Source organism: Dryobates pubescens, chromosome 20 (genome assembly GCF_014839835.1).
Source record: "Dryobates pubescens isolate bDryPub1 chromosome 20, bDryPub1.pri, whole genome shotgun sequence".
Lineage (NCBI taxonomy): Eukaryota > Metazoa > Chordata > Aves > Piciformes > Picidae > Dryobates > Dryobates pubescens.
Window position 1 is genome coordinate 21724147 of NC_071631.1, and position 136708 is coordinate 21860854.

General features: G+C 58.8%; 2 protein-coding genes across 3 annotated transcripts in view; one reads left to right on the forward strand and one right to left on the reverse strand.

Moving 5' to 3' along the window:
* The first annotated feature begins 30719 nt into the window (after window positions 1–30719).
* MAP2K4 (mitogen-activated protein kinase kinase 4) lies at window positions 30720–120549 on the forward strand. Of its 2 annotated transcripts, XM_054170360.1 has the most exons (11): window positions 30721–31112; window positions 65017–65119; window positions 84619–84793; window positions 96475–96594; window positions 102871–102990; window positions 106773–106824; window positions 107761–107888; window positions 114876–114953; window positions 116120–116268; window positions 117714–117759; window positions 120125–120549. In XM_054170360.1, the coding sequence occupies exons 1-11, from the start codon at window positions 31019–31021 to the stop codon at window positions 120236–120238; spliced, it is 1179 nt and encodes a 392-aa protein (XP_054026335.1). In that variant the 5' UTR covers window positions 30721–31018; the 3' UTR covers window positions 120239–120549. The 2 variants fall into 2 exon arrangements, with proteins under 2 accessions (XP_054026336.1, XP_054026335.1); XM_054170361.1 differs by lacking the exon at window positions 102871–102990 and having other exon boundaries at window positions 30720–31112.
* Window positions 120550–126863: 6314 nt separating this feature from the next.
* Window positions 126864–136708, reverse strand: part of MYOCD (myocardin) — a 17705-nt gene continuing 7860 nt past the window's right edge. The window contains exons 4-9 of the mRNA XM_054170683.1: window positions 135693–135818; window positions 134933–135195; window positions 134448–134601; window positions 131943–132887; window positions 128089–128146; window positions 126864–127432 (exon numbers count right to left, since the gene is read on the reverse strand). Coding sequence (XP_054026658.1) covers window positions 126864–127432; window positions 128089–128146; window positions 131943–132887; window positions 134448–134601; window positions 134933–135195; window positions 135693–135818 — 2115 coding nt within the window. The remainder of the gene's footprint in view (window positions 127433–128088; window positions 128147–131942; window positions 132888–134447; window positions 134602–134932; window positions 135196–135692; window positions 135819–136708) is intronic.

A 136708-nucleotide genomic window follows, 5' to 3' on the forward strand; every position in this document is an offset into this window, starting at 1 on the left:
CTGGTACTGGCTGCCTGGGAGAAGAGACCAACATCCGTCTGTCTACAACCTCCCTTCAGGTAGTTGTAGAGAGTAATAAGGTCACCCCTGAGTCTCCTCTTCTCCAGGCTAAGCAACCCCAGCTCCCTCAGCCTCTCCTCGTAGGGCTTATGTTCCAAGCCCCTCACCAACTTTGCTGCTCTTCTCTGGACTCGTTCCAGCAAGTCAACCTCCTTCCTAAACTGAGGGGCCCAGAACTGGACTTCTGGGTTAATCTCTGCCTCATCCTTAATGTTTGACTGTAATATTCTGACCGTCATCTGCCTCTCTTCCAGAACTACCCTTATGGCCAATTGACCTATCTCTCCCTCGTAAATTACGTCTTGCACTTGGTACTACTAAGATATAGCCTAGCCCAATTCTAGCTTCAGTCTCCAAACTAACATCCTTAGCTACCGGGACTTTAAACCTTCCCCCCTTTGCCCCTAAAAGTCGCTCTCCACACCCTCTCTAGGAACCTTGGTAACACGAGTAACCCTCCTTCTCCGACCTGAGCCTGGCCACCTCCTGGGCCTGATCCTTCAGCAGTCCCTGGATAGGCCGCTGCAGCTCCTCCCCGCAGCAGCTCCTGCTCTGCCGGCGTCTGTGCCAGCGCCTCGCCCGCCGCACCCTGATCCTGCACCGCCTCCCGCAGGTGCGGGTGCAAACACTGGCACTGGCCTTGCAGCTCCGGCTGCTCTGCGCGCAGCCCCTGCCTGCCCTCCGCAGCCTCGCAGCCGCGGCGCCGCTCCAGGCCCGTCCAACTCCTGTAGCAACTGCCGGGAGTTGCTGCGGCCGCACTCCCGTTCCTCCTCCAGCCGTGCCAGGCTGTGGCTCAGCCCTGCCTTGTCCCGGGCCAGCCCTGCTGCCAGCTGGTGGCCAGCGCGTCCCGCAGCTGACCCTACGTTCAGCTCCTGGATCTACTGAACATTTTAACATTTCTTCTTGAGGTCCCACTTTTATAAAGTGGTTTCACTCTCTTTCCTTCCTTGTATAAGCTTAATATTATATCCTCAAAAACCTTAAGATCTCTCTTCTCCTTGGGCAATCTCGTTTCAAATGCCCCACCTCCCCACAATCTACTTTTCTCTCTTGGCCCTTTCTCCATTATCCTTTTTGCCTTATCCTGCGTATTGTGCCTCCAATACGCTACCCCAGAGGACTGGCCGGGGGTATATCCCTGGGTACCCTGGTTGCTCCCATGTTTCCCTGGACTGCTCTACACCTGACCCTTGCCCCATTTCCCGAGGTCCACGCTTTCCCTCACCAACCGCTTCGTCCCTTCGCTGGCCAAGTCCCTCGCGGGAGACTGGAAACGCAGTTCGAAGGACTCCGCACTGGCTTCGTGGATCCGGACTGTCCAGCCCACGTCTCACGCACACGCTCTCACTCAGCTCAATAGCCGCCCAACCGGACAATACTTACAGCCCTTTTCTTGCCCGGGACGTTGTGCACAAGAATTACAGGCAGCCGCGGCAGCCGGGAGCTCCTTCCCTTGCCTTTATCTTATAGTGTTGGCTGGATCGTCTACCCGTGCTCCGAGAGGCTTCCAGGCTCCTCCTTCCGGGCCGCAGAAATCGGCAGGGTCCCGAAAGCCGTTGCAGACAGGGGAATCACGTACGGGTCCCCACATTGTGAGGAACGAGCTCACTGCTAAATTTTAAATGCACCAGTTTAGCATCAAATAAAGGCAACACAGCGCTGGGCGCAGAGCGAATTGAAGGCATGAAATGCCTGTGCCTCTTCGGGGGCCTCGCTCCGAGCTCTCTGCCCCACGATCAAAGTTTCTGCCCGAGAATTCTCGCTTCCGCGGCTGCCGGAGTTCCTTCCATCCCACGGAGACGTCGAGGTTCCGAAGCAGAGTCGCAGGCCATCTCCCGGCTCCTCACCAGCTGTGCTTGCCGCGGGTCACCAACCTTCCATCAGCTCGGCCGGGCCGCCGCAGTTCCGAGACGAATCCTCCTCCTCAGTCGCTGCCGCATCCTCTGTCGGTGCCTCGGGCCACGTGCTGAGAAGCAGGAGGCGATGCCTGTGTGCTGGGAGCTGCTTCGTGGGCAGAGGCCGCGCCGCCGAGTTCCCTGTGCAAGGGGACGGCCCTGGGCTGCGGCTGGCTCTGCTGCCAGGGGAGATGCCCAGTGCGGGCGGAGGGGCGGGGGGCCCGCGGTGGGCAGTGATTGTCCCGGTACCCTGCGTAGCACTCCGGGCGGCTGCTATCGAGCGTGCAACCAAAGCTCTCCAGTAGGACGTTCCCCACAGCCCCTTCTGTCCCACTCCATGCGCAGCTTTCGTCCTCGACTTGCTGAGCAGACTTGCCCGGCCCCCGGCTGCCCTGAGACGCCCCGAGCCCAGCTCTATAGGCTTTCGTGTGATTTACGCGCAGGGTATTGCTTTAAGGAAAGATGCCTTTACGTCTCCGGGGGTCTTGCTCCCAGCTCTCTGCTCCGCGGATCAAAATCCCCCCCCGAGAATTCTCTGTGCCACGGCTGCTGGAGGTCTTTCAGTCCCGCGGAGCCGTCGAGGTTCAGAAGCAGGGTCCCAGGAGGGTCAGGCACTCCGAGTGGCATCTCAGCAGAGCGGAGCGCAGGGCAGCATCCCCGGGACAGGCGGCAGAAGTAGCTAAAGAACGGGTGGCGATGGGTGGCTCACGCTGCCCGCCCCGCCTGCAGCAGGCCCCGAGCCCGGCCCCGTCCCGCCCCCGTGGCCGCGCTCCGGCTGTGGCGGCGCGGCCATGTCGGGCGGGCGGACGTCGGTCTGGCTGTGGCGGCTCTGCAACCTCCTCATGGCTGCGTTCTTCGGGCTGGCGGCCGCCGTGCTGGTGAGGACGGGGCCGTCCAATGGCTAATAACTGTCTCTGGGAAGAACTTTCTCCTCACGTTGAGCCTAAACTTCCCCTGGCACAGCTTGACACTGTGTCCTCTTGTTCTGGTGCTGGTTGCGTGGGAGAAGACACCAACCCCCTCCTGGCTACCCTTCAGGTAGTAGTGTAAGTACATGTTAGATTTTATATATACTATAATTAACCACACAGCCGTATGAGCTGCACCAGATTATATGGTTATATGGTCCTGCTCTGGCAGCGGGTGGTTGGACTCGGTTATCTGCCCAGGTCCCTTCCAACCCCTAACTTCCTGTGATCCTGTAGCCTATTCTTTGGTGGCACAGAGAACAGGAAGAAGCTTTATGGGAGCAGCTTTCCTGCGTATGCTTCAAATAAAACAGGCTTCTCTAAAGAAGTGCTGTGACCAGGGCAGATCTGTTTTCCTTTTGGTAAGGCTAATTATCTCATTTTGTGAAAATGAGAGCATAACAGAACTGATTTCCCCCCCACACACACATACTTTGAAAACCTTTGCTGTGCTTGTTCTTTCCAAGGGTCAAAGCTCCGGAAGCAAATGAGTGATCTTGGCAGGATGAACTTGTAAGGGCAGGCTTTACAGTGCTGATAAGGTGCCCTCCTGTATTTCTTCTGGTCCTCCTTGTGATGGTTTCCAGAATGTTTTGGATAGGTAGAAGGGAGGAAACTGTTTATTTTTGTTTTCAGTTGAAATTATTAAGCAGGCTCTTTTATCTTAGCATAGAACGTTGTCCTTTCAAAGAGTATTCAAAGATAGGAGTGCTTCATTTATAGCTGGGATACAATTTAGGGACAAAGGGGACCATTATGATCATCTTATCTAACCTCAGTAATAATTATGTGCTCTTGTGGAAAGAAAAGGAAAAAAAGGGGGGAGGGAGAAATGTAAGCTGTAGTTTTTCTCAGAAGGAAGAATATAATCAAAACACATTCTTTAGGGATAGGATAGCATAGAATAGAATGAAACAGGTTGGAAGAGACCTTCAAGATCATCGAGTCCAACCTATCATCCAGCACCAGCTGGGAGCTGGGATTGTTTAGACTGGAGAGGAGGAGGCTCAGGGGAGACCTTTTTCCTGTCTACGACTGCCTGAAGGGAGATTGTAGCCAGGTGGGGGTTGGTCTCTTCTCCCAGGCAACCAGTACCAGAACAAGAGGACACAGTCTCAAGCTGTGCCAGGGGAAGTTTAGGCTTGAGGTGAGGAGAAAGTTCTTGACAGAGAGAGTTGTTAGCCATTGGAATGTGCTGCCCAGGGAGGTGGTGGAGTCACCATTCCTGGAGGTGTTCAAGAGGGGATTGGACGTGGCACTTGGTCCATGGTTTAGTCATGAGGTCTGTGGTGACAGGTTGCACTTGATGATCTCTAAGGTCTTTTTCAACCTTATTGATTCTGAGATTCTGTGATTCTGTCTGAGCTGGGAGCCGCGGCGGCGGCCCCGCTGCGCTCCCGTCCGGTGCCCTCCCGCAGGGAGTGGCCCCGGGCCAGGCGACCGCTGCGGGGTCTCAGTGCGCATCTGTCGGCCACAGGTGAATGACCCCGACGCCGGGCTCTGGACGGTGAGTACGGGAAGCACCGAGCAGCTGCAGCGAGGCAGATGCCAGGTTCGGGGCTGGCCCTGCCCCGCGGCCCCGGCCGCCCTCCGCCCGTCGCCGGGGGTTGTCGACGGCCCCAGCTCCGCTGTGCTGCGGGACCGCCGGAGGACGCCGCCGGCTGCCGTTAGCTGGAGAGCAAGAAGGCGGCGGGAGAGCGATCGCTGTCCTGCAGCGGCGGCTGAAACCGCCCCGTGTCTCATTGCGGCTCAGTTTCGCTCTTGCCCCCGGCTCAGCGTTGCTTCCCCGGGCAGAACTCACCGAGCTCCTGCCGTCCCCCGGGACTCTGTGCCGGGGCCATCTCCCGGCTCCTCGCCAGCTCTGCTTGCCGCGGGTCACCGCCCTCCCGCCAGCTCGGCGGGGCCGCCGCAGTCCCGATTGGAGCTCTCCTCCCTGTCTGCTGCCGCAGCCTCTCTCAGTGGCCTGGACCCGCTGCTGAGGGGCAGGGTGCCCTGCTGTGTATGCCAGCCTTGGGCTGTGGCAGCAATAGGCGCTCTGCTGCCAGGGTAGATGCCCAGTGTGGGCGGAGGGGCTGGCTGCCCGCGATGGGTGGCGAGTGTCCCGCAGGGCCTTTCCCTGGGGTTCAGAGTGCAGGGCGAGGGCTGTCTGGGCAGCGAGGGGTCGGTAACCCAGCAGCTGAGCAGCAAGGACTGGCACTAGCTGATGCTGCAGGATTTTGGGGGCTGGTGCTGAAGATGAGCAGTGCCAGTGGGAGGGGGGCTGGCAGCTGCTCTCCCCACCTGGCAGTCTGTGGTAAAGGGGAGCAGCAACCATGTCGAGGGGGCTGCTGCTTCTCCTGAGAAGCTTTGCTGCACTCATTCCTGTTTCATCAACAGGTTGTCTACTTAGTGCCTGCTGCTCTGACACTGCTTGTCAGCATGAAGCCCTCAATAACAGGTATGGTCCTGCTGTGTAGAAGAGAGTCTCTGCTCCCATCTGCCCTCAGAATGTTTGGGAGTTTGTGTTTTGGGGTTGTTTGTTTGTTTAATTGAGTCACAGATTAAGAGCAGGCCACCTGGAAATGTCCCTCTACGTTATGAGGACTAAATGGTGTGAGGCCTGCTTCTGAAGCTAGTCAGTGGTTGAGTGCTGGTGGCTGGTTGTGCAGCAGGTGAAGGGAGGAGCCCTGCTGCTGGCATGGCCTCACCTTTGCACCCCGACTCTGAGCACTCAGCTCCGGAGTGGAGCTCAAGGCTGCGAGTGTGCTCTGGGGCTGGCACCTTGGTTCTCTTCACTTCTAAGAGGCTGCTGAGATACTGGAATGGGCAGCCCATGGAAGCTTTTGATGCCTCCTCCCTGCAGGTGTTTAAAGCCAGGCTGGATGAGGCTTTGAGCAACATGGGCTAGGGTGAGGTGTCCCTGCCAATGGCAGAGGAGTTGGTAATAGATGATCTTCAAGGTTCCTTCCAACCCAATCCATTCTAGGAGGCATCTAGATGATGGAGAGCGGCTTGGCAAGGTCCTGTGCCAGCTCCCTCAGCACTCTCAGGTGGATCCCTCTTAGCACAGTGGCCAGGTGCAGTTCTAGCAGGACTTTTGCCTCTCTCTTGTCCTCTCTGCATGACCTAACAAGATCCCTGAGGAGGCAGAACCAGAACGTTGGCATGGCTTCGTGCCCCACCTCGGCACTCAGGCTGCATCCCTTCAGGGCCTATGGGTTTGTGAGTGCTCAGTTCCCAGGTGCTCTCTGGCCCTCACCGACCAAGGGAGAGTCTTCCATTCTCCAGACCGTTTCTCTCCCTCCCAGGCTCTGGGATTCCTGAGGCCCAGCCTGGGCAGCAAAGGCTGAAGCCAGGAAGCCCTTCAGTAACTCTGGCTTCTCTGCATCCTGTGTCCCCAGGGCTCCCTCCTCATTCAGCTGCAGGCCCACATTCTGCCTGCTCTTCTTTCACCACAGAGGGATTTGAAGAAGGCCTTCTTGTTCTCTTTTACTTCCTTTGCCAGATTTAATGGCCAGAGGGCCTTGGCTTCCTCGCTGCATCCCTCCCTTGGCTGGCAGTGTTCCTATCAGCCTCCCAAGTGACCTGTGCCTTGTCCCACACACTGTGAACTTCTTTCTCCCATGCGAGTTTTTGCAGCAGCTCCTTGCTCATCTGTGCAGGTCTCCTGCCTCCTCAGCCTGATTGTGGACTTGGAGGAATGCATTGCCCTTGAGCTTGGAGGAAGTGGTGTTTGAACATCACCCAGCTCTCCTGGGCTGCCCTACCGGCTAGACCCTGGCCCATGGCCTTCCTCCCAGCAGCTCTTTGTCGAGGTCAGAGTTAGGCCCTGCCAAAGACCAGTGCTGAAGTCCTACTTCTTGCCCTGCTTGCTCCTTCTGGGGTCCTCATCTCCAGCATCTGCTGGTCACTGCAGCCAAGGCTGTCCCCAGGCTTTCCCTCCCAAACCCAGACCCTCTTTGTTCTAAGTTGAAGCAAGGCCCAGCAGCACAGCTCTCCTGGTTGCTTCCTTAAGGCCCTGCCTCAGAAAGTTGTCATCAGTGCAGGGCAGGAACCTTGTGGGCTGTGTGTGCCTGGCTGTGTGGCCTTCCTGGCAAGGATCAGGGTGGCTGCTGTCACCCCTGAGCCCCAGGGCATGGGGAGGTGGGAAAGGAAGTGGGGGGGCTGGAGGGGTTGAAGGCAATGAGGGGAGAAGGGGTGGCTGTGGCTGTTAGTTTGGGGGAAGTGGGGGGGGTGGAGGGGGTGTGGGCAGTGAGGAGATTCGGGGGGGTGGAGGGGGTGGGGACTTTGAGGGGAGTGGGGGGGCTGGAGGGGGTGGAGGCAGTGAGGAGATTCGGGTGGGTGGAGGGGGTGGGGGCTGTGGGGAGGGAGTGAGGGATGAGAGGGACCTGTGATGGGGGAAGGGTGGTGGAGGTGGAGGTCGTTTGGGTTTTAGAGTTGATGGTTCAGTAGCACTGGGAGAGGGAATCTGGAGACGTCCTGGAGGTGGTGTGGTTGGTGGGGCCGAAGGGCTCTGGGGACGTCCAGGAGGTGGTGTGGTTGGTGGGGCCGAGGGGCTCTGGGGACGTCCTGGAGGTGGTGTGGTTGGTGGGGCCGAGGGGCTCTGGGGACGTCCTGGAGGTGGTGTGGTTGGTGGGGCCGAGGGGCTCTGGGGACGTCCTGGAGGTGGTGTGGTTGGTAGGGCCGAGGGGCTCTGGGGACATCCTGGAGGTGGTGTGGTTGGTGGGGCCGAGGGGCTCTGGGGACGTCCTGGAGGTGGTGTGGTTGGTAGGGCCGAGGGGCTCTGGGGACATCCTGGAGGTGGTGTGGTTGGTGGGGCCGAGGGGCTCTGGGGACGTCCTGGAGGTGGTGTGGCTCGAGGGGCAAAGGGGCCTGGTGGGCGAGGAGGTTGCCCTGGGCTGGGGGGGCTGCGAGGCTGCTCCTGGGGCTGCAGGGCTGCAGGGCTGCGGGAGGGCGAAGGCTCTGTTCTGCCAGCCTGGGGTTGGGGCCAGCTGTCCATCTGTGTGCGCCTGTTCAGCCACTCTCGTGCTTCTGCCCTGGCTTTGCTTTCCCTGTGGAGACAGGAGAGCCTTTGAGTCCTCCCAGCAGCCAGCGCAGGCAGCAGGCAGGGGCAGAAGTCCCAACTCACTTTTGCCTCTTCTTGTGACACAGCATTGCCAGGTAGCACAGCAGAATGGTCACTGGCACAGTAACCACAATGGCAGCTGTGGCCACCAGACAGCTCTCCAGCACCCTCTGGGGACACTGAGGGCTCTGGGTGTCCTGGGCAGCATCCCCAGTTGTGCTTCTCTCCTGGGCCATACCTGGAGGAGCAAAGGCAGCGTTAGCTCTGCAGCAGGGAGAGCCTCCCCTCCCTCCCCTCCCTCTCCCTGGGCCAGTTCCCAAATGCTGAGGGGGAAGCTGCCCCTTCTCAAAAGGCACTTGAGCCTTGCTCTCCCTTTCTGCCCTTTCTCCAGCCTGGGCATTGCTTTCCAGCTCAGCTCATGCAGCTTGGAGCTAGGATCGACTCCTGGACCCCTTCCCTTCTTCCCCCTGTGCAGGCCACAGCATGGCCAGCCCTGTGTCTGCAGCCTCCTGCTGCCGAGGCTCAGGGCTAAGGCAGAGGGAAGGATACCAACCCTGTTCTCTCTCCAGCTCATCCAGCGCTCTCCTGAGGGCTTCAAAAGCCCTGTGGGAAATCTTTCCCTCCTCAGCTACATCCTTTGCCCTTGGAGGACCTAAACAGAAGGGGTTTAGCTGAGTTTCAGACGACTGCAGTGGGGAAGCCCAGGGCCAGGCTGTGAGGCCGGCAGAGACTCACCCTTGCGGCGCCTGCCAGGCTGCAGTGCACGCCGCGGGGGAGGAGCTGCCTGAGTCCTCCTTTCGGGCCGAAACTCCGGGGGCTCCAAGAGGATCCGGAGGTCCGGGTGTTTAGCTGGGGAGCCGAGGCCTCCTCCAGCCTCCTCTAGGAACAAGCAGAGATGGGAAACCTTTCATTGCCTGTGGGGATCCACCTCTGCCTCAGGGACCTGTGGGCGCTGGAAGGGGCTCAGGGAACACGGAGGGAGGGAACCACAGGAACCCAGGGCTCAGAGCTCCTGACCTCCTCACTGGGGCTGTTCCCAACAGCTCAGGAGCCTCCCCAGGGAGGGATTGCAGCCTGCACACAAGCACTGGCTGCTCTCCTGTAGTAGGCAGCTGCCGGGCTGGAGCCCGGGTTGCCAGCTTAGGGCAGCCCAGGGCTCACAAGTCCCTTTCATTCCCCATCCTGCTGGATGCTGCCAGCTGAGCAGGGCACAGCAATTACCTGAGGAGCTGCTGGCTGGAGGCACCTTGGTTGCTTCGGCAGAGGCTGGAGGTGAAGCAGTGCTGCCTTCCAAAGCTGCCTGCTGCTCAGCCTCTTGCTCCCTCTCTGAAGAAAGCAAGCAGGAGAGCTGGGTGAGATGGAAGCCTTCCCCATCTGGGAGATGGCATCTCCAGGAGGCAATCCAGCTCAGAGAGATGGAGCAGGCTGACAAGAAGAGCAGAGGGAAGGCTACCCACCTTGCTGTCCTCTCTCCATTTGCTCCAGCAGTTTCCTGACAGCTTCAAAAGCCTTTCTGGAAATCTCTGCCTGGACAGATGGGTAAAGGGCTCTTGGAGGACCTAAGCAGAAGAGGTTTAGCTGAGTTTCTCAGGAGTGGAATAGAGAACAGCAGTGCTTGGGCTGTGAGGTCAGCAGAGCCTCACCGCTGCGACGCCAGCCGGGCTGCAGTGGACGATTCCAGCCGTGCTGCAGGGCTCGTTGCCAGGGGGGCATTGAGCCAGTCCTCGCTGCAGGCACATCTGTACCTAAAGAGCCAGAGAAGGTCCTGTCAGCTCTTGGCACCTGCCTGGGCAGAACTGAGTCACAGAAGCCTTGAGGGGCTGATGGCAAGGGAGGCCACCCCGGGCAGGTCTGTGTCCTCATGCCCGCTGAGGCAGCCAGCTAGGTGAGCCTTGGGCTTGGAGCTGGCAGCTCTCAAAGGGAGGGAAGAGCCAGGCCCTACCTGTGCCATGTGCCAGAGCCTTAGTCTTGGAGCCCGGGCGGGAAGCTGGAGGGCCTTGGCCTCCAGGCAGCTCTGCAAAGAAGCCCAGCAGGGAAGAGCCTCTGAGACACAGCTGCAGACAGCTCTGCAGGAGGCAGCGGCAGCGAGTGCCGCTCAGAGCCGGGCAGCCCACGGCACTCAGCTCTGCCCTCCCCTCAGGAGCAGGCTGCAAAGAGTTGCAGCCTGCCTGCAGTGGCAGCGTGCTGGGAGCACACGGAGCTCTGAGCTCAAGGCCAAGCAGCCCCCTGGCTTGGCAGCAGCTCCTGCTCCAAGGGGCCAGAGAGAGCTTCTGAAGGCAAAGGGCCCTGGGGCACATGGCTGAGCCCTCCTCACTCCCCATCTGGCCCTGTTCTTGGCTGCAGGTCAAGAATGGGCCAGGAGATGGAGGAGTGAGCACGAGAGGATCTGGAGGCAAAGGGCACAAGGAGCTGCTCTTGGCACACTGTCAGTGTTTGTCCTTTCAGGGAAAGGGAGAGTGGGAAGGTACCTGCGCGGTGCTCCGAGGGCTTGAGAGCAAGCTGCAGGTGTGGAGCTGGATAACCAGGGGCTCCTCCATCCTCATCTAGAAGCAAGCAGAGATGGGGAATGGTTCATTGCAGGGCGGCATCCCCCTGGGCCTCGGTGGCCTGTGGGCACTGGAAGGGGCTGAGGTGCCGAGGTGGAGCAGGGAAGGTGGAGATTGCTGAAGCTGCAGAGGGGCCTGGGGCCCTCAGGCACCCAGAGCAAGGCCTTGCTGAAGCGCCGGAGGGAAAACCTTCAGCCCCAAGCTTCTCGGGGGGAAGAGCCTCTGGCCAGGCAAGGCTGCACCAGCCCTGCTGCTTACCTGCTCCTCGGGCTCGCAGTGGAGCTCCACCCACAGCCCTGACTTGCAGGGCCATGAAGAGGAGGAGGAAGAGGAAGAGGCGATGAGTGAGGGCCATGGCTCTCTGCTCTCCGACCGACTCTGCTGCGGCTGCCGCTGCAACTTCCACGCTGTGGCTGCTGCTGCTGCTGCTGCTGCAGTGGAGCCCAAGGGCTGAGGGGCTGTGTTTGTAGGGAGCAAAGCTTTGTGACAACAGAGGGCACCTTGTGACCTCACAGCCAGGCCCAGGCCCCTGACAGCCATGTGGTGACCTCACAGCCAGGCCCAGGCCCCTGACAGCCATGTGGTGACCTCACAGCCAGGCCCAGGCCCCTGACAGCCATGTGGTGACCTCACAGCCAGGCCCAGGCCCCTAATGGCCATGTGGTGACCTCACAGCCAGGCCCAGGCCCCTCATAGCCATAGCCCAGGGTAACTGCTCTTGGAGAGCTGCTGCAGCACAACCAGCAAAGCTTCCCTCCTGGGGAGGGGATCACATCTTGCTGGGCAGCTGTGCCCAAGGACTGGATGCAGGATGCTCTGCAGTGGGCAGCTGCCAGCCTGGAGCCCAGCTGGACACCTTCAGGGGGCTCAGGGCTCACAAGTCCCTTTCACTCTCTCCTGGCAGTGCCATTCAGCTGAAGCTACACCTGGGGCACAAACCTTGTCAGGACACTCTGCAAGTGACACCTGCCCCTGGGCTTCTGCTGCTTGTGCCAAGCTCTGTGGAAAGGGAGGACTGAAGCAGCACAAGTGTTGTATCTCTGCACTGTCCTTTCCATTCCCCAAGGGGCATTTGCCATTTGAGTCCGTGGGAGACCCAGATTCTGTGCTCCTGCCTCTGCTGAGCTGCAGAAGCTCTGCCAAAGGGGAAATGGATCACAGCATTGGGTTATGCTGAGCTCTTGAGTCTTGGCAGCTTCAGTGGCTGCCTGGGGGGCTCAGAGCCCTGTGAAGACTGCTTTGAACTTCATATGTGCTGGTGTTGGCATTGCTGAGCTGAGCGAGAGCCACCCATGTGTGCTCACCTCTGCCCCAGGAGCCCTGGCAATGGACATGGAAAGCCACCAGAATCTGAGGCTGCACTCATCCATCTTTTGTATTTCTCTGTCAAAAGCCACCAGACCCCAGGCAGAGCTGTGGTCCTTGCTGCTCATCTTGGGAAACCTCAGGCAGAGGCTTATCAAGGAGGGAGAGGGAAGATGTTCCCCAGAGTATGCTGTGGTTGCTCTAGCCCCAGTGGCTGGGGCTGGCTCCCCTGCACCCCAGTGGTGCTCTGGGGTCATGCTCAGCATCTGGTTGTGGCTGTGAGCTCCAGAAGGCCATTCCTTCTGCCCAGAACTTGCATTTGTAACCTGCTGTGTGGTTGGCTTCCATGCATGTGGAGTGCTGGAGCTACTGCAGTGAGTGCTGCTGGCCCAGGGCAATCACAGAGGAGGAACCACAGCACAGAGTGGTTGGACAATAGAAGTGAGGGGTCTGGGGCTGTTCCTTTAGAGAGCCACGAAGTCTAATTAACTATTAATGAGCTGCGAATGAAGCCAGTGGTGCCGCTGCTCCCAAGTGACAACAACCCAAACCTCATTTCATAAGGTGATACACCAACGTCAGATCTCGGCTGTGTCCTGATCCGGAGCAGGGCCAAGGGCAGGCACTTAACCCATGTCATTTGGGTCTCAATCATTAATTTAGTAAGGGTTTGTTTCAGTGTTTGGTTCATTCTTTCTACTCTCCCTGAGCTCTGTGGGTGCCAGGGGGTATGAAGTTCCCAATGTATGCCCAAACTGTCCATTAATTGTTGGACCACCTTTGATGTAAAATGAGTGCCTCGATCAGAATCTATCCGGTGTACCAACCCATACCTGGGAATTATGTCTTCCAATATCACTTTAGTTACTACATTGGCGGTTGCTCTGGAGACCGGCACAGCTTCTACCCAATGTGTCAAATGATCCACTAGAACTAGGAGGTATTTCCAGCTATTAATCTGAGGTAGTTCAGTAAAATCTACTTGAATAGCTTGGAAGGGGCGTAAGGATATGGTACGTCCCCCAGATGGAAGCTGTCTCATGACTTTCTTGTTTACTTTTTGACATACTAGGCATTTGCTGGTTACCTGCCTTGCTATCTCATAAACTCCAATACAGCCATACTCCCGGAGGAAATGATCACACAGAGCTCTCGTTCCCCAATGGGTGTTAAGGTGCAATCGCTCAAGGATTTTTCGGGCTAAAGCTTTTGAAATCAGTTGTCTCCCATCCTCCAATTTCCAGATGCCTTTTTCATCTTTCCTTCCCCCTATCTTTTCAAGTGCCTGTTCCTCTGTAGGAGTGAATACTGGTGATTCCTCCTGTTCATCTGATGCTGTTACCTGTACATGGAGGACCCTCTCCTCCCCTTCTTCTGCTACTTGCTTAGCTTCACTGTCAGCTAAGTTGTTCCCTCTTATGATTAATGAAGTTCCCTTCTGATGTCCTTTTACATGAACCACCGCTATTTCTTCTGGTAGTTTCAATGCCTCTAAGACTTCCCTAATTAGGGCTTCATGAATTAAATTTTTCCCTTTTGAATTTAACATCCCTCTTTCTTCCCAAGTTTTTCCAAAGGCATGAACTATTCCAAAAGCATCCTTAGAGTCTGTATAAATGGTTCCCACTTTATTCATTAAAAGATGCAAAGCCCGATTCAGTGCATATAATTCACAGGTTTGAGCTGACCAGTGAGAGGGCAATTTTCCTTTGCCAATCGTTTCCAATCTTAGCCCATCAACCACTGCATATCCTGACAAGCGTTTCCCATTTACGCACCGCGAGGACCCATCCACAAACTATTTCTCCCCTTCTGGTAATTCCTGTTCAAATAAATCTTCCCTTACTTTAGTCTGGTATTGAATAACCTCCAGACAGTCGTGTACTAAAGCTTCAGTAGGCTCCCCATACAAAAATTGAGCTGGATTTAGGCTTTGGCTAGTGGAGATTGTTAGATCTGGACCATCAATCACGATTGCTTCATATTTTAAAATCCTAGACTCAGTTAGCCATTTTTCTGCTTTTTGGTTCAGTATATTTCTCACTGAATGGGGAGTATAGACTTCCAATTCTCCTCCTAGTGTTAATTTTCTACTTTCTTCCACCATGAGTGCTGTGGCTGCCACTGCTTGAATGCATGCCGGCCAACCTCGGCTTACAGGATCTGTATGCTACTGGTTTACGTGACCCTCCCCATTCTTGAGTCAGAACTCCATAAGCCACCCCTCCCTCCACATTAACAAAGAGTTGGAATGGCATATCCAGGGAAGGGAGGCTCAAAACTGGAGCAGTAGTCAAAGCCTTTTTAATTGTTTCAAATTTCTCCTCATCTTCCCCTGTCCAAACGAAGTTATCATCCCCTATCATCCTCTGAAGTAAAAAGGATTCCCAAAATGCATTGCATTTCTTCCCACGTGTAAATATTTGGCCCCAAGAATTGATCAAATTGTTCTGCTACTGCAATAGGATCTTCCAGGAGACCTTTTAATTCCTTCTTAAAGGCTCTCACCTCAGTAGAAGTGAGAGGGACATTTACATATTCAATTCACCCATGCGCTCCCCCCAGGGGCACCTCTCTCAAAGGATATAATGGCACTCCTTTATGTGGATTGTCTGAGTCAGTAGACTCTTCCTCTAAAACCGAGTTTGCTAGAGGCGCACCTTAACAACATGAATTGAAATGATATAGACGGCAAACATACATATTAATATAGTAAAACATACATATTCATATATTCCCCAACACGCTCCCACCCCTCTCCAGCAGGACTGAGACAAAACTTGCACTCTTGACCCGGCCAGTCTTCAGACCTGTTGGCGCCCCACCCCTCTCTCCCAATGCCCCACAGAATACAAACCAATCAGCCCAATGACCGAACCCCACGGTCCCTGCGAAAGCCAATACTATAAGATAAAGGCAAGGGAAGGAGCTCCCGGCTGCCGCGGCTGCCTGTAATTCTTGTGCACAACGTCCCGGGCAAGAAAAGGGCTGTAAGTATTGTCCGGTTGGGCGGCTATTGAGCTGAGTGAGAGCGTGTGCGTGAGACGTGGGCTGGACAGTCCGGATCCACGAAGCCAGTGCGGAGTCCTTCGAACTGCGTTTCCAGTCTCCCGCGAGGGACTTGGCCAGCGAAGGGACGAAGCGGTTGGTGAGGGAAAGCGTGGACCTCGGGAAATGGGGCAAGGGTCAGGTGTAGAGCAGTCCAGGGAAACATGGGAGCAACCAGGGTACCCAGGGATATACCCCCGGCCAGTCCTCTGGGGTAGCGTATTGGAGGCACAATACGCAGGATAAGGCAAAAAGGATAATGGAGAAAGGGCCAAGAGAGAAAAGTAGATTGTGGGGAGGTGGGGCATTTGAAACGAGATTGCCCAAGGAGAAGAGAGATCTTAAGGTTTTTGAGGATATAATATTAAGCTTATACAAGGAAGGAAAGAGAGTGAAACCACTTTATAAAAGTGGGACCTCAAGAAGAAATGTTAAAATGTTCAGTAGATCCAGGAGCTGAACGTAGGGTCAGCTGCGGGACGCGCTGGCCACCAGCTGGCAGCAGGGCTGGCCCGGGACAAGGCAGGGCTGAGCCACAGCCTGGCACGGCTGGAGGAGGAACGGGAGTGCGGCCGCAGCAACTCCCGGCAGTTGCTACAGGAGTTGGACGGGCCTGGAGCGGCGCCGCGGCTGCGAGGCTGCGGAGGGCAGGCAGGGGCTGCGCGCAGAGCAGCCGGAGCTGCAAGGCCAGTGCCAGTGTTTGCACCCGCACCTGCGGGCGGCGGTGCAGGATCAGGGTGCGGCGGGCGAGGCGCTGGCACAGACGCCGGCAGAGCAGGCGCTGCTGCGGGGAGGAGCTGCAGCGGCCTATCCAGGGACTGCTGAAGGATCAGGCCCAGGAGGTGGCCAGGCTCTGGTCGGAGAAGGAGGGTTACTCGTGTTACCAAGGTTCCTAGAGAGGGTGTGGAGAGCGACTTTTAGGGGCAAAGGGGGGAAGGTTTAAAGTCCCGGTAGCTAAGGATGTTAGTTTGGAGACTGAAGCTAGAATTGGGCTAGGCTATATCTTAGTAGTACCAAGTGCAAGACGTAATTTACGAGGGAGAGATAGGTCAATTGGCCATAAGGGTAGTTCTGGAAGAGAGGCAGATGACGGTCAGAATATTACAGTTAAACATTAAGGATGGGGCAGAGATTAACCCAGAAGTCTGGGCCAGTGACAAAAATAGAGGGAGTTTAGGTGTAGATAACCTCTTGATCTCGGGAGAAGGGACAATTGGGGTTGGAAGGAGGGGGGATTGTGTCTCTTCAAGCCCCAAGGCAAGGATTGTTGGGATATTGTGGATTGTGGATGGAGGGATAGAGTCAGTTGGGGTTTGATCTGAAGAATTGGTGGGTGTGATGTATGGAGTAACAATTTGTGTCAAGCAGGTGATTGGTATGAGCTCTGAGATGGGGAGGAACCAAAGGAAAAACAAGAAGAGAAAGGAGCTGGAAGCAGGGAGTTGCAGCCTATGTGTACAGAGTTGGTGGTTGAGCTTAAGCTGTTGTATTGTGAAAGGTTTAAACAATTGCTGTATGTGGAAGAATAGTTATTCATAACAGTGGGGGATGGTGACTTCATTTGGACAGGGGAAGACAAGGGATTACTGTTCCGGTTTTGAGCCTCTCTTCCCTGAGTATACGGAGGGAGGATGGAGTGCTGACTCAGGAATGGAGAGGGTCATGTAAGCCTGTAGTGTAATAAATTGATGACAAAATTACGGCCAATCAAACTTTTATCGAGGGTAAAAGAGCACAAGCAGCGCTGGGCGGCCGGGGACTCTCCTGCTCTACCAACGGCTCACAACTCTACTGACTTGGTCTTGTCCTCATATAGTCTTTGGGTCACGTAACGTCATGCTCCGAGCTGTTTCCAGGTCCACCTCCTTCTCGGGTCCTTCCACTAGCGCACAGGCCTGTAGGTTAGGGCAGGGGTCGTCATTTGAGTCGGAGGTCCCTCCGATGAGGGTTCCTAAGTCTTCCTCATTTGTCCTTTTCTTGACCTTTAGTTGTGCACATGCGCAAATTCTCCCCTGCCCCCCCGACCAGTTCTTGTTGCTGTGCCATTTACCCACAATACCTTGCAAAACAGAACACTGTGGTCTTCAACATTGTTCCATTATATATTCACCTGTCAACTGACAACTTTTAACCTTCTTATTCTTCCATGTAATCTAACAAATAAAGGATTCTTTTGTCCCAACTATTACAACTGACTACTACAGTAGCATCCGAGGCTGGCCGGAGCGTATTCAAGCAGTGGCAGCCACAGCACTAACGGTGGATGTCTTCATATTAAATTCTGGTTTGCAAAGAGCTCCTGCTGTGCTGGCTCCAGATGACGCTGCATGTGTCCACTCAGGAGTGGGGACTTGCTCCCGAGGCTGTGGCTCTGGGCTTCTGTTAAGAGCCAGCAGCTCAGTGAGCAGGTTAACGCAGGGGCCCGAGAAGCTGATCAGCAGAGCACTCTGCTGCAGGCCATGCTGTGCTGTCTTGGAGCGGCAGAGCAAGGTGCAATGAGATGTGGAATTTATTTCTTTCAGGCTGGATGGGCTGTTTGGTGTGCCGGGTGTGTGTGCGGATGCCGCGCTGCCGCTTGCGGAGCTGCGAGTGCCTGCCCAGGACTTCAGTGAGGTTAAGGCAGAGTGTCCTCTCCACACGTGCAGAGCAGGCTTTGGGAGGGCGAGGTGTGCCACGCCGGGCCCCCTGCCCGTGCAGGGGCTGCTGCTGCTGGGGGCCCTGCTGGGGCTCTGGACGCTGCTGCTGCAGTGGGAAATGGCAGTGCTGCTGGAGCAGCTGTGCCTGCCAGGGGCTCGGGGTGGGTCTGGAGCTGCTCCCCGGAGGAATGGGATGAGCCCGGCGGCGGGTGGAGAGCTTTCCTGCTGCTGCTGGCAGTGGCGGTGGCGGGCTGGGAGGAACGGGGCAGCCCGGAGCAGGTCGGTGCATTTGGGTCTCGGCTGCCGGCTTCTCTCCAGTGGAGCGGGGCATCTTCTGGTGACCTGGAGGCACAGGTGTCACCAGGCTTCAAGGTGGAGGAGGCGGCTGCCTGGCTGTCGGCCACCCATGCTGCCCGTGTGGCCGTGCAGGAGTGAGACAGCTCCGGGCCGGACGGGAGCTGGGCCTGGGTGTTCTACGGCATCGGCCCGGAGCAGATCCAGGCGACCACCTGGCAGGGGGCTGGGCAAGCAGGAGGGGCTGCGGCCCTTGGTGATGGTGCTGGTGGAGGCCCGCAGTGGCAGCAGCGGGAGCCGGTGCAGGAGGAGTTGCACAGTTCACTCTGGGCTGAGAGCAGACTTGCTGGTCAGCCGGACTTGCTTGGCTGGATGCAGCTGGTGCAGCAGAGTGAACACCATGAAAGGCTTGCAGTATTAATCTCTTCAGATTTCCAGTTGCACAACCAAAGGTCAATGGAGCTTGTGTTTAACTGCCTTTTGTAGTCTTCTTTCCAGGTTGGTTTTTTATTCATCTATGTTCTTCGTGTTAAAGCACCAGAAACTGCGTTCAGCTAGTGGGAACACAGAGACTGCGATACAGACGGCTGAGAGAGGATGGACACACGCAGCCAGAGTGAAAGGACCTGTGGATCCACCCACTGAATGGACTGTGGTACCCCAAATGGAGGACGTAAAGATGGTCATGAGATGAGCCCCAGTATCGGGAGTGGTAATGGTCCTTGCCTGAAAACATCACAAACTAGAAACAGGTCGGGGTTCGAAATTGGTACAACCTCCCTGAACAAGGGAAGGGGACATGGTCCAAGCAGAGCATTGGTGGGGATTGAAGGAAGCAAGGCCTCTGTAATGCCACGAAGAAGATCTAGAGCCATGGCTGTGGGCAGCAGCCCCATCGGCCATGTGAGTGGAGCTGCAAGTGAAACCGGACTCCTAATTCCCAGGGTTAGCCACTCGGAGGGAGAAAGTTGTCACCCAGACATTGGTATGTATAGCAGAGCCACTCCCTGTGTGTGGTACCTACTAAAGTAAAAGAGGAAATGTTTTCAGGCAAGGAACATCAGTTGTTATCCCATTCCTTTTACCAGGAAGTTGAAACTAGAATCCTTTTGGTTGTTACAGAGTTGTTGCCAGGTTATGTAACTGTTCCGGCCCCACATTTGGAACAGGTGGAAAAAATGGATTCTCTTGGGAGGATTTCTTAGGTTATTATGGCTCAAGCCAAATGTAGTAGAAAGAAGGGGAGGGATTGCGAGAAACTGCTTTTACTATTTGGCTCTGGCCAGGGGAATTGCTGGGGACTGAGGTTCAGTCTTTGGGCAGGTTGGTTGGTCGTGGTCTCTGTTGTGAGGGGTTTGGGAGAGAAAGGTGAGGCGCCGACATGTCTGAAGACTGGCCAGGTCAAAAGTGCAGGTTTTGTCCCAGCCCTGATGGAGAGGGGTGGGAACGTCCTGGGGAATAGTATGAATGTGTATGAATATGTATGTTTGACGTCTGTACAAGTGTTGTTACTGAGCGCCGCTAGCAAAGCTGCTGTATGCCCAGCGCTGTTTTGCCTTTCTTTGATGATAAACTGGTTGTGTTTAAAATTTAGCAGTGAGCTGGTTTCTCACACGCTAGAAGGCTGCCGCCCGGAATGCTGCCCAAGGTCTGGGGAAAAGGCTGGATGGCATATGAGCGCCAGCCGGGGGGGGCGGCAGAGCCTAAAGGGTTAAAATAGGCCTAAAGGTTGTGTATTGGAGAGCTCCTGGGCAGCGTCGAGCACTCGGGCGGGCGGCAGCTGCTTGCTCCGCTGAGGGAGGCTGCGGTGGGGGGGAACACTTACGGGAACGGTACGCACCAATTTCCCCTTGGCAGAGCCGTGGTGGGAGCCAAATAACCCAGAGGAGAGGGCAGCTTTCGGAAGCTCTCAGGCCTGGGTTACACACAAGGTCAAACCTGCTGTGCCCGAGGCAGTTCATTATGCTCAAATCTGTGACCGTCACCAAGAGCCCGAAGAGTCCCCCTCAGCCCTGATGTGGCAGGACCTAAGCTCAAGGTGCTGTGTGCTCTGTCTCGCACCCAGCCTGTGTGTCTCGCCCAGCGTCCTCCTCCAGCACTGGTGACACTGAAACACACAGGCAGGGGCTGGGCACAGAAGTGGTGCGATGGCAGAGTTGTGCTGGTAGCCTCACGTCTACTGCTGGCACTCTTGCGGCAGAAAACCAAGGGGCCAAGCTCGGCTGTGTGGAAAGTTGTGTCACTTGGGAGCAGCGGCACCACTGGCTTCATTCACAGCTCATTAACAGTTAATTAGACTTCGTGGCTCCCTAAAGGAACAGCCCCAGACCCCTCACCTCTATTGTCCAACCACTCTGTGCTGTGGTTCCTCCTCTGTGATTGCCCTGGGCCAGCAGCACTCACTGCAGTAGCTCCAGCACTCCACATGCATGGAAGCCAACCACACAGCAGGTTACAAATGCAAGTTCTGGGCAGAAGGAATGGCCTTCTGGAGCTCACAGCCACAACCAGATACTAAGCATGACCCCAGAGCACCACTGGGGTGCAGGGGAGCCAGCCCCAGCCACTGGGGCTAGAGCAACCACAGCACACTCTGGGGAACATCTTCCCTCTCCCTCCTTGAGAAGCCTCTGCCTGAGGTTTCCCAAGATGAGCAGCAAGGACCACAGCTCTGCCTGGGGTCTGGTGGCTTTTGACAGAGAAATACAAAAGATGGATGAGTGCAGCCTCAGATTCTGGTGGCTTTCCATGTCCATTGCCAGGGCTCCTGGGGCAGAGGTGAGCACACATGGGTGGCTCTCGCTCAGCTCAGCAATGCCAACACCAGCACACATGAAGTTCAAAGCAGTCTTCACAGGGCTCTGAGCCCCCCAGGCAGCCACTGAAGCTGCCAAGACTCAAGAGCTCAGCATAACCCAATGCTGTGATCAATTTCCCCTTTGGCAGAGCTTCTGCAGCTCAGCAGAGGCAGGAGCACAGAATCTGGGTCTCCCACGGACTCAAATGGCAAATGCCCCTTGGGGAATGGAAAGGACAGTGCAGAGATACAACACTTGTGCTGCTTCCGTCCTCCCTTTCCACAGAGCTTGGCACAAGCAGCAGAAGCCCAGGGGCAGGTGTCACTTGCAGAGTGTCCTGACAAGGTTTGTGCCCCAGGTGTAGCTTCAGCTGAATGGCACTGCCAGGAGAGAGTGAAAGGGACTTGTGAGCCCTGAGCCCCCTGAAGGTGTCCAGCTGGGCTCCAGGCTGGCAGCTGCCCACTGCAGAGCATCCTGCATCCAGTCCTTGGGCACAGCTGCCCAGCAAGATGTGATCTCCTCCCCAGGAGGGAAGCTTTGCTGGTTGTGCTGCAGCAGCTCTCCAAGAGCAGTTACCCTGGGCTATGGCTATGAGGGGCCTGGGCCTGGCTGTGAGGTCACCACATGGCTGTCAGGGGCCTGGGCCTGGCTGTGAGGTCACCACCTGGCTGTGAGGGGCCTGGGCCTGGCTGTGAGGTCACCACATGGCCGTGAGGGGCCTGGGCCTGGCTGTGAGGTCACCACATGGCTGTCAGGGGCCTGGGCCTGGCTGTGAGGTCACCACATGGCTGTCAGGGGCCTGGGCCTGGCTGTGAGGTCACAAGGTGCCCTCTGTTGTCACAAAGCTTTGCTCCCTACAAACACAGCCCCTCAGCCCTTGGGCTCCACTGCAGCAGCAGCAGCAGCCACAGCGTGGAAGTTGCAGCGGCAGCCGCAGCAGAGTCGGTCGGAGAGCAGAGAGCCATGGCCCTCACTCATCGCCTCTTCCTCTTCCTCCTCCTCTTCATGGCCCTGCAAGTCAGGGCTGTGGGTGGAGCTCCACTGCGAGCCCGAGGAGCAGGTAAGCAGCAGGGCTGGTGCAGCCTTGCCTGGCCAGAGGCTCTTCCCCCCGAGAAGCTTGGGGCTGAAGGTTTTCCCTCCGGCGCTTCAGCAAGGCCTTGCTCTGGGTGCCTGAGGGCCCCAGGCCCCTCTGCAGCTTCAGCAATCTCCACCTTCCCTGCTCCACCTCGGCACCTCAGCCCCTTCCAGTGCCCACAGGCCACCGAGGCCCAGGGGGATGCCACCCTGCAATGAACCATTCCCCATCTCTGCTTGCTTCTAGATGAGGATGGAGGAGCCCCTGGTTATGCAGCTCCACACCTGCAGCTTGCTCTCAAGCCCTCGGAGCACCGCGCAGGTACCTTCCCACTCTCCCTTTCCCTGAAAGGACAAACACTGACAGTGTGCCAAGAGCAGCTCCTTGTACCCTTTGCCTCCAGATCCTCTCGTGCTCACTCCTCCATCTCTTGGCCCATTCTTGACCTGCAGCCAAGAACGGGGCCAGATGGGGAGTGAGGAGGGCTCAGCCATGTGCCCCAGGGCCCTTTGCCTTCAGAAGCTCTCTCTGGCCCCTTGGAGCAGGAGCTGCTGCCAAGCCAGGGGGCTGCTTGGCCTTGAGCTCAGAGCTCTGTGTGCTCCCAGCACGCTGCCACTGCAGGCAGGCTGCAACTCTTTGCAGCCTGCTCCTGAGGGGAGGGCAGAGCTGAGTGCCGTGGGCTGCCCGGCTCTGAGCGGCACTCCCTGCCGCTGCCTCCTGCAGAGCTGTCTGCAGCTGTGTCTCAGAGGCTCTTCCCTGCTGTGCTTCTTTGCAGAGCTGCCTGGAGGCCAAGGCCCTCCAGCTTCCCGCCCGGGCTCCAAGACTAAGGCTCTGGCACATGGCACAGGTAGGGCCTGGCTCTTCCCTCCCTTTGAGAGCTGCCAGCTCCAAGCCCAAGGCTCACCTAGCTGGCTGCCTCAGCAGGCATGAGGACACAGACCTGCCCGGGGTGGCCTCCCTTGCCATCAGCCCCTCAAGGCTTCTGTGACTCAGTTCTGCCCAGGCAGGTGCCAAGAGCTGACAGGACCTTCTCTGGCTCTTTAGGTACAGATGTGCCTGCAGCGAGGACTGGCTCAATGCCCCCCTGGCAACGAGCCCTGCAGCACGGCTGGAATCGTCCACTGCAGCCCGGCTGGCGTCGCAGCGGTGAGGCTCTGCTGACCTCACAGCCCAAGCACTGCTGTTCTCTATTCCACTCCTGAGAAACTCAGCTAAACCTCTTCTGCTTAGGTCCTCCAAGAGCTCTTTACCCATCTGTCCAGGCAGAGATTTCCAGAAAGGCTTTTGAAGCTGTCAGGAAACTGCTGGAGCAAATGGAGAGAGGACAGCAAGGTGGGTACCCTTCCCTCTGCTCTTCTTGTCAGCCTGCTCCATCTCTCTGAGCTGGATTGCCTCCTGGAGATGCCATCTCCCAGATGGGGAAGGCTTCCATCTCACCCAGCTCTCCTGCTTGCTTTCTTCAGAGAGGGAGCGAGAGGCTGAGCAGCAGGCAGCTTTGGAAGGCAGCACTGCTTCACCGCCAGCCTCTGCCGAAGCAACCAAGGTGCCTCCAGCCAGCAGCTCCTCAGGTAATTGCTGTGCCCTGCTCAGCTGGCAGCATCCAGCAGGATGGGAAATGAAAGGGACTTGTGAGCCCTGGGCTGCCCTAAGCTGGCAACCCTGGCTCCAGCCCGGCAGCTGCCTACTACAGGAGAGCAGCCAGTGCTTGTGTGCAGGCTGCAATCCCTCCCTGGGGAGGCTCCTGAGCTGTTGGGAACAGCCCCAGTGAGGAGGTCAGGAGCTCTGAGCCCTGGGTTCCTGTGGTTCCCTCCCTCCGTGTTCCCTGAGCCCCTTCCAGCGCCCGCAGGTCCCTGAGGCAGAGGTGGATCCCCACAGGCAATGAAAGGTTTCCCATCTCTGCTTGTTCCTAGAGGAGGACGGAGGAGGCCTCGGCTCCCCAGCTAAACACCCGGACCTCCGGATCCTCTTGGAGCCCCCGGAGTTTCGGCCCGAAGGGAGGACTCAGGCAGCTCCTCCCCCGCGGCGTGCACTGCAGCCTGGCAGGCGCCGCAAGGGTGAGTCTCTGCCGGCCTCACAGCCTGGCCCTGGGCTTCCCCACTGCAGTCGTCTGAAACTCAGCTAAACCCCTTCTGTTTAGGTCCTCCAAGGGCAAAGGATGTAGCTGAGGAAGGAAAGATTTCCCACAGGGCTTTTGAAGCCCTCAGGAGAGCGCTGGATGAGCTGGAGAGAGAACAGGGTTGGTATCCTTCCCTCTGCCTTAGCCCTGAGCCTCGGCAGCAGGAGGCTGCAGACACAGGGCTGGCCATGCTGTGGCCTGCACAGGGGGAAGAAGGGAAGGGGTCCAGGAGTCGATCCCAGCTCCAAGCTGCATGAGCTGAGCTGGAAAGCAATGCCCAGGCTGGAGAAAGGGCAGAAAGGGAGAGCAAGGCTCAAGTGCCTTTTGAGAAGGGGCAGCTTCCCCCTGAGCATTTGGGAGCTGGCCCAGGGAGAGGGAGGGGAGGGAGGGGAGGCTCTCCCTGCTGCAGAGCTAACGCTGCCTTTGCTCCTCCAGGTATGGCCGAGGAGAGAAGCACAACTGGGGATGCTGCCCAGGACACCCAGAGCCCTCAGTGTCCCCAGAGGGTGCTGGAGAGCTGTATGGTGGCCACAGTTGCCATTGTGGCTACTGTGCCAGTGACCATTCTGCTGTGCTACCTGGCAATGCTGTGTCACAAGAAGAGACAAAAGTGAGTTGGGACTTCTGCCCCTGCCTGCTGCCTGCGCTGGCTGCTGGGAGCCAGCCAGCACCTCTGGTCCAGCTGCTGTGGAGCAGGGACTGAGTTCTTGGGCAAAGAGCTCCACCATCAGCTGAGCACTCAAAGGCTCTCCTCTCTCCACAGGAAAAGCAAAGCCAGGGCAGACGCACGAGAGTGGTACCACAGCCGCAACCATCCCGGCCGTCGGGGCCGGTACTAGGGCTCCTCACAGCCCCTGTACCCTCCACCAGCCTCCCAAAGCCTGTGCTCTGCATCCACAGCGTCACAGGTGTAACATGCCACCCCACATTCCAAGCCAGAATGATTCATACCCACCTCATTGCCCATCAGTTGCCACCACCATCTCGAAAATCAGCAGAGCCTCCACCACCACCACACCTCCTTTGTTTGCCCTCTTCCTTATCCCTTGTGTCCTCCTCACTGCCCCCATCCCCCCACCCCCTTTATTCCCCCCACACTAGCAGCACCACTCCCCTCCTCCTTTCTCAGCCTCCCCTTTTCCCATTATCAATAATGATGTTCCCTGTGATAAGCTCTGGTGGGGTTTCTGGCAGTGTTTGCTCAACAGTTGCACTCCATGATGAGATGAGGTCCCTGGAAGCATCTCTGGGAAGAAACAGGAAGAACCAGAGACCTTGGGTTAGGTCATGCAGAGAGAATAAGAGAAAGGCAAAAGTCAATCTGGCCACTGTCCTAAGAGGGATCCACCTGAGAGTGCTGAGGGAGCTGAGGACATTGCCAAGCCATTCTCAATCATCTAAATACATCCTAGAATGGGTTGGGTTGGAAGGAACCTTGAAGATCATCTATTACCCACTCCCCTGCCGTTGGCAGGGACACATCCCCCTGGTCCAAGTTGCTCAAAGCCTCACCCAGCTTGGCATTAAACTCCCTTCAGCACCGGGCCCGGGGCATCGAAAGAGGCTGCGGCAGCAGACAGGGAGGAGAGTTCACCCCGCGGCAAGCAGAGCTGGTGCGAAGCCGGAAGATGGCCCCGGCAGGGAGTCCCGGGGGAGGGCAGGAGCAGGAGGAGCAGCTCGGTGCGTTCTGCCCAGGGAACCAACGCTGAGCCCGGGGCAAGGGCGAAACTGGGCCGGAATGAGACGGACCCCGAACGCGCGGTGCGGTTCCAGCCGCCGCCGCCGCAGGGCAGCGATCGCTCTCCCTCCTTGCGCTCCAGCTAACGGCAGCCGGTGGCTTCCTCGGGCGGGCCCGGCCCAGGCGCAGCACGGTGGGGCTGGGAGATACTGGTGGAGGCCGGGAGAGAAGCAGAGAAACAGCCAGGCAGGAATAGCCGGGACCCTATGCAGGGTGGGACTGAACTGCTGAGGAGAAGGGGCAGGGAGCAACTTCTCCTGGGCAGTTGGGAGGGGCAGCGTCAATAGCTTGGCAACCCTGTAGGCAAGCAAAGTTCAGTGAGAGGGCAGAAGGTCTGTCCCTTGTGGGGATAAGCTGGGAAGGGAGGGTTGGTTTCCTGACTGAATCTAAACCTGCCTCTTCCTTTGCTGCCTGAATCCTAAAGCAGTGGGTAGAACATAAATGATTGTGAGGGGTGTTGTGCTACTGCAAGGAACAGGCCGGGGCTGTTCCCTTTAAAGCTTCACCAGCTCTGAGGAGCATATAACCACTCTCTCAGTGGACACAGGAGATGGTCTGAGTCTCCAGCAATACTGCTTTCTCCCATAAGAGGGAGGCCAAGAACGATTAGTTCACTTGAGTATCATTTGAGTACCTTGAAAATTAGTTCCTCGAAAATTAGTTCCTCAGAACGAGGTGAAACACTCCCTCAGTGTGCATCTCTGGAGTCTGGGACAGCCCCCAGGAGCCCAGGTTCATCTTCAGTTCAGCAGCTCCACCTGTGAAGGGCAGGGAGTGTCAAATGAGAGTGCTGTGAGGATGGACCTAGCAGCCAAGTTGGGAGAGGAGGTGAGCCAGGCTGTTGCCCAAGAGCCTGTGCCAGAGGTGCTACTGAAACGTTGCTGTAGTGACCCACCCCTAACCCACCTGTAGGCACTGATGGCGCTGCTACAAGTGGCCACGGATTGGTTTTGATCAGACTAAAACTGGTTAAGAGGCTCTGAGAGGACAGGTGAAGGGCTCAGGGGCTGTGGTGTGCTCCTGGCCCCAGGAGAGGCAGGGACATCTGGAGGTAAATGCATCATTATGTGGTTGGTACTGCCAAAAGCCCTTTGGGTTTAGCTGCCTTAACCTCTGGGTCAGGCGACAAGAGCAGGGAAGGATGGAGCCCACCTTTCTGAGAAGGGTTCACTGATGTGCTGACTTCAGGGGACACATCTAAAGTGTCCAATAGACTGACCTGCTTCTTGTCCTTATAACCCTACAATAACAACATTCTTCCTACCTCATTTGTTTTATAGAGCTCACCCAAACTGGTACTGTTCATGCTTTGTCAGCTCTTTACTCCTAATTTAAAGTCCTTCTCAATTCCCAGAAAAGTTCTGCAACAACTCATCTAAGGAACCTGGACAAGCTGGAGAGGTGGTGCCCAAGTGAACTTCCTGAGGTTCAACAAGGGCAAGCTCAGGGCTCTGCACCTGGCCCAGAACAATCCTCACTGTCAGTACAGGCTGGGGGAGGAGGAGATAGAAAGCAGCCCTAAGGGAAAGGACTTGGGGTGCTGATGGATGAGAAGCTGGACAGGAGCAGGCAGGGTGAGCTTGCAGCACAGAAGGCAAATCACAGCCTGGGCTGCATCCAGTGCAGCATTGCCAGCAGAGCCAGAGAGGAGATTCTGCTCTGCTCTGGGGAGACCACACCTGCAGTGCTGTGTGCAGGGCTGGAGCCCTCAGCACAGGAAGGACCTGGACTTGATGGAGAGGGTCCAGAGGAGGGACATGAAAATGATCAGGGGGTTGGAGCAGCTCTGCTGTGAGGACAGGCTGAGGGAGCTGGGGGTGTTCAGCCTGGAGAAGAGGAGGCTCTCAGGAGACCTAATAGCAGCCTGCCAGTACCTGAAGGGGGTTACAAGAAGAGAGAGACTGCTTGCAAAGGCCTGCAGGGACAGGACCAGGGGCAATGACTTCAAACTAGAGCAGAGCAGATTTAGATTGGATGTTAGGAACAAGTTCTGCACCATGAGGTTGATGGAACACTGGAGCAGGTTGCCCAGGGAGATGGTTGAGGCCCCATCCCTGGAGATACCCAAGGTGAGGCTGGACAGGGCCCTGGGCAGCCTGATCTAGTTGGGGATGTCCCTGCTGAGGGCAGAGGGGGTTGAGCTGGATGAGCTTTGGTCTCTTCTGACACAGACTATTCTATGATTCTATGATTCTGTGATTAAATAAGGCACTTGCATGCACCTGGAGAACAGCAAGGGATGGACAACAGCCACCATGAATGCATCAGGAGCAAATGCTGACAAACCAGTCTGACATCCTGGTGTGGCACCCTGTTTTAGGCATAAAGTAGCAGATATTGCATATGCTGACTTCAGGAAGGTTTTGAGCACTGGCTGTCCTGACCCTCTCTCTGGAAAAGATGTGACCACAGGGTGAGTGCAAAACCCCTGAGACAATTGTGTGTCGAGTGCTAATTATCAGTGGTTGTCAAAGTGGCAGGAGGCATGGGAGGGATTTTTGCAGGGGTCCATTCTGACTCCAGATCTTTTTAATTACTTCAGTTAACAGCCTGGATGATTAACACCTCATTAAACCTGCAAATTACTGCAGGCTGCAAAGGACAGCAGAACTCGGCACTGTGCTGACAAGTGGGAGAGATGAGCTGGAGCCTCTAGGGCAAAGACTCTAGGAGTGTTACCTGTGGTAACAGTGAAGGTGACAAGTAGGGAAACTGGGTGGATAGAGTCCTTCAAAAAAGAGCCCAAAGTATAATGGAGAGCAAACTGAACAGCAGCAGCAGACGAGGCAAGAACTGCTCCAGAGCCCATCCAGACAAGCACTGTGCCTACCTGTGGACAACGTACTCCAAAACAACGCAGATAGCAGAAAACGAGTCAAAGGAGGTCAGTGAAGAAGATGGGAGGCAGAGAGAAGGTGAAGGAAAGCTGAAAGAATCATGCTGATGTAGTCTGTAGAGCAGAAAGCCAGAGCAAGAAAGGGGAAGGGAAACATTACAGTCATCAAGCGCCTAAGAGGTCACTCCAAAGGCTGCCGTGGCCACAGCAAACAGGACAGAATCTGAAGGATTTCAGCTCAGACAAAAAGGCTTAAGTGAGGCTTTCAGATATGTCAGGACAGAAGTGTGCCAGAGCAGACTGGAGGTCTTTAAGCACAGGTTTCACAAACGTCTGTCAGGACAGGCATTGTTGATCCTCCCAGATCTGCAGGCAGGGGGGAAGGAGAAACAGTGTGGCTTTACCTGATGGTAAGCAAAGCACAGGCAGGTGGCACAAGGCAGAGGTACAAACCAGCTGTCAGCTCCTGCCAGTGGACTCTGGGTTTCTGTGTCACGCCCTGCAAGATGCCAGCTTCGTAGTTGCCATCTTGGTTAAGGCAGAAGAGAAGGCTTAGGCAAGAGAGGGAAGAGAAAGGAAAGTTGTAGAACTGGGGGAAGGGAAACGTCTTCTGTGTCAGGACCTGGACTGCAGCCCCCTCCCCAGGAGTTTAACTCTCAGCACCTAAGGTCAGTTTGGTGGTGAGGGCAGGCAGTGTAACAAGCACCAGGTGGCTCTTTGGAAAAAAAGCAGAGAGAAGCCCTGGAAGGGGTGGGTGCAGGAAAAAAAATCCACTCTTCTCCTTGGGAACTGCTTTTAGCCAAAACTTTTGCTTTGGTTCCTACCTGTGTTATGTTGCTGCTGTGCCTAACCATGTCCTGGATTGCATACAGTGTTGAAAGTCACCACCTGAGAGCAGAGGCCTGCGTGGGGCAGGGTAGGGCAGCAACCCAAGAGAAAACCCAGCAAATACAGTACTGGGATCTTGGCCTGAGAGCCTGAGGAGGTGATGGTGTTCCTCACAGCAAAGGAAAGTTACACCCCTGACAGAGAGGAAGATGATTTTGCTGGACTAGCAGGAGTTGGGATAGAGCAGAAAGAGGGAGGTGGCCGGGACCAGCTCTGCTTCTTTCTCCCGCTTCCTGACAGAGGTGAACCCTGCAGAGTGTGAGGTATTCACTGAAGAGCAGGGTTTAGGCAGGTGGCCAGGCTCCTGGAGTCCCAGCCCATCTCTTTGAGCCCACAGCAGGGAAACCAGAAGTCTATAGAATAGAATAGAATAGAATAGAATAGAATTAACCAGGTTGGAAGAGACCTTTGAGATCATCGAGTCCAACCTCTCACCCAGCACCATCTGATCAACTAAACCATGGCACCAAGCACCCTATCCAGTCTCTTCCTAAACACCTCCAGGGATGGCGACTCCACCACCTCCCTGGGCAGCACATTCCAATGGCCAATCTCTCTTTCTATGAAGAACTTCTTCCTAACATCCAGCCTAAACCTCCCCTGGCACAGCTTGAGACTGTGTCCTCTTGTACTACCCAAGCTCAAAGGAAAGAAAAAAATCTTTGCCTTAACAGGAGGCTGAAGCCTTTTGAAAGACAAATAAGTATGAGCTAAGCTGAGGGAGAAAGAAGGAAGAAACAGGCTATAGGGGGAGGCAGCTCCAACCCCTTTGCCCATTGTATTTGCACAATGGGTGATAGTTGGCAGCTTCTGGAGGCACATTCAGTCTATGTGTCTATCACCACCTTCACAAGAAGCATGGAGAAGCCTGAGCAATGCAGGAGCAGGGAAAGGGGCTGCATACTGCTGCCTAGCACCTGGGTGCCCAGCTCTTTGATCAGCAGATTTCAATTCACAAGGAGGTTGGTGTTCTTTCTGTCACACAGGGGAGGAAACCATGAGTCCTGTAGGTGAAGGGACTTGCCCAAGTCATGCATCAGGCTAGAGAAAGCCCAAGCCTCTGGGGTGCCCATGTCCCTGCTCTAATTCCTGGCGTGTGCTGTCCTTAAGACTAAGGCTGCAGCTTTCTGGAGTGGAGAGCAAGGATCTGAAACAGTGTGTTAGAATGAACGGTCAGTGGCTAAGCGAGGAGGCTGATGGTGGCAGAAAGGCAGTGAAGCTCTATGTGTGTCACGGAAAACACAGGAGGAAGCTGTGCCCTGTGGTGGCCAGGGAAGAGGTCTCCGGGCAGCTTGCAAGTAGCTGCCCGTGCGGAAGGGGCACCCCAGAAAACCCGCTCGGGCCAGCTGCCGGCTCTCGAGGGGCCCTGAGCACCCCCAGCGGCGGGGGCTGCCGGGGCAAAGGCTGCGGGACGAACACGGCGGCGGGGGATGCCCCCCCCCGCCAGGAGCGGGGCTGCTGCGGACGGAGGCAGCAGGGACAGGCAGCTCCCAAGGTGCACAGGGGTCCGGCGGCAAGCCCGGCCCCGGCGGCGCTTCCCCCCCCGCCCGCGGGAGCAGCGGCCGCTCCCGCCCCGCCGCAGTGGCTGCCGCAGGGCGCCGGGGCTGCGGGCGCCCCGCCTGGGAGGGGTTAAGCGGCGGCCCCAGCCCGGGGGCGGACGGGGCGGCTGCTGCGGCGGCGGCTGCTATACGGCGGCGGGGCTCTAGGTGTCCTGCCTGGGAGGGTCCCTGCTGCATTGCAGCCGCCGCGCTGCTCCCTCTCCGCGCACACAATGGCGACTCCGAGCCCGAGCAGCGGCTCCGGCGGCGGGAGCGGGCCGGGCCCGGGCGGCCCGCAGGCGCACGCCGCCGCCAGCAGCATGCAGGGTAAGCAGCCCCAGCGGCCCCGCGCTAGGCCGCGGCCCGGCCGCCGCTTCCGGGCCCGGCGGCGCGCCCCGCTCTAGGCCTCGGCGGGCCGGGCAGGGCCCCGGCAGTGCGGTTCCCGCCGCGGGGCTGGCCCTGCCCGGGGTCGGGGCGGCGCCGCCGGGCGGGAGCTGCCGCGGCCGAATGCCCGAGCCGGAGGGTGGCTGCCGGCGCCGGCCGCCCCGTGCCCCCCGTGCCGGGCCCCGGCCCGGGCTGGTCGCGGCTCTGGGGACCTCGCCGGGGCGCGGCCGTGCCCCGCCGTCGGGAGCGGTGCGGCCCCTCGGCGCGGCCCCGGGCCGCTGGGGTCCCGGGAGAGGGGGTGGGCTCAGCCCGGCCCCGGCAGGCCCCGCTCCGGCCTTGCCCCGCCGCTCCCTGCGGCTGCCGCCTCCCGCCGCGCCCCGCTCCGCTCCGCGGCCCGGCCGCGCCCGCAGGCTCCGGGGGAGGAAGGGCGGCCCCGGCCGGCACCGCGGCGCGGCCCCCGGAGCAGCCGAGGGGTGCGGGGCCAGCCCCAGAACCCTGCTCTCTCGGCTGGGGCTGCACAGCCCCGGGGCAAAGGGCGGCTTGGACGCGGCTCCGGCGTCTTGCTGCCGGGAACGGTTTTGCGGCCTCCGGGGCCCCGGCGCAGGCCGCGGGCAGCAGCAGCCGCGGGCGGGTCTGGGGGGGCTAGCCGGGGGCGGGCCGGGGCAGGGGGCAGGGGGCCGCACTGGTGTAACGGCCTGCGGCAGGACGACCCTGCCCTGACCCGGTGCCCCCGGGCTCGGCCCACGGGCAGCTTCCCTGTGCCGTGGTGCTGCGCCTCTGTGCCTTGTAGGCTGCTTTGGAGGCAGATGTTGAAGTGGACACGGTTCCGAGGGGAGTTCTGCTTCAGACTCTGCCGTATTCTGATGGAAATTCACGGTGCTCGGAGCAGGGTCGTGCCGCAGGGTGCCTGCCTGCACTTGTTGATGGTTGAGCAAAACCAGCGGCTGTTGATCTTTCGGCAGAACCACAGCAAACGCTTTTGAGCCTTTCCTTTAGAGTTAGACCACCGAAATCTCTCTTTGCTGGAGCAGTGTTTTAGGATTCATTGGCTGGGGTGCCCCAGGGATGTTTTGGTTTAGGTGATGCAGGCCTGGCGATACTAAGGAAGCTCTTTGTGCTGCTTTGGGACCTGTGGTTATTTTGTTTTTCACCAGAGGAAGGAAAGGTCTCTCGCAGAGGTGCAGGGTGGTTTGCTGTGCGCTGTGTCCTGCTGGGGCACGACTGAGGCTCACAGGACCTGCTTGAACAGAGAGCTGATGACACAAACTGAGGAGTTTGGTAAACTTGGAATAAAAATATGAACTTCTGGTGTTGCAGCTTTCCCTGTGTGCTTGCTGGCTGCAGGGGAGGGTGGGTCCCAGCTGGGCCCAGGGAGGGTGTTTCACCTGTGTTCACAACAATTCAGAAAAAGCAGAATCCCAGACCTTGGAAAATCAACCCCTGGACTGAAGGCTTGAGCACAGCACACCAGAGCTGTTGTGCTGGAAGGAGGAATGGCCTCACTGCAGTGTGGGTACAGCTCGCTGTGTTGCCCTCTTCCCTTCTGCCTGACCGCTGCTCTGTGTCTCTGAATAGCTTTGCACCTTGGCTGCAGAGCTTGTGGTGCCCTTTAAGGCTGTGACCGTGCAGCACCTCCATCCTTTTCCAGGTGGAGGACAGGCACTGGTTCCTGCTGTAGCTGGTTTAAAGAGGCTGCTTGAATGTGAGGCAGGACAAGAGGGCAGGTTTGCTGACCTTGCACAGATGCTTGTGGTGAAAGCTGGGCTTGGGGTGTTCTGTAGGTAACAGATGAGTGTTTAGGTGCCTTGGGAGGAGCTGAGTGTAGGACCCTGGCTGACTCTGGAGAGGAGCAGGTGGCTGTGGCAGTGATGGTGGAAGCAGGTTCCTGGGACCAGCGAGAAGCTCCATCCCAAGAGGACAGCCCTTCACCCTGACTGCTGATGGAAAGCCAAGGGAAGCCTGTGGGTGGGATGCAAAGAGGCTGGTGGTGGCTGGAGGGGCCTGCAGTCTGCTGGGGCAGGTCCTGTTGCCCTCAGAGGTGCACCATGGCCTTGCCTCCGGTATGTGTCTGGCTCCTTGCTGGTGCCCAGGCTGATGCCTAGGCAAGCTGAGCTGTGGCCAAACAAGGCCAGCAAGAAGCAGTGAGCTTTCTGCAGCTGGGGAGCCCAGCCTGGGCTCAGCTGGGGTTGGGCTGGCACTCGGGAGGTGTGGGAATGCCTTGGGGGGTGGGGAGAGAGGCAGGTAGGGCTGTGGCAGTGTTGGTTTAATTGGCCTGGGTGACATGGTGAGGTGGAGCAGGGAGGTCATTCAGCTGGAAACAAGGAATTATAGTGAAAAAAAGAAGTTCTGCTCATTTGATTTTCAGTCAGAAGCGCTCTGGCCTGGCTTGTGCCACTGGAGGGAGGTGGTGGGAGCAGGAGAGGGTAGGACAGCTCCCACGGCTTTGGCTGGTGCCCACCACCAAGAGGCCATGGCAGGGGTCCTGTGGGCAGAGGTTCACTGCTTGTGGAGTCTGTGCCCACAAGGCTTGTGCTCAGGCAGCTGACTGAAGGTGAGAGCCTCTTACAAAGGGTCTCTTCCTCAGTCTCTCTTCTCTGAGGAGACCTAATTGTGGCCTTCCAGTATCTGAAGGGAGCTCCAAGAAAGCTGGGGAGGGACTTCTGGGGGTGTCAGGGAGTGATAGGACTGGGGGGGATGGAGCAGAACTAGAAATGGGGAGATTGAGATTAGCTGTGAGGAAGAAGTTGTTCCCCATGAGGGTGGTGAGAGCCTGGCACAGGTTGCCCAGGGAGGTGGTGGAAGCCTCACCCCTGGAGGCTTTTGCAGCCAGGCTGGAGGTGGCTGTGAGCAACCTGCTGCAGTGTGAGGTGTAACTGGCTGATCCTTGAGGTCCCTTCCAACCCTGACAGTTGTGTGATTCTGTGAGGGCTGGGGGCTTTGTGAGGGGCTGTGCTGGCTGTGACTGGGGTAGAGGGGATTTTCTTCCCAGTAGCTGATACAGGCTGTGCTTTGGATTTGTGCTGTGGACCGTGGGGGTGGTTTAGATGCTCCTGGCCAGTCAGGGCCTTGTCTGCTCCTTAGCACCTCACTAGTTGGCAGGCTTGGGCTGCACAAGAAGTTGGGAGGGGACAGCTGACCACATGGATATCCCAGGCACTCTCAGCAATAAAACCAGGGGAAGAAGGAGGGAGGACACTTGGAGTGATGGCATTTGTCTTCCCAAGTGACTGGTGGAGCTCTGCTCTTCTGGAGATGGCTGAGCACCTGCCTGCCATGGGAAGTGGTGTTTGAATTCCTTGTCTCAGTTTGTGTGCACAGCTTTTGCTGCACCTGTTACACTGCCTGCATCTCAACAGAACAGTTCTCTCACTTCTGTTCTGATTCTTTCCTCCATCCCACCAAGGGGCCTGCACCAGTGGCTGGGAGGGGCTGAGCTGCTGGCTGGGCTTGAACCATGAGGGGCATGTACTGCACAGGACTTCAGCAGGGGCCTGGGGCAGGGAAAAGTCTTCCTGGGAGTTGAGGCTCATCATGTTGATGTCTAGAGCTAGAGCAGCAGATCCAGAAGTCTCTACAGGCCACCCTGGGTTGTTTTGTGTGCTACAACATTTTTGATGTGCTCAGGCCCTCCCAGGTGCCAGTGCTGAGGTGAAGGGGCAGCTGGCTGCCCTCACACTGCCCTTACCCTGCAGCCATGGCCCTCAAGCCTTGTGACCAAGCAAGAGGTTGCTTCAGGTCTTAGTGTCCTGTGTGCTCCAGCTTCATGCTTCTGTTCTTTATCAGCTGCACATCCCCAGGAGTCCCCCTGGCCAGAGCAGGTGATGGTGCCATGGTCAAGGCATGACTGACAGCTTGGAGACAGAACTGGAGTTCTGAGCCTAGAGAATAGATCCTGTTTCAGTCTCTGCAGTGTGTGTTTGTGTGCCCGGCTGTGGGGGACTGCTGGTGTGAAGCACTGTGGGGTGATGTTAACAGTCCAGGGGCAGTGTGCCTTGAGTGTCCTGGAGGGGACAGCAGGGATTCTGTGGGAAGCAGGATATCCATCCCACTGTGACAGTGCCTTAAGGAGGAGCAACACCCAAGCTGCCACTGGGGCAGGTCTGCATTTCTCACGTTGCCAAAATTAGTGATAGGCTCTGCAGGCATTGAGGCATGATGGTGTGAGATCTGGAAATGGTAATTAATTCCAAGGCATGGGGAGAATGCTGATTCTAATTGCAGCTTGTGGGGTCAGTTGTCCTACCTGCAGTGCCAAGCAGGAGCTGGAACTGCCTGTGGCCTTTATGGATTCAGCTTCTGCATTCAGGAGGGCTGGAGGCAGCTGGGGCTTCCCAGGGTGCTTGCCACTTGGTGTGCTCTGGTGGCTCTCAGCAGCAGAGTATCCCTGCTGTGTGTGTCTTTCCAGAGTCTGCATGGTGGCTTAGGTGGGAATTCCCAGCCTGGAATCTGGGATTCTTGGTTCCCTTCACAAGTGTGGTCCAGTTCCCTCCACAGGTATGGTCCTGTCTGCTCCCCAGCTGAGGCCTTTGCCCTCTCTACCCCACTCCAACCTTTCTGGCTTAGCAGAGACCAGAGAAGATCTGTGTCTGGTTAGAGACTCCTCTGTGCAACGAGGCAAGGCACCTGGGCAGGGAGGTTGCCAAGGGGTATGTGAGTGGCTTTGTCAGTCAGTGTGGTCAGGTGCTTTGGGTGTCAGTGTGTAACCTGTGCTGTGTCTGGGGGGCACTGCAGTTTCTTCAGTGCTGACAAAGCAGAGCATTGCTTGAAGCTCTTTGTGCTGATCACTGAGACCCTCTTGGCCCTTGGTACAGGAATTTGGTAAGAGGTGCCAGGGCTGCTGTGTCCTCCTCCTCTTAGTGTGGCTGCCTTGGTGAGTGCTGGGAGTGACCAGATCAGTTCTCAGCACTGCTGAAGGTGCTTCTGGACCCAGGCCCACTAGGAGCAGAAGAATGAGGTGTTGATGCCTTCATGTAGAGGTGTTGGATCTGCTGGGGCACAGTGTGGGCACTGCCAGAAGGCTGGTGGGTGCCTGTAATTTCCTCTCTGAGCAGAGGGGCTTCATGGATGGAGAAAGCAAGAGCAGCCCCAGCAAACCCTTCAGTTTGCTTAGTGACCCTCTGAGAGAGGAATCTGGGGAAGAAGACGACAGTAGGGAGGGAGGTGGAGGCGTTGTGAAGCAAAGGGAGCAGCACAGAAGCAGCAGGTTGGATGTGGCAGAGTGTCTGAATGGCCAGGTGAGATGGGATGCATGGAGAAAACAAGGCAGAAAAGAACAAGACAAGAAGGGAGGGGACTGGAGGGGAGCATTGCTCTTTGACCTCATCAGGTAGCAAACCAAGCATTGCTTGCCCCTGCTCTTGTTCTGCAGGCAAAGGCAACTGGGCCTTCAGCAGGTGGAGGGCACTGCCCCTGCCCTTGCCCACGGTGGAGTTACAAAGCCTTTGTGTTAAAGGTGAGCTGCTGGTGCAAGCTGACCCTGGCAGACTGATCAGGCTGTGGGTCAGTGTCTGCTGGGACACGTTTGCCTCGATGGTTGTGTGGTGAGCAAAGCACTGGAGGTCAGTTCCTGCCCACAGCTTCTCCCTGCAGAGTGCCTGTGCCAGGCTGTGGCTGACCGGCCTGCTCCTGCCAGCGTGGTGCTGGGTGCAGGGCTGTGCTCTTTTGTAAGTAGGTGGCTTTGCTCTTGAGCTTTTCTCTTTTGCTGTGCTTGTCATCAGCTGACATTCTTCATATGTCAGGTTTCCTGGGGCAGCACAAAAGTGCAGCCTGGTCTCCTCAGGCACTGGGAGGCTTGTTCAGTTGCTTTGTGCCGGTCTGCTGGAGCCAGCAGGGTGGGAATCGCTCTGTCACCTGTCAAAACAAGGGCCACACAGTGAGGGAGAGAGGAGTTCTGTGAGGGAGCAGAAGAGAGAAAGCTGCACTACCCAGCCTCGATTCCATTGAGGATTCCCCTGACCTGAGTGTGTGTGCAGTGAGGCATCAGTTACAGGAGCCGTGTGCTGGCAGCTCAAGCTCTGGGTGTATCAAAGGAACATAAGCACCTCGTTAGGAGCTACAGCCCGCATGGCATTGCTGCCTTTGATGTCGGCTCCTGGATTCAGGTTTGATGTCAGCTGAAAGGAGAAATGGAGGAATAGTTGCTGTAGCCTGTGAGGGCTGGAAGAGAAACTGCAGGAGGGGGAGAAGCTGCCCAGGATGTTTGTGTAGTGCTCAGCCCTGCGGGGCAGGAGCCAGCAGCAGCTGTCCAGCCAGGGGCCACCCAAGCCATCTTCCTAAAGAAGGTACCAACATCTCTGAGTGGCTCAGATGCTCCTGGCCTCCCCTCAGAGGCTGGGATGCACTGATCAGGACCCACTCCCAAAGGTCCTGCTTATGTTCCCACATCCCATGGTCCTCATTTAAAATGGACTGTGCTGTGCTCACTGAAGCTCTTGATGCTTCCTTTCCTGGGCCTGGCTTTCCTGGGCCTGTTGTGTGCTGAGCCAGCAGCAGCCAGCTCAGCTGGGCTGCAGTGAGGGAAACCTGCCTGATTCTGGCAGTTGAAGCTTTGCCTTGTGGTGCAGGGGTTGTCTGTCACCTTGGGGATGTTCTGGTCAGGATGGATTGTTGTTGTGGTGCTCATTGGTTATTGTAGAATCTGAGCTCCTGCTTTGGAGCCATGGGCAAATGTTTTAGGGCTTCCTGTGCTGATCCTGGTCACTTGTGGTTGGGCTGTAACATCTCTACAATGAGAAACTCAGCCCCTGGAAAGACACTGGTTTGGGAGAATCTCTCTTGAGTCCTTAGCTTCAGTAGCTATTGCATTTGTAGGCTGTTTATTTGATGTCAGCTTGGTTGGTTGCTGCTGGAGGAGCTCACTTGGCCTGCAGTGCTGTGAGCCCTGCACTCTTGGTCAGGTCTGGGGTTGTCAGTGAGGGACTTTGGTCTTTGGGATCCTTGGGTTGCTCTCTGTGTTGCCAGCTCCTCTGATGGCAGCAGGAAGGTTTGAGCAGTGGGTAGAGCATGGTGCAGTGCCCTCTGAGCACCGAAGAATGCCTTCCCTTGCAGAAGGTCTGTTGCTGTAGCTGCATTAATTAACCTGCAGTAGTTCAGTGGTGGTAAATCCCCCTGAAGAGACACTTCCCCTGCACTCCTTCAGCTCAGCTCCTAGGTAAGTTGAATGCTGTGTCCCTGCTGGGCTTTGGCAGTGGAGCAGCTGATGGGTGTTGGTTAGATCTTGGAGATAGCCATAGTCTCCAAGTACCTGGAGCACTGTGTCCAGTTCTGGAACCCCTATTATTGCAAGAAAGATCTGGAGGTGCTGGAAGGTGTCCAGAGAAGGGCCATGAGGAGGAACAGAGGGCTGGAGCTGCTCTGCTCTGGAGACAGACTGAGAGAGTTGGGGTTGTGCAGGCTGGAGAGGAGAAGGCTCCCAGGAGACCTCATTGTGGCCTTCCAGGATCTGCAGGGGGCTCCAAGAAAGCTGGGGAGGAACTTTTGAGGGTGTCAGGAAGGGATCGGACTGGAGGGGATGGAGCAAAACTAGAAGTGGGGAGATTGAGATTGGCTGTGAGGAAGAAGTTGTTGCCCATGAGGGTGGTGAGAGCCTGGCACAGGTTGCCCAGGGAGGTGGTGGAAGCCTCCTGCCTGGAGGTGTTTGCAGCCAGGCTGGAGGTGGCTGTGAGCAACCTGCTGTGGTGTGAGGTGTCCCTGGCCATGGCAGGGGGTTGGGGCTGGCTGAGCCTTGAGCTCCCTTCCAGCCCTGACAATTCAGTGATTTCTTGGTGCACTGCTGTGGCCTCTGCTTCCTGAGGAGTTTCGCAGTTCCTGCAGCTGCAAGGTGGTTGTGCCTCCCCATGGGAGGTGGACAGATGCAAGCATGACTTCTGTCAGCTGTTGTGGGTTTATTTTGGTTCCTGTACACGGCAGTGTTGTGTTTTCAGGGAGCTGAGGCTGTTGGTGTTGGAGGTCCCGCTGGAGCTCTCTGCTCTGCCTGTTGGGTGCCTGCTCCCGGCCCGCGCAGCCCCGCCGCGGGCTGTGGGGCTGTCCCCGGCCTGGCTCTGCGTCAGGACTGTCATGTGGTGCTGCAGAGCATCTCCCAGGATCTGTGACCTTGACTCCTCAGGCTGTAGCCCTCCGCGGAGGGCTCTCTGCCCTTGCTGCTGGGGGGGAAAGGCAGCGCTGGGGTTGCCCAGCATCCGCTGCCTGCTTCCCGGCCCCCAGAGCAGCTGAAGGTGAGCGCCGAGCAGAGAGCACATTAGCTGTGTACGAGCGCCAGGGGAGCCCGGGATGGATACCGCGCTAATCGTGTATTTATTAGCTGCTAAATTGATTTCCTCTGCTGCAGATCGAAGCCTTTGTGTTTGCCCTTAGCTGGAGGCAGTGTGAGCCCTCCAGGAAGCAGAGGGCTGGGGCTGGTCCTGGAGCGAGCAGAGTCCCAGCGCCAGCAACGAGCCCGGGCTGTGAATCATTGATCTGATCTTCCTGAGGTGTTTCGGGAGATGTCCTGTGGTGTAAGGAGGACAGCTGCTGGGAGCAGATGGAGCTGAGCTGATAGGGAGTTGGTTCTATCTAAGGGGAAAAAAGAGGGTGTATCATCTTTGGAAGAAAGGGGAGGCAACCCATGAAAAGTTTAAGGATGTTGCTAGGTCTTGTAGGAAGAAAATTAGGGAGGCAAAAGCACATTTGGAGCTTAGGCTGGCCTCTGCTGTGAAGGACAACAAAAAGTCCTTCTATAAATACATGAATAGCAAGAGGAAGGGCAAGGACAACCTCCACTCCTTGGTGGACACGGAGGGGAACGTTGTAACAAAGGATGAGGAGCAGGCAGAGGTACTGAACACCTTCTTTGCCTCAATTTTCACTAGCAGGACAGAACATCTTCCAGACAGCTGGGCTGCAGAGCTGGCAGAAGGAGCCAGGGAGCTGCATGGTTTTCCTCTGTTCCAGAATGGGGTAGTTGGTGATCTGCTCAGCCACTTGGATCCCCACAAGTCCATGGGGCCAGATGGGATCCATCCCAGGGTGCTGAGAGAGCTGGCAGATGAGCTGCCAAGCCACTCTTCATCATTCACCACCAGCCCTGGCTCACTGGAGAGGTCCCAGAGGACTGGAAGCTGCCAATGTGGTGCCCATCCACAAGCAGGGCTGGTTGGATGAGCCAGGGAATTCCAGGCCTGGCAGCCTGACCTCAGTGCCAGGCAAGGCCATGGAACAGATCATCCTGAGTGCAGTCACACAGCACTTGGAGGATGGCCAAGGGCTCAGGCCCAGCCAGCAGGGATTTAGGAAGGGCAGGTCCTGCCTGACCAACCTGATCTCCTTCCATGCCCAGGGAACTGCCTGGTGGATGTGGGGAGGCTGTGGATGGAGTCTACCTGGACCTCAGCAAGGCCTTTGACACTGTCCCCCATAGCAAACTCCTGGCCAAGCTATCAGCCCATGGCTTGGATGGGAGCACACTGCATTGGGTTAGGAACTGGCTGGAGGCTGAGCCCAGAGGGTGGTGGTGAATGGTGCCACAGCCAGCTGGCAGCCAGGCACCAGTGGTGTGCCCCAGGGATCAGTGCTGGGCCCCAGCCTGTTCAATATCTTTATTGATGATCTGGAGGAGGGCATTGAGTCCATCAGCAGTAAGTTTGCAGCTGACAGCAAGCTGGGGGCAGGAGTTGAGCTGTTAGAGGGTAGGAGAGCTCTGCAGAGGGACCTTGCCAGGCTGGGCAGATGGGCAGAGGCCAAGGGCAGGAGACTGAACACATCCAAGTGCCAGGGGCTGCACATTGGCCACAGCAACCCCAGGCAGTGCCACAGGCTGGGGTCAGAGTGGCTGAGAGCAGCCAGGCAGAGAGGGACCTGGGGGTGCTGGTTGATGGTAGGCTGAACATGAGCCAGCAGTGTGCCCAGGCAGCCAGGAGGGCCAGTGGCATCCTGGCCTGCATCAGGAACAGTGTGGCCAGCAGGAGCAGGGAGGTCATTGTGCCCCTGTACTCTGCACTGGTTAGGCTGCACTTCGAGTCCTGTGTCCAGTTCTGGGCTCCTCAGTTTAGGAAGGAGGTTGACTTGCTGGAACGTGTCCAGAGAAGGGCAACAAAGCTGGGGAGGGGTTTGGAGCACAGCCCTGTGAGGAGAGGCTGAGGGAGCTGGGGTTGCTTAGCCTGGAGAGGAGGAGGCTCAGGGGTGACCTTATTGCTCTCTACAACTACCTGAAGGGAGGTTGTAGTCAGGCAGGGGTTGGTCTCTTCTCCCAGGCACCCAGCACCAGAACAAGAGGACACAGTCTCAGGCTGAGTCAGGGGAGGTTTAGGCTGGAGGTTAGGAGGAAGTTTTACACAGAGAGAGTGATTGCCCACTGGAATGGGCTGCCCAGGGAGGTGGTGGGGTCGCCGTCGCTGGGGGTGTTCAGAGTGAGGCTTGACAGGGTGCTTGGTTCCATGGTGTAGTTGATTAGGTGGTGTTGGATGATAGGTTGGACACAATGATCTTGAAGGTCTCTTCCAACCTGGTTTATTCTACTGTATTCTTTCCTCCATTTTGGTCTAGGCTTATTGTTTTTAATGTGGACTAGGAAAGGTTTGGTGGTTTGCTTTGGAGCAGGTTCCCTGAATTTGCCATCGCCTCACCCTTGGAGCAGGGAGCAAAGGGTTTGTGCTCTGGAGAGCTTTGTGGACAGAGATGAAACAGTTTCCTTTAAAAACATGAGGCCCTGTTGCTTTGACCTGGGAGGGGTTATGGACCGAGATGAAAGCTTTGCATTTGGAAATGCCTTCTGGGGAGCCCTGGGCCCATGCCTGGCTTGTCCTGTGAAGACCAATTCCCCTCCTGAACAGTGTCAGGTCAGGACCTGGTCTCATGCCAGACACTGCAAACCTCGCCCTACCTTTGATGTCTTCTTTCCTCCTGTCCCACTTGGAAGTGTGGGTGGGCAGAGGGTAGGAAGTCTGAAGATGGTCAGAACTGCTTTGTGTAGTGCTGGCCAGGGCTGATAGCCCAGGGCTGAGGAGAGACAGAGGATTTTTGTCCTTTCTTCAAGGTACTTTTTGCCTTGGGGTAGCAGGAACAGTCTGCACCTGGAACCTGGGGTGCCTGGATGTCAGCTTTCAATGCTGGTTGCTTACTGCTCTGGGGGAAAGCAGAGGTCATCTCTGTCCTTCCTGACCTGCTGTAGCCCAGCTGCTGTCACTAGGAAGCGTGGCTGGGTGGTGTGAGAACGTGTGCAGGTTATGCAAAGGAGTTGTGAATGAGCTCTGTGGTGGAGGAAGGAGGTTTGAATTGGAAGGGTTGGAGACTGCTGCTGTAGGCAGCAGCCTGGCAGCTGAAGCCCTGCTGCACTGGGACACGTGGTTGAATATCTGAAGGAGCTTGCCAGTGCTCTCCTGGAAATGCAGAGTGGAGTTCAAAGTATGTTTCTCATTAATTATTTCTTTCTGAGAAGAGCTGGAGTAACATCCTGGAGCTTATCTGCCCAGCTGGCTGTGCCAGAGTCCTGGCTTCCCTCAAGTGAAGCTTTGCCACTGTGCACCAGCAGCAGGCATCTGTGGAGCTGAGAACAAGACTCTGCTCTCAGGCCTCTTCCTTTGGCTTCATCCCTGCTAAGCTCCCTGAGCAGCACCACAGCTGAGCAAATGGGAGAAGGATCTTCCAGCAGGTGTGGAGGTGGTGAAGGTGAGCCAGGGGTGGGAGCTGGTGTGGGTGGCCCAGGTGTGTCTGTGTGCCCTTGCAGGGGAGGCCTTGGCTGACTTCCCCAGCAGGGATCTCCTGCGCCTTGCAGAGGCAATTCCCAGGCTGTGTCAGCAGTGCTGCCTTGTTCCTGCCTACAGGAATGCACTGCCAGTGAGGCTGTGTGCCTGCAGGGGTCCTGTCAGCAGAGACTGAGATGTTCCTGGGGCTGCTCACTTGCTTTAATATAGACAGGTCTGTCGCCACTGTCCTGGCAGCAGGGAACCTGCTCCATTGCTGAGCTGCCAGAGGGCTGAGCTGCACCCTGCCTGGTGCCAGGGCACTCTGCTGCTTCCACAGCACCTGGGATGCAGTCCAGGAGCTACTTGTCCACAGTGCTCTTTCTATTTAGAAACAGAAGCTTTCTGGGAAGGTGTATGTTGGGTTTCCCTCTCAGATCTCATTAATGCTGTGGCTTTGGCAGCAGAGCTCTGACAGCCCAGCATTCATGTCCTCAGGGATCCTGTGCCGGTGTGTCCTGAGTCTTGAGACCCACACCAAACAGTGACCACTCTGTGGTGTTGTTCAGCTGGTTACTGCCCACACCTAAGTGCAGATGGAATGGTACTAAGGTGAGAGTCTTGCTACCCCCTTGGCCCTCCTGTTCAAAGGATGTGAGTTTCACACCCAGCACTGGCAGCTCAGCAGGTGAAGCAACCATCTTTGGTCAGAGAATCAAGGGACCTGCAAAGGGCATCCAGTCCAACCCCCTCTGCAGTGAGCAGGGGCATCCTCAACTAGATCAGGTTGTGTTTGTCCAAGCTGGCAGGAGGTGCTGCTGCTGCTCTCCTGCCCAGCTGGAGCATTGACCAGGCAGGAGAAGTGACTGCTGGGGCAGTGACAGAGCCAGGGAGGTGCCCAGGCTGCCTGAGCCCAAGTGTCCCTGCTGCCTGTGGGCTCCAGCAGGCCCTGCATTCACAGCAGGCTCAAGGCAATGGCTTCTGCTAAATCTCTATTTCATAGCTGCAGTCCAAAAGCTGCCACTGTATTGTGCTGGAGGAGGAGGTGACTGCTCCAGGGCTTTGAGTGCTGAGCAGTGGTTAATTGTGAGCAGGACTTGCAGGTGGTGCTGTGGGGTGGCTCTGCTCAGTGTTTCAGAGGGTCAGCAGGGTTTGCTGGAGGGAGAGTTTGCTCAGTCCCACGTGTGGCTGGGAGTTCAGTGTGCTCTGGTCCATGTTGGGGCTCAGACCAGGCAAGGACCCCAAACCTCCTGACAGGCTGGGAAGGTGAGGAGGGGATGCTTCCTGCACTCCCCACACGTGCACACTCGCTCTGCCAGGCTCAGCTGGGGCCTGGCTGACAGCCCCAGCCTGGCCCACACCGCTCAGCTGGCTGCCCAGGACTTCCTGCCACAGGTTGCAGGCTTGCTCTCTGCTGCCTCACACCCAGGCATGTCAAGCTCCTTTGTAGAACAGCTTGCACTCTGCTTTCCAGAAGGCAGTTGCACTGTTAGCTGGAGATGTCCTTTCAGTTGCCAGACTGCAGGGGTTTCATGTGGAGGTCGTTGTCACCTCCCAGGTGTGTGTTGCTGCTGCCTCTGTAGTGCCTGGAGGTGTTTGTGGTGGTGGCACTGCTGCCCTGGCCTGCTTTGGGCTGGGTAAGGAGCCAGCCTCTGCCCCCTTGCTCCTGCTGATGGGAAGTTGGTTGTGGTGTCCTTGGAGCTCAGTGTGTCTCGGGCTGGCTGATGGCCTTGCACAGGACAGAGAACATGGGCAGCAGGACCAGGCTGGTGCCCCCAGCACCCCCCTTCCCCAGGGCAGCAGCACCAGAGGCAGACCCATGGGGTGCTGGTGCAGGGTTGGATCAGGCACCAGCAGAGAGAAGCTGATACAAGGGTGGCAGGAGGCAGCTCCCACCTTCTCAGCACAGTGTTGCAAGTCCTGCTGTCGTGCAGAGCTGGTGGCATCTGAAACCAAGGCAGCCCAGGGCAGCCTTCTGCAGGGTGAACCTAAGGCAGGCAGTGAGCGGTGCTGGCTCTGGTCACAGACTGTGCACAGATGGCTGGGAAGGTAGAAGGTGCTGATCTGTGGGGCTCTGACACCTTGCAAAGGCCTTGGGTGGTTCTGTGTGGGACAGCCAGAATTCTGTGTGCAGAACTGGTGCATGAGCTGGGCTTGTTCAGCTTGGAAAACAGAAGGCTCTAGGGAGACCTTCTGGTGGCCTTTCAGGACTTAAAAGGGGGCTCTAAGAAAGCTGAGGACAGACTCTGTCAGGGCTTCAGAGACAAGGGAGGGTGGTCTGAAACGCAAAAGAGGGAGAGGCAGACTGGAGACACTCACAGAATTGTCAGGGCTGGAAGGGATCATCCAGTCCCAACCCCCTGCCATGGGCAGGGACACCTCACACCACAGCAGGTTGCTCACAGCCACCTCCAGCCTGGCTGCAAACACCTCCAGGCAGGAGGCTTCCACCACCTCCCTGGGCAGCCTGTGCCAGGCTCTCACCACCCTCATGGGGAACAACTTCTTCCTCATATCCAATCTGAATCTCCCCATTTCTAGTTCTGCTCTATCCCCCCTAGTCCTATCACTCCCTCACACCCTCAGAAGTCCCTCTCCAGCTTTCTTGGAGCCCCTTTCAGATCCTGGAAGGGAGAAATGTTTGCCTGTGAAGGTGGTGAGAGCCTGGCCCAGGCTGCCCAGAGTGGTGGGAGCTGCCCCATGGCTTGGCACCATTCGGGTCAGGTTTGGGGCTCTAGTTGCAGATGTCCCTGCTGGCTGCAAGGGGTTGGACTGGCTGAGCTTTAAGGATCCCTCCCAATCTGAGGCATTGTAGGGTTGTGTGTTGGGTTCCTTTTTGTGGAGCTCTGAGGGAGAAGGAGTTAATGGGAGGGAGGGCAAGGGCAGGAGGTAGCTGCCTGGGGGGGGGTACAGGCTGCTGTTTTTGCAGCAGTCTTCTTGGAGTGCCAGGACAAGGGACACTGGCTTTGAGCTGGGAGAGGAGAGACTGAGACTGGAGAGGAGGAAGAAATTGTTGGCAGTGAGGGTGGGGAGAGCCTGGCACAGGCTGCCCAGGGAGGCTGTGGCTGTGCCCTGCCTGGAGGTGTTCCAGGCCAGGCTGGATGAGGCCTTGAGCTGGTGGGACATGTCCTTGCCCAGGGCAAGGGGTTGGAACTGGATGATCTTGAAGCTGCAGAGCTGGGCCTGAGGAAGGGGAAGAGAGTTTAGGGCAAGACAATGACCGTGCAAGCTCCTGAAGGAAGCCAAGGTGGTTTTGTAAGAGCAAAAGGAACTTCTCTTGCAGATCCTCTACAGGTTCCTGTTTGCAGCAGTCAGGTGCTTAGCTGATGGGGTTCTTACCCTCATGAATCTGTTCTTCAGAAGGCTTCAGAGCCTTGGGATTGGCTTCTGTGGACAGTTTCAGTTCTTGCTTGGGTTCTTGCTCCATGCATGCACTGCCTGCCTGCTCTGTTGGCCTCTGGGGCATTGCTCAGGTTTTGATGCTGTTGTAGAGAGAAAAACCCTTTAAAAAGCAATGAAGTCATCTTCAGGAGGCTGTGGAAGTTGTAGCTGCTAGTGTGAGGGGACCCCAGGGCTTGTGAACTCATGGTGGAATCCAAAGCTGGCAGGAGGGAAGAGAACTGCAGCCTTGTTCACTCTCTAGAGGCCTTCAAAGCTTTCCTGGCCATATGATAAGGCAAGGAGAATCCTGGGATAGTTTGGGCTGGGAGAGACTTTTAAAGCTCATCTCATCCAACTCCCCTGCAGTCAGCAGGGACATCTGCAGCTAGAGCAGGCTGCTCACACCCCCAGACAATCTGCCCTGCAGTGGTGGCAGGTATGGGGCAGCTCCCACCTCTCTGGGCAGGATGTTGTGTGCTCCAGTACACACTGACCACAGCAACCCCAGGCTGGGAACAGAGTGGCTGAGAGCAGCCAGGCAGAAAGGGACCTGGGGGTAGTGGTTAGTATCTGGCTGAACATGAGCCAGCAGTGTGCCCAGGGGGCCAAGAAGGCCAAGGGCATCCTGACCTGCATCAGGAACAGTGTTCAACACTGGTTAGGCCACACCTTGAGTCCTGTGTCCAGTTCTGGGCTCCTCAGGTTAGGAAAGAGGTTGAGCTGCTGGAAGGTGTCCAGAGAAGGGCAACAAAGCTGGGGAGGGGTCTGGAGCACAGCCCTGGGAGGAGAGGCTGAGGGAGCTGGGGTTGCTTAGCCTGGAGAGGAGGAGGCTCAGGGGAGACCTTCTTGCTCTCTGCAACTCCCTGAAGGGAGGTTGTAGCCAGCTGGGGGTTGGTCTCTTCTCCCAGGCACCCAGCAGCAGAACAAGAGGACACAGTCTCAAGCTGTGCCAGGGGAGGTTTAGGCTGGAGGTGAGGAGAAAGTTCTTCCCAGCAAGAGAGATTGGCCCTGGGGATGTGCTGCCCAGGGAGGTGGTGGAGTCCCCATCCCTGGAGGTGTTTAAGAAGAGCCTGGCTGAGGCCCCTGGTGCCATGGCTGAGTTGATCAGATGGTGCTGGGTGAGAGGTTGGACTGGATGATCTCTGAGGTCTTTTCCAACCTGGTTAATTCTGTATTCTGTAATTCTGTGATGTAAACTGACTTCCTCTCTCTTTTTGAGTCCTTTGCTCCAGCAGATGCCAGCTCTGCCTTGTGCCTTTGCTGACCTTGGCTGCATTGCTTTGTTGTGGTTGAGTACCACCAGCAGCTCTCTGCTCCTCTCTCCCCTTTACCGTCTCTGGGGGGAAGGGAGCAGGGAGGGGGAAGCTCTTAGTACTCCCCTGGCTTTGTCCAGGGGGGTTCCTGTGCTGTTTGTTAGCTGTACACATGTAAATACTGTGTGTTTTGTACATGCTCGTTGCAGTTCATGTTTGGATTGTAGTTTAGCCTGTGGATGCAGCTTCCTTTGCCTCCCAGCTGGGCTGCTCCGGCAGTTCTGTGTTGGGGGCAGTTTCCACCCGGCACACCGCACTGTGGTGGGTGGCTGTGACACCGCTGGTGGTGGGGTGCCAGCCCTGGTTTGGATGTCCGTGCTCTGGGAAAGGCAGAGGCGATGCCCATCTCCATTGCATTGGTCAGCAGTGGGGAGGCTCGGGACTGATCTCGGTTCTGCTGCTGGCTTGGGTGGGCACTGCAGCCTCTGCTCCAGATGCACCCCTGCAGGGAGCCCTGTGCCACCCCTGACTGGCAGGGTGTGAAATGCCTCTTGACCCTGCCCTTCGTCTGTCAGCTCTGCAGGTGGAACGGCCAGAGGCAGCCGGTGGCAGCGTGCTGGCAGTGCGGCGGCAGAGTGCCTGTGCCCGCTGCTGCGCTGCCTGTGCCCGCTGCTGCGCTGCCTGTGCCCGCTGCTGCGCTGCCCCCCGCTGCTGCGCTGCCCCCCGCTGCTGCAGTGCGCTGGGGGCTGGGCTCTGTCCGAGGGGCGGCCGGGGCCCTCACTGCCCCTTCCTTCCATGGCTCTGCGGCCAGGGCTGTGCTGTGGCCGCTCCTGCGGTGACTCTGAGCCGCTGTGGGGGCACAAGGAGTGGCAGATGGCTGAGGGGCTGTGGGCAGCACTGCTGCTCAGGGGCTGTGGGCCCTGCCCTGCCCTTCCCCGCCCCGGGCTGTGGGCCCTGCCCTTCCCCGCCCCGGGCTGTGGGCCCTGCCCTTCCCCGCCCCGGGCTGTGGGCCCCGCCCTGCCCCGCCCCGGGCTGTGGGCCCTGCCCCGCCCTGCCCCGCCCCGGGGCTGTGGGCCCTGCCCCGCCCTGCCCCGCCCCGGGGCTGTGGGCCCTGCCCCGCCCTGCCCCGCCCCGGGGCTGTGGGCCCGGCCCCGCCCTGCCCCGGGGCTGTGGGCCCGGCCCCGCCCCGCCCCGGGGCTGTGGGCCCGGCCCCGCCCCGCCCCGGGCTGTGGGCCCCGCCCCGCCCCGCCCCAGGCTGTGGGCCCTGCCCCGCCCTGCCCCGCCCCGGGCTGTGGGCCCTGCCCCGCCCTGCCCCGCCCCGGGCTGTGGGCCCTGCCCCGCCCTGCCCCGCCCCGGGCTGTGGGCCCTGCCCCGCCCTGCCCCGCCCCGGGCTGTGGGCCCTGCCCTGCCCCGCAGGCTGGCTCTGTGTGGTGCGATACTGTGCCGTGCGGTGCGGTGCGATGCTGCCTGCTTCACCTTTCTGCTCCTTTGCAGTGCTGGAGGGCTGGGCGCTGGGGGGAATTGCCTGGGTGTGTGCAGCTGGGCTGGGTGGTCTAAAGTGGTGCTTGATGGGAGCAGATGTGATGCAAACCTGCAGCTGCCTGGGAACAAACCCAGCCTCTTTGCCTTAAAGAGCATTGCCTGTTCCCACCAAACTCAGAACAGAGCTGTTCTGGTCAGAGCAGTCAGCAGGAAATCCCAGGATGCCCCATGGAGGGGCTGGAAGGGACCTTTGAGCTCACTCAGTCCAAGCCCTGCTCCAGCAGGGCATCCACAGCAGCTTGCCCAGGGGCACAATGCCCAGGGGGGGTTGGAAGCTCTCCACACCAGGAGGCTCCACAACCTCTCTGGGCAGCCTGCTCCAGGCTCCAGCACCCTCACAACAAACAACTTTCTCCTCCTGCTCAGGTGGAGCCTCCCGGGTTGCAGTTGGTGCCCATGTCTCAGTTCCTGTTGTAGCTTTATGAACAGCTGGAGGAGGTTGATGGTGCCTAGGGCAGGTCCCCTGCTGCCCTCTGCCCACCACCTGCCAGTGCTGGTTCCCACACTGCTCTGTGCTGTCTCTCAGAAGTGGTTTGTAAGGTGCTGTGTGCTTGGGGGGCAGGCCTCAAGTTTCCTCTAACCCCAAGCATTTAGTTGTGATTTTAGAGTTCCCACTGGCCCAGGAGGTGTTCTCAGCACTGATGTGCTGCTTTGGCTTACAGCATGGAATCACAGAATGCTCTGGGTTGGAAGGGAGCTCCAAAGCTCACCCAGTCCAACCCCCTGCACTCAGCAGGGACATCCCCAACTAGATCAGGCTGCCCAGGGCCCTGTCCAGCCTCACCTTGAACAGCTCCAGGGATGGAGCCACAACCACCTCCCTGGGCAGCCTGCTGCAGTGCTCCAGCAGCCTCATGGTGCAGAACTTGATCCTGACAGCCAGTCTAAACCTGCTCTGCTCCAGCTTGAAACCATTTCTCTCGTCCTGTTGCTGCAGGCCTTCGTAAGCAGTCTCTCTGCATCCTTCTTGGAGCCCCTTTCAGGTACTGAGATGCAGCTCTAAGGTCTCCCTGGAGCCTTCTCTCCAGGCTGAACACCCCCATCTCCCTCAGCCTGTCCTTGAAGCAGAGCTGCTCCAACCTCCTGATCATCTTTGTGGCTTCCTCTGGACTTGCTCCATCAGGTCCATGTGCTTCCTGTGTTGAGGGCTCCAGCCCTGGATGCTGACTGGTGTGCTGTGGGCTTTCAGACAGCCTGGAGTGCAGAGGCGCCGAGTGTTGGCAGTACTGTCCTGCTCTTTGCATCTCTCTTGGTACCGAGCATCTGATACACAGGCTGTGTGTTTCCTGCTCCTCAAAGAGCTGCCATTTCTCACAGTGCTGCTGAAGGCCTCTGTTGAGACTTGGTCGAGGCGGCCGAGGCGGCCGAGGCGGCCGAGGCGGTCGGCGGTCGAGGCGGTCGGCGGTCGAGGCGGTCGGCGGTCGAGGCGGCCGAGGCGGCCGGCGGTCGAGGCGGTCGAGGCGGCCGGCGGTCGAGGCGGTCGAGGCGGCTTCCTGCCTTCTGCTTCACCCCTGGCAGCGCAGCAGCGCTGCCTGCCTCTGGTGACACCGCTGGAGGGTGTGGGGCACTGAGGGTGTGCTGCCTGCTGAGCTGCCCTGAAGTGCTGCCTGGCTGTGCTTTGCTGGTGTCCCTGCTGCTTGCTAAAGGTTCTGCTGAGCCCAGACCTGACCTCCTGGGTGCCTCTGTGTGGCAGTCAGGGGTGTCTGTCATCAGCTCACAGGGGAGCGCGGAGCCCAGCCCCGGCTGCACGGGCACCCGCTCCTTTGTGGGTCACTTGTGGTGCTGCTGCTCTCTGTGAGGTGAGAGCCAGCAGAGAGCCCCAAGGCATTCTGCAGGCAGTGCTGTGGGTGCCCAGCGCTGCTGGGAGCCCCTGGAGCCTGAGGGGCTCGGCAGGATTTAGCCCTCTGCTTGCTGGGGCTGTGCAGTGCTGCCGTGCCCTCCGTGCTGGCTGCAGGGAGCCGTGCTGGCAGCCAAGGCTCTGCAGGGTTTTACCTTGTGTTAAACCCTGAGCTGTAGCAATCTTGTGCCTGCATCTCTTGCAGTGTGCTCTCAATGCAGTGATCTGTTCCAGCAGCTCTGCCATCTCTGGAGAGAGCTGTGAATGTTTGGTAAACAGTGGGTGCCTCTGGCCTTATCTGGGGGTGCTTTGTGGCTGCTGCTCAGCCACACTGCTCCTCACATGCTGGCCACAGAGAGGCCTTTGTCGGCCCCAGCTGTACCCAGCCTGATGCTGCTCTGCCGTGGAGAGCTGAGCAGGATGTGTGCCCTGGTGCTGCAGCCTGGAGGGAGGCTGCTCCCCCAGGACAGGGCTGCAGAGCACCTATCTGCATGGCATCCCCAAGGGCACATCCTGCCTGGCAAGCCTGCTGCCCTTCTGTGACAAGCTCACAACATCAATAGATGAAGGCTGAGCATCTGACCTCATTGACCTGGAGCTGAGCAAAGCCTTCACCACTGTCCTGCACCACATCCTGGCCTCCAGACTGGTGCAGGATGGGCTCCATGGAAGGACCACTCAGTGGATACAGAACTGGCTTGAGGGCTGCACCCCAAGGGTGGCTGTCAGTGGTCCATGGACAAGTGGAGTCCCTCAGGGATCAGTGCTGGGACCAGGCTTGGCTAACATCTCTGTTGGTGCCATGGGCAGTGGCACTGAGGCTCCCTCAGCACCAAGCTGTGTGGTGCTGCTGACAGCTGGAGGGAAGGATCCATCCAGAGGGACCTGGGCAGGCTGCAGAGCTGGGCCCAGGACAACCTCAGGAGGTTCAGCAAGACCAAGGGCAAGGTCCTGCAGCTGGGGCAGGGCAATCCCAGGCACTGATCCAGGCTGGGCAGGGACTGGCTGCAGAGCAGCCCTGGAGAAAAGGCCTTGGGGGTGCTGGGGGAGGAGAAGCTCAGCAGGAGCCAGCAGGGAGCACTTGCAGCCCAGAGAGCCAAGCAGAGCCTGGGCTGCAGCAAGAGAAGTGTGGCCAGCAGGGCCAGGGAGGGGATTCTGCCCCTCTGCTCCACTCTGCTGAGCCCACAGCTGCAGCTCTGGGGCCAGCTCTGGAGCCTCTGTGCCAGGAAGGGTCTGGAGGTGCTGGAAGGTGTCCAGAGCAGGGCCAGGAGGAGGAGCAGAGGGCTGGAGCTGCTCTGCTGTGAGCACAGCCTGAGAGAGTTGGGGTTGTGCAGGCTGGAGAGGAGAAGGCTCCCAGGAGACCTCATTGTGGCCTTCCAGGGTCTGCAGGGGGCTGCAAGCAAGCTGGGGAGGGACTTTGGAGGGTGTCAGGGAGGGATAGGACTGGGGAGGATGGAGCAGAACTAGAAGTGGGGAGATTGAGATTGGATATGAGGAAGAAGTTATTCCCCATGAGGGTGGTGAGAGCCTGGCACAGGCTGCCCAGGGAGGTGGTGGAAGCCTCCTGCCTGGAGGTGTTTGCAGCCAGGCTGGAGGTGGCTGTGAGCAACCTGATGTGGTGTGAGGTGTCCCTGCCCATGGCAGGGGGTTGGGGCTGGCTGAGCCTTGAGCTCCCTTCCAGCCCTGACAGTTGTGTGATTCTGTGACCTGCTCTGTCTCAGCCTCCTGCCAGCACAGGCTGTGCACACTGAGGTAGCTGTGTCTGAAGCAGGCATTTCAAATCTCCTTTGTTAGCTGGAGCTGGGTGGCAGGGGTGGATTTAGGCTTGCAGACCCTTCTGGTAAATCCCTGAGACCACAGGGACTGGAATATGGAAAGAGGCAGAAAGAAGGCCTGGGCAGAGGGATGCCTGCTGCAGCCTGGCTGCTGGAGCTGGCTTGGGGCTCTGCAGGTGAGGCTGGGCCAGGGCTTGCTACTGGGGACAGCTGGCACCCTGTGTTTAATGCCAGCCTTGGCAGCTTGAGGGGGTTGATAAACTCTCCTGAGGACAGTGGCTTGTCTCTGTGGCAGTGCTTTTCCCAGCTGCCTGCCGTGTTAGTAAGATTTTAAATGCCTCTGCAGAGCTTTAGTTACTATCCCAAGGGGCCAGGCTCTGCTCAGTGGTGTCCTGTGACAGGGCAAGGGGCAATGGACACAAACTGGAACCCAGGAGGCTCCTCCTCAACATGAGGAGAAACTTCTTTGCTGTGAGGGTGCTGGAGCCCTGGAGCAGGCTGCTCAGAGGGGATGTGGAGTCTCCTCCTTTGGAGACTTTCAAGCCCCAGCTGGATGTGTTCTGTGTGCCCTGCTCTGGCAGGGGAGTGTGGACTGGGTGATCTCTGGAGCTCCCTTCCAAGCCCCACTGTTGTGTGGTTCTGTGGCATGTCCCTGTTGCCATCTCCCAGCACATGCTGGTCTCTGCTGTGGATCCCTCTTTTGCCCAGAAGGACCCCAGCCAGCCTGTGCCTGAAGGTGAGGGTTTGTGCTGAGCAGGGGGCAGGCTGTGGCTGTCAGCTGTGCAGGGGGATCAGAGGTGTGCAGGGGCTGGAGATGCTTCACAGATGCTGTGTGTTGTGAGTGGCAGGAATGTGGCACAGGTGTCTGAGCTTCTCCTGGCAGCCAGCAAGAAGTGTCAGGGTTTGATCCCAGCCCTTCCATGGCAGAGCAGCAGCATCTCAGCTGAGGAGGCAGCTTTGCCTCACCCAGCACTTGCAGAGCTGTGCCTTCTGCTGAGCTGTGCTCTCAGACCTGGGCTGTCCGTGAGCTCTGCCAGGAGCAGGGAAGGTCACAGTGCCACTGCCCTGGGGAGGTCAGCTCCTGTGGGCTGGGCTGCAGCCACTGGGGCAGTGGAACACGGGGCTTTATCTCCTGGGGCTCAGGACCCCTTGGCCCCTTCATCCCTTTGCTGCTGCTCACCCAAGTCCCCATCCCTCTCCCCTGGCATTGCTTGCCCAGGCAGCAGCCCAACCAACTCTGTGCTGCTGTGGCCAGGCTCCTGCCTGTGCCCACTGTCTGCCCTCCCCTTGGGGCACAGCATTGCCAGGGGGCTGCTTCCCCAGTTCATTTTCACTGCTGAGTCCATAGAGCAAGAAGAAAGGGTCAGGGCCTGCCTGTTCCTTCCTTTCTTGGAGGTTTGATTATTTAGTCATTTACAGAATGGTTTGGGCAGGAAGAGACCTTCAAGACCATCCAGCTCCAGCCCCCTGCCCTGGGCAGGGACCCCTCCCACCAGCACAGGCTGCTCAGGGCCTCATCCAGCCTGGCCTGGAACACCTCCAGGCAGGGCACAGCCACAGCCTCCCTGGGCAGCCTGTGCCAGGCTCTCCCCACCCTCACTGCCAACAGTTTCTTCCTCCTCTCCACTCTCAGTCTCCCCTCTCCCAGCTCAAAGCCATTGTTCCTCATCCTGGCACTCCCAGCCTTTGTCCAGAGTCCCTCCCCAGCTCTTCTGGAGCCCTTCAGGTCCTGACAGGCTGCTCTGAGGTCTCCCTGGAGCCTTCTCTTCTCCAGGCTGCACAGCTGCCATTGGCCTTATAGGCTGCCAGTGCCCATTGCTGGCTCCTGTGCAGCTTCTCATCCACCAGCACCCCCCAGGGCTGCTTTCTATTCTCTCCTCCCCCAGCCTGGTGTCTCCATCCATAAACCCAGCAGTGCCAGGCTGCCATGGCCCTCAGCACCACATCTGCACAGGCTGGAAACCCCTCGAGGGATGGGGACTCCACCGCTGCCCTGGGCAGCCTGGGCCAGGCCTTAACTGCTCTTAACCACCACACAGTGAAGTTTTTCCTCATGTCCAACCTAAATCTCCCCTTGAGGCTGTTTCTTCTTATCCTATCACTTGTTTCCTGTGAGAAGAGCCCAAGCCCCACCTCAACTGCAGCTTCTTCTCAGGGAGCTGCAGAGAGCAATGAGGTCTCCCTCAGCCTCCTCCAGGCGGAACACCCCCAGCTCCCTCAGCTGCTCCTCCTCACACCTAATCTCCAGACCCTTCCCCAGCTCTGTTGTTCTTCTCTGGGCCTGCTCCAGCTCCTCAGTGTCCTTCTTGCAGTGTGGGACCCAAAACTGAACCCAGCACTCAAGCTGTGGCCTCAGCAGTGTTCAGGCCTGGAGCATAATCCCTGCCCTGCCCCTGCTGCCCACAGCATTGCTGCTCCAGGCCAAGCTGCTGCTGCCCTTCTTGCCCACCTGGGCACTGCTGGCTCATCACCAGCTGCTGGCAACCAGCACCTCCAGGTCCTTTTCCGAGAGGCACTTTCCAGCCCCTCTGCCCCAAGCCTGGAGCCTTCATGGGGTTGTTGAGCCCCATGTGGAGACCCAGCTCTGGGCCTTGGCTTATGGATCCAGCCTGGGCAGCTTTCCCTGTAGAGGCTTTGAACCCTCAAGCAGCTCAACACTTCCAGCCAGCTTGGTTTAGTCTGCAGGCTTGCAGAGCCTGCTTTCTCCTTCCTCCTCCAGACTGCTGCTGAAGACATCTAACAGGACTGGCCCCAATCAGAGCCCAGGATACCTGAGTGTAAACGTGGCAGAGCTCCATGGCTTTGCTCATTGCATCCTCTGATGCAAGATTCGGTGCTCAGCAGGGTAAAGTAAGAAGAAAATAGGTTAATAACTGCCCAAGCCAGAGGGCAGTGTTCTCTCTGCATTGGGTGGTGAAGCTTTGGAAGCTCTGGGACAGGGTGCTGAGTGTGAGAGGGGTGATGAAGAATGGACAAGCTTTTGGAGAGAGTGGTTGCTACAGGGAGAGCCTCTGGTCCAGGAGGCTGGTGGGGGCTCAGCTGGGGGGTGCCAGCTTTGCTCATGTACTGTCACAGAGGAGGCACAGTGGTGAGGGGAGACACTGCCAGCCTCTGGCAAGGGGGGGCTGGTCCTGTGCTGGGTGAAGCAAGCACTCCCCACCCCACATCAGTTCAAGGGGGAAGGGCTGGGGGGTACCTGAAGGGGCTAGAAGGAGGCTGGGGAGAGGCTGATCCAAAGGCCTGCGGTGCCAGGGTGAGGGACAGTGGCTTCAGACTAGAGAAGAGCTAATGGTCTGGTGGAGGATGTCCCTGCTGACTGCAGGGGTTGGGCTGGGGGCCTTCCAACCCACAGCATTCTGTGGGCTAGAATCCTGCTCTTGGGGAGTGTGTGGCTGCCCTGAAGGCTTCTCTGGGCTGCTGCTGGCAGAGGGCTGAGAGTCCTTCAACGATTACTGAGGGGCTTGGGGGCAGTTCTGATGGCTGCAAAAGGATGGCACTGAAAAGCTGGCATGCTGGGTGGCTTTGGGTACTGACCACAACCTCTGGATTCAGGTCTGCATTGGGGTTAATATTTCTGAGCTCCAGAGAAGCTGCTGGGGTTGGTGGTTGTCACTGCCCAGGGAGCTCACCTGCTGTGTCCCTCAGTGAGCTGAGATGTGCTGCTGGCTGCAGCTCAGATGTGTAGCTCTGCTGGGATCTCTCCTTCACTGAAACAGCTTCTCTCAGTTCAGGAGTGTCAGCAGGAGCCAGGGATGTGTTTTGCAGGACAGCAAGGCTCCTGTGTCAGTGTGATGAGCTCTGAAGCTCCCAGTTAGCTGGAGGCAAGCATGACAACGCAGCTGGAGGTCTCATGCTGAGAGAAACGCTTGGCAGAAGCAGCTCATTGTGGAAGTGTCCTGGGGTTTCTCCCGTGGCAGCAGAGTAAAGCTGGTGTGGCTCTTGTCAGCTTTTGTCCAGAAATCAGGAATCTGAATTATTTGGTGTCATTTGTAGCCCTGCTTGCCCAGAGTTTTGTTTCCTTGTCCTTGAGCCTTGGAAGAAGACAGTTTCAGTAGAGAGGGGGATGGCCAGAAGTGGCCATGGCTGGCACAAGTCAATATTGCTCCTCAGAGGCACTGCCTCTCCTGAGGGCATTCAAAAGTCAGCAGTGGCAGTCAGAGTGAATCTGCATCTTCAGCCAGCCCCTGCCCCTCCCAGGATCACAGGGGCAGAGGATGTCAGGCGTTGGAAGGGACCCAAAGAGATCATCCAGTCCAACCCCCTGCCAGAGCACCTCCAGGCTTGGGGACTCCACCACCTCCCTGGGCAGCACATTCCAATCCCTGACCACTCTTGCTGGGAACAAATGTTTCCTACTGTCCAGTCTAAACCTCTCCTGTGGCAGCTTGAGGCCATTGCCTCTTGTTCTGTCACTAATTACCTGTGAGAAGAGACCAGCAGCCCTGCTCTGCCTTGGCTCCAGCCCCTCCACATCTCTCCTGTGTTCAGGTGCCCAAAACTGGACACAACACTCGAGGTGTGGCCTCCCCAGAGAGTCCCAGGGGTCAGTCACCTCTGTACATTATGGCTCAACCCTTCCTCCCGAGTTGCCTCCTGAAAGGGGCAGTGCTTGGCAGTGCTGCAGGGCACAGCCCTCATCTGGGTGTGAATGCTGACCGGGGTGGTACTGAATGGGGCAGTCAGTGCCAGTGACAGACCTGCTGAGCATCCTTCTACCCTTGGCAGAGAGTTTCTGCAGTGGCAGTTCTTAACCCCAGCAGCTCAAACCCCAGGCTTCCTTCATCCAGACTCCCCAGGGCTAACTCTGCTCTGGGCTGGAGTTCTTCATGGTTTCCTCCAAAATGTGAGCAGTTTGCACTGGGAGGATGGTTTGTCTGGAAAGCAAGGCTGGAAAACTTCTTTGCTCCCAAATCAGTTGTGCTGCTGTTGGAGTGCATCCATGGGCAAGGCTGAAAGGAAGGAAATCTCAGGGAGGCTGGAAGGCTCTGTGGGAAGGCAGCGCTGTGCCAGCAGCCATGGAGCCAGCCAGCAGCCAGGCCTGGCTGTGTGCTGCAGGGGCAGATGTTCCCCTGCTCCCCCTGCATCAGAGCCAGGGCTTTGCTAGCACCTGGGACAATCAAAGCTCTTGGAAACACAGAGGGGCAACAGAGTGCTGGGTTTGTTCCTGCTCAGCTGAGAGTTCAGAGGATCAGAGGATGTTAGGTCCAAGCCCCCTGCCAGAGCAGGACCATAGGATCCAGCACAGCTCACACAGAACACATCCAGACAGGGCTGGAAAGGCTCCAGGGAAGGAGACTCCACAACCTCTCTGGGCAGCCTGCTCCAGGGCTCTGGGAGCCTCCCAGTGCAGAAGTTCCTCCTCATGTTGAGGTGGAACCTCCTGTGCTGCAGTTTCCATCCATTGCCCCTTGGCCTATCCCAGGACACCCAGCCCTCAGATATTGATACACATTTATTAGCATCAGCTTTGCTTTGGGATGCCCTGAGGAGATCAGATTGTTTCCTCTTCAGAAGATAACCTGGGAGGCTCTGCTCCTTTTCCAGGTGGAAGCAAATCACCCAACCCAGCAGCCCTCACATCCTCCCCACACCCCATGCTCTCTTTTTGTGGGTGTGTTTTAGTTGTGCAAGGGTAAGGTGGGAAGGTTGCAGGGCTGGGTGCAGACCCTCTGTGGCAGCACACAGCAAGAAGGATGACCAAACTCCTTTCCCTGTGGCTGTTTCTCTTCTTTTCTGCTTTGGAGCAAGGAAGTGGAGCTCAGACAGGGTTGTGATGTGGTGCTGCTGCAGGGACAGCTCCTGCCCAGAATCCCCTTGGCACTGTGACAGAGAGCAGCATACCACAGGGCACAGCCCTGGGGAGATTCCCTCAACACAAGGCAATACTTTCCTTGCCACTGCAGCTCAGCAAAGCCAAGACCATCCCATGCTCAGAACCAGTCTGGACTTAGGTTTGTTGAGCTCTGTGCTGATCTTACACTACCAGTGGGAGCTGGGAAGACCTGAGTCAAGAACCCTTGTAGTTTCAGCATTAACCTAGCATCAAGAAGTAGTAGGAGCAACTGGAGAGAGTCCAGGGCAGGCTGCAAAGCTGCTGAGGGGCCTGGAGCAGCTCTGGGAGCAGCAAAGGCTGAGAGCCCTGGGGCTGAGAGCCTGCAGAAGAGCAGCCCCAGAGGGCAGCTGAGCAATGCTCAGCAAGAGCCAAAGGAGCTGTGGGGGGCAAGAGGCTGGGGCCAGGCTCTGCTGAGTGGTGCCCAGGGCCAGCACAAGGGGCAGTGGGCACAGACTGGCAGCCAGGAGGTTGGATCTGAGCAGGAGGAGGAAGTTGTTTGTTGTGAGGGTGCTGGAGGCCTGGAGCAGGCTGCCCAGAGAGGTTGTGAAGTCTCCTGGTATGGAGAGCTTCCTTGATGGCCTTGAGGACCTTTTGCACCCATAGTGATTCTGTGTGAATTGGTTTCACTCTTGGGCCCCTTCAAAGCCAGAGGCTCTGCCCAGTTGGATGAACTTTGCTGCTAGAAAAAGAAAGTTCCTGACACTGCCTTGCCCTCGAGAGAGGGGAAGTGCTTCAGGTGTGGATAAATCAACATGAGAAGGATGGTGAATGGTGCAGATCCCCTGAGCCAGTCTGAGTGGAGCTGCTGCTGAAACAGGACATGAGTGAGGAGCTGTGTGACCATCACCTGCAGGTAGCTGCCCAGCACCACCCACTCCTGCCCCGAGCTGGGGCAGAGCAGCAGGGGGAGGATTCAGCCCTGGAGTTGTGGCTGGCCAGCGCTGGCATCGCCGGGATCCTCGGCAGCCCTGGGCTCCGTCTGGTGTCGCTCTGTGTAAGGAGGGAGCTGCCAGCAGGGATCATCACAAGTCCCAGAGGTTGGTCAGGCAGTGGTGGTGTTGCAGCCCTGTCCCAGGTTGTGCACTTGCAGCAGGTCCTGCCAGGAAACCTCTGGGTCCTCACTGGTGGCTGACCTGCCTGCAGCCCTCTGCTGTGGAGGAGCCTTGCCGGACTTCCAAAGGCCTTCTCTTGTCTGAGAAGAGGAGGCTCAGGGGAGACCTCATTGCTGTCCACAACTCCCTGAAGGAAGGTTGTAGCCAGGTGGGGCTTGGTCTCTTTTCCCAGGCACCCAGCACCAGAACAAGAGGACACAGACTCAAGCTGTGCCAGGGGAGGTTCAAGCTGGATGTTAGGAAGAAGTTCTTCACAGAGTATTTGGCCACTGGGATGTGCTGCCCAGGGAGGTGGTGGAGTCACCATCCCTGGAGGTGTTCAAGAAGAGCCTGGATGAGGCACTTAGTGCCATGGTCTAGTGGATTGGATAGGGCTGGGTGATAGGTTGGACTGGATGACCTCAGAGGTCTCTTCCAACCTGGCTGATTCTGTGACTCAAAGGCACAGCCAGGAGATGCAGCTGGCTTCGTGTCTCTGCTGGTGTCTGAGCAGACAGTGGGGTGCTGGGGCACTGCCTTCCCAGAGAAGCTGTGGATGCCTCAGCCCTGGCACTTTTCATAGGCAGGTGGCTGAAGGGAGCTTTGAGCAACCTGATCCAGTGAAAGGTGTCCCTGTAGGTGGCAGGTACTGGACTGGGTCATCTTTGAAGGTTCCTTCCAACCCAAACTCTTCTGTCATCCTGTGAATCTTTCTGTTGGTCTGCTCTGTGAGAACACTGTGGGTGGTTGGCATCAGTGCTGCTAAGGTCTGCAGAAAGTGATAGACTCAGTTTGGTTTTGCTGCCTTTTTGGTTTTGTTCATCTCCTGCTTCATTTCTGGGTAGTGTGCAGGGCTGAGATGACCTCTTTGGCTTCTGAGTGATTCTGCTGCAGTTTGTTTGGGCACAGGAGCTCCTAGAGCCTGAGCTTGGGAAGCTTTTGCTCTGTTGCCTTCCCAACAGCCCAGCTCTCCTCTGCAGGGCTTAGGGCATCGGTGCTTGGTCAGCAGCAGGGTGCCATGGGTAAGGGAAGGAGGAATGGACATCAGGATGGGGATGGGCACTGAAATGAGAATGGAATGTCACTGTCACTCCTGGAAAGTCACCCTGTGGCTGTGTGCAGCCCTGAGTGCTGCCATTCCAAGCAGCAACAGTGAAGAGTCTCAATCAGAATCTTCCAAGAGGTTCTACCCCTGCTGAACATCAGGAGGTTCCTCTGCCAAAACATCAGGAGGTTTCATCTCTGCTGAGACACCAATCCCCCCCTCCACACAATCCCTTCATCTTGGTGCTGCTGCCCAGGAGCTGTTGCCAGCTGACAGGCTCAGCACAAGGGACACAGGCACCGAGGGGCAGGAGTAAACTCCTCTCTCCCTGCTGTGCCTCTGCATATCAGTGGCAGAAGCAGCAGAACATTGGTGGTAGAGCAGAGGTGAAATGCATCAAGGCACTGCAGCTGCTCAGTGCTGCATGAGGCCAGGCAGAGTGTTAGGCAAGATCCATAACCAACTGCCCCAGCACTTGAGCATCATCCAGATGCCCAGCTGCTGGGGAGCCCTGGTTACAGCCAGGGTTTGGAGAACCTTTGCTGCCCATTGGGAGGTCCTAGCAGTGCCTCCACTCGTAGGGGAGGCTTCCAGGGAGGCTGTGAGAGGGCCCAGCCTCCATATTGCTGAGTAAACAAGTTCATGTGATTCTAAATGTGGAAACCTATGACTTCATCTTCCCCTTGGATTTTCCCAGGGCCTGGCCAGGGCCCAGAGAGAAACCAAGGGAGCGTTGGAGTGATTTTCTCTCTCTGGCTCTGATCACACCTCCACACAAGGCTGGGCATCTGACTGCATGGCCTTGGTGCTCTGCCTCTAAGCAAGGACAGTTGACTCCATTCTGATGCCATTTCACCCTCACTGATAGTTCTGTTCTGCCTAAGCTCCATCTGTCACTAATAAGCATCCAGACTTTGTTAAGTGATAATAGATGCTAAGGAGCAGACACTGACCTGGGGAGCAGATGCTTGGAATATTCTTTACTATGAGGGTGGTGGAACACTGGAACAGGCTGCCCAGGGAGGTGGTTGAGGCTTCTTCCCTGGAGATATTGAAGGTGAGGCTCAACAAGGCCCTGGGCAACCTGGTCTAGTTGGGGATGTCCCTGCTGACTGCAGGGAGGTTGGACTGGATGAGCTTAGAAGGTCCCTTCTGGCCTGGACTATTGTATGCCTCTTTTGTCCCCCACTGGTGCCTAGGTAAAATGGCTGAGCTGCCTCTCTTGGGCCTGCCCAGGCCTAAGGCTGGGTTGGGCAGGGGGAAGAAAGAGCCCTGGGGGGGGGTGGGTTTGGGTGTCCCCCCAGGTGGTGATGGGACGTTATTGGGTGTGTTCTGGGATGTCTCTCTTGTCACAGTGCCTGTGGTTCTCTGTAAAACTTTCACTGGTGGGTTTTTTGTTTTCCCATTTAAACTTTCCACCATTGCTGCAATCCGTTTGTCTGAGTCGTTATTTCTGCCTGTGGTGGGAGAATTCCATCTCCCAAACCATGACAAATGTGCTGCCCAGGGAGGTGGTGGAGTCACCATGACTGGAGGTATCACAGTCTCACCAAGGTTGGAAGAGACCTCGAGGGTCATCGAGTCCAACCTGTCTGCACAGACCTCATGACTGGACCACGGCACCAAGTGCCACGTCCAATCCCCTCTTGCACACGTTGAACACACTGGATGAGGCACTTGGTGCCATGGGTTAGTTGATTAGATGGTGTTGGTTGAAAGGTTGGACTTGATGATCTCAAAGGTCTTTTCCAACCTGCTTAATTCTATAACACCCAGTGTTCGGTTGGGATGTTCATCCAGAGCTCAGCTCTGGTTTGGGGCCCATGGCTCAGGCCCCAGCACTGCCCTGTGCTGGTGTCTGCCTCTGGCTGTGTGTGCAGGCTTGCCCTGCCCTGCCCCGCCTCTGGCCCTGCCCCGCCTCTGGCCCTGCCCCGCCCCTGGCAGTGCCTGCCCTGCCCCGCCCCTGGCCCTGCCCCGCCCCTGGCCCTGCCCCGCCCCTGGCCCTGCCCATGCCCTCTGGCGGTGCCTGCCCTGCCCATGCCCTCTGGCGGTGCCTGCCCTGCCTGCCTCTGGCGGTGCCCGCCCTGCCCATGCCCTCTGGCGGTGCCCGCCCTGCCCATGCCCTCTGGCGGTGCCTGCCCTGCCCATGCCCTCTGGCGGTGCCTGCCCTGCCCATGCCCTCTGGCGGTGCCCGCCCTGCCCATGCCCTCTGGCGGTGCCCGCCCTGCCCATGCCCTCTGGTGGTGCCCGCCCTGCCCATGCTCTCTGGCGGTGCCTGCCCTGCCCATGCCCTCTGGCGGTGCCTGCCCTGCCCATGCCCTCTGGCGGTGCCTGCCCTGCCCTGCCCATGCCCTCTGGCGGTGCCTGCCCTGCCCATGCCCTCTGGCCGTGTGTGCCCTGCCTGCCTCTGGCAGCTTTTGGACAAGGTCAGGTGTTGAGTGCTACACTTGGGCCACAGCAGCCCCATGAACGCTCCAGGCTTGGGGCAGAGTGGCTGGAGAGCTGCTCAGGGGAGGAGGACCTGGGGGTGTTGACTGATGGCCTGCTGAAGATGAGCCAGCAGTGTGCCCAGGAGGCCAAGAAGGCCACCAGCAGCCTGGCCTGGATGAGGACTGGTGTGGCCAGCAGGTCCAGGGATGTGATTGTCCCCCCTCTATTCGGCATTGGTGAGGCCATGCCTCAAATCCTGGGGTCAGTTTTGGGCTCCTCACTCCAAGAAGGACATTGAGGGACTAGAGCAGGTCCAGAGAAGAGCAACCAAGGTGGTGGAGGGCCTTGAACACAAGTCCTGTGAGGAACAGCTGAGGGTTGCTTAGTCTGGAGCAGAGGAGGCTGAGGGGAGACCTCATTGCTCTCTGCAGCTCCTTGAAAGGGGGCTGGAGCCAGCTGGGGGTTGGGCTCTTCACCCAAGGAACAAGAGCAAACAGCCTCAAGCTGTGCCAGGGGAGGCTCAGGTTGGATGTTAGGAACAATTCCTTCCCAGCCAAGGGTTCTCAGGCACTGTCCCAGGCTGCCCAGGGAGGTGGTGGAGTCCCCAGCCCTGGAGGGGTTTCAGAGCTGTGGGGCTGTGGTGCTGAGGGCTGTGGTGCAGTGGCTGAGCAGCAGGGCTGGCTTGGTGGGCTCTGGGTGGGGGCTGGGCTGGCTGAGCTCAGAGGGCTCTCCCAGCCCCAGCAGCTCTATGGTTCTAAGACCGGCCGAGTCCAAGCGGGACAGGAGGGTCGTGTGTCCTGGTGCTGTCTGCAAGTGCAGTCCTCGGGGCCTTTTTTGCACACCTGTGGTTACCAAGAAGATTATCCTTGTGCTGAGGAGTGCTGGGCAGGCTCAGGGGAGGAGTGGGTCAGGATCTGGGGGTACCAGGCCATTGCCTGGGCTTGGGAAGGACTCTGCAGCTCCAGGTCGATGCTTTTCAGGAGGATAAACGATGTGTGATGAACCTGTGGGAAAAAACTGTCCTGGGGAAAGGATTAACCCCAGCTTTGGGAATGCTGGTGTGTGCAGGGGGAGCCTGGAGCTGGGAGGCCCCTTTGTCAGGCAGGACCATCAGTGGGGCTTTGGAGCCTTCTGCCACTTCCTCTGCAGTTATTTTTCCCCACAAGAGCAGAGAGAATCAGAGGCTGCTGCCAAAGGGAAGGTTCCCCGGGCAGCCCAGCCCTCAGCGCCGTCACATCCTGATGAGCACGGGGAGGGGCAGCCCGGCCATTGCAGTGTGCTCCTCGGGGCTGGGTTTGTGCCTCCTGGTCCTGCAGCCTAGCCCCTGCTGGCACAAGTTCTCTGGGGCAGCACAGCCCAGCCATTGCTTACCTCCTTGCAGTGTGCTCCTTGGGGTTGGGTTTGTGCCTCCTGGTCCTGCAGCCTAGCCCCTGCTGGCACAAGTTCTCTAGGGTAGCACAGCCCAGCCATTGCTTACCTCCTTGCAGTGTGCTCCTCGGGGTTGGGTTTGTGCCTCCTGGTCCTGCAGCCTAGCCCCTGCTGGCACAAGTTCTCTGGGGCAGCCCCCCAGGGCGCTGCACTTCAGTTGTTCCCTGGCAGCCAGGGGCTGGTGAGAGGAGCGCCGCTGTGGGGGGCACGCTGGGGGCCCTGCTGTGGAGGTGGCCTGTGGCTGCTGGGGACCCTAGAAGCTGCTGGCGGTACCCCAGGTGTCACAGGAGGAGCTTTGGACGCCTCACCTGGGCCACTGCTTGGGAATGAGCTGGTGGAGACCCTGGGGGTGAGGGCCGCCTGCGATGCCCACCCCCCTGCCCCTGGCAGGAGCTGCGGCTGGCCGCTGCCGCGCGACGCCGGTTCTGTTGATGGCCTTTCTCTCCCCGGGCGCCTTCCCTCCCTTGCTGTGTGGTGTGGTTTGGTTTGTCTGTTTGTTTCTAATCTGTTTTATCTCCAGATGCTCTGAGTGTTTTGCTGCTGACAAAAAGTTTCCTTTATGTTCCGTTGTCTCCCAGGTAAACGCAAAGCGCTGAAGTTAAACTTTGCAAACCCACCTTTCAAGTCCACAGCGAGATTCACTCTAAACACCTCGGGAGTTCCTTTCCAAAACCCACACATGTGAGTATGAAGCCAAAGGCACAACCAGGGCAACGACTGTGGCAGTGTTTAGCCAGCACAGAGTGTGACTGGCACTGCAGTTTGCTGACTCCGGTTGTCTGTAGCTTGTTCCCATCTGCCACAGTCTGAGGCTCTGCAGAAGGTATTTTGAGTTGCAGTTGGGGTTTGGATTTCTTTTCGTTGTCCTCCACCCTTTAAAAAAGGTTCAGTTTGGGGTCTTTGTTTTGCCCTGGAGCTCTGCCTTCCAGAAGTGATTGAACTGAGATGTTCAGTTTGGGGTCTTTGTTTTGCCCTGGAGCTCTGCCTTCCAGAAGTGATTGAACTGAGATCAGTTGTAGCTTGCAAGCCTGTAATTGATTTGCAGACCTCCTCACTGTCACGTTCCTGTCCCTCTATTCGCTGCTTGTTCCTTTTTGGTAGAGGAGTTGTTGTTCCTGTGTCACTCTGTGTCACTCTGACACCTTTGGTTTCAGCACTAAAATGAAGGAGGGCTGAGGGGGTATCACTCTGCCAGCCTGTTGGTGCCAGGGGGTCAGGCAGCAATTAGCTCCAGCCAGCCCCAGGGCATCTCTGGCCACTCCGAGCGCAGCTGTGGCCCAGAGCTGGTCCTGGTGCTAGGGAGGAACATCCCAAAGAGCATCAGCTTTGTGTCCTCAGACCCACCAATCTAGAAGGATGGGTGCTGCACCCACAGCCTGGATGTGTGGCAGAATGCAGCTGGAGCACAACAACATCTCCAGTGTTTCCTCTCTGGGTGTCCCAGCGGGTCTCAAAGAGTTTTGTCAGTGGCAAGCCTCAGCAACCTCCCCTGCTGCCAGGGCTCTCTGGGGTGTCCCTCCTTCCAGGCTGCTTCTGCTTGACTCTGCATGTTGCTGCCTCTCTCCTTGAGCTCAGTGCCTTCTGCTTCCCCAGGATGTCCCCCCCGGGGTCTGTCCCTGGTTTTGGTAGCTTCTTTAGGCTGGGCATTTGCAAGGCAGCTGTTAGTGAGCCTGAAGAGGTTTCTGATGAGTTACCAATGATTAGTTACAACATCTGGAGATGTGACAGAGTACTTAGCTGATGCTTCCTGCCATCCCAAGTGACCTCTCCAGCAAGTCTTCCTCTCTCCTCCTCTCTCTTTTCCTCTCCCAAGCAGCCTGTCTGTGCTGGTTGTAGAGCTGCTGTTTCTATCCTCACTTCTTGTGTCTCCTCATCAAGCCCTTGTCACAGCACTCTGTGAAACCCCATCTGGGGCCCTTTCCTCTCCAGCCTCCCCAGGCCATTAAACACAGGACTTGGCTCAGCTCCTGAGGCCCCACATCAGCCATCTGGGGGGGGGTTGACTTTCTGTGCTTCTCTCCAGGGACTTGTGTCTGAGGGTCACTGGAGGGCACAGTGGCTCTGGTCCAGCACAGCAGAGTTTGTTTTGTTCATTGGTGGCATCTCGAGTTTCATGTCTCTGCAAGTGGCTCTCAGCATGGCCAGCAAGGTGCTGCTCTGTCACTGTGGGAGCTGCAGCTGTTAGCAGAGGTTGGATCCTGGGCTGATTAATGGTTGAGCTGGTCCTGAGTGTGAGCAGTGATGGTGCTGTGTCTGTGCCTGAGCTTCCCTGGGAGGCTGCAGGCTGCAGTAAGCAGCTGAAGGAGGAGGATGGTGTTGGCTGATCACTTCCCCTGTGCTGGGGCTGCAGCTAACCCATCCTGGTGTCCTTGCTGCTCTGTGGGTGCTGTGCCTCCAAGGCAAGAGTCACATCTCTTGCTTGCACCTTCCTCAAGTGTTTGTCTTGCAGCTGCTGCATCTCCTGCCTGCTTCCCAGGGAGGCTGCAATGGTTTTTTAACTCTGTGTTCTGGAAACCTTCCTAGATTCAGGGTTGGATTGGATCTTCCAGACCTCCTGACCCAGATGCAAGATGTGTTTCTGCTTGCTGAGTCTCCTCCCTGGCTGGAGCCCAGTGGCCTTGGTGCCCTCCCAAGATGAGTGCTGGCTTGGCACTGCTGAGGAGTCCCCTGGGCAGACCCTGTGGGTCCCAAAGGGTGGATCTGAAGATAGAGAGAGGTCAATGTCTCACAGCTGGTTTCTGTGGCATGGTCCCACTGCTTTGGGGGCGTGCTGTTGCTCCTGCCTCCAGGAGGGCAGCAGGTCCTGGCACCAAATGCCTGTTGCCTGCCCCCAGCTCTGGCTGGGGCACAGCAGGAGCAGCCAGCAGTGCCCTGCAGCTGCTCTGGGATGGAAGTTGCCCTTTAGCTGTGCTGTGCTTGATGAGCAGGTGTGGGGCAGGGCACTGCTCAGGCTGCAGTGGTGAGTGCCCAGGTCAGAGAGAGAGCAGAGGAGCAAGCAGAGCTCCTCAGGCCCACATGGATGTGAGGAGGAGGGAGGAAACCTCTGTGAAACTGCAACAGGAGGGCAGCTATGGTCCTGCCAGAGCTGTCCTGGGGGTCTCAGGATGCTGGGTGGAGCTGTGCTCCTCCTCAGAGCTGAGGCTGAATGGGTACAGACCCCACACACCCTGCCAGGGTGTGAGCTGGGCTTTCCTTTTAGGGTTTGCTTCTCAGGCTGAGCTCTCAGGAATGTTAGAAAAGAAACTGGAGAGCCTGGAGGGAACCATTTTGGGAATCACCATAGTCCAGGGCTGAAGTTTAGCTCCAGTGGGCTAGGGAGATACTGGTGTGGGCTGGAGAGGACTCTGTGTTTTGCAGATGGTCTGTGGGTGGTCCCTGACTCCAGGCACTCCAGCTCCCTGCTGCCAGTGGCCTGTTCTCAGCAGGAACCCTTTCAGAGGCCATGGAATCTCAGCTGCAGAGTGTGGTGTTCTCAAGAGCCTGAGCAGTGCTTCCCAGCTGCCTGCCATGCAGTGGCACAGAAGCCCCTCTGTGTCCCACTGTGCTCCTGCCAGGAGGCTGTGCCCACAGGCTGTTTGTTGAAGTATCTGCTGAAGGGAAAGCGTTGGGAAGTGGCCTCTCAGGATGTTTTCCTGCCCCTCACTGTCTCATCTTTCCCATCTGCCATGGTTCAGCCACGTCTCAAGGTTTGGGTCTCAGGTTGGGCCTCGTCCCTCCAGCGTGAGTGTGCTGCCCTGGGGGTGCAGGGAGTGCAGGGGGTAGGTGCCAGGAACACACAGCAACACCTAGGAACAGACCACAGGCAGGAGCAGGAGGAGCTGCTGCTTGGTTGGGACCCCTGAGCTTTGCTCTGTTACCTCTGTGGTGGGCTTGGCATGGTGACATCTGTCATCCTACATGGGAGCTGTGCAGGGCCAAGGCAGAAGAGAGTCTGAGTCAGAGAGTAGCTGGGGAGGGAAATTCTGCCCTGCAAAGCTGCAGCCTGGAGAAGCTGGAGGTGGTGTGTCCAGGGAGGTCTGGGGGCTGCTCTGTGCCAGTGGGGCCATTGTGTCACTGCCCTGCTCTGCAGGCTGGGTGACAGCACAGGCTGTGGGGAGCTGCCCTGGGGAGCAGGTTGAGCTCAGGCTGTGCTTCTGCCTCGGGGCAGGGCAACAGACACAGGCTTTGCTTTCCCTGCAGCAGCCACGGCAGAGGCTGGAGGGCAGCAGCCGTGCTTAGGGGGAGCTCTTAACCTGCCCACCCATTGTTTCTCCACTGCTGTTTCCAGCTGCCTGCAAAGCAGCCCACCTGCCCCTCAGCCACCCTGTGCCCAGGTGGGCTTTAGGTCACAAACAGCAGCAGGTTCCTCAGTTACCTGAGTGTGGCTCTGCACAGCCACTTGCAGCTGGAGGGCAGCTCAGGTAGTGCCGACCCCGCAGTGATGTGGGGGGGCACAGCTGGTTGCCCAGCAGCTGGCATCCCTTGAGCCAAGCTGTGTGGCTGCAGATGAGCCTCTTGGTGTTCTGCAAAGCCTTGTGCTGTGCTGAGGCAGTGAGGCCTTGCTCTGCAGGGCTTGCATCCGCGGCTGAGGAGTGAGTGAGGAGGAGGGAGCGCCCCAGAGAGGTGTGTGGGGTGGCTGGCTCTCAGCACCTTGCTGCTGGAGGACCCTGCCTGCTGGCTCTGCCTCTGGACTGCCAGTGGTGCCAGCTCCCCACAGCCTGAACACCAGAGCACCTGCAGTCTCATCTGGACAGGTGACTAAAACAGATGTCCTCTTTTCATGCTGACGGAGCCAGCTCCTGAGCTGTCTGGTGGCCTGCTGGGCTCCTCAGGCTCCCCACTGACAGTCAGGGATGCTGTGTGACTTCTGCACCTTCCAGAGGTGGCCCCTGGGAACCCTTCTCTCCTGCTGGATGGCCCAGGAGTGTGGCAGGGGTTTCTTTAGGAGACCTTTGAGGCTGGATCCCTGCAATGCAGCTGGAGGGCCAGTTGCACATCAGACTCTGCTGCTTTCTGGTCTCTACAGGGCTGTGATTATTCCTGGAAGGGATTTCCCTGGCTGCCCCAAAGTCTCTTTGAAGTGTCTGCTTCCTTTTACTCTCCACTTAGGCTTTCCCAGAGCTCTGTGGGATGTGGTTTCAGGTTCTGTAGCTGCACAGCCTACAGCTGGCTGAGTTCCTGAGGGTGTAACCTGTGTGAGTTAGCCAGCAGCAGGCTGAGCAGCACCAGCACCCGCAGTGGAGCATCCTGCAGGGGCAGCTGCACAAGTGCTGAGGGCACCTTTCCTGTGGATAGTTCTCTGTCCCCCATTTCTGTCAGAGTCATTTCACAGCTCTTTTGGTGCTGATTTCCAGCTCCTTTCTGCTGCATGAGACCTTCCTGTGGCAGGCTGTGATGCCTGCAGCCTTGCAGAAAGCTTTCAGTGGAACTTCTCTGTGTGGCTTCTGCAACATCTCCTGAAGGATGCAGAGCTTGAGCTGGATGTGGTCACTTGGTCTTGCTTAATTTTCAACAAGCAAAGGTCACAACAACCCCAGGCAGCATCACAGGCTTGGGGCAGAGTGGCTGGAGAGCTGCTTGGGAGAGAAGGACCTGGGGGTGTTGATTGATGACCTGCTGAAGATGGATCAGTGTGTGCCCAGGTGGCCAAGAAGGCTACCAGCATCCTCAGCTGGATGAGGAATGGTGTGGCCAGCAGGACAGGGCAGGGATTGTCCCTTTCTTTTTGGCACTGGTGAGGCCACACCTCAAATCCTGGGTTCAGTTTTGGGCTCCTCATTCCAAGGACACTGAGGAGCTGGAGCAGGGCCAGAGAAGGGCAACAGAGCTGGGGAAGGGTCTGGAGAATAGGGAGCAGCAGAGAAGCAGCTGAGGGAGCTGGGGGTGTTTAGCCTGGAGGAAGAGGATTGAGGGAGACCTCATTGCTCTCTGCAGCTCCCTGAGAGGAGGCTGGAGCCAGGTGGGGGTTGGGCTCTTCTTGCATGCAGCAAGTGAGAGGAGAAGAGCAAAGAGCCTCAAGCTGTGCCAGGGGAGGCTCAGGTTGGTTGTTAGGAACAATTCCTTCCCAGCAAGGGTTCTCAGGCACTGTCCCAGGCTGCCCAGGGAGGTGGTGGAGTCCCCATCCCTGGAGGGGTTTCAGAGCTGTGTGGCTGTGGTGCTGAGGGCTGTGGTGCAGTGGCAGTGGCTCAGCAGCAGGGGTGGCTTGGTGGGCTCTGGGTGGGAACTGGGCTGGCTGAGCTCAGAGGGCTCTTCAGCCTCAGCAGTTGTGTGGTTCTATGCCATGGATACCTCCAAGGACTCAGAAATCCCTTCAGGTGTTTGGAGTCAGTGGAAAGCAGCCTTGCAGTGCAGTGCAGAGCTCACCTCCTGGGCCACAGCTCCTCACTGCTCTTGGTCAGCAGCTGCCTCCACAGCTTTTGTCTTGGATGTGACCTTCCTGTTTCTCCCAGCAGTTTACAAGTTCCTTTGGCCAGTGAGGTCTGTGGCCTGGTCCTTCTGATCTTGCTCTGCTGAGAAGCTTTTGGTATCTGCTGCTTCCAGGAGAGGTTTCTCTAGCAAGGCCCTTGGACATCATTGCCCTTGCAGGGCTCTTCTTTCTGCAAGAGGTTTGGGATCTCAGCTCTCTGCTTCTGAATTCAGGCCTTCCAAGCCTGGGACCAAACTTTGGAGCTTCTGTATCTCCAGGAAGCTCACTCACAGTGGTTTCTCCAGAGGTGCTGAGCACCTTGCTTCCTGCCACACTGCTGGCACCTGGGATCCTCAGAACTTCTGAGAACCTTTGGGTGCCCTTGGGGGTCTCAATCAAGCACAACTCCATGGTCTGCACTAACCTGGCTGCCCTGGGGTCTGAGTGCTTCACACCTGCCAGGTAATGTAGCTGTGCAAACCTCAGTGGTTGTACCGAGCACTGCATTCCCTGGTGTGCAGGTGGGGAGCTGGGAGCTGCTGTCATAGAACCACACAACTGTCAGGGCTGGAAGGGACCTCAAGGCTCAGCCAGCCCCAACCCTCTGCCATGGGCAGGGACACCTCACACTGCAGCAGGTTGCTCACAGCCACCTCCAGCCTGGCTGCAAACACCTCCAGGCAGGAGGCTTCCACCACCTCCCTGGGCAGCCTGTGCCAGGCTCTCACCACCCTCATGGGGAACAACTTCTTCCTCACAGCCAATCTCAATCTCCCCACTTCTAGTTTTGCTCCATTCCCCCCAGTCCTATCCCTCCCTGACACCCTCCAAAGTCCCTCCCCAGCTTTCCTGCAGCCCCCTGCAGATCCTGGAAGGCCACAATGAGGTCTCCTGGGAGCCTTCCCTTCTCCAGCCTGCACAACCCCAACTCCCTCAGGCTGTGCTCACAGCAGAGCAGCTCCAGCCCTCTGCTCCTCCTCGTGGCCCTTCTCTGGACACCTTCCAGCCCCTCCAGAGCCTTCCTGGCACAGAGGCCCCAGAGCTGGCCCCAGAGCTGCAGCTGTGGTCTCAGCAGAGTGGAGCAGAGGGGCAGAATCCCCTCCCTGGCCCTGCTGGCCACACTTCTCTTGCTGCAGCCCAGGCTCTGCTTGGCTCTCTGGGCTGCAAGTGCTCACTGCTGGCTCCTGCTGAGCTTCTCCTCCCCCAGCACCCCCAAGGCCTTTTCTCCAGGGCTGCTCTCCAGCCAGTCCCTGCCCAGCCTGTGTTGGTGCCTGGGATTGCCCTACCCCAGCTGCAGGACCTTGCCCTTGGTCTTGTTGAACCTCCTGAGGTTGTCCTGGGCCCATTTGGAAGGGGTCAGACCAGAAGCTTGTGCCAGGGTAGAGAGTTCAGGAGGCATCTCCTGGCAGGCTGTGGGAGCTGGGTTAGCTGTGGGTGAGCTGTGCCATTGCTGGAGCAGCCAGGAGCACACAGCCTTGGGCTTGCCCTTGCAGCCACTTCCCTCTGGCTGTGGTGTGTGACAGATCCCCTGGGGAAGAGCAGCTGAAGGGTGGGAGGCTGTAAGAAGATGGTGACAGTGGCAGTTACCCTCCAGAGCACCAAGACCTGGCCTGTCTTACCCAGACAGGGACTGCAACCTGGCTGGTGGGAGTGGAGGAGGAGCCTGTGGTGGCTGTGGAGGTTATCTGGAGGCTTCTGCTGCCCTGGGGCTGCAGCCACCCTCAGTCAGTGGCAGCCCTGGCACACAGGTGTCTGAGGCACACCGAGGGCTGAACCTGCAGCATGTCCTAACTCAGGGCTCATGCTGCTGCTCAGGCCTGGTGTCACCAACCCCCTGGGTGAGGGCAGGTGGGATGGGGGCAGAGCTGCCAGCAGCTGTTGCCTGGGCAGGTGTTTCAGTGCTGCTGGCCAGGGGTTTCCTCCTCCAAGGTGGTGTCTGAGGAGGCAGCAGCAGGTTTGGGCTGAGTGCTGTGCTTTTCCTGACCAGCTGCTGCTGTGGAGGGAGGTGAAGCTGTCTGGTTCCATGGCAGCTGGAAAGTGCTCAGGTAGGGCAATGAGATGGAGGTGTTCATGGTCAGACTGAAGATTCCTTTGCCATCAGCAGTGCTCTGTGTTGGGGCAGAGAGAGGCTGCTGCACAGATGAGCAAAGCTGGGCAGTGCCTCCCGTGGGCAGAAGTGTGCTGTAGGCTCTCCTGGCTCCCAGTGGGGTGTGCTGCCTCCCTGGAGCTGGTGGCTTGGCTCCCTGGCTCACCTCTGCCTGGCCAGATCCTTCCCTGAAGCACAAGGGGCAGCAGCACCCTGACTCCATCCCTGCTCATGCCACAGCCAGGTGCCTGCAGCCTGCTCAGGACTGAGCTCCTGCTTTGGAGTTGCTGTCACACTCCAGAGCCTGGAAGAGTGCCAGGAGGTGACTGTGTTGCTTAGGCAGCTTGGCTGGCAGGGCCCAGGTTTGTAGACCTGAGTGGGAGCTCAATTTGTGTGGTCTGCCCAGGAAGGCAGCTGGAGAAGCAGCTCCTGTGCTGCCCAGGGCAGAGCTGGCATTTCCCCAGGCCCTCTGCTGGGGCTGGGGGGGGAATGCTGCTGCTTGTGTGTGAGAGCAGCTGGAGCTTTCAGACTGTGAAGGGTTCCAGGATGCTTTAAGGGCTTCTGGTTTGAATTCCTCCTGCTGCCTGTGCCCCAGTGGCTGGGAGGCAGCTCTGGGGCCGTGGCTGCAGCATCCCACAGAGCCTGGGGACTCCTGAGCCACAGCCCTCTTCACACATCAGGAGAGGCACATCTGGGGCTGGCATGGCTGAGTAATTCCCACCAAGATGTCATACTGCAGAGAAGTGAAAGTAGGTCAAGCAGCTTCAGAGGCAGCATCAGCTCTGCTGCTCCCTCCCTGCTGGGCTGGTAACAAAGCTCCACTTGCTCTCCTTTGCCCTTGACTTCTGCCATGCCCCAGCTGGGCAGCAGGGTTGTGCATGCTTGGCTGCAAGCTGGTTGTAAATCTTGGGGTGTGGAGATTGTAAAAGCATCCAGGACACCAAAATGCTCAAATCCCCTCTGGAGGGTCAGGAGGTGGGAGAGCAGAGCTCCAGCTCTGCTGGGATGTTCTCAGAGTGCTTCAGGGCTGCTCTCTGTGCTGTGCTCCTGTGGCAGCTGAGGTCTGGAGGCCATTCTGGAGCTGCTGGGCCATGCTTGCTAGAGAAGGCACCGTGCCCTGCTCCCTCTGAGCCTCACCTGGGCTGCTCCTCTGCATTCAGCAGGAGCTGCTTAGGAGCACAGCTGAGATTCAGAATTCCATCTGGGAGTTGCCAGGGTTTCTCCCTCCTTCCAGCCAGTCTTTGGCACTTGAGCCTTTTTTGATCACAGACACCCTGTGTGCCAGCTGTGTGCCCACCCCCCAGGGATCTGTTGAGCTGTGCACACTGCTGCTGTCCTGCTGAGAGGGGAGGGGGCTTGGACACCCCCATGTCTGAGCTCAGCAGCTGGTGAGGGTGCCCTGGGGTCATGTCAGGCAGTGCTGATAGCAGGGAAAATGTAGGAGCTGCTCATCTTTACCTACCATCTGGGAGCATGGACTTCCCTCTTGGCCTTTCTGCTTTAGCTTCTTTTCTTCTGCACTCATCAGTGTGGCTTTCTGAGCTGGGGGTTGATCCAAGGCCAGCAGGGCCATGAGGTGTCCCAGCCTCTGTGCCTCAGTGACCAGGGGCCTGGAGCACAGAATCTCAGAATGGTTTCAGTTGGAAGGGACCTTCAAGATCATCCAGTTCCAACCCCCTGCCATGGGCAGGGACCCCTCCCACCCCTCCCAGGTTGCTCAGGCCTCATCCAGCCTGGCCTTGAACACTTCTAGGACTGAAGCATCCACAGCTGCTCTGGACAACCTGTTCCTCTGCCAGGGGGAGGAATTTCTTCCTCATGTCTAATCTAAATCCAGCTTCTTAAAGCTGGAAGCCATTGTGCCTTGTCCTTCACTCCATGGCTTTGTAAAATGTCCCTCCTCAGCTCTCCTGGAGCCCTTCAGGTACTGGAAGGCTGCTCTGAGGTCTCCCTGGAGCCTTCTCTTTTCCAAGCTGAGCAGCCCCAGCTCTCCCAGCCTGTCCCCATAGAGGAGGTGCTCCATCTCTTGGATCAGCATCACAGGATGGAGTCCTGAGGCTGAAGAGAGCTCAGAACTCCATGGAATCCCTGAATTGCAGGGGTTGGAAGGGACCTTCCCTCCTAGGGCAAATACTTCACTGCTGGATTAATATGGAGCCCCTGCTGGTGTTTGGAGAGGAAGAAGGGCTGGAGCAGATGGTCCTGTGTCACATCTCTGACCTCTGTGTGTGCACACCTGGGTTTGGCCTCTGCCCATGGGCTTGGCAAATATGTTGTTAGTGATGGGCGAGTGCCAGAGGAGGCCATGGCTTGCACAGCAGTGCCTGTGTGCTGCCCTGCTCTCCACAGGCCCTGCTGGCTTCTGGCCCCAGGTGGCTCTCACTGCTGGACCCCAGTCCCTCTCAGATGGTCAGGCACAGCCATTTGCTTTTTTGCTGGCTACAAGACACTCAGAAGTGTCAGAAGGGATTTTGTGTTTGCACCACCACTGCTCAGATCCCTGCTGGGAGTTGGATTTGAGCCCTGTGTTTCCAGATGTGGACCTTGCAAACCACATTCCTGCAGGGAGCCCCAGTGAAGAGCAGCCCTCACTGGCTGTAGGGGTGAGCCTGTGATCTCACCAGCACAGGAGAGCAGCCTCCAGCTCTTCAGATGTTATTCATCACCTCAGGGGGACTTCCTTGCATGTTACCCTGGCTACAGAGAAGTGAGACAGCTCTTCTGCCTTGTGGGTTCAGACTGAAGGAACCAATCATCCCTTTTGTCTTCTGCACACATTGAGGAATGGAGAATACAAAGAAGAGTCTGCAGGTTTGGAGACTGCTTCAGCCCCACAGGTCATCACCAACAGCTTCTTTTTTCATGCCTTGCACTGTGCACCAGGGAGGACACCTGGAGTGACCCCAGGAGAGCACACACTGATGGTGGCGAGGACGCTGTGGTGGGCTGGGTGGATGTGATGGAGGGTGGGAGCTGGCCCCCAGGGCTGGACTGGTGTAGACCTCTGAAAAGGCTGAGATTGGTGAGGTTTGTGGGATGTTGTGTTGGTGAAAGCTACTCTGTGGGAGTGCTGTGGGGGTTGTCACCTCCCGTGGTGAAGGGCCCAGCAGTTTGGGAAACCACAGCAAAGGCTCCACGCCAGCCTGCAGTGGCTTATGGCAACCCTGAATGGTCTTCTCTTGGAGCCTGCTTTCATTCTCTCTGTGGTGCAATGCACTGGTGGAGACCTGGATGAGCAGTTGGGCCTTCATGGCCAGCCTGATGCCTTTGCTGAGCCAAGGGTGGGTCAGCTGGAAGAGATTGTTGCAGTCGTCTCTTGCTGCTGCGGCGCAGAGGTGGTTGCTGGGGTTTGGTTTGTCTCTGGGCTTCTAGGTAGGTGTTTTGTGTCAGGGAAGATGGGAAAGGTGATTCTCTGGGTCCTAACTCCTCAGAGCATCCTTCATTTTCTGTAAGCAGCTTTACAGAGCTTGCAGGAAATCTCCTGGTGGCTCCTGAGAGTCAGCAGAGAAAGCCGTGCCCCCTGCAGCCACCGGAGGAGACCAGCCTTCAAAATCTCACCCTGCTGCTAGACCATGCAGCAGGGGGGCCTGCAGCAGGCTCCTGGCATCTTACTGCTTAGAGCAGGGGTACTTCAGAAATGCAGGGCACTTGTGCTCTGCTTGCTCTCCTGCTCACCACACCTGAGAGCTGCATCGCCCTGGAGCCGCAGCTTCTGCCCTGCCGTTTGGTGACTTCTTTGTCTCCCATCTGGCCTTGTTTGCCACGGGAAGGACAACACTGCCAGGGCTGTTGGTGCCACTGAATTTCAGGTGGTTTCAGGCTGTGAGGCAGCCCACAGTTTTATGCTTGCTCCAGACAGAAAATCAATCCCATGGGAGAAGTTAGAAAGCTTTGAACTTGCAGGCCCAGGGCTGGGATGCTCCAAAGCACAGACGCTCGGAAGGGTGGCTTGGTGGGGTCAGTGAGGCAAACCCCCTGCAGGGCTCATTATCTGCCTCTCTCAAGTGTTCCCAGCAAGGAGCTGAGCAGAACCCTCAGTTCTCATTGCCCACCCTTTGTAGACAGCTGCACTGCTCCTTTGGAACAGGGACCTGAGTGCTTGTTTCCCTGTGGCCTCCACAGAGTGCCTGGCAGGAGCTTGTCTTGGCTGAGCTCAAACCCTTCTGAGATACCGGGTCCTCAGGTTGGGAAAGGAGATTTGTACACCTTGAGAGACTCAGAGATCCAGAAACTGATTTTTGTTCTTGGAGAAGTGTCACAGTGTGGAGTGGTCGCTCCCCTTTGTCTGTCTGTCTGTCTGTCATCGTGGGGCTCGGGGAAAGTAAGGCCAGACACAGGTGTTGGAGTCATGCACACTGAGTCACTGGGAGAGGGGTAAGAGGAGTGAGAAGCCCACCTGGCAGAGACCACCAGTCCTAGATTGGTGGATTCAGGCTGGAAGAGAGATTTTGTGTTAAAAACGAGAAAGGAGGAGAGAGTTCTTCCCAGCAAGAGGAATTGGCCACTGGATGTGCTGCCCAGGGAGGTGGTGGAGTCCCTGTCCCTGGAGGTGTTCACAGAAGGCTTGGCACTTAGAGCTGTCAGGAGTAGTTAGGTATTAGGTCATAGGTTGGACTTGATGATCTGTGAGGGCTTTTCCAACCTGTGTGATTGTGTGGTTCTGTAAAACAGTTAAATGGCTTTGTGAAGCTCTGCCCTGGAGCCCCCGAGCCGGGCAGAGCAGGGATGGTCTCTGCCCGCAGGGAGCAGCTGGCACTGGGCTGCAGGTGTGGGGCTGGGGAGCTGCCTGGGATTATTCATGTTTCTAATCATAGCAAGAGGGTTGGAAATGAGAATTGCCCTTGCTGCAAGACAGCATTGCTCATGATTTCTTGTGTCAGAGTGCCCTGCAAGCCATCAGCCTCTGCCTTGCTCCCGGGGAGGGGAGGCTGCTTGGATGTTTGGCAGAAGGCTCCCTGGCTGAGGAGCTGAGGATTGTCTTGTGCACTGTTGTGGAGCCCTTGTTTTCCTGTCATTTGCACAACTGCTTCTGGCTGAAGTGACACCCAAGCAGCCCTGTGTGCTAATCCCATTGTCCCCTGCAGTTTGCAGAGGAGAGAAGTGGACCTCACCCCAAAACTGCCCAGCAGGCTGCAGTAAGCTCAGCCCTCCGTTAGCCATTGGCAGCTGCTTCCATCCCCACAGAAATGGCAGCCCTGCAAGCAGGGGAGTTTGGCTCAGCAGTGGGATGATGGTGTGCTGCTGCTGCTCCTGCAGCTCCTTCTGCAGCCTTCAAGCATGGATTGGATTCTGCTGTTGGTTCTTAGGGATGTGTTCCTGTGTCCCTTCACAGGGAGCTGCCTGGGCTGAGGAGATGCAGTTACAGCATTCTCAGAGGGGCTCTTGCAGTTCATTAGCTCAGATGCTTCCAGTGTCTTCTGAAGGTGGGGAGAGCCTGGCACAGGCTGCCCAGGGAGGCTGTGGCTGTGCCCTGCCTGGAGGTGTTCCAGGCCAGGCTGGATGAGGCCCTGAGCAAGCTGTGCTGGTGGGAGGGGTCCCTGCCCAGGGCAGGGGCTGGAGCTGGATGATCTCAGAGGTCCTTTCCAATCCAAACCACTCTGTGTATCTGTGAATGCTGGAGTCTGGTGTAGGCTCTGAATGCCCAGCTCTGGTGGGGTCAGTGCCTGGCCCATGCCCAGGTCGAGATGAGTTGGAGGCTGATGAGCTCAGGGACACTCAGGACAGGCTTCACCACGGCCAGCTGAGAGGTTTCCTCTGTGTCAAGGGCAGGGTTCAGCCAAGCCCAGCCTCACTCAGTGGCTTCCTTGGGGAGCTGACTACAAAGTAGTGGCATGTTAAAGGCTTCAGCTAAAGCCCATGGAAGTCAGGGAGACTTGGCAGCCTTGAGAGTGTGCTGCGCTGAGGGGGGCAGGGGCTGTGAGAGGAAGGGGGGCCGGGGCTGTGGGAGGGAGGAGGGCAGGGGAGAGGGGGGCAGGGGCTGTGGGAGGCAGAGGGGGGCAGGGGCTGTGGGAGGCAGGGGGGCAGGGGCTGTGGGAGGCAGGGGGGCAGGGGCTGTGGGGGGGAGGAGGACAGGGGCTGTGGGAGGCAGAGGGGCAGGGGCTGTGGGGGGGAGGAGGACAGGGGCTGTGGGAGGCAGAGGGGCAGGGGCTGTGGGGGGGAGGAGGACAGGGGCTGTGGGAGGCAGAGGGGCAGGGGCTGTGGGGGGCCAGGGGCTGTGGGAGGCAGGGGGGTAGGGGCTGTGGGGGGCAGAGGGGCAGGGGCTGTGGGGGGCCAGGGGCTGTGGGAGGCAGGGGGGCAGGGGCTGTGGGGGGCAGAGGGGCAGGGACTGTGGGGGGGAGGAGGGCAGGGGCTGTGGGAGGCAGGGGTGCTGGGGCTGTGGGGGGCAGGGCTGGGGCTGTGGGAGGCAGGGGGGCAGGGACTGTGGGGGCAGGGCTGGGGCTGTGGGAGGCAGGGGGGCAGGGGCTGTGCAGTCTCCCACCCCTCATTCATGTTTTCCTGGAGGAGCATAGAAAGCCTGAGCAGTGCTAGGGAGAACTTCTGCCACCAGCTCAGGATGAGAGGGAGCAAGTGTGTGTGTGCTTTCAGTCTGAGTAGGTAACAGATACAGGACTGACTCATAGCCTGCCTTTGGCCTGTTCTCTGCCTCCTTCTTCAGCTCCTGGAATCTGTGGTTAGCTGCAGGCAAAGCTCAGGACAGCTTGCGTGGGTCACAGCCCAGCCAGGCCGGGTCTGCCCCTCTTGTCCATCAGCTTACTGGAAGCAGAAATTGCTTCTCTGGAAGGAGAATCCCAAAGCTTTGAGGGAGCACCAATGTTCTTCTGCCCTCTGGAAAACAGTTGGAGCATTTCTCTTTGGAGACTCTGCGCAGTGAAACAGAAACCAGGGTGGTGGTTTGGGTGAGCCCGGGGGGTCTGAGAGCTGCTTGTTAAGGCACACAGACATTGAGGTAGGAGCACTGCAGCCTCTGCTGGCTTTTGGAAGCCTTGGCAGAAGTGTGTTAGCCACAGAAAGGAGCTGTTTTCACTCTGAGGTTACAAAGGGTGCACAGTGGTACTGAAGCCCTGCAGTGTGCCCCGGGGGTGGTGGTTTGTTGGGGTTGAAGTTTTGCCATTCCTCTGCCCGACTGACCACAGATCAGCACCTGCAGTCCCACTGGGCCAGCAGCTTCCTTTACCCACCTTGTGGAGGAGCAGAGGATGGTCTCATTAAGCAGAGTGTAAGTGGAAGCCTCCTGAGAAGCAGCCATGCCTGGGCAGGGGCTTGTGAGGCACAGCTCTGCAGATGTGCTCCTGCTGCTGTGGTGCCAAACGCCTCAGCTTTGGGGCTCCCTAAGAGCTCTTCACAAAAGCAAACCGAAGAGGGGATAGGTGCCATCTGCAGCAGCTTTCTGGCCTGGCTCTCATGTCTGAGAACTTTCATTTAAAGATGCCCCTGCTGGTCCCTTTGCTCTCCCCGGGGCCCTTCCTGCTGCTGCCAAGCAAATGTTTGCTTCACCGAGTTCTGCCCCGCTGCGGTGCTGGCCGCAGGGTGGGGGCAGCCCACCCCGCCTGTCCCACAGCTCCTGCAGCCTCCCATGGGGGGCTGTGAGCCTCCAGCTGTGGCAGGGCTCGCTGGGAGAGCCTAGCTGGGCAGGCTGGCAGCGAGCACCCCGCTGTCCCCGCGGCGTGACCCTGTCCTTGGCCCGGCCGCGGTGCCTGGCGCCAGCCGGCCGCCCGCCTCCTGCCAAGCCGGACCCACAGCCGGCTTCAGCTCTGACAAAGGGCAACTGTTTGCAGGAGTTGTTGTCTTACTTGGTGCTCCTAATCCCTGGAATCAGTGCTGTGACAAGCATAGTAACCATCTGCAGCAGAACCCTGCGCTGGGGCCTTTGGAGCGCAGGAATCTCAGCCGCTCCTGGGCTCTGCCATCTTTAGTTCTGCTTTGAAAACCGCTCCGAGGCAGGCAGGGAGCTGGAAGCTCATGTCCTGGACAAGCCACCAGGAGCTGTAGTCCCTAAGGTGCCTTGGGAATACTACTTTTAACTGTCTCAGGAGTCTGTAGCCCTCTAGCTAATGATTGTGATTTTTAGACATCCATCAAACCCCCCAGGTCCATCTTGGACACCGGGAGCTTTTGGCCCAGTTCTGGCCAACGTTCCCAGCCTAGGGAGATGGATTGCAGAGCTTGGGCATGACATGGGAAGAAGAGGAACGTGTCTGCTGCCATCTGTGAGGCTCTGGTGAGCAGTGAACACAGGGACTGGCATCAGGCTGGTGCAGAAGCAGGGACTGGGCTGTAGCTGCTTCTCACCCTTGCTGTTCTCTTGCCCTTCTCTGCTCTGCAGCGAGTTGTGGCCCGGGCTGAGACAGGCTGCTTTGTGTTCTGGGGGCATGGCTGCCCTCTGGGTTTGTGTCCTCATCTATCTGCTGCAGTGCAAGGCCAGTGGGAGATGTGCTGCATTGATGATTAGTTTGTTCTCATTGCTTCACTCAGTTCTGCTTCAGCAAATTCCCAGTTTGTGCCACAGCAGAGTCTGCCTTCTACGTGGAGATCCCTTGGGATTGTAATTCACGCTGTCAGGAACTGCTCCAAAGTGTAGGGCTTTGGTCAAAGCCATGCTGGGGCCCAGTTCTTGCCTGGTGCAGAAGGCTGTGCTGCTTCAAGGACATCTGCATGGCTGGCGTGGGACAAAGCAGCCAGAGGTGTCTGGCTCTGCCAAGCCTGTGGTTTGCTTATTTGGCCATTTCCCTGGGGATCTGAAGGGAGCTCAGCAGGAGCTGTGGTTGCCCTGGAAGGCAGATGGCATCACCCACCCGTGGGGGCAGTGAAGCCAAGCCCCACACGAGGCGCTGTGAGCGGGTGGTGAAGCTTCGTCTCCATCCCAGCCCCGGCAGCTCTGCTGCTCCTCACCAGAGCACTGCACAGGGCCGGCCCCGGTGCAGCCCCAAGCTCACATCTCCTCCCTGGCCACTCCAAGCAGCCCTCCTGCGGCTGCAGGGACGCTGGCACAGCCCTGCTTTCACAGCTGGGGAGGAAGAGGCTTCCTGTGTGAGCAGGACCTGCTGGCTGCAGGGTGGCTTCTCTTGTGCTGCTGGCCTCTGGGCAGGAGAGCAGCAGAGGGAAGGCTGCAGGGGGCTGCTGCTTGCCTGGAATAAACCAGGTCAGCATTTAGATTTGTTAGCTCCAGGAGCACTCCAGTTTGAAATGTTTGGGAACAGGAGAGGGAAAAGGTCTGCTCAGAACATCAGAGCTCTCATTTCACCCTCCTGGGGGCACCTCCCTGCCTTTTCTTCCCTGTGCTTCTGAAGGTTTAGCTCTCAGTGGTTGTGCTTCTCCCTGCCCCACAGCTGGCAGGGGGCAGGCAGGAGATGCCTGCCTGCCGGTGCCTCCTCAGCAGGATGCTTCTCACCTCCCTCCTGCTTTCTAAAGAGGAACTATTTTTGTGGTAGGAGCAGTTAGGTAGTGGCTGATTCATGCAGCTTCCAACCAAGACAGCTGGCAAGGCTGGAGCTCAGCTTTCATTTCCTTTCAGCTTGTTCTTTTCGGTTTTTCCCCTCTCTGTTCTTTTGTTCTTTATTTTTAATATCCTTTTGCTGCCTTGGTTTCATTCCTGGCTTTTCAGTAAGCAAACTGCACACAGAGCCCTCCCCTCCCCCCGTGCGGTGCACAGGGCTCACGGCGGGGGGCGCTGCTGCCCCCCCTTGCTGCTGTGCCCCTCACACCCTGCCGTGTCCCAGCGCCTGCAGCAGGCTCCCTGCAGTGTTCCAGAGGGCACTGGAGGGACGCTGCAGGAGCTGCCAGGTTGGAAGTCTCAAGCCAGGCAGGTTAGACAGCGAGGAGAGCCCAGGGCAAGCACAGTGTGCAGGTGGGGAGAGGAGAGGTGGGTCAAGGGTTCAGGATGTGCAGCTGCTGGAAGTCCTAACCCAAAGCTGCAGAGAAGCTGAAGTGCAGCAGATGAAGCCATTTGAGCTGCTCCAGCCAGTGGAGGTTTGGCCCTGAGCTCGCTGCCCTTGAAGCCCTGTGTTCCACATAGGCCCAGGGGGGTCGTGGCTGGGGCCAGCCCTGCTGCCAGCTGCTGGCTGCATTGATCAGTGTGGGGTCAGCCACGAGCCCTTGATCCTTCTGGCTGAGAAACTTGAGCAGTTTCCTGCATCTGGCCAAATGCTGCATGTGTGATCTGCTCCTGGGGCCAGACAGTGCATGGTGCCTTGATCAGATGCCCAAGAGAAGTGACCAGAGGCCAGGGGAGGAGTCTGACAGAACCTGCCTGCTACAGCAGGTGCTCAGAAGTGCCTGAGTGAAGTCAGTGCCCTGCAGCAGGGAGTGCCTTTAGTGCTGTTAATACTGCTTGGAGGTGTGGAAGCTCAGGCTTTTGGCTTTCTCTGTGGCCCAAAGGATGTGGATCAGCTCATTAATGAGAAACTGAACCTTTGCATCGCATTTGGAGGGGAGAAGTGGTGCAGATACTCCTGCATTTGCTGCTGATTCAGTGACAGCATTGCTGCAGCAGCCTTCAAACAGCCTCTGGCCTCTTCTTCAAACAGCCTCTCAGCTCTTCTGTCCTACAAATCTGGGCACTGGGCTGCTCCTCACCTCCACCAGTCCTGGTGGCTTCAGTAGGGGCAATGTTTGCCTGAGAGCATTGAGGTGCTGAAGGCACACTGGAGCAGGCATTGTCTGAGTTCATTTGTCACAAGCAATTGACCTTCTTTTTTGTGTGATTGGCTCTTGATTTGGTTTGAGCTCAGTGAATGGTTCCCTAACCCCATGCCCAGCTCTGGTCTTGATTTGGTTTGAGCTCAATGAATGGTTTCCTAACCCCATGCCCAACTCTGGTCTTGATTTGGAGGTCAGTGAATGGTTTCCTAACCCCATGCCCAGCTCTGGTCTTGATTTGGAGCTCAGTGAATGGTTCCCTAACCCCATGCCCAGCTCTGGTCTTGATTTGGAGCTCAGTGAATGGTTCCCTAACCCCATGCCCAGCTCTGGTCTTGATTTGGAGCTCAGTGAATGGTTCCCTAACCCCATGCCCAACTCTGGTCTTGATTTGGAGCTCAGTGAATGGTTCCCTAACCCCATGCCCAGCTCTGGTCTTGATTTGGAGCTCAGTGAATGGTTCCCTAACCCCATGCCCAACTCTGGTCTTGATTTGGAGCTCAGTGAATGGTTCCCTAACCCCATGCCCAGCTGTAGATCACTTGCAGCTTTGCAGGAAGAGCAAAGTCCTTCCAAGTGCCCTGTGCTTCACACCTCTGTTGTACACAAGCCCCCTGGAAGGCAGGCAGCTGTTGGGGGCCTGCTGGTGTGGAGCAGCAGAAGCTTTTGGGAGATGGGGCTGGGGAGTGTCCTTCAGGCCCTGGGTTCTGCAGGTTCCCAGCTCCTGCTGGCAGCCTGAGGTGCTCTGGGCACAGCAGGGAGAGCTGAGTGCTTGGCATGACCCTGCTGAATTCCACCCCACGGCTGCAGCAGCTCCTTCCTGGAGGCTGTGGGCCAGGTGTCTGTCATGTTTTGACTGAACATTCTCCCCTCACCCCTTGCCCCCCACCCCCAACCTGCAGCCACAGCCCCTGGGTGGAGGCAGAGTGTTGCTGTAGCCTTGGTGAACTCCTTTCTAGGAATGGTTTTAATCTCGTGCTGGGGGAACCAATAACTACTACTAATGATGTGCAACAGAGACATTTGCAGACTATTTAAAACTGTGGAAACATTGCTTCCCAATGTTTTTGACAGAGAGAGACTGAGAACACACAGCATTGAATCATCAGGAAAGTTGAAGATTTCCCCTGAGCAACATTGGGATTTTACAGCAGAGGACTTGAAAGACCTTGGAGAGATTGGACGAGGAGCTTATGGTTCTGTCAACAAAATGGTCCACAAACCCAGTGGGCAAATTATGGCAGTTAAAGTAGGTGATGCCCATCCTTACCTTTGTGCTTGGGTCCACTAGGGATCAGCTGGGGTGGAGAAGCAAAGTTCTTCCATCCAGCACCCAGCTGCTGCTCTTCTCTATTTGTTTCCAGCGTAAAGGCTGCTGTTTGCTGAACAAAACAAGCCCTGCTCTGCTGGGAGTGCTCTCAAGTGGTTTGTGAAGCTCTGGTGCTTGCTGGTGCCCTTTTGACAATGCCCATCAGGAGCCCACTGCTGGGAGGGGATCAACACCTCTCTGGAGACTGCCTTTCACCTCTGGGTCACTGGTTCAGACACAGCCTAGGCCGGTGCTAGGGGCAGGCTGACACCTCCTAGCTTGGGTGTCTCTGGGAAGTGAGGCAGTGACTGCCAGTGTGCTCTTTGTGTAAGTATGTGCCCTGGGGTGGCCTCAGCTGGAGTGGAGTGGAGCTGTCCTAGGATGCTGATGGGTGATGTCTTTGCTTTGTGCTTGCCATGCTCTGGAGAGGGAAAGTGCAGCAGTGTTTTGGAGTGACCATTTTCTACCTTTGGCCACCCAAACCTCACCTTAGACCCAGAAACAATCTGCAACCTCCTTTCCCATCTGGGTGATCCACAGTAGTCTTCCTCTTGCCATGGGCTGCTGGCTGGGCACCTCTGGGGAGCTGCTCTCCAGCGAGGTGGGCAGCAGCCAATCTCTCTCTCTGTGTCTCTTTCTTGTTCTTTTCTTTGCTTGCTGGTAGCCAAGGACCTCAATCTCTGAACTTGTTGATGTGCCCCCATGGCTCCCATCAAAGAGCAGGAGTGAGCTCTGTAACAATGTGCCCCCATGGCTCCCATCAAAGAGCAGGAGTGAGCTCTGTAACAATGTGCCCCCATGGCTCCCATCAAAGAGCAGGAGTGAGCTCTGTAACAATCTGTTGCTCTCTTCTCCAACTCTGTCTTCTCTGGAGCACTTCCTGATCTGCTCTGGAAAGCTTGGCTCCTGCTGGTGCCAGGTGGGCATGGCTCAGCCCCAGCTCTAGCTGCTCTGGAGAGAGCTTCTTTCTGGTGTGCCAGGCTGCTGGAGCAGCCAGCATCCATGACCACTGACTTGCACCCAGTGCTGGGATCGCTGCCCAGGGCCCTGTGCATCACCACACCACTGCTCTTTCAACCTGCTTTTGTGAAGCCCTGGAAGCCTCCACTGGAGCTGGAAGCTGACCCTAGCTGAAGGCTTCTTTCTCTTGGTTGCCATCTCCTTGTAGATGGAGTTTGCAGACAGCAGGCTGAAACCCACTGCTGTAGTGCTATGGTCCTGAGCACCTCCAGCCTCTCAAAGCCAGGGGCTGTGGCCTGGGTAACTCCAGTGTGCCTATGCTCATCACAGTGGTGGCCATGGCAGGAGGAGGGCATGCCTGGAGGCTCTGGGGTGGATACAGCTGCTCTGAGAAGAGGACTTTGTTGCCTTAGCTGAGCTCCTTGAGGAGGGGACACATCTGCTGTTGTCCCAGGGCTGCCCAGGGGCTGTGGAGCGGCAGTGCCAAGGGGCAGTGCCAAGGGGCTGTGCTGCAGAGATGGCTCCCAGCTGGCAGGCAGGAGGCACCAGTGGGGATGGTGTTGCACAGCACCTTGTGCTGGTTCCCAAGGGAAGAGAGGTGGTCTGAGCCCCAGCAGGCTGCTGGGCTTGGGGGCTCACTCTTAGCCAAATCAACCTGAGGCCTTCACTTGGAGATGTCCAAGTGGTGGGCTGGGGTGGTGCCACCTTCTCTGCTCTGAAGCCCCTTGCCTTGGGCATGCAAAGTCTGCAGAAGGCAGGTTGGAGGCTCTGGGCAAGGGCAGCACTCCCAGAATGTCAGAGGCAGGGCACTGCTCTGCTTGTCCCAGGGGAGATCAAGCAGAGAGCTGAGCAGAGGAGGGGCTGTGGGTGGAAGAGGGAGCAGGGTCTGCAGGGCAGCACAGCTGTCCCCCAGCTTGCCTGATGCAGCTGTTTGGAGATGAGCTTTCAGGACAGCACTGAGCTTGGGCTAGCAACTGATTCATACCCAAGCCCTCAGCCTTTTCTTGCTCAGGTTGCTGCTGCTTTGGGGCAGCTGAGGTTGTGCATCCATCCCCCTGCATCTGCTCTGCCTAAATCTGCCCTGTGGGCCACCTGTGGCCACCTCCTGCTCTTTCTGTTTCCCTCAAGCCTGTCACGTCCTGGCAGCTTGCAGAGCTGTGGCTCCACCTCCCCACCTGGACTCAGGCAAACCAGCTGCTCTCCACCATCTCTCCTTGCTCTCCAGGCAGGAACTTCACTTCTTTGCTTCTCCTTCAGCATAACGGCTATCTGTAAGGGGAGACTGAGCAGGTGTAGGGCAGGGGCTGGTTGGGGAAGCCGAGAGTCAGTGTAGTGTTTGGAGGCCTTGGCTGACACCTGCCTGCAGCTCCATGGTGTGTGTCTGTGCTGTGGCTGTCCCAGCACTGCCCTGTCCCTAGATGGGTTGCTGAGCAGTGTCTGTGGTTATTTGGTGGTGCTGCTCTCCCTCTCCTGTGCTTCCCCAAGAGCAGCAGCAGGCAAATCGTCCTTGCAAGACCTTCAGCAGTGGGAAAGAGCTTTGTGGAGGCTGCAAGCCAAACCTTGGTGGCTGTTCCGTACTGAGGAGTGAAACACAGGGATGGCTTCAGGAGCTGCTAATTAGATGCAGAGAAAATTGGTATGGAGGCCTCCCCCAGCTGCTCCTTCAGCCTTCTCCACCACTACCCAGATTTTCACTACCACTGTTGTGAATTTCCAGCAGTCAGGTGCCCAAGTGCCCTGCTCCCCCAGGAGCAAAGCCCCGGGTGCCCGAGTGCCCTGCTCCCCCAGGGGCAAAGCCCCGGGTGCCCGAGTGCCCTGCTCCTGGTGGGGCAAAGCCCCGGGTGCCCGAGTGCCCTGCTCCCCCAGGGGCAAAGCCCCGGGTGCCTGAGTGCCCTGCTCCCCCAGGGGCAAAGCCCCGGGTGCCCGAGTGCCCTGCTCCCCCAGGGGCAAAGCCCCGGGTGCCCGAGTGCCCTGCTCCCGGTGGGGCAAAGCCCCGGGTGCCCGAGTGCCCTGCTCCCCCAGGAGCAAAGCCCCGGGTGCCCGAGTGCCCTGCTCCCCCAGGGGCAAAGCCCCGGGTGCCCGAGTGCCCTGCTCCCCCAGGAGCAAAGCCCCGGGTGCCCGAGTGCCCTGCTCCCCCAGGGGCAAAGCCCCGGGTGCCCAAGTGCCCTGCTCCCCCAGGGGCAAAGCCCCGGGTGCCCGAGTTCCCTGCTCCCCCAGGAGCAAAGCCCCGGGTGCCCGAGTGCCCTGCTCCCCCAGGGGCAAAGCCCCGGGTGCCCGAGTGCCATGCTCCTGGTGGGGCAAAGCCCCGGGTGCCCGAGTGCCATGCTCCTGGTGGGGCAAAGCCCCGGGTGCCCGAGTGCCCTGCTCCCCCAGGGGCAAAGCCCCGGGTGCCCGAGTGCCCTGCTCCCAGTGGGGCAAAGCCCCGGGTGCCCGAGTGCCCTGCTCCCCCAGGGGCAAAGCCCCGGGTGCCCGAGTGCCCTGCTCCCCCAGGGGCAAAGCCCCGGGTGCCCGAGTGCCATGCTCCTGGTGGGGCAAAGCCCCGGGTGCCCGAGTGCCCTGCTCCCCCAGGGGCAAAGCCCCGGGTGCCCGAGTGCCCTGCTCCCCCAGGGGCAAAGCCCCGGGTGCCCGAGTGCCCTGCTCCCCCAGGGGCAAAGCCCCGGGTGCCCGAGTGCCCTGCTCCCAGTGGGGCAAAGCCCCGGGTGCCCGAGTGCCCTGCTCCCCCAGGGGCAAAGCCCCGGGTGCCCGAGTGCCCTGCTCCCGGTGGGGCAAAGCCCCGGGTGCCCGAGTGCCCTGCTCCCGGTGGGGCAAAGCCCCGGGTGCCCGAGTGCCCTGCTCCCCCAGGGGCAAAGCCCCGGGTGCCCGAGTGCCCTGCTCCCCCAGGGGCAAAGCCCCGGGTGCCCGAGTGCCCTGCTCCCCCAGGAGCAAAGCCCCGGGTGCCTGAGTGCCCTGCTCCCGGTGGGGCAAAGCCCCGGGTGCCCGAGTGCCCTGCTCCCCCAGGGGCAAAGCCCCGGGTGCCCGAGTGCCCTGCTCCCAGTGGGGCAAAGCCCCGGGTGCCCGAGTGCCCTGCTCCCCCAGGGGCAAAGCCCCGGGTGCCCGAGTGCCCTGCTCCCCCAGGGGCAAAGCCCCGGGTGCCCGAGTGCCCTGCTCCCCCAGGGGCAAAGCCCCGGGTGCCCGAGTGCCCTGCTCCCCCAGGAGCAAAGCCCTGCTTGCATCTGCCATGACCAGCTGCATCCCTTGGGACTTCTCAGCTCCTTTTCTCAGCTTCACAGATTGCATTGGGTTGGAAGGGAGCCTCCAAGGGCATCTTGTGCAGCCCTCTGCAGGCAGCAGGGACAGCTCCAGCCAGAGCAGGCTGCCCAGGGACACAGCAAGTTTGGCCTTGAATGTCTGCAGGGATGGAGCCTCCACCACCTCCCTGGGCAGCCTGTGCCAGGCTCTCCCCAGCCTCCCTGTGCTGAACTTCCTCCTGAGCTCCAACCTATCTCTGCCCTGCTCCAGTTCCAAACCATTGCCCCTGGGCCTATCCCCACAGCCCTTCTGAACAGTCCCTCCCCAGCCTGCCTGGGGGTCCTCTGCAGATGATGCAGTGCAGCTACTGCCGTGGACAGATGGAAATCCTCCTTGTTCCACAAGCTCACAGTGTGGAATGTTGCTCTTTGTCCCATGCTGAAGTCTTCCTCTGGCTGATGGCAGCTCCTGCTGTGCCCAGGCAGCTCTGGGCACTCATCCTGCTCAGCCCATGCAGATGTGGCTGCCACAGCCTACCCCAGGATCCCATTCCCAGCTCCTTCCTCTGGCTTTCACACAAGGAGCAGGCTGTGGTTCCTCTCAAGTGTGGTTCAGCCCAGGCCTCATCCTCTCCTTGTGTGTGCATGTGGCAGAGCAGCCCCCGGCACCCCCTGCACAGCCTCCACTTCTCACCATGCAGGAGAGGCAAATGTCAGCAAAGCAAGCTGAGCTCTGCAGGCAGGCAGAGGCTCCAGCTTCTGCCTTTTCCCCCCTTTTATGCATTTTGGCCTCCCCAGCCAACGTGTGGAGCCTGGCAGTGGTGGTCTGGCAGCTGGTAGGAGGATGTCTCACTGCTCAGACAGACAGGGCTGCCAGGCCCTGAAGCTTCAGAAGCTTCATCTCTGCTTCAGCCTCAGCACAAAGGAGGACCTTGAGCCTGGTTGTGTCACTGGTGTGCAGCCAGAGCAGCAGAGCTTCAGCTGGAGGAGCATTGCTGGGAAGAGGCTCCACCATCAGCTCCTGTGCCCAGTCCTGCTCCTCCGTCTCCTTCAGCCTCTCTCATTCTGTACCTCTGTGAACAGCCACTGAAGTAAGAGGTGTCCTGACCCCCTGCAGGAGCAGGCTGGGGGGCTGCAGGAGCAGGGACCTCAGCCTTGTGAGGCTGCTGGCTGCAGCAGGCTGGCTTTGCAGGCAGAACTGAGCATCTGAGCCATGCTTTTGCCTCCCTTCCCCTTGCTGCCATGGAGAGCCTCTTGCTAGAGCTATCAGGAGGAGAAGGAGAAGCTGAGGGAAAGAGGCATCCAGCTCAGAGGAGTTCAGTCAAACCTTGCCCATTTTTGCCCCTGGAAGATGCTGGTTTGCTTCCCGAATCTGAGGAAAGGACAATCCTTTGTCCATGGGTCCTTCCTCTCTGAGGCCTTGCAGGAGAGGCTGAGTGCCTGCTGGCAGTGCCAGCTGATCCAGAGCACAACCCTCTGCTCCTTTGCCTGAGCATTTATTGGCATTGGGGGTCAAGAGCCTTCCAGATGGGGAAGAGCACAGCCCAGTTCTGCCCAGTGCCAGCTCTGTCTCTGCACACTCACAGCTGCAAGGCCATTTGGGGTGTTAACTCCTCACCTCCTGGGCTGATCTGTCCTCTGGGCTCCTCGTTGTGCTTGAATTCCCTGCCCTGGCCAGCACGGCCCTGCAGCAGCAGCTCTCTGGTGTTGCCTGCTCCAGCTCCCACTTCTACCCAGTGTCCTTTGACTGTGCTTCTCATCCCTTGTTTGCTCTTTAGTCTCTTTTTACCCAGTCCGTGGCAGTTCAGGAGTGACTTGAGGACAGTCTCCTGGGCTTCTTGGCTGTGTGGAGAGCCCTGCTCCTTCCCAGCACCTGCCCCCATGCTGGCCCTGTTGGGTTTATCCCAGCAGTGCCTGCAGCTCTCCAGCCCCCTTCTGGACTCACCCTCCAGAGGAATGTGTCCCTTGGCTGGGATCAGTGCACTGATCTGCCACTCGGGGGGGCTTCTGGAGGCATCAGGCAGCCAGGTGAGGATGGAGAAGGCATTATGGAGGTACAAAGAGAAGCTCTCATAGCATGGTTTGGGTTGGAAGGGACATGCAAAGGTCATCTAGTCCAAGCCTCTGCAGTCAGCAGGGACATCAACATCCTGAGCTGTGAGACTGCCAGCAGGAGAAGCTGTGAACACCCAAGGCAGGGACAGCTGGGTGAAAGCTCCAGGTGAGGGAGTGAGCACTGCCTGCCAGGCAAAGGGATGCCAAGGAGCAAGAGAGAGCTCCACAGCTCCCTGGCTTCTCCAAGAAGAACAAGGATCTTCCATGGACATCTCCTGGGCTTGGCTTCCCCCTCCAGCATCACCACCAGCTCTGCTCCCAGCTGCTCCAGGACATTGTGCATCTTGTTTCCTCAGGGCACCATGAACTCAAGCACCTGAACTGTGAAGGACCCTCCTTCCATGGGGGTGAAAAGGTTTTCTTGGGCAGCTCAGCCAGCACCTGGGGTTTCTTTCTGCCCTGAGGTTCCCCTCTGGCACTGCTGATGGCTGCCCCAAAGCAGGTGCTGTGCAGCACCTGTGGCATGCAGCTTTGTTTGCAGACTGGGATGAAAACACAGAGGTGAACAAAGGCCCCAGCTGGGGCTGGGGTTGAGCTCCCTGCTGGAGCAGGACATTTCCTGCTCATTTGCATTGTGTGTGAAGGTCCCTGCTGGGGGTTTCCTTAGCAGAGGCACTTAACAGAGGCCCCTCAAAGGGCAGGGAAGTTGCTTGTGGGAAGAACTGCCACGATGAGTGAATGCTGAGAGCAGGCAGCCTTTGGGAGGTGGCACTGGGGTGGGTCAGCAGCCCAAGCACAGCTCTCCTGTCCTGAGCTAGCAGGCAGCTGGCAGGAGCCCGCCGTGTCCCACTCCTCTCCCCACCAGGCCCTTCCTGCAGGGAGCAGCTCCAGCAGTGTCAGCAGCCTCTGCCTGCTGCTTTCAGCCAGTGCAGCTGGCTGAGGAACACCCCAAGGGAGTGAGCTGAGTGGTTTGTGCTGTGACCTGCAGGGTCATTGCCATGGCCCTGTGCAGACACCTTGCACCTCTTAAAGGAGTGATTGTGCTGTCAGGAGTAGCTGCAGGCTGAGGAGCAGCCAGCTGTGGGCAGAGCATTTCTGGCCACAGGCCTTGCGCTTGGGCTTCTCCCACCCCAGGAGCTGCAGTGGCTTCCAGCCCTGTCCCAGGATCTCCTCTCTCTTCCAGTATCTCCCCTTAGAGGTCAGCCTGATTTAGTCCCCTCTGCAGTAGTGTCCGCTCCAGTCTGCAGCTGCTGCCAGGTGCCGTTGCTGGGTCCTTGTTTGCTCCTCAGCCTGGCAGTATTTCTGACCAGACTAAGGTGGTCTGCCACCTCTGCTCTGAACTGCTCTAAGCAGAGCAGAAGCAAGTTGAAGTTCATTTGGGCAGTCAGAGAAGCTGGCCAAGGCACTGCTGAGAAGCAAAGCATCTGGAGGAAGCCAAGCCCAGGAGGTGTCCATGGAAGATCCTTGTTCTTCTTGGAGAAGCCAGGGAGCTGTGGAGCTCTCTCTTTCTCCTTGGCATCCCTTTGCCTGGCAGGCAGTGCTCACTCCCTCACCTGGAGCTTTCACCCAGCTGTTCCTGCCTTGGGTGTTCACAGCTTCTCCTGCTGGCAGTCTCACAGCTCAGGATGTTGATGTCCCTGCTGACTGCAGAGGCTTGGACTAGATGACCTTTGCATGTCCCTTCCAACCCAAACCATGCTATGAGAGCTTCTCTTTGTACCTCCATAATGCCTCCTCCATCCTCACCTGGCTGCCTGATGCCTCCAGAAGCCCCCCAGAGTGGCAGATCAGTGCATTGATCCCAGCCAAGGGACACATTCCAATTCCCCCCAGGACTTCTGGGGGTTGTGCACAAGCTGCAAGGCCTCAGCTCCATTCTTCACACAGTCAGGTGCCCTGAGGTTGGCTCCTCAGGGTTTGTTGAGCAGGACTTTTCTATTTCCCTCATCCTTTTGGGTGGCTGCCTGAGGGCTGGGGAAAGCTGAGCTCCAAGCCCTGCTGGGAGGACCCTGGGAGAGGAGTGGATGAGTAAGAGCTGGAAGGAGCTGGGGAGAGCAGGCGAGAAGCCTGTTGGCTGAGGTGGGAAGCTGGTGGTGGTGCTCAGAGCACCATCTGTCAGCAGCAGAGGTGTCTGGGATGGGTAGAGCAATGTTCTCCTCCTCAGCAGTGAGTGGGCAAAGCCTGTTTCTGGTGGAGTTTTGGTGTCCTCAGTCCCTGCCAGCCCTGGGCTGGCACTGCCAGGCTCTGCTGAGGCTGTGGGAGCCCTGGGGCTGGCTCACAGCTCAAGGACTTGGTCTGCAGGTTGCTGTTAAGAGCTTTGTCCTTTCCTTTTCTAACTGCCCACTGCACCTGCATCTCCACCTCTGTGTTCTGGGGCTGGCTGAGGGCTCTTCTGCTCTGGCTCTGCTTTCTGTCTCCCTGGTTTGAGGCTTTTGGCAGCTCCAATCCACAGCCAGCTTCTCCTGCTGCTGTTGCTCTCCCTGCTAGCAGAAGGCTTTTTGTCCTGGGCTGTGGTTGTATGAAAAGGGCTGGAGGAGGATTTGATGCAGTTTGAGGCCAACAATGAACTGTTAAAAAGAGACTTTCCAGGAGCCTCTAGCACCAGAAAGGTTTTTTCCCTTGTGTGTCTTGCTCAGCTGTGGCAGTGACTGCCTGCAGCAGCGGTGTGAGACCGAAGCTAAGCCAGACCTGTCCAGCCCTATCTTGACTGCTGTCTTCAGGCTGTTGCCTCCCCTTGTGTCTTCCTTCTTTGCCATCTCCCATGGCTGTGGGGGGTCTGTGGCAGCTGCAGCGGTGCCCTGCTCTCCACCCTGGAGCTAGGTAGCAGATGTGGCTCATGTCCTGCCTGGGTCGTGCCTGCTGTTGACTTCAGTCACCTTTTGCTGCCCCTTCCTTGCTTGGGTGCTCAGCACTGGTTGCTCAGCTGCTGGGGTGGGACTGCTGCTCTGCACCCAGCTGCACTGAGGCCCTGTCCCAGCCAGGGCTGACCCCAGCTCAGCACTGTGCTGCTCACTGCTCCTGAGAGTTTTCCCTCCTCTTCCATCTGCCAGGCTCCAGCACTCTTGTGTGAGACCTCCCAGTCTTGCATCCTGTCCTTGCCTTCATTCCCTGAAGCAGTGCTTCTGGGGAGGCCCTGCTGGCTCCTCCAAGCATCCCCTGGCTCCTCTGTCTGCCCAGATGCTCTGCCCTGTAGCCAGCCACTGTCCATCCTCTGCCTGCCCTTTCTCTTTCTCCCTGGGGAGGGTGTTTGGGAACAGGGAGCAGTCTTTGGGATCAGTGTTGTTCTGGGGTGCAGTTCAAATCACCTCCTCCACACAAGATGTCTTTCACAAGCTTTCCAGAGCTGGAGAAGAAACAGGATGGAAGGAAATGTCAGCAGTAGGAGGAGAGGCTTCAGGGGAGGCTGTGGAGTTTGAGGAGCATGCTGCAGGGAGGGCTGGGACAGCATTAAAGAAGAAGGGGGGAGGGGTGCTGGGGAGACTCTGAGGTGACCAGGAAGGAGGCTTTCTGGAGACAGACACAGAGCTGGCACAGAAGGGAGATGTGAGTTGCAGTATGGAGAAAAGCTTCTGATGCTTCTGCTCAGCAGAAAGGTGAACTTCTCAGGGTTGTGGGTTGCATCTCAGTGAGGCACTAAGCTGCTCCTCATGGGTCCCACCGTGCTGTCTTGGTGTCCATCACCCTCTGCAGGGCTCAGAGCAGTAGCATTGCTCACCCAGTGCTGCTGGGGTCCCCAGGCACTTGCTCTGCCCAGCCTTTGGTGTCTCAGCAGGGGGCTGTGGAGCTCTGTGTGGTGTAGGTGCAGGACAGGAATCATCAAACCGCTCAGGCTGTCCCCAGCGACCTGTCTGAGCTTCTGTGAAACAGACCTGAACCAGTGACCCAGAGGTGAAGCATCTGAGGTGGCTGCTAGTCCCCTGAGCACCTCCCTGCTCTCCCTGGGGCTGCAGAAGGGCACCTGCATGGCAGCACCGCGGGGGCTGGCCGGCCCAGCTGTGCCTGTGCCAGCCCAGCCTCCTGCCACTCGGCCCCAGGGCTCCAGAGTGCCCTGGGGGGGAACAGGGCGCTGGGGACGTGCCAGTTACTGGCCTAGGGCTGAGCTCTAGCTGCTAGAACACAGCAAGTGGTGAAATCCCCCAGTATCAGGATGCACCAAAGGTAAGGCTGACCAATCATCCCTAGGTGGTGTGGGTTGTCAGGGCGGTGCTGAGGCATGCAGCCATGCCCTGCTGCTCAGAAACTGCCCTCAAAGGCCAGCTGGAGAGCACCTGCAGCCCCTTGGCCTTGTGCTTGTCCTGCCTGTGGGCTGGCTGCCAGCAGCAGTTGCTCCCAGGCCAGCCCTGCTGGTGAAGTCCTTCTGGCATCTTGCAGATTTTTCCCACAGCCTTTAGTTTTCTCCCTTGGGCAGCCAGGGAGTCTTTTCCCCCCAGGGAGGCTCCAGGCCACCTCAGTTGCTTTGGGCTTCCTGCCAAGTGGTTTTTCCTGTCCTTTTTTTTTGCCCTCCCCCCTCTCCCCTTTTAAACATGATTTTGCAGCATGAGCCACCCCTCCAGGATCCCAGTTTCCTCTCCTGTGCTTTAGGGAGTGCATTAGTTGGTACAGGAGATGAAATATGGCTGTGGAATCTCAAACTGTGGATGGGCTTCTCCATCCTTCATTTAATGAGCTTCACCTCTGGACATGGGCAGCACTCTCTGTCCCAGCTCACTTTGTTCTTCCAAGCCCAGAGGAGAGGTTCTGGATGGTTTGTGCATCCAGAGGCAGCTTCAGAGACACACAGTGGAGATGTTCTGTGCATGGCTCAGGCTCTTTTCCCCAGCCTTCCTGTTCCCTGGGCCAAGAGCTGTTAGCTGGGCGAGCAGAGCTCATGGGCCTGTTGCCCACCATCAGCATCACCACAGCAATGTCTCCCCTCCCTTAGGTGCCTGCTCCCTTCTCACCCTGCCAGCCAGGCTGGAAGGAGACTTTCTTTGTTTGTTGGTCTTCTGTGCCTGTCTTCAGCAATTGCAAATGGTTCAGTCTCACTGCAGCCCCTGGGGCTCCCTCCAGCATGGCCAAGAGCTCAGAGGGAACACTTTGCTCGTGGGGTTGGTTTGCTGCAGTGTGCAATGGGATCTCTGCTCTTAAACTTCCCTCTGGCATTCCAGCTTAAGAGCCATTTCCTTCAGCCTCAGCAATTCCCCAGGAGCTCCTGAGGGGACTGGGGAATTGCTGTCTGAAGGAACTGGCCTTAGGGGAGGTTCTTCCAGAGCACAGCCCTCGGGGGGCTGCCTGCTCAGCCTGGGGCTTGGGGCTGTTGTTTGCTGCAGCAGCAGGGCTGTGAGGGTGCAGTGGCAGGCAGGTGAGTGACAAAAGTCTCTGCCACTCTTCCTCTTCCAGAGAATTCGGTCTACAGTGGATGAGAAGGAGCAGAAGCAGCTTCTGATGGACCTGGACGTGGTGATGCGGAGCAGCGACTGCCCCTACATCGTTCAGTTCTATGGAGCTCTCTTCAGAGAGGTGGGCACCACACTGGGCCTTGGCCTGCTTTGCTGTCTTGGCAGCGAGGAGGAGAGAGCTCATTTCTCTCAGGTTTCACAGCTCCTTGCTTTTAATCATGGGTGTTTGACCAGGACACCCAGCTGGGTGCTGCTGAGCAGGGCCATGCTGTGCCTGCTCCTCCTCGTGGCTCTCTGCATGCTCCTGGCTCTTCTGGCCTGCTTTCATCTCTCTGAGAGTCATGGAATCACAGAATGGTCCAGGCTGGAAGGGGCCTCCAAAGCTCATCCAGTCCAACCCCCTCTGCACTCAGCAGGGACATCCCCAACTAGATCAGGTTGCCCAGAGCCCTGTCCAGCCTCACCTGGAATATCTCCAGGGGTGGAGCCTCAGCCACCTCCCTGGGCAGCCTGCTCCAGCACTCCAGCAGCCTCCTGGTGCAGAACTTGTTCCTCACATCCAATCTCAATCAGCTCTGCTCTAGTTTGAAGCCATTGCCCCTGGTCCTGTCCCTGCAGGCCTTTGGGAACAGTCTCTCTCCAGCCTTCGTTTGAGCCCCTTCAGGTCCTGGCAGGCTGCTCTTAGGTCTCCCCAGAGCCTCCTCCTCTCCATGCTGAGCACCCCCAGCTCCCTCAGCCTGTCCTCACAGCAGAGCTGCTCCAATCCCCTGAGCATTCTCATGTCCCTCCTCTGGACCTTCTCCACTAGCTCCAGGTCCTTCCTGTGCTGAGGGCTCCAGCCCTGCTGCTGAGGTCTCACCAGAGTAAAGTGGCAGAGTCTCCTCTCTGGCTCTGCTGCTGAGCTCCTGGCCCCATGCAGAGTGCCTGCTGCTGGCCTGGCCACAGCATGGCCACAGGGGTGGTCTCTGTCAGTGGCTGGGAGGTGTCAGAGGTTGGGAGGTGATGATGTGGAGGATCTCTGTGTGCAGGTGGCTGCTGTGGTAGCACTCACAGCTTCCTTGAGGTGACCTGGCTGGGTCAGAAACCCCCAGCTGGCTGCCATCTGATTCCTGCTGGCTTCTACCTGCAGCTGCCTAAAAGCCCAAGGGCAGCCATGCTGGGTCAGACAAACTCCTGGTGGGAGGTTCTGGCTCTGGCAGTGTGTGGTAGCCTTCAGCCACGTGCAGCTGGGTGTCTCCTGACCTAGCCCTGCTGTCTGTGTGCTCAGTGCCTCTTGCTGCATGAGTTCCCTTTGCCCTAGGGCACATGCCTGCTTTCTGCAGCCATGGAGCACTTCTCATGGTTGCCCACCCCTGGTGGGAAGGTTCACCACCCTGTCTGAGTCTGAATATCCACCCTGCTGCTTTGGGTAGTGCCTGCAGTACCTCCTCTTTCTTTGTGTTTGGAGAGGTGGTGAGCAGTTGCCTTTAGTCCTCCTCTGCAAGCCACTGAGTGTTTCTGGGCAGCTGCCCTGTTCCCCCTCCATCATGTCTTAACCAGTAAGTGCCAGCCTGCCTCATGCACAGAAACCCTCCAGAGCTTTGATCACCCTTCACAGAATGCTCTGGATTGGAAGGGAGCTCCAGAGCTCACCCAGTCCAACCCCCTGCACTCAGCAGGGACATCCCCAGCTAGGGCAGGCTGCCCAGAGCCCTGTCCAGCCTCACCTTGAGTATCCCCAGAGAAGGAGCCTCAACCACCTCCCTGGGCAACCTGTTCCAGTGCTCCACCACCCTCACAGTAAAGAGCTTCTTGCTGTTCTCTGCATCTTTTCCTTTCAGGACAGAGACCAAACTTTCCTGACTCTCCCTGACAGGAGCAGTCTGTGCCATAAGCAGCCTGGGGGCTGTCATTTTGCTGGGGCCCTCATGCACACAGCACATGCTGGGGAGTGGGTTAGTCACCAGGATGCCTCCAGGAGTGCTTCCAAGTGAGGAACAGAACCAGAGCTGGAATTAGACATGGAAAGCTGTGTCAGCTGGCCACAATTAATCCTCACATAGTTTAGCTGTTCCTGATGTCAATCACCACATGTTTGTGACTGGTTTAGCATCCACTGTTGTCATTTAAGGTAGATGCTGTGCTGCAGGGCCCCAGGAGGTATCCTTCTGTCTCCTTGTGCTGTGCACAGACACTCCCATTGCCATCTAGCCTCAGATGACCAGTGAGAGCAGTTGGGAAGCTGGCCTGGACAGACCTGTTGTGGTTGGAGGTCAGTCACTGAGCTGTGTCTGCTCAGTGCAGGCAGAGGAGAGGGACTGCAGCCCTGGGCTGCAGCATTTGGTCCATCTGCAAGAGGGAAGGGGTCTGGAGAGGATGAATGTCAAGACCTGCCAGCTAGAGCTGCTCTGGAGTTGAAGCTGGCACTGGAGGGGCACAGGCTGTAGCCTTGGCTCTTTTCCACTGCTTCAGCACAAACCCAGTCCATCTGCTCCAGGGGAGAAGGAACATGGGGACCTGCTGGCCCCTGGTCACCTCTGATCAGGTGCAGCAGCCTGTGCAGGGTCCTGCAGGGCTTTACCAGGGAGCTGTCAGAGAAGGTCACTGGTGTGGGGCTGGATCTTCAGTTCCTGCTTCTGGAGAGCCTGCCCCCTGTAGCTGTGCAGCTGACTCTTCTGGCTGTAACTCTCAGGCCCTGGAATAAAGACATCCATCCTTCCTGTCCCCATGCTCTGCTGGTGCCTGTCTGTTCAGACACACAGGCTCTGGGCTGGGAAGGCTTCTCCATGCCCAAGCTCCTCCCAGGTGTGGAGCCTGACCCAGCCTTGGCTGAAGGCTGCAGACAGCAATGTCCCAGCCTGCAGTCAGCAAAGGGCTGCAGCCAGGCCAGGGGCAGCCTCTGGGTGAAGTTTGCTTGGGAAGGGCCAAAGCCCCAAGCTGTCTGCTGAGCTACCTGCTCTCCTCCTGCCAGAGGCTCCTCAGGGAGCTGCTCCTGCTTGCCCCTCAGCAGCACCTGGTGTGTGCTGCTCCTTCAGTCACAGGGGACACCCCCCTGGGTGTCAGTGCACAGTGCCATGGGTGATGTGCTGGAGTGGGGCTTCCCTTCAGTTCAGGGACACCCATCAGGTGGGGTGGGATTGCCTGGTGGCTGAAAGAAGAAAGCTGGCACAGCAGGAGACACTGCTGCAGCCTTTGCATGGAGCCAGGGGCTGCCTGCACTGGTGCCAGGCACTGCTGTGATGCAGTCAGGTGCTCTGTGGGTCACTGCAAGGCTCACTCCTGCTGGTGGTGGTGATGTGACCTTCACATCACCATGGTGGTGCCCAGATGGCTGGGTCAGAAGTGTGGTGGGGACTGGAGGTCAATCCAGTTGGCAGCTGTCAGCAGTGGTGTTCCCCAGGGCTCAGCACTGGGCCCAGTTCTGTTTCAGATCTTTATCACTGACCTGGACAGGGAGATCAAAGCACCCTCAGGAAGGTTGCAGATGACACTCAGTTGGGTGGCAGTGTTGATCTGCTGCAGGCCAGGAAGGCTCTGCAGAGGGATTTGGCCAGGCTGGAGCCATGGCTGAGGTCAGTAGGATGAGGTTCAACAAAGCCAAGAGCTGGATCCTGCCCTTGGGGCACAGCAACCCCATGGATGCTCCAGGCTGGGGGCACAGGGGCTGGAAAGTGCCCAGCAGAGGCACCCTGGGGGTGCTGGGGGACAGCAGCTGGAGAGGAGCCAGCAGTGCCCAGGTGGGCAAGAAGGGCAGCAGCAGCCTGGGCTGGAGCAGCAATGCTGTGGGCAGCAGGAGCAGGGCAGGGATGGTGCCCCTGGCCCTGGTGAGGCCTCAGCCTGAGTGCTGGGTTCAGTTTTGGGCCACTCCAAGAAGGACATTGAGGGCTGGAGCAGGGCCAGAGAAGGGCAACAGAGCTGGGGAAGGGTCTGGAGAACAGGGCTGGGGAGGAGCAGCTGAGGGAGCTGGGGGTGTGCAGCCTGGAGCAGGGGAGGCTGAGGGAGACCTCATTGCTCTCTGCAGCTCCCTGAGAGGAGGCTGCAGCCAGGTGGGGCTTGGGCTCTGCTCCCCAGTCTCAGGTGAGAGAAGGAGAGGAAATGTCCTGAAATTGTGCCAGGGGAGGCTGAGGTTGGAGAGGAGGAGAAATTTCTCTGCTGCCAGAGTGGTCAGGGCCTGGCAGAGGCTGCCCAGGGAGGTGGTGGAGTCCCCATGCCTGGAGGTGTTGCAGCAAGCTGTGGCCATGGCTCCTGGGGCCAGGGTTTGGTGGCCATGGTGGGGCTGGGCTGCAGGTTGGCCTGGATGAGCTTGGAGAGCTTCTCCAGCCCAAGCAGTTCTGGGACTCTGTTGCAGCTCCCCATGGTGCTGCAGCATCCTTCCTTCCTCTGGGGCAGGTGCTGAGGGCAGTGCTCAGCTGCTCTGTTCCCTGGCGAGCCTCAGCCTTTGTGTTAGTGACAGACCCCCGGGGCCCTGCTGCTGTGACATCTCCAGCTGCAGTGATCCTCCTGCCCACAGGCTGACACCCCCAAGGCCTTCTGCAGGCTGCTCTCAGCCAGCCTGGATCTGAGCCCTGCCCCAGCTGCAGGACCTTGCCCTTGGCCTTGTTGAACCTCCTGAGGTTGTCCTGGGCCCAGCTCTGCAGCCTGCCCAGGTCCCTCTGGATGGATCCTTCCCTGCAGTCTGCTGGCAGGGCCACACAGCTGGGTGTCATCTGCAGGCTTGCTGGGGGTGCCTCTGTTCCCCTGTCACCAACAAAGCTGTCAGAGAGGTGCCAGCACTGAGCCCTGAGGGATGCCACTGCTCATCCAGCTGTCTGAGTGCCATGGGACAGGACTGCTGTGCCCTGCAGGGCAGTCAGGACTGAAGGGGTTGGTTTGGTCAAGTCTTGCTGTGTTGCACTGCTGCTGCAGCCCCCTGCAGAGCCAGGCGGGGTTGGAGCTTGGGTTCACCTCGGGTTTGGGCACCTCCAATGTAACATCAGGGCTGAGCTGCTCAGTTTGAGGCCTCTGCTGGTGAGGGGAGTGGGGAGAGAGGTGCCTGTGGGGCAAGGCTGCCACTGAAGGAGTCCATCCTGCCAAGTGCAGGCTGCTGGTGGTGTGTTCTCACAGAATCACTGAGGCTGGGATAGAGCTCTGAGCTCATTGGGTCCAGCCTAGCACCACCACACTCACCAGGCCTTCTCCTTGGACCTGTTCTTCCCTACCACACTGAGGACAGATTGATGGTACCACATCTTCTGTTCAAATCCAGCTTAGCCCCCAAGCTCTGCTGCTCAGAGTTCATTGGAGTTAGCTGTGCCTGGAAGGTGCTGCAGCTGATTGCTGCTTGAGCTGAGACTCTGGAAGCTTGAGTTTGTGAGCAGCAATGAGCTCTGGTGGCCAGGAAGGCCAAGGGCATCCTGGGCTGGATCAGAAGGGCTGTGGTCAGTAGGTCAAAAGAGGTTCTCCTCCCCCTCTACTCTGCCCTGCTGAGGCCACATCTGGAATCTTGTGTCCAGTTCTGGGCTCCTCAGTTCAAGAAGGACCTCAGGGCACTGCTTGAGAGAGTCCAGCACAGAGCCCCAGAGCTGCTGCAGGCAGTGGAACATCTTCCTCACCAGGAGAGCCTGAGGGAGCTGAGGGCTCTGGAGCTGGGAAAGGAGGAGCCTGAGGGTGACCTCATGGCTGTTGCTAAAGCTGTGCAGGGTGATGCCCAGAGGCTGGAGCCAGGCTCTGCTGGGGGATGCCCAATGCCAGCACAAGGGGCAGTGGTGGAAGCTGAGGCAGAGGAAGCTCCATGGAAACAGGAGGAAAAGATTTTTCCCTGTGAGGTGACAGAGCCCTGGAGCAGGCTGCCCAGGGGGGTTGTGGAGTCTCCCTCTCTGGAGAGATTCAAACCCTTCCTGGATGTGTTCCTGTGTGACCTGCTCTAGGTGACCCTGCTCTGGCAGGGGGTTGGCCTGGATGAGCTTTTGAGGTCCCTTCCAGCCCCTACCATTCTGTGCCCCTGTGATACCCTACTCTTTGCATGATGTCTGTAATACACTGGGCTGTTTTAACCCCATGCTTGTTTTATTTGTATTCCTTAAGGAAAAAGCTCTCTCAGCACCTGCAGGAAGCAGAGCAGCAGGCAGAGGCTCTGCAGGAGTTACCCTCTCCCAATCTCCTTTTTGTCTTCTACTCCAAATGAGTGAAATCTTCCTGCCTGCTTTGCTTCTTCCCTGAGCACTGTCAGAAGCAGGCTCACTTTCAGTCCTACTTCTCTACTCCACACCCTGGAGCTAGCTGTGTCCTGGGGGTGCAAGTGCCACGTCTCAAACACCCCCAGGGACAGCGGCTCCACCACCTCCCTGGCTGCAGAGGGCTCCTTGTGCTCTGGGGGGGCTTGGCCTGTGTTTTGTGTTGCCCCTGGCAGTGACAGCCTCTCTCCTCTCTTGCCTTGCAGGGTGACTGCTGGATCTGCATGGAGCTCATGTCTACCTCGTTTGATAAGTTTTACAAATATGTATATAGTGTATTAGATGATGTTATCCCAGAGGAGATCCTAGGCAAAATCACTTTAGCTGTGAGTATTCTCCTGAACCCTTTGCTGTCTGTCTTTGAGGCTAAGGTGACCAATTTGGCTCTCTCTCGCCCAGCTGGGAGGCAGCTGCTTGGTCTGAGTGCAGCTGAGCTGCACCAAGCTCCTCATGGGCCTTGAGTGGAGCCTGACAATGGAGTATTGCCAGGGGGGAAAGCAGGTCACAGGCTCCCAGGCTGTTAGGGGCTGGAAGGGACCTCTGGAGAGCTTCCAGTCCAACCCCCTGCCAGAGCAGGAGCAGAGAATCCAGCACAGGTCACACAGAACACATCCAGACAGGGCTGGGAAGGCTCCAGGGAAGGAGACTCCACAACCTCTCTGGGCAGCCTGCTCCAGGGCTCTGGGAGCCTCCCAGTGCAGAAGCTCCTCCTCATGTTGAGGTGGAACCTCCTGTGCTGGAGTTTCCACCCATTGCCCCTTGGCTATCCCAGGGCACAGTGAGCAGAGGCTGTCCCTGTCCCTTCCTTCCTGACCCCCAGCCCTCAGATATTGGTAGACATTGGTCAGATCCCTCTCAGCCTTCTCCTCTCCCAGGGCTCTCAGCCTCTCCTCCCCAGGCAGTGCTGCAGTCCCTTCAGCATCCTTGTAGCCTCCCTTGGACTCTTTCCAGCAGATCCCTGTCCCTCCTGAGCTGGGGAGCCCAGAGCTGGATACAATATTCCAGGTGAGGCCTCACTAGGGCAGAGTAGAGGAGGAGGAGCAGAGGTCCTGGGGTCTGTAATCAGTTCTTAAACAGACCTCAGGGCACCTTCCTGCTCTGTTCTCCTTGAACATCAGCACCAAGAGCAGCCTGTTCCCCAGGCCTCTGTGCTGGTGGTGGCTGCAGTGTGGAAGCTGGGTGCAGGGAGTGAGGAAGGGGTGAGCTGACTCCTTCCCTGCTTTGGGAAGGGAGCAGGGGGCTGGGCATTTGGAGCCAGGACACCTGAACATCACAGAACTACTGGAGGGCAAGGCTCTGGTCTGAGTGAGTTCCTTACCCCCTCTGGAGTCAGCAGGGAGAGGTTGGTGTCTGTGGAGGAGCTGAGTTCCCATCTCATGGTGCCTTAAGGGGTGGAGTGAGCTGAGTCCCACCCAGGGCTGCCCTGCTGCATGGAGCCCACTGCCTCCCTGTGAGGAGCCCTCTAAGGTTCTCCTTGGCTGTGACTCAATGAACCCTTGGTTGTCTAAGCACAAGGGCAAGATCTGGCCCTGCAGAACAAACTTTGGGGTTTGGACTGTGGAGGAAAGGACCTTGAAAGGCATCCTGAAACCTCTGTCCTGCTGCTGCCCATAGAGATCTGTCAGGTCCATTTGGTTTCTGCAGGGGAAGCTGAGCCACTCCAGAGAGTCCTCAGGTAGCCTTTGTGCAAAGGTTCCCAAAAGCAGAAGTGAGTCTTCAGCAGGTGGAGAACCTGGCTGATGGTTCCCTGGCTTACCCTGCAAGTCCTGGCCCAGTCAGAAGCTAAGACCAAGCCAGATAAATGAGTTCAGTGATGCTGCTGGAAGGTGAAGGGCTGCAGAAGGACCATTCAGGAGTGCCAAGGGAAAGTGAGTGACTGCTGGAGCTGTGCTGTGTTGGTGACAGATGGGCAGCAGTGCCATCTGCAGCACCTGCAGCGTCCTGAGCTGCTGGGGTGATGGGGAGGTGCTCAGCACCTCAGAAACTGTGACCTCTTGGAAGGTGATGAGCAGATTCTGCTCTCATATTCTCTCTGATGAAAGCCATCTTCACTCTTAGGGCAGCCAATGCTGCCTGCAGCTGACCTGCTGCCCCTGGCACACACTGAGATGTGTACAGCCAAGACTGGAAATCCTGTCCAAGGCAGATGGTGGCTGCTCTGCAGCCCTAGGGCTGCACCATCTTACCACCAGCTGACTGAAGGTGCTGCCATCCAAAGCAAGGCTTGAAGCAGGCAGGAGATCACAGAATGCTCTGGGTTGGAAGGGACCTCCAAAGCTCCTCCAGTCCAACCCCCTGCAGTCAGCAGGGACATCCCCAACTAGAGCAGGGTGCCCAGGGAGTCTTACCTTGAATATCTCCAGGGAAGGGACTTCAACCCCCTCCCTGGGCAGCCTGTTGCAGTGTTCCAGCAGCCTCATGGTGCAGAACTTGTCTCTGACATCCAATCTGAATCTGCTCTGCTCCAGCTTAAGGCCATTGGCTGGATAAGGTTTGTCCTTCAGGAGCAGTCTGCTTGGAGTCCCATGGTATTTTGTGAGGGCAAGAAGAGGAGTACCTGTTAGGGTTTGCAGGGTGATCCAGAGATGCTGACCCATGCTTTGGCTCAGGCAGGCTTTGGGAGCTGTTTCCCCACAGAAGATGCCTTGAACCAGAGACTTGAGAGGGGTTTGGAGGCTCTCCAAGGGAGTTGCTCCACTCAGCCATTGCAGACAGCACTCTGAGAGCACCCCAGAGCTGTAACTCCTGACCAGGGAAGTGGCCACCTTGGCTGTGTCTGAGCTGGGAGTGAGTGACTGAGCCACCTAAACCTTGCCATAGCTGATGCTGAGGATGTGAGCCCAGCTGTGCTGTGTTCATGGGCTGCTTGCTGAGCACTGCTCTGCTTTCAGGCTGTGGCATAAGCTCCAGCCCCAGCAGCTCCCAAGGGAGGTCCTCTGCACAGACTGGCTTCAGGAACTGAGACTGGGCTTGGTGTTCTGGGGCTCATCTCTGCTCACCTTGTTGTAGAGAACAAGTGGAGAGAGGCATTTAATGACTCCAGCATGAGAGGACCTGCTGGGAGTGTCTTAGACCCTGAGGGCATCCAGGCCCAGCAGGTTTGTGTGAGCACTGCTCTGGTACCCCCAGCCCCATCACCTCCTGGTGTGCTCCACCTTCATTTCATGTGAGAGCTTTTCACCCCAGATTGAAGAGCTGTGAGCTGCTGCTTTGCCTGCTTGAGGGTGGGGGCAGAAGCTCCTGGCAGGGTCAGCTGGGGTTTGAAGCAGCTTTCAGTCACCAGGTGCAGCAGGCTGCCTCTTGCTGGAGCCCAGGTCCAAGGAAGCCACAGAATCTCCTTGCAGCACAGGCTGCCTGAAGTGCAGCTCATGCTTCAGAGAGTTCTGGTAGCTTCTGTTGCCAGGGCAGAAGCCTGTACCAGAGGAGCAAGGTGGCTTGTGAGGAGGAGACAGCACTGCCCCAGAGCCTGCCAGAGCTCTTCATCACCTAAACCCTGGGGCATGGGGCTGGAACAAGCAGGAAGGAGCAGACCTGGAGAGCTGTCCCTTGGTGCTGGCTTTCATCCTTAGAGCAGCTTCAGAGCACAGCACATCATGGACACCCCCTTGGCAGCATCTTCAGGGCAGCTGTTGGCCAGAGGCTCTTTTCAGCAGGAGCAAAAGGGGTTAGAATGAATGGTGACCTTGCAGGGTGGCTTTAGGTTGTCCTCTGCAGTCAAACTTCCATTTGCTGGTGGAGGGTTAAATCAGAAGACCCTCAGCTGCTCCTTCACACTGCTGCTGCTCAGGCAGTGGCACAGGACCAGTTGTTGCCTGCTGAGAAGTACAGCACAGGGCTTCCAAGAAGTTATTACTGCAGGTAATGAGCAGCAGAAGCTGCTGCAGCCCTTGCTCCCCTCTCCCAGAGTGGGCTATTTGCAGCTCAGGGGTGCTGTGTGTCCTTGCTTCGTAGCACCTTCTGTTTGCAGGAGAGGGAGGGCACAAGATGCTTTTATTACAGCACCCAGAACGTGTTGAATGCTTTCCCCCTGCTCCTGGAGCTCCAACAGTTCACTGAGTGCAGGAATCTTCTGACACTTGCTTATTTTTCATCTGTTCTTCTTTCCTAGACTGTGAAAGCACTAAACCACTTAAAAGAAAACTTGAAAATCATTCACAGAGGTGAGCTGCTGCCTTCTCTTCTTGCCCACAAATAGAGCTGCAAGGATTCTGAGTGGCCTTTGCTCTGGGTCTCGGTGTGGTTGGCACCTGCACTGCCCTGAGTGTCAGTACAGGCTTGGTGTGCTGTGTCTCAGGGGCTGTTCACTGCCTTTGGGTCTGGGCTTTGCCATAAGAGATGATTCCACAGCTTCCCAGACTGCACTGGGTTGGAAGGGAGCCTCCAAGGGCATCCTGTCCTACCCCTGCAGGCAGCAGGGACAGCTCCAGCCAGAGCAGGCTGCCCAGGGACACAGCCAGGCTGAGCTTGAATGTCTGCAGGGAGGGGGCCCCCACCACCTCCCTGGGCAGCCTGTGCCAGTGTCTCCCCAGCCTCCCTGTGCAGAACTTCCTCCTGAGCTCCAACCTAACTCTGCCCTGCTCCAGTTCCAAACCATTGCCCCTGGGCCTCTCCCCACAGCCCTTCTGAACAGTCCCTCCCAGCCTGCCTGTGGATGCCCTTCAGATGCTCAAGTGCTGCTCTAAGGTCTCCCTGGAGCCTTCTCCAGGCTGCACAGCCCCAGCTCTCCCAGCCTGTCCCCACAGGGGAGGTTCTGCAGCCCTCTGCTCATCTTTGTGCCCTCCTCTGGACCCTCTCCAGCAGCTCCATGTGCTCTTGTGTTGGGGGTCCCATAGCTGGACACAGGACTCCAGCTGAGGTCTTAGCAGAGCAGAGTGAAGGTGGTTGGGTGTTCAGGGTGGTTGGGTGCCTGGCTCTGGGCAGGCAGCGTTCTTGGGGCTGGTTCCATCTCCTTCTGTTCCTGATCAGGACCCTCAGCGGCTGTGGCTGCGTCCAGTGGGGATGGCACAGCAGCGCTGCTGCTGCTTCCCTGCAGCTGCCCTTCTGGAAACTGAAACCTCCAGCCCTACCTTACGGGGTTCAATTTGTTCCCCTTGCAGACATCAAACCTTCCAATATTCTTCTGGACAGAAATGGGAATATTAAGCTCTGTGACTTTGGCATCAGCGGGCAGCTGGTGGACTCCATCGCCAAGACGCGGGACGCAGGCTGCCGGCCGTACATGGCGGTGAGTGGGGATGGGGCCCGGGGGGCTCTGTGCCCAGGGGCTGAGCAGGGGCTTGCCTTGGCACAGCGTGGCTCTGCTGTCTGACTGAGTGTTGACCTCTTACCCCTGGGATGAGCTCCCCCTTCCCAGAGGAGACCAAGCCCCGGGCTGGGTGCCGCTGCCGGCAGTGTCAGCAGAGGCCCCCAGGCTGTGGCGGGGTGACCAAAGTGCTCAGGATGCTTCCAGTGGCTCTCAGTGCTGTGGTGCTGCAGTGAGGAGCTGCTCACAGCCTGCCAGCAGCACCCCCTGGTGCCCCAGAGCGGGCAGGGCGTGGGGCAGGCGGGGCATGGGGGAAGGTGTGGGGCAGGCAGGGCATGGGGGGGGCAGGCAGGGGTGGGGCAGGCAGGGCATGGGGAGGCGGGGGGGGGGGGGGGGGGGGGAGGGGGTAGGGCGTGGGGGGGCGTGGGGCGGGCAGGGCGTGGGGCCGGCAGGGTGTAGGGGGGGCGTGGGGCAGGCAGGGCGTGGGGCCGGCAGGCAGGGTGTGGGGGGGGTGGGGGGGTAGGCAGGGCGTGGGGTGGGCAGGCAGGGCATGGGGGGGGTGTGGGGCAGGCAGGGCATGGGGCAAGCAGTGCATGGGGTGGGAGGCGCGTGGGGCGGGCAGGCAATGTGTGGGGCGGGCGGGCAATGTGTGGGGCAGGCGGGGTTGTGGGGTGGATGGGCAGGGTGTGGGGCAGGCAGGCAATGCGTGGGGCAGGCGGGGCGTGGGGCAGGCAGGCAAGGCATGGGGCAGGCGGGGTGTGGGGCAGGCAGGCAATGCGTGGGGCAGGCGGGGTGTGGGGCAGGCAGGCAATGCATGGGGCAGGCGGGGCGTGGGGCAGGCAGGCAAGGCATGGGGCAGGTGGGGTGTGGGGCAGGCGGGCAGGGCGTGGGGCAGGCAGGGTGTGGGGCAGGCAGGCAATGCGTGGGGCAGGCGGGGCATGGGGCAGGCAGGCAAGGCATGGGGCAGGTGGGGTGTGGGGCAGGCGGGCAGGGCGTGGGGCAGGCAGGGTGTGGGGCAGGCAGGCGGGGCGTGGGGCAGGCAGGGCATGGAGCGGGTGGGACGTGGGGCGGATGGGCAGGGCGTGGGGCAGACGGGCGGGGCGTGGGGCAGGCGGGGCGTGGGGTGGGCAGGGCATGGGGCAGGCGGGGCGTGGGGCAGGCGGGGTGTGGGGTAGGCAGGGCATGGGGCAGGCGGGGCGTGGGGCAGGCGGGGTGTGGGGTAGGCAGGGCATGGGGCAGGCGGGGCGTGAGGCAGGCGGGGTGTGGGGTAGGCAGGGCATGGGGCAGGCGGGGCGTGGGGCAGGCGGGGTGTGGGGTAGGCAGGGCATGGGGCAGGCGGGGCGTGAGGCAGGCGGGGTGTGGGGTAGGCAGGGCATGGGGCAGGCAGGGCATGGGGCAGGCGGGGCGTGGGGTGGGCAGGCAGGGCATGGGGCGGGCGGGGCGTGGGGTGGGCAGGCAGGGCATGGGGCGGGCGGGGCGTGGGGTGGGCAGGCAGGGCATGGGGCGGGCGGGGCGTGGGGGGGGCAGGCAGGGCATGGGGCGGGCGGGGCGTGGGGTGGGCAGGCAGGGCATGGGGCGGGCGGGGCGTGGGGTGGGCAGGCAGGGCATGGGGCAGGCGGGGCATGGGGTGGGCAGGCAGGGCATGGGGCAGGCGGGGTGTGGGGTGGGCAGGCAGGGCATGGGGCGGGCGGGGTGTGGGGCAGGCAGGGCATGGGGCGGGCAGGGTGTGGGGTGGGCAGGCAGGGCATGGGGCGGGCGGGGTGTGGGGTGGGCAGGCAGGGCATGGGGCGGGCGGGGTGTGGGGCAGGCAGGGCATGGGGCAGGCGGGGCGTGGGGTGGGCAGGCAGGGCATGGGGCAGGCGGGGCGTGGGGCGGGCGGTGCCAGGCGGCTGCCAGCCGTCCGTGCTGTGCCAGGAGTGCTGCTGGGCAGGGTTGTTGCAGGGTGAGATTAAGGCGCAGCAGCTCCTGCCCGGCAGGCTCGGAGCGCTCCCTGCCAGCCGCTTGCTCCGCAGTGTGCCGCAGCCGAGGGCCAGAATGCGGCTCTGGGGGGCGGCAGCAGAGCAGCTGGGGGGAGACCGCCAGGCTGAGCTGTGGCTCCTGGCGGTCTGTCCTGCCCATCTCCTTCCCTCCTCCTGCCGAGCGCTGGAGCTCTGCTGGGCGCTGGCAGAGTCTCTGAGGGCCTCAAACGCTTCTGTGCAGCAGGCTGCTGTGCCGATGCATCTCTTGGCTTCCCGGGAGCTGAGGGTCCCTTGTGTGGGAGCTGTGTGGCTGCTGCGGCCGCTGGATGGCGCTGTGGCTGCCTGTCTCACGGCTCTGTGCTGCTGTGGCTGCCTGTCTCACGGCTCTGTGCTGGAACTGCTGGGTGAGGGAACTCTTCTGTCTGCTACCAAAGACACAAGAGCTGAAGATCTTCCAGTGCAGTGTCTATCTGGTCCAGGCAGTGGACTTCGGTGTCTGCCCTGGATCACAGGATCAGAGGCTGTTAGGGGCTGGAAGGGACCTCAAGTCCAAGCCCCTGCCAGAGCAGGAGCATAGAATCCAGCACAGGTCACACAGAACACATCCAGACAGGGCTGGGAAGCCTCCAGGGAAGGAGACTCCACAACCTCTCTGGCAGCCTGCTCCAGGGCTCTGGGAGCCTCCCAGTGCAGAAGTTCCTCCTCATGTTGAGGAGGAACCTCCTGTGCTGCAGTTTCCATCCATTGCCCCTTGGCCTATCCCAGGGCACAGTGAGCAGAGGCTGTCCCTGTCCCTTCCTTCCTGACCCCCAGCCCTCAGATATTGATAGACATTGATCAGATCCCTCTCAGCCTTCTCCTCTCCAGACTAAGCAGCCCCAGGGCTCTCAGCCTCTCCTCCCCAGACAGTGCTGCAGTCCCTTCAGCATCCTTGCAGCCCTCCCTTGGACTCTCTCCAGCAGATCCCTGTCCCTCCTGAACTGGGGAGCCCAGAGCTGGATGCCGTATTCCAGGTGAGGTCTCAGCAGGGCAGAGCAGAGGGGGAGGAGAACCTCTCTGGATCTGCTGGACACACTCTGAATGCCCCCCAGGACCCCATTGGCCTTCTTGGCCCCCAGGCCACATTGCTGACTCATGCAGAACTTGTCCACCAGGTCTCCACAGGGCTGCTCTCTAGCAGATCACCTCCTAACCTGTCCTGCTGCAAGCACAGTCTGAGTTTCAGAGTGTTTGACCTTTTCCTGTCACACCTTTTGCAGGGCTGGTTACTGAGTGAGCTGCACAGAGCAGTGCAGCTGAGGTCTGTTGCTGGAGGGCAGTGCTGTGGCACCACACAGCCTGTGGCAGCTCCAGAGCCATGGTGCACATGGTGAAACAGGGCACTTTGCTCCAGGGAAGCCCTGATGGGGTGGGAGAGAGGGCAGAGGCTTATGTCTGCTGGCAGCTGGCTGCAGCTCCCTGCAGGTCATTGCTGCCAGCCTGCTGTGCTGGTTGGGCACAGGTGCTGGGGCAGCAGCAAAGAGAGGTGCCCAGGAGGGGACAGGAGCCAGCACAGTCACAGCCTGCCAGGCTGGCAGGGACCCCAGGGACCATCTGCTCCAACCTCTCCAGCTCACAGCCCAGTTGCTGCTGGCCCAGCACCCTGTCAGGCTGAGCCTTCCAGCTGCCCAGGGCAGGGACTCCACCACTTCCCTTGGGAGATGATTCCAGTGTCCAGCTGTGCTCATGGAGCCCAATGCAATGTCCCCAGCAGCACCTTGTCCCCAGCAGCCTTGGCTCTGCCATGGGACTCCTTGTCCCAAGGGAGTCTCCATGCTGCTGGTGGCCTCCCTTGATGTCCTGGTCCCTGGCAGTAAGGTCTGCCCTGAGCCTTCTCTCCTCCAGGCTGAACAACCTCAGCTCTCTCAGCCTTCCCTCCCAGGGCAGAGGGCTCCCAGGCCTCTGATCCTTCTCCTGGCCCTTCTCTGGACACTTCCCAGCCTGTCCACATCTTTTTTTTGTACAGCAGGGACCAAAACTGCAGGCAGTGCTCTGAGGTGTTCTGAGCAGTGCTGAGCAGGTGGGAGGGATGGGTGAGGGGATGTGTGGTGCCTCCTTGGTGCTAGGGCACAACCTGTGTCCCACCTAAGACACCTCTGCCTGTCCCTGCCCGTGCAGGAGCTGAGGCTCAGCACGGAGCTGTGGCTGCAGGCAGTGCTTGGGCTGCCTTCAGCTCCTTGTTTCTCCTGGTTAGGATGGGCAGGGGCTGCTGGCATCAGTGCCCAGGGCTGGGCACAGCCTGTGCTCAGATGTCTCCCATGGAGCTCAGGCCATGCATGGAGATACTCCCAGGGCAACTGACAGTGACCCTGAGCCCTGCTCTCCCAGGTGCCCTGTGCATGGAGCCAGAGGCTGCAGAGATGCAGGAGCTCTCAGAATCCTTCCTCCAGGCCTCTGCTCTAGCTTGGCTTTCCTGCCCCAGTGCCCAAGGTCTCACCTGGGCTCAGTCCCTCAGGTGTCTGAGCAGGCTGGGAGTTTGAATTCATGCAGCTAAAATGCCCTTGGGTGCTCCTGGAGATTGCTGGGGGTTGGACTTTTCCCCCTGTCTGAAACCTGCACCCAGCCAGCACTTCCCTGATGGAGAAATCTAATCTGGGAGGAGACTGGGAGAGCTGTGGCACAGCTCCTCTGTGAGCAGAAGTCATCCCCTGGCACTGCTTCCTGCTGGAGTCCCTTCCAGCCTCTCTGCCAGGCTGTGGGAAAGTACCTGGGGTGCTGCACTTCAGCCTTTGCCAACCACCTGGAGGACTTCTGGAGCATCCCCCCCAGCGCTGCAGGCCCCCTCTGAGGGGCTGGGACAAGGTTAGGTAGGGAGGCTGAAACTCCAGCTGCCAGCCTCCCAAACTGCTGCCCCTCAAGAGCTCCTGAGCTGCAGAATGTGTTGTGGTGCCCCAGAAGCTGTCCTGGTCAGCAGTGGTGCTGCTCAGCCCATCCCTGCCCTGGTGCCTCTCTGCTGCCAAGCACTAAGCCTGGTTTTAGTGGGTGGCTCTGGGCTCTTGTTCCTGCCTCACTTGCAGAGTTAAGGAGACCTTCCCTTGCCACAGGCTCCTTCCCCAGCAGGTTCTTTCTGCCTCTGCTGTAGTCACCTCTTAAGCTGTTCTTTGAGGAGCTTAGGGGCTGAGCAACTTAAGCCCTTAATGCAGCTCAGATGTTTTGTGGCTCTGCCGTAAGCCCCTTGGGGTTTTAGCATTCTTTGCAAGTGTAAACCCTGAGGCTGGGCAAAGTCCCTGTGTGGTCCCACCTCTGGAGGAGGCAGCAGTGCCTCCTGCACCACCAGGCAGCAGCCTTTCCTGGTGCTGCTCTGCTGGGTCTCCTTCTCTGGGAGCCATCACCCCAGAGTGCTGCTGCTCCTGTGTCTGCTGCAGTGAGTCAGCCTCCAGCCAGGGCCCAGCTTCCCAGCCCTGCAGATCACAGCAGCCCTTCTGGAGCCCTCTGCTACCACTCAGCAACATGCTCACAATGTGCAGGGCTCAGCACCACTGATTTGATAGTTTCTTGAATATTATTGGAGGTAGGCCAAGGGAGGTCATCTGGGAGACCCCATCACCAACTCCTCTTTTTCCTGCCCATCAGAGACCTTTGAACAGCTCTGGACTCTTCCAGTGCAGCCATGAGCCAGCAATGTGCCCTGGGGGCCAAGAAAGCCAGTGGTCTCCTGGGGTGCATTGGCAAGAGTCAGGCCAGCAGGTCAAGGGAGGTTCTCCTCCCTCTCTGCTCTGGTGAGACCACATCTGGAGTACTGCAACAGGCTGCCCAGGGAGGCTGTGGCTGTCCCTCCCCTGGAGGTGTTCAAGGCCAGGCTGGATAAGGCCATGGGCTGGTGGGAGGTGTCCCTGCAGGGGAAGGAGCTGGATGGCCTTTCAGGTCCCTTCCAGCCCAAGCCATTCTGTGACTCTGACTTTGGCTGCAGCCTCCCATACCACATCCAGCTGCTGTGCTGTGGGGAGCAGCTGCAGCTCTTGCTGCCAGATTCTGGCCAGCTGCTGTGGGTGCAGTGAGGGCTGCTTGGCTCTGGCTGGCCTGTTGGTGGCTCACTGGGGGCTTTGCAGCTGACCTTGCACAGACCATGCTGCAGCTGCAGCCTGCACTGCCCTGCTGCCAGGTGTGCTGGGCTCTGCCTCACTGCTGCCAGCTGCAGCCAGGCAGGTCCCTGGGCTCCATCTCACACCTGCCTGAGAGCAAGGAGAGGCTCCAGAGGAGGCTCCAGCTTCACCTTAGAATCACAGAATTGTCAGGGCTGGAAGGGATCATCCAGTCCCAACCCCCTGCCATGGGCAGGGACACCTCACACCACAGCAGGTTGCTCACAGCCACCTCCAGCCTGGCTGCAAACACCTCAGTGAATCCACCCCCCTGGCAGAGCAGGGTCACCCAGGACAGGGCACACATCCAGGTGGGGCTTGACAGTCTCCAGAGCAGGAGACTCCACAACCTCACTGCTCCAGGCCCCCAGCAGCCTCACAACAAAGAAGTTTCTCCTCCTGTTGTGAATGCAGCTCAGCACTCAGCTGGCTCTGGGCTGCCAGGGACCAATGCTGGCTCTTGGGGACTTTGTCACCAGCTGGCACCCCCAAGGCCTTCTCCTGCAGGCTGCTCTCAGCCACTCCTCCCCCAGCCTGGATTTGTGGCTGGGATGGCCCTGACCCAGCTGCAGGACCTTGCCCTTGGCCTTGTTGTACTTGTTGAGGTTGGCTTTGCCAGCTCCCTGTGGATGGCTCCTTCCCTCCAGTACGTCAGCAGCACCACCCAGCCTGGTGCCATCTGGTGTCCCCCAGAGGGAGTCCTGCAGGCAGCCGCGCTGGGAGGCCTTCAGGTCTTTCTCTGCTGGGGCTGGACGCCTGCCTGAGCAGCAGGTTTGCCTCTGGAGCTGTGCCAGGCTCTGCCCTGCAGGATGAACTCCCAAGTCCTGTGTGAGTCTGAGGTGCTTGTGGCCCCTGCATGCAGAGTGTGTGACTCCTCCTTCCCTTTGCAGCCCGAGAGGATAGACCCCAGCGCCTCCCGGCAGGGCTACGACGTCCGCTCCGACGTCTGGAGCTTGGGGATCACACTGGTGAGTGGGGAGCTGCTGAGGGGGCCTGGCTGTGCTGCTGTCAAACAGGCTTTGAGCAGAGCCCAGCCCTGCTGAAGTGTTGGCAGGCAGAGATTGAAGTGGGCACCTCCTGGGCTCAGCAGTGTGAGCCCCTCCGAGGCAGATGCTCTCCTGAGTCCCCCAGGGTCCTTGAAGCTGCAGCTGTGTTCTGCAGAGGAGGGGATGTGAGCAGGGAAGAGTTGGGTCAGGAATGAAACCTCCTGAGAAGGGGTGGTGAGTGTGGGGGTGCAGAGCAGGGCACCCAGCCTGTGTACATAAGCCCCTTACAGCCCTGGCATCTGCTGTGCTTTGGCTGTGCGGAAGACTTTGGTTAATCCTGGATCCCAGCTGCTTAACCCCAGCACTGCTGGGTGCTTACACTGGGAAGCAGGAGGGACCTCCCCTTCCCCAGGTGCTGAAACAGGAGAGAAAGCAGAAGCACCAAGTACAAACCAGCAGCTTCTGTCTTCTCCGGTGGTGCTGTAAAATGCTCCTCTCCACTGTGCCACGAGGAGCAGGCTGCTGGTCCCGGTGACCCCTGTGGCTCCCTGCAGCTTGAGATGGCCTCTGCCTGTGTGATTTCACTCCTGGCCTTGGTGGTTGTTAGGCTGCTTGAGAAGGGACCAGAGGATTTGGTCTACTTCTGCACACCTCAGCAAGAGCATTGATTGATGCTGTAGTCAGTGGAGGGGAGGACATTGCCAACCTGAGAGCGTGGCCCAGCCTGGTTAAACCTGGAGCTGCTCCTAACACAGGCAGCACTTTACTGTTGGGTGAAACCTTCCTGGAAGGGTTTGGGTGGGAAGAGCCTTTCAAAGCTCCTCCAGTCCAACCCCCTGCAGTCAGCAAGGATATCCCCAACCAGAGCAGGCTGCTCAGAGCCCCAAGCAGCCTGACCTGGGAGGGAGCAGGTGCCACCTCGCTGGGCACCCTGGGCCAGGCTCTCCCCACCCTCAGCTCAAACATCTCTCCCTTCTCTCCAGTCTGAATCTCCCCTTTTAGTTCACACCATTGCCCCTTCCCTTACCTCAGCTGAGCTTTGTACAGAGGCTGGGCTGAAGCATCCCAGCTCCTGGGGCTCAGGCTGCTTGCAGCCTGGCTGCACTGAGCCCTGGTGACCTGCCCGCCGCTGCGGCTGTCCCCTGCAGTACGAGCTGGCCACGGGGCGCTTCCCCTACCCCAAGTGGAACAGTGTGTTCGACCAGCTGACCCAGGTGGTGAAAGGAGACCCTCCCCAGCTGAGCAACTCGGAGGAGAGGGAGTTCTCCCCAAGCTTCATCAACTTCGTCAACTTGTGGTGAGTGCCTTGGGCTGGGAGCGCTGGCAGCTGCCTCCTGCCGCCGGCAGGGCCTTGGGGAGGCTCTTGCACCAGGCACCTCCTGCACCCCCCTCAGGCTGAGGGCCTTCCCCACTCCTCTGGTGTGCAGTGGATGGGAGACTCACCTGGGAGATGTGGCAGGAGGTGGGTGTGAGCAGGGCAGGGCATGACCCAGCCTGGGGACACACCTGCTGCTTGGCCTGAGCTTTGCCCAGCCTCGGGCACCTGGCAGCATTGTCTCATGGCTGCACAGAGGATCTCTGCTGGTGCTGCCCATTGCCTGGCAGGGCCAGGAGCCTCCCTGCCCACTTCTGCTCAGCACAGTCACGGTCAGGACCTGTAGCAGGTGCCCTTGGCTGTTGGTCCCTGGTGTGTTCCCAGATCAAGACTAGAGCTGGCCTCTGAGGTGTGGTCAGCCACGGGTGGAGAGCCTGCAGGGTTTGTGCAGCAGGGGCTTGGAGCAGCCTGTGCCCACCTGGGCTCTGTGGGACCTGTGCTGATTAAGGAATAATTTTTCCATCAAAATGTGAAAGGTGCTGCAGGTAAATTCCATTGCCCTAATGCTGAAGCACACAGGAGATCCAGCACTGGTTCCTGTGGTGGCCTTTGGGACCTCCTGCTGCTGCCAGGGCTTGGGAGCCTCTCCCCTAGTGCTGGAGCTTGAGAAGGGTCCCAGGGGCAGCTGCTGGGGATGGGACAGCTGCCCTCGCCCGGGGAAGGAGCTGTGTCCTCCCAGCTCCTGTGGGACAGCTCTGGCTGCCGGCTCAGGGGCTGCTGGTGCCCATCGACAGCCCCCCCGGCAGCCCCTCTGCGCCCCTGCCAGGTCCCCCTGCCCGGGGGCCTCGGGTGGCCTTTGCTGCCACCTGCTGGCTGTGAAATGCCGGAGGAGCCCCAGCGGGGCACACCTCCTCCTGTGCCCCAGCTGCCAGCGGGCAGCTCTCTCCTTTCTTGTCCCTTCCTGGCAGCAGTGGCCTGCTCAGCACCGATGTGCCACCAGTGCTGGGCATGAGCACAGCCCCAGCCCCACATCTGTCTGCTGCAGCCTGGGCTCTGCCACTCTGCCAGGATGGTGTCTGTGTGCCCTGCCTGTGCTGGGCAGGTGGCACTGGCTGCAGGACAGGCCAGCTGCTGCTGCCCAAAGCTGGTGGTTGTGCTGCAGTCAGACCCTTGCCCCCTGGAGGCAGCAGCAGCCAGGATGGTGCCCTGCTTGCAGCTGCCTGGGGCTCAGTCCCCAGCAGGGTTTGTTGGTGTCCATCCATGTGGGGAGGGGAGGAGGGGAGGAGGGAGGGCATGCCTGTGGTCACTGGCAGCACTGGGGTTGTCCAGAAGGTGGTGAGTGGTGGAGCCACTGTGTGCTGTCAGACCCTGCACTTGATGTCTGCAGCCCTGCCCTGCCTTCTCCTAACTCTTTCTGCTTTCTTTAGCCTTACAAAGGACGAGTCCAAAAGGCCAAAGTACAAAGAGCTTCTGGTGAGTGCAACCAAGGCTGCTGCTGGCCCCTGCAGCTCTGCCCTCATACAGCCCTGGGTGCCAGGGCTGAGCTTGCTCCATGCCTGCTCAGGCCACCAGGGCAGGGCTTCAGCTCCCCAGCCTGAGGGGGTACCACCTCCACACCACTGGCTCTGGCCTGTGGGGTCCTGAGTGCCTGTCACAACCAGGGGAGCCCAGCATGGGGTGTCCCTGCAGGGCAGATGGGTGGGCACTGGAGTGGGCAGCTGTGGGCCCTGCATGCTGAGTATGGCCTGGAAATGCTGCTGGGGCTCCTGGCATCCTGCAGGAGCCTTCTCAGGGGCTGAGCAGAGCTGCCACCTGCAAATGCTCAGCACAAGTCAAACCTGCAAGAGCAGGGCTCTGGAGCAGGACACCAGCAGTCTGTCTGGGTGGGGCAATGCTGTGAGGCTTTTGGGCTGAGTAAGTCACACTTGGCTGCAGTGCACCTTCAAGGGGCTGTGGGCATCTGGGATCCACCTGTGCAGGAGATGAAATCATGCCCTGGGTCCCTGAGGGTGGTGGTGAGCTACAGGAGGAGCTTGCCTGGTGTCCTGGCCCAGAGTCTCTGTGCTGTTACTTGCCAGCTGCTCTGAGCTGGGTCTGGGCAGAGCAGAGGGCTCAGGAGGCCTGGGTTTGAGCCCTGACAGAATCACAGACAGGTTTAGCTTGGACAAGACCTTCAAGACCAAGTCCAACTGTTGACCCAACACTGCCAGGGCACCACTAACCTGTGGCCCTCAGCACCACATCTACACAGCTTTGAAACCCCTCCAGAGATGAAGACTCCACCACTGCCCTGGGCAGCCTGGGCCAGGGTTCAACCCCTTCTGGGGAAGAAATTGTTCCTCATGTCCCACCTGGACCTCCCCTGGTGCAACCTGAACCTGCTCTTTGGCCTCTGTCACTCCTGTGCCCCCACTGCTGCTGTTGGAACCTCTCCTGGAAGTGTTTCTGTCCTTGCCCATGCTGTGGAGGAGCCAGGTGCTGCTAACTGCACCCTCACTGCCTCCCACCCCCCTGGGCTCCTGTCCCACCTCCCTCCTGCACAGCTACAGCACAGATTCCCTGTGTGCCACAGCCATGGAGCAGGCTGTGTCCTGCAGCCCTCCATGCCCCCAGCCCCTCTTTGTGGACATCCAAAGGCTGAGCTTTGCCCTGGGGCAGGCAGCAGGCGCTGAGTGTGACCTTGGGTGGTGGATTGGAATCACCCCCCACGACAGAAGTGCCAGACCAGCTCAGGGGAAGCCAATGAAGCCAATGAAGCTCTGCTTACAACCAGACTAAAATCTGGGAATGTGGAATGCAATGAATGTGTACAAAATTGATTGGGGATGGAGTCCATCAGCAGTCAATCTGCAGCTGACACCAAGCTGGGGAAAGGAGTTGAGCTGTTAGAGGGTAGGGACCTTGCCAGGCTGGGCAGATGGGCAGAGGCCAAGGGCAGGAGACTGAACACAGCCAAGTGCCAGGGGCTGCACATTGGCCACAGCAACCCCAGGCAGTGCCACAGGCTGGGGTCAGAGTGGCTGAGAGCAGCCAGGCAGAGAGGGACCTGGGGGTGCTGGTTGATGGTAGGCTGAACATGAGCCTGCAGTGTGCCCAGGTGGCCAAGAAGGCCAAGGGCATCCTGGCCTGCATCAGGAACAGTGTGGCCAGCAGGAGCAGGGAGGTCATCGTGCCCTGTGCTCAGCACTGCTGAGGCCACACCTTGAGTCCTGTGTCCAGTTCTGGGCTCCTCAGGTTAGGAAAGAGGTTGAGCTGCTGGAAGGTGTCCAGAGAAGGGCAACAAAGCTGGGGAGGGGTCTGGGGCACAGCCCTGGGAGGAGAGGCTGAGGGAGCTGGGGTTGCTTAGCCTGGAGAAGAGGAGGCTCAGGGGAGACCTTCTTGCTCTCTGCAACTCCCTGAAGGGAGGCTGTAGCCAGGTGGGGGTTGGTCTCTTCTCCCAGGCACCCAGCACCAGAACAAGAGGACACAGTCTCAAGCTGTGCCAGTGGAGGTTTAGGCTGGAGGTGAGGAGAAAGTTCTTCCCAGCAAGAGAGATTGGCCCTGGGGATGTGCTGCCCAGGGAGGTGGTGGAGTCCCCATCCCTGGAGGTGTTCAGGAGGGGCTTGGATGTGGCCCTTGGAGCCATGGGTTAGCTGCAGGAGGTGTTGGCTGTTAGGTGACAGCTTGGACTTGGTGACCTCTGAGGGCTTTTCCAAGCTGGTTGGTTCTGTGATTCTGTGATCATCCTTTGCACACCTAGCAGTGGTTGGTTTGCCTTCTACCACTCCCTGTTCCACGACCTGTGGACAGTGTTGGCAGGCCCAGCCTGAGCCTGGCCCTGGTGTGTGTGTGCCTGCAGAAGCATCCCTTCATCCTGATGTACGAGGAGCGGACGGTGGACGTCGCCTGCTACGTCTGCAAGATCCTGGATCAGATGCCGGCCACCCCCAGCTCCCCCATGTACGTCGACTGACCTGGCTGCTACCATCCACCTCTGGAACAAGGGCTGAGGGGAGCAGGGAGCTGTAAAAGAGTTTCTCATCACCATGTTGCAGTGTTTTTAATGCTCGCCCAGACACCATGTGCAATACCTGTGGTGTTCTCTTCCATCCTGTCTGTATCCTGTTGTCACGTTTCCAGTGCATCCCTGTGCTGGCCGCTGCCACGGCGCGGGGGCGGCTCACGGAGGGACAGACCTCATCTTGCTCTTCTTGTGGACATGTTCATGAGCTGTGGAAATGAGTGCAGTTATTTGGTGACAGTGATTGGGTTAGCACCTGAAAACAAAGCCCACAACAAACACACAAACAAACCAAACCCCAACCCCGCAGAAAGAATCCAGTCCGAGCCCCAGGCCCTTGGGTCAGACCCAGACCCTTGGGAGGCTTCTCAGCAGCTACTGGAAGGATTTCCTGGGGGGGTTTTGGTTCTCACTTGGGATTTTGTTGGGTTTTGGGGGTGGCTTTTTGGTTGGGTTTTTGTTTGTTGGTTTGTTTCCTCTCCAACTCTTCCAACTGTTGTTTCAAGTAATAATAATACCAATAAAGCATTAAAACCAACAACAACAACAGAAGCAAACAAAGAAAAAGTTAGGCTCTGTCTGTCTGAACCTTGAGAGGCTTTGCCTGGAGGGGGAGAAGACTTTGCTTAACCAAGGAGAGAGAGAGAGAGAGAGAGATGCTTTTGCCTCCTGGAGCTGGAGAGGGGCAGGGGGGGTGCAGAGGAGGCCTTTTTGGGGGTTGTTTTGTGTTTTCTCCTTCACAAAGTGCAATAGATTTGACTGCTATGGGATTCTGTTGCTTTACAGTCGCAGTGTACTTCCTGGGGACAGTGCTCAGCTGAACTCCTGTCAGGGAGAGCTCTTGTTCCATGTAGTGAAGCTGTCTCTTACCAAAAACCTGTTGCGTTGACAGAGGCTAACATTAGACTCTCCAGAGCTGGGGATGTCCTCCATTCTTTCTCCTTCTACCAAGCCAGCCACTCTTCACTCTCAACTAGGTATCCTGTAAATTGTTACCTGGTAAGATCTTAAGACCTTTGACCTGAAGAATTATTAAACTACTCGATTGAATTTAAGCTGCTTCTGACCTGGTTTGTGGCTGCAGAGTGCTCTCTGCGCCTGGCTTGGTGCTGACCCCAGGCAGAGCCAGGGAGGAGATTCTGCCACTCTGCTCTGGGGAGACCTCAGCTGCAGGGCTGTGTGCAGGGATGGAGCCCTCAGCACAGGGAGGACCTGGAGCTGGTGGAGAGGCTCCAGAGTGGGCTGTGAAAATGCTCAGGGGGTTGGAGCAGCTCTGCTGTGAGGACAGGCTGAGGGAGCTGGGGGTGTTCAGCCTGGAGAGGAGGCTCCAGGGAGACCTAATAGCAGCCTGCCAGGACCTGAAGGGGGCTACAGGAAGGATGGAGAGAGACTGTTTGCAAAGGCCTGCAGGGACAGGACCAGGGGCAATGGTTTGGAACCAGAGCAGAGCAGATTTAGATTGGATGTTAGGAACAAGTTCTGTGCCAGGAGGCTGCTGGAGCACTGCAGCAGGCTGCCCAGGGAGGTGGCTGAGGCTCCATCCCTGGAGCTGTTCCAGGTGAGGCTGGACAGGCCTCTGGGCAACCTGATCCAGTGGAGGATGTCCCTGCTGAGTCCAAGACTGGATGAGCTCTGGAGGTCTCTTCTGGCCTGGACCATTCCATGATTCTCTTGAGTGCCACTCACAGAGGCTGCAGCGGTGGCCCTCAGCCCTTGTCTGGTTTCCAGGTGATGTTCCTCACATTCTTCACTGGCCCCAGCCCTGCCTGACCCTGAGAGCAGCCCTGCCCCCTCCCAGCCCGGTGTCCTTCATCAGACCAAACCCCACTGCTGCTTCTGGCCACAGCAGGCAGGATGCTGGGGACTCTGTGCCCACCTCCCTGTTGTGGATGTCACACTGCTTAGCTTGCTGAGACTGCTCACCACCTCCTGGGCACACCTAACCTCCTTCCTGACCCTCAGCACTGGGTGCTGCACCCTGGGGCCAGCCTCACTGCAGTGGTTTGGTGGGGATGGGGGAGCAGCTAGGGCCATGTGGGCTGTGAGCTGGCACGGTGAGGCCAGGCAGGCTCAGCCAGGAGGGGGTTTGAGCTGGCCTCTTTTTCAAATATTAATTTCCCCTGAGCCTTGCAATTTCCAGGCCTTTAGGAGCACCTGGGGATATCCTGGAGGCTCCAGGCTCTCTGGTTTGCAATCTGAGGTGTTCAGGCACTTGGGAGGACTTTAATTTTAGTGCAAGGAGCTGGAAAGCTGCAGCAGAACCAGCCCTGGGCTGCCAAAGGCCGGAGGTGAATCAGGAGGGAGAAGCCTGGCAGGATTCCAAGGCCTCCCCCCTCAAACCATTGCTGCCAAGCACAAACTGGGCTGCTGTGGGAGCACTGGAGACCTGCACACCCCTGCCCAGCTGCTCCACTGGGAACGGAGAGAGCTGAGGCTGTGCTGCTGTGGATCCCCCTGGCCACAGAGGTGGCACCAGGCAGGAGGCACAGCTCTGTTCGGCTGGGGGAGCTGAGCCCTCTGGCAATGAGGTTGGCATCGATGTGAGCCGTGGAGCTGGGCAGGGAGGTGCAGCCCTCCTGCCCTTCCTGGGCTGTGTGCCTCTGGGGCTGCTCATCAGTTGCTGAAGCCTTCCCAAAGCAGCAGAGGCAGAGCTTGCTGCAGGAGCCCCTGGTCCCCAGCAGCTCTGGAGGGATCAGCTGAACGCTGTTGTGTTTCTAGAGGGGAAATTTCCCCCCAGCCCAGCTGCCTCAGACTCATGTTCTCTCAGGCTTGGCCAACCCCCTGCCAGCTGTGACCCATCCAGCAGCCTCCAGACACCCCTAGTAGGACCCCAGGCACTAACTGGGGGGTACCAAAGAGTCACATCCAGTACAGACAGATGTCTGCAGAGGTCCTCTTCTGCCCCCACCTTTCAGCCATTAAAGTCTGGTTCCCATCTCCCCAGTGGCAGGGCCCTCAAAAACCTTTCAGAGGGCTGGCACTGAGGTGGACAATCCCAAAGCTCCATCTCCCTCCAGCACTGAGCTGCTCTCTCTGCCCCCTGAGGCGGCTGTGCTCTGTGCTCTGCTGCTGACCCCTTCCAGAGCTCCACCGGCACCACCAGTCTGGGAGATGGAAATGCAGAGCTCTGAGCTGCCAGGGACAAGATGTGGGCTGAGCTGCTGTGGCCTGGGTGTCCCTACAGGACAGGCTTAGCTGTTGAGCAGAGCTCATTCTGCACTCCTGTGGGGGCATCACTGCGTGCCAGCTGTGCCAGCTGTGCAAGCTGGGGTGGATGTGCCCTGAAGCTGTGGCAGCAGTGCAGGAAGTGTACAGAGTCCCCTGGGGCTCCTGGTTTGCTTTTCTTGCACCACAGAGAAATGTGTAAAACTGATCCCAAAGGTGCTGTGCAGGGATGTTGCCTCATTGTCTGCGACATGGAGCTCAGGAACCTACCTGCTCCAGGGAGCTTCAGGGTGGCTGAGCTGCTCTCCTGGCTTGGCTTCCCTGGAGCAGAGCATTGCTGTCACGGTTCTGTGCCTTGCCTGCAGGTCAGTTGTAATAAAAGCAGGAGGCCACTCTCACCTTCCTGCTTCATTTTATAAGGTCACACATGGATGGGAAGGGTCACTGAAAGCTGTGGAGAGGGACAAGAAACTGCTGGAGAGAGTCCAGTGCAGGATATGAGGATGCTGAAGGGACTGAGGAGGAAAGGCTGAGAGCCCTGGGGCTGGAGCCTGGAGAAGACTGAGAGGGAATCTGATCAGAGGTTACAAATAGCTGCAGGGTGGGGGTCAAGAGGAGGGGGCCAGGCTCTTGTCACTGGTGTCCTGTGACAAGGGGCAGTGGACACAAACTGGAGCCCAGGAGGCTCCTCCTCAACATGAGGAGAAACTTCTTTTGTGTGAGGGTGGCAGAGCCCTGGAGCAGGCTGCCCAGGAAGGTTGTGGAGTCTCCTCTGGAGACTTTCAAAACCCATCTGGATGTGTTCCTGTGTGGCCTGCCCTAGGTGACCTTGCTCTGGCAGGGGGGTTGGACTTCATGACCTTCAGAGATCTCTTCTAACCCCTACCTACGATTCCGTGAGTGTTGAGCCCTCTGTCCTGTTGGGGTGAGCCCTGCTTGCTGCACTGGGAGGGTCTGGTGGCTCAGGACACCTCGACCTTGAGAAGAGGGTAGGTGGTGATGCCACAGTACAGGGAAAGAGCAGCTGATGCCCATGGCCTCTTGGGCTGCTTAATTTTGGTGACAGCAGTCAAGGTCTGTGAAGTTCCTATGGCCCAAGTCCTGGGCAATTCCTCCTGCCAAGCCTCCTGGTGCTGAGACAAGTGACTCTCCTGCCTGGAAACCATCGAGGGCCTGGAGACCATCCAGGCAGGAGGGCAGAAGTGGACCCATCAGGTCCCCAGAGGTCCCCTCCAACCCCCACCGTGCTGAAAACAAACAAACCAACACAGAAATCCTTCTGCTCTTGCCGGGACCGTGGCTGTCCCTGGGCACGGAGCTGATGCCCAGCTCGCAGCTGGGATGTCTGTGGCCGCCGCGGCTGGCAGAATCAGTCAGCGAGCTGAGAGCAGGCAGAGCGGCAAGACAAAGGAGGTTTAATAATGAAGGTGTTGCTGGTAACATAGGTAAGGAAATGTGCTGCTTACAGGGTTGAAGCTGACAGCATCCCTTGAAATAAGGACATAGATTTGCTGAGGGGAGAGAGCCCCCGGGGCAGCCCTGCCCAGCGCCGCGGCAGCTGGCACCGCTCTGCCCCCGGTGCCGTGAGCGTTCCCCACGGCCTGGCTCCCCCAAACCCCTCCCTTAGAAAAAGAATCTCTGTTACAAAACTGCACCCCGTGAGTGCCTACCCTAGCGGTGCCCTGTGACCCTTTGTACAATAGAAAAGTGGTGCTTTAAATAGTGACTCGGAAGCTACCGCCCCCTGCTCTGTACAGCGTGCGGCAGGGCTGGGGGCTGCGGAGCTCCAGCGGTCCCCGGGGGAGCCCCCGGCAGCCCCCCGGCCCCGCGGGACCCCCCCCGGCCGCTGCCTCGCCCGTGTGCTGTCCTTCCAGTCAGACAAATATTAAATACGCTCAGGCTGTCCGTAGTTCAAGTCTCTGTCGGCAGCAGCTGGTGCCAAGCCCACGTCGAGCCGCAGAGGAGGCGACGTTTGCGCCACACAGCCTGCAGCTTCCTTGCCGGAAGCCAAGGAGCAAAGCGAAGGCTCCTTCTCGCCAGAGCCTGAGAGGTCTATTGCACAGAGACTCCTCGGAGAAAGGCTGGAGGCTCCACGCGGGAGCATCGCTGCGGGGAGCATCCCTCCCTCTCTGCTGGCTTCAGGAGAATGAGCTCCTCCCGGCTCGGTGATTCACAGCTCTTCTCCAGACCGCCTCGCTCTGGGCTGGCTGAGCACTGACGCCGGAATGGGCTCGGCAAGGAGTGGATGGCTGCTAGGGATCAAGGGGGAAGGGCAGGAAGGATGGAGGGATGGATCGCAGAGGAGTGGAGGCAACAAAAGCAGAGGTTCCCAGGGAGCTGCAGCCACGCAGGGCACTGCTCAGCCCTGCCCCCTGCGCCGGCCGCTGAGTGTCCGTTTCTAGCTCCTCCTGCTTCCAGGGGTCATGCAAGGTGATGGAGCTCCAGCCTGCCTGCTGGCTGTGCAAAGGACAGCCCCTCCACAGCCTGCCTGTGTTTCCATGCAACTTGCCCCTGCCTTGGACCAAAACACTTTACACATCTCTCCATCTCTACCATACTAGCTGGGACATGGCAGCTCCCCTGAGCTGCTCCATCCCTTTGATGCCTGCACCTGCAGCCTGAGCAGCTGCAGCCAACATCCAGAGCTTTCTGCTGCAAGCTCACAGGCTCCAGCCTGATTCAGTTCAGACTGCAGCCAGGACAATTCCTCAGCTTTCAGTCCCCTAGGCACCGTCAGGACATGACCAGGTGCACCACGAGCAGGGTGGCCTCCATCTCTCATCCTCCCGCAGCAGAGCTGTGCAGGGACTGGGCCACGCAGCCTGTGGGGCAGGAGGAAGGACACGAGGTGAGCCTGGCTGTATGCAGAAGTGTGCTTGTACCCCTGGCTGGGCACAGCCTCTCTGCCCACAGCCCCCCTGTGCCCACAGCCCCTGGCCTAGGCACGGCCAAGGTGAGCCCAGCGGGACGGCTGAGCAGGAGGGGAGGAGCAGGCAGCAATGGGTTCTCCTCTCCACGATTTCCCACTGCTACCCTGGTGAGGTCTCCTCCCCACACAGTTCTGTCATGAGCTGCTCCAGTTCTCAGGAGAGTGACTGCTAACACTGGGAGGAAAAAAGGCACAAGAAAGGCAACCAAAGTCCTTGGCAATCTCTAAAGAAGTGTGGTGGAAGGCACTGCTGTCCCCGGAGGGGACGTGGTGATGGAGGAGAACCAAAGCACCAGAGCTGTTGTGCTGTGGATTTGCAGCCACTGGAAGTTCAACCAAGTTTGTCTGCTGGGGAGATGACTCCAGCAGCCCCTGGATGTGGCACATCAGCCCCGCGGGGGCTCTGCTGAGGCAGAAAGGCTGCGCCGGCTGCGGCAGGCTCGCAGCGCCCTGCCCCCGGCGCCCCGCACCCAGCGCCCTCCTTCACCACTGCTGCAGGTGCAGGTCCATGCTGCCGTTCAGGCTGAGGTCAGTGACGTCCAGGAAATCGATGTTGAAGATGCTGGGGCCCGCGGGGGTGAGCGAGCCGAAGCCGGTGGCGGAGCTGGGGGGGGTGAGGTCCAACCACTCCATGGTCTCCCAGGGAGATTCGGTGAAGCTCATCTGCAGCGCGGGGCCGTCGGCAGGGGCAGGGGAGAGCTGCGTCTCCATGGGCGAGAGCGGGGTCTGCAGGATCTCCTGGGAGGTGAGCAGTTCGTCGGCGGCTTTGCCGTTGAACCCCTCCATCATCCCTTCGAAGTGGGGCTCCTCCGCCCCCATCTTCAGCAGGGCGATCTCGCCGACCCTGCCCAGGGGGCTGTGGGCGTTCAGCAGCACCTCGAGGTGGGCATCTCCGCTGCCCGGGCAGTGCTCGAAGGAGAGCTGCGCGGAGGACACCTGCTCGAAGGGGGCCGAGGGCTTGGGCAGCGGAGCGCTGGCGCTCCCTGTGGACACCGTGATCTGAGGCACCTTCTGCAGGCAGGAGCGATCCTCCTTGGCATTGGCTGGCATTTCTGTCAACAAACGAGAGGGGCATGAGGCGCTCGGGGGGCCTCCAGCGCTGCTGGGCACAGCGCCACCGCCACAGCACCTGCCTGGGCTCTTGGCGTGGCCGTGGAGACCCCCTCCCTGCTCAGACCGCTTGGCACTGATGCCCACCCTCCCTGTGGCAAGCTTCCCGGGTTCCTGCTTGCTGACCTCGGCTGCCCTGGTCTTGGACAGAGTCCCCAGGGCAGGAGCGCTGGCAGCTGTCCCCGCGGGGCTGGGCATGGCTCGGGCAGGGCAGGGGCACAGGCAGCACTTTGCACAAGGGGGCACTGGCGGTGTTGGGAGGGGGCACTGGCAGCTCTGGGGTACTGGGGGCTCTGTGGGGTGTGTGTGGGGAGGCTGCTGGCAGTGCTGTGCCCAGGGCTGCTGCCCTCCTGTCCCTGCCGTCCCTGCTCTCTGCGCAGGCTGAGCCCAGGCCACCTCCCCAGGGCTGTGTGCAGGAGAGGCTCCAGCACGCAGTATGGTTTGGGTTCCAGCTCGGTGGCTGCCGGCACAGGGAGAGCAAATGGGAGCTGACCTCAACTCAGGCAGCCCTGCCGTGGTGCACAGTGGGCACTGAGCCCCAGGGGCCAGCACTGGCTGGGGAGGGAGCCCTGGAGGGGAGCAGGGGAGCTGTGCCTACCTCCACTCTCAATCAGCACGTCCAGGAGCTCGTCCATCTGCTGACTTCGTGTCATCTGCTGCAGCCAACGACAAAGAGGAGAGGAGAGGCCATTAGCAGGAGAGTCCCTGTGGCCAGCAGCCAGGTCAGTGGCTCCAGACCCCATCAGTGGCTGTGTGCCATGCAGCAGAGATGCCACTCCAGCAGGGGGCTGGCAGCGGTGTTCAGGTGAGCACTGCCAGGGACCTGGGACAGGAAGGGCAGATCCAGGGAGCATGGCACCACGTTCCCTTCACCCTGCCACCGACCCTCTGCTCAGTGCCCACCACAGACTGCCTCTTCCCAGGGCTCTCAGGACACACTGAGTTTTGGGGCCAGCACCTCGCACTGGCCTGCGATGCCCTGCAGCTCCCTGCAGCCCCCTGGGGACAATGCCCCTGCATCCTGCCCCCCTGCATCCCCCTGGGGACAATGCCCCTGCATCCTGCCCCCCTGCAGCCCCCTGGGGACAATGCCCCTGCATCCTGCCCCCTGCAGCTCCCTGGGGACAATGCCCCTGCATCCTGCCCCCTGCAGCCCCCTGGGGACAATGCCCCTGCATCCTGCCCCCCTGCATCCCCCTGGGGACAATGCCCCTGCATCCTGCCCCTCTGCATCCCCCTGGGGACAATGCCCCTGCATCCTGCCCCCCTGCATCCCCCTGGGGACAATGCCCCTGCATCCTGCCCCTCTGCATCCCCCTGGGGACAATGCCCCTGCATCCTGCCCCCTGCATCCCCCTGAGGACAATGCCCCTGCATCCTGCCCCCCTGCATCCCCCTGGGGACAATGCCCCTGCATCCTGCCCCCTGCATCCCCCTGGGGACAATGCCCCTGCATCCTGCCCCCTGCATCCCCCTGGGGACAATGCCCCTTCATCCTGCCCCCCTGCAGCTCCCTGGGAACAATGCCCCTGCATCCTGCCCCCTGCATCCCCCTGGGGACAATGCCCCTGCATCCTGCCCCCCTGCATCCCCCTGGGGACAATGCCCCTGCATCCTGCCCCCCTGCATCCCCCTGGGGACAATGCCCCAGCATCCTGCCCCCTGCATCCCCCTGGGGACAATGCCCCTGCATCCTGCCCCCTGCATCCCCCTGGGGACAATGCCCCTGCATCCTGCCCCCCTGCAGCTCCCTGGGGACAATGCCCCTGCATCCTGCCCCCCTGCAGCTCCCTGGGGACAATGCCCCTGCATCCTGCCCCCCTGCAGCTCCCTGGGGACAATGCCCCTGCATCCTGCCCCCTGCAGCCCCCTGGGGACAATGCCCCTGCATCCTGCCCTGGGGCTGGCCAGAGCTTCTGCACAGCTCCCTGCCAGCAGGAGCCTGCTGTGTGTCTCCCAGCAGCATCACTGCACTTTCCTAAAGGCACCAGCACCAGGGGGCCCAGGGCTGCTGGCAGACCCTCCCCTGAGGCAGAGGCTTGGTGAGCACTGGAGAGAGTTCCCCACGTGGGATCTGCTGCAGCTGAGGCTGATGGAGTGGCACAGAACACTCTGCCCAGGGGCCACAGAGGGGAGGTGGTTTGGGAATGCTCAAGAGCCTCATGCAGCACTCAGCACCCCAACGAAGACCACACAAAGCCCTGGGGGAGTGGTGTGGGACATCAGGACCCCAGGATGGGCTGGTGCCCTGAAAGCCCAGAAGATGCTGTCCCATCCAGCAGGGTGTCTGACTGCTTTCTGGCTGCCACTCAGCAGCTAACTCCTGCCCTCTCCTGATGGACACAGCCCTCAGACACCCTGTGTCCCCTCTGTGCCTCCTCACAGCACTGCAGCCAGTGCCCAGCTCCAGGGGCACGCTGCTGGCTGTGCTCTCCGCAGTTCCCTGCTCCAGCCATGAGCCTTTGGCGGTGCTGTCCCTGCCGTGGGGCTTTGTGCGGCTCCCTGAAGGCACCGTGCATGTTGCACTCCCCGTGGGGGCTTTACAGCCCAGAGGAGAGGTCCTGCTGCTGCCTGGGGGACCCTGGCTTGGGTGAGGTTGGGCTGCTAGCAGCTGCAGCTTGTGCTGGAGAGCTGGGCAGGGAGAAACTCAATGACATTCAACATGGACAAGTGTGGGATTCTGCACCTGGGGAAGAGCACCCCCAGGGACAGTGCAGGTTGGGACAAGAGCTGTTGGAAGGCAGCCCTGAGGAAAAGGACTTGGGAGTGCTGGAGGCCAGCAGGATGGCCAGGGGCCAGCTGTGTGCCCTGGTGGCTAAGAGGCCAAAGGCATCCTGGGGTGCATTAAGAGCAGTGTGGCCAGCAGCCCCAGGGAGGTTCTCCTGTCTCTCTGCTCTACTCATCTGGACTCCTGTGTCCAGTTCTGGGCTCCCCAGCCCAGGAAGGACAAAGAACTACAGGAGAGAGTCCAGTGCAGGGCCACTGAGATGCTGGGGGCACTGGAACAGCTCTCATGTGAGGAGAGGCTGAGAGCTGGGGCTGGGGAGGAGGAGGCTGAGGAAGGATCTCATCACTGCCTACAAATATCTCAGAGGTGGCTGCCAGGAGGATGGGGCCAGGCTCTGCTCAGTGGTGCCCAGTGACAGGACAAGAGGTACTGGGCATGAACTTGACCCTAGGAAGCTTCATCTAAGCATGAGGAGGAAATTCTCTGCTTTGGGAGTGACAGAGCCTGGAGCAGGCTGCCCAGGGAGGTTCTGGAGTCTCCTTCTGTGGACACTTTCCAACCCCCCTGGCTGTGTTCCTGTGTGCCCTGCTCTGGCAGGGGGTTGGTGAGCTCCAGAGGTCCCTTCCAGCCCCTGCCACGCTGTGATCCTGTGACTGCCCCTCTCCAAACCTTGGTGCCTGCCCAGGGGGTGGGGTGGTGGCTGCTGAAGGGTCAGCTCTGCTCTGCTGGTTGCCTGGTGGGAGGCACAAACCCTGTCTGCTGCAGACCCCCAACTGCAGGTCCTGCTCTGCCTTCCCAAGAGAAGGCTTCCAGGGGAACTGCTCTGCAGCCCAGTGCTCAAAGCCCCTCAGGCACTGTGAGGGGCTGCAGTGGCTCAGCAAGATGCTGAGAAGCCCAGCAGCACTGAGTGGACTCTGCCAGGGCTGCAGGAGCTGTGCCAAGGCTCTCCCAGGGGTTGAGGGATCTGTGCCACAGCTTCCTTGCTCTGGATACAGCTGTGCCAGGGTTCCATGGGTAGGGGAAGCTGTGCCAGGGCTTTCCCAGTGTGGAGAGACCCATGGCAGTGCTCCATGGGGCCAGGAGAACATTGCCAGAGCTCCATGGGGCAGAGGGAGCTGTGCCAGAGCTTCCCCAGGGGTACAGCAAACTGTGCCAGGGCCTCCCCTGCGAGGAGAAGCAGCTGGATTAGGACTCTTCCAGGGCAGAAGAAGATGTGCCAGTGCTCCCCCAGGGCAGAGGAAGCTCTGCCAGGACTGCTCCAGGGGCAGAGGGAGCTGTGCCAGCGCTTAACCAGGAGCAGAGGGAGCTGTGCCAGGGCTCCACAGGACAGAGGATGCTCTGCCAGGACTCTCCCAAGACACAGGGGTCTGTGCCAGTGCTCACCCAGAGGCAGAGAGCAGTGCTGGGATCCCCTCGGGGAAAAAGTGTGCTGTGCCAGGGCCCCCTCAGGGCAGCTGGAGCTGTGCCTGGGCTCCACGGGGCGCAGGACCTGTGCTGTGGTGCGGTGCAACTGCGTGCTGTGGCAGCAAGGCTTTCCCGGGGGACACCCTGCCGAGGACCCTGCGGCGCCACCAGCTTCCACCCCTTGCCCATCTGGGGCACTCTCGCCTCTCCGGGCAGGCCCCCGTGGCACCCACCCCGGGCGCCAGCGGCCCCAGGCTGCGGGGCAAGGCCTCGGCCTGGCTGCCGGCCCCCAGCCCGCGCCCCCGGTGCCCCCCACTCACCGGCGCGGGGCGCAGGCAGGCGCCGTGCGGGGAGCCGCCCTGGCCGTCGGGCGGAGCGCCGGGCGACAGCGCCAGCAGGTAGTGGCTGTTGGGGGAGGGCGGCAGGCTGATGTGCTGGGGGCTCTTGGCAGGCCCCAGGGGAGAGTGCTGGGGGGAGCACTGGGGGCTGAGGAAGGTGGAGGAGGAGACGGAGCCCTGCCCCGCGGGCTCCAGGCAGCGGCTCACGGCGTGGGGCAGCTGCACCCCGCAGTTACTCAGCTTCTCCGAGCTGCCGCCCTGCCCCTTCACGGCCGTCTGTTTGGAGGCGAAGGGACAGCTGGACACTGCGTTCTCTTGCTTGATGGGGACGCCAAAGAAGTGCTGAGGGGGCTGCTGCTTCTCCTCCAGGCCGCCGCTCCTCTTTCGCTTCTGGAGCTGCATCCGCAGCTCTTCCACCTGCCGCTGCTCCTGCTGCAGCTTCCACGTCAGCTCGTTGATCACCTTCTGCTTCTCCACCAGCATCTTGTCCTTCTCCGTGTCCACCCCCTCCAGCTCCAGCTGGATGTTGCCTCCGTTCATGCTGCCCATGAGGCTTTCCTCAGCGCCGCCGGGCACCGGGGAGGGCTGGAGCCCGAACTGCGGGGAGGCCATGGGGCCGTCGTTGAAGGTGTCTGGCAAGGAGCCGCTGACGGAGAGGTCGGAGGAGGCCGGGGAGATGGGCGGCGTGGAGCTGGTGCTGCCGAAGTGGTAGAAGCCGTTGGACAAGAGGCTGGCGGAGGACGGCGGCTGGTAGCCGGGCAGGGAGCTGGCCGGCGTGACCGGGAAGGTGACGGTGGTGATCTCGCTGAAGCTGGGCACGGCGCCGCCGCCGCACTCCTGGAACGGCCGCAGCCGGTCCATCAGCGCCGTCTTGGTCCCCGACACCGGCAAGCCTCGGATCCGGAGCTGCTGCCTCAGCTCTGACACCTAGAGGGAAAGCCAGCGACCGTCAGCCCCGGGGGCAGAGGAGCCCTGTGGACGCCAAACCTTCCGACGAGAAGTCTCAGCTGGCAGGCAGGGCAGAGGTCTGGCCCTCGGCGGCTTGCTGCCAGCAGTCACCGTGCACAGCCCTGACCACTGCATGGCCTGCAGCATCTCACCTTTCCTAGCAGGAAAAGCCTCCCTTCTTCCTCCAGGAAACCAGCAGTGGTCCTTGGGACAGGGAGGTAACCCAAGATTCACCTCCTGGCAGTAGGTGACATAGAATCGCAGGAAGAGACCTTTCAGGTCATCTGGTCCAAGCCTTACCACAGCACTGCCAGGGCACCACTAAACCCTGGCCCTCAGACCACAACTGCATGGCTCTGAAACCCCTCTGCCCTGGGCAGCTTGTTCCAGCCTTTGGCAAACCTTTTAGGGAAGAGGTTGTTCTTCATGTCCAACCCAAATGTCCCCTGGTGCAATCTGAGGCCTGTTGCCTGCTCCCTGGGAGAAGAGACCAACCCCCACCCTCCTTCCAGGAAGTTGTAAAGAGTGACAAGGTCTCCCCTAAGCCTCTTTTCCACTCAGCAGAAGGCTTTCACACTGACCAGGAGCTGGCTGATGGCATCCTTTAGCTCAGAGAATGTGACCATGTGTCTTGGAGGGAAATGCTCCATGGTCAGGCGTCTGCACGTGGTTGAGGCATCTGAGCTATGGCCAAACTCAAGTTCTCTCTCCCTCATCTTATTGCCTCCAGGTCTCTAGGGACTCCTGAAAGGATTTGGCTTTCTCCATGGCTGAGGCCTCAGGAACAGAGCATAAAAGGACACTGCCCAGGGAGGTGATGGAGTCCCCATCCCTGGAGGTGTTCAAAAAGGGATTGGATGTGGCACTTGGAGCCATGGGTTAGCTGTCAGGAGGTGCTGGGTGACAGGTTGGAGTTGATCTTTGAGGTCTTTTCCAGCCTTACTGATTCTATGATTCTATGACTGTTGTTGTCAGTGATTGTCCCTCCTGCCCTGCCTGCCTTGGCTCCCTGGGAGCTTGAGCTGCTATCAAAGCAGTGCCCACAGCTGCAGCCCCCAGGAGATGCCTTCTTGTGCAGAGAGCTGAGCTGGCCTGGCTGCAGTGACCACTGAGCAGCTGAGTGGACGTGGTGCTGACCTCTTAGCTTCTGGCTGGTTTGCTGGCAGAATCCATGATGCCCACCATAAAGCCACAGAAGGTGTGGAGCCATGAGCTGCAGGAGCAGAGGTTGTCCTCTAGCCCTTGAGCTGCTGGCCTGGCCTGCAGCCACCTCAAGTCCTAGCTAAGGCTACGTGCTCTGGAGCAAGGCACACAGAGGCCCCCTGCAGAGCAGCAAAACTTCAGCTACTGCCACAGTGACCAGCTCTGCTGTGATGTCCTCCTGGCTGTGCTCATGCCATGCTGGTTCTGCAGTGCCAGCTCAGCCTCTGGCACTGCCGTGCCCTGCCCTGCATTGCACTGCATGCTACAAGGGCAGCAAAGCACGTTTGGGCAGCGTGACCCTGCACCAGCTCCTGCACCAGCAAAGTCTGTACTCACCTTCAGATCATCCAGGTTGGATGGCAGAGGGCCTGGCTTGATGGAGGAGACACAAGTCTGGCCTGAGAAGGTGGTTTTCACAGGAGAGAGAGGGGTGCTGGTGACAGAAGCTGATGAAGAATTTGAGCTTTTGACCATTTGCTCATTGGATTGCCTGGAATAACAAAGCAGATGTTGGCCTCTGTGCCAGCTGTGCCATCTCTGCTCCCTTGGGGCTGCTGTCTGTCTCCTGTAATAGGAAGACTGAAGGACTGCCAGCCCCAAGGAGAACCAGGCTGGGCTGTAAGGAGATTGCTGGTGACCCACCAGCAGGTCACTGGTGCCCCAGCCAGTGCACAAAGCCAGAGTGGCTCTGCAGAGACTGCTGTGCCCCTGGCTTGTGTTTCACCTGCATGCCTCCACCCCCCTGCACCGCCCCAGGTGAGCACAGCAGAAGTGTGGGGGGAGCCAGGACTAACCCCTGCTGTTGGCACAGTGCCACTCACTTTAGCTGGCCTTGGTGCATCCCTGGGTAGCTGAAGTGCTGCTGTTGCTGCTGCTGCTGCTGCTGCTGCTGGCTGAGAATCTGGAGCTGCAGGAAGAGCTGCTGCTGCTGGAGGAGCCTGGCATAGGCAGAGTCCATGGGTGGGGGAGACTTCTCTGCCTTCTGGTCAGGGGGGATGTACTGGTGGTACTTCAGCTTCTTCACCTTGGGCTTGGTGTCCTTGGGCTTTTTGTGACGGTTCTTGTTGTCACTGGAGGATTTGGACTGTTGGACCAAGAAGGAGAGGCATTAGCTGGGGGAAGAGCTCCTGCCACCCCTGTAGGAACTCAGAGGCCCAGGACAGAGCAAGGCAGCTCCAGGAGCTGCTGAGCCTGCGTGGGGGACTGCCTAGGGCTCCCTCTCAGTTGTGCTGGAGAGCACATGAGCTGAAGGCCTCTCCTTGCCTGGAAGGTGCTTCGGTGTTGCCTTGTATGCCCTGCTCCCAGCCCCAGGGGATGCTGCCAGTGCAGACCCTGAGCAGTCACCTCTAGCAGGGTGTAATGCTGCACCTCCTGAGGTTACAAATGGAAGCAAACTGCAGCTTCTGACCACGAGGTTTAGCTCCCCACATTGCCCAAGCCTTGAAGGCCAATCCCCCAAACCCCTCACGCATGGGGGCAGCACACAGCGCTTGAGGCTTGGCCTCAGCCAGGTGCCAGGGGCAGCCTGGGGGCAGCCTGGGGGCAGCCTGGGGGCAGCCTGGTGGCGCAGGCGTAAGTTACCTTCACGGCAGAGGGCACTGCGAGGCTTGGGCTCTCCTGCCCTGCTGGCTGCTTGGGGCTGTCACACTGGCTGCCCTGCCCTGGGGCTGGGTCTGTGGTGTGGCTGTCAGCACTGTGGGGGTGATCCTGCAAGGGAGAGGTGAGCTGTGACATGGGGTGGGAATGTTCCCAGTCCATCCCAGTGCCACCATGCCAATCCCAGCCCATTATCCCCACTCCCCTGGCTAGCTCAGTCGTTCCCTGCTCCTCTGCTTCCCCCCTTCACCCCAGTCCTCTGTAGTCTCCTGGTCCTACCTATTCCACCCCAACCCCTCAATCCTCCTTCTCCTCCTAGTCCACCGCTGGCTTCTCAGTGTCCACCAGACTAGCCCAGTCCCCACAGTGCACCTCTGGCTGGTTCCAGCCCCTGTGGTCCTCCCACTCCCCTGTCCAGGTCTTCCCAATGCCTCCAGTCTGTCTCAGTCCACCTCAGCTCACTGCAGTTCCCCCAGTCCCCCACCCTCCCGGGACCCGCCCCGGCTGCCGGCGGCAGCAGTACCTGCGGTGGCCAGCAGGGAGCGCTGTAGACACGTGCAGCGGGGAACCCCTCACCCTTCCCCGGACACGGGGACACCAAACTCCGCGGACACAGGGACCCCTCACCCTCCCCCGGACACGGGGACACCAAACTCCGCGGACACAGGGACCCCTCACCCTCCCCCGGACACGGGGACACCAAACTCCGCGGACACAGGGACCCCTCACCCTCCCCCGGACACGGGGACACCAAACTCCGCGGACACGGGGACACTTCACACCCTCCCCCGGACACGGGGACACCAAACTCCGCGGACACAGGGACCCCTCACCCTCCCCCGGACACGGGGACACCAAACTCCGCGGACACAGGGACCCCTCACCCTCCCCCGGACACGGGGACACCAAACTCCGCGGACACAGGGACCCCTCACCCTCCCCCGGACACGGGGACACCAAACTCCGCGGACACAGGGACCCCTCACCCTCCCCCGGACACG

Coding starts and splice junctions, on each gene's coding strand:
- MAP2K4 (XM_054170360.1), top strand. CDS start 31,019: ATGGCGACTCCGAGCCCGAGCAGCGGCTCCGGCGGCGGGAGCGGGCCG. Junction 65,120..84,618: donor CCTTTCCAAAACCCACACAT/GTGAGTATGAAG, acceptor TGTTTTTGACAG/AGAGAGACTGAGAACACACA. Junction 114,954..116,119: donor GGAGCTTGGGGATCACACTG/GTGAGTGGGGAG, acceptor TGTCCCCTGCAG/TACGAGCTGGCCACGGGGCG.